The sequence below is a fragment of the Pelmatolapia mariae genome, linkage group LG18 (assembly GCF_036321145.2).
Source record: "Pelmatolapia mariae isolate MD_Pm_ZW linkage group LG18, Pm_UMD_F_2, whole genome shotgun sequence".
In the NCBI taxonomy this organism is placed as follows: domain Eukaryota; kingdom Metazoa; phylum Chordata; class Actinopteri; order Cichliformes; family Cichlidae; genus Pelmatolapia; species Pelmatolapia mariae.
In genome coordinates, this window is record NC_086243.1 from 22447746 (window position 1) to 22591924 (window position 144179).

The following is a 144179-nucleotide window of genomic DNA, read 5'->3' on the forward strand; positions in this document are numbered from 1 at the left end:
TTGATATAATTTATGAAAACTTTATTCACAGCATCTCAGTTTGTCACCCATGTGGCTTTCATTTGAAACTTTGTTCCCCTTTTGATCTGAACAGTGACGTGGTACTTTCTGAAAAATAAAATAAATAAATAACCAAATTAGAAATACTTTTTGATATAACAACCAACTCATAAGCACTTTATGAGACTTCATTCATTAGAAAAAAAGAAAAAAAAATCAGAAAACAAACCTAATTCAATTTTGAAGGTTCTCCTCTTTATAATACTGTCTTGCTTACTGTGGTGCAACAGCACCACGGCCAGTATTTTTAGATCTCTCCCTAGAAGGTCCGTTTAGCCAACATGCCTTCTTGCTCTACAATTTCATCATGAACCTCAATCTTGCACAGAGCATAAACATCATCTGTGTGAACTGCCTGACTGTCATGTCAAGGATAATCCTGATGATGAAATCTAGATCCCCAGCTAGAATTCAGAGACCAAACAGGAATCTTCAAAGGTCAGTGCATTCAAGCCTGAAGTTTGCACATAGATCAGAAATTAAAGTCTTATAATATGCAGTTAGGCTAATCATTTTAAATCTCTACACAAAATGATAACCATGTAAAAGTTCAAAGAGTTTGGAGTTAAAAGTCCTCTAAGCAGTGACCAAGCCTAACATGAACAGAAAACCCTAAAGGGTAGTTTCAAATGTACTAATGAACAGATAGATTCAAAGGAACATATTATGTGAACAGAGAAGAAGTAGTCCAACCATTAATGGCGCCGCCATTGCGTGCAATAGGTCGGCAGCCTTAACATGAAATTTCCCCTTGTGGGACTAATAAAGGTATATCAAATCAAATCAAATCAAATGGGAGCCATTAGTAATATCCCATTGGTGCTGATATGCTAAAGCCATTCCAAGAAAAAGGCCTCTGCACTTCCTACTGGTTTCTGAGCGCTGTAACCATCAATAATTTAGTTTTCTCAATTTCAAGGCATTTTTTATTGACATGGCACAAACTGATTAAACATTTGCCAAAGTGACTCACCTGGTTCCAAAACTTTCAGTGCCAAGAAGCACCAACTTCAATGTACTGGAATGTGAAAATTGCCTTGGCCTTGTTATATTCCATTTCTTTAAACTAGAGCATGCCACTGGAATTTCTTGAGGATCTGTTGAAATGACAAAGGTGGTAAGGTCAGTGGTATTTAAAGTCTTTATTAACTCAGTCTGCTCCATTGTGTAGTGGCTAACACATTAGCCTCACAGGTGAAAGATTCCTTGTTCAACACCAGGAAGACACACAAGAATCTGGAAGGGTTTCCAATGTGTGATTTGGCACGTGCAATTTTGAATTTGGCAAAATGTGTGCCAAATCAAACATGTTTTTTCTATGTGCGCATAGAAAAACAGCAACATGGAAGAAGGAACACAAGAAGCTGGAGAAGTACCAAGGGCTCAGAGAAGAGCTCGAGAAGATATGGAGGGTAAAGGCAGCAGTGGTCCCAGTGGTAATCAAAGCATTTGGTGCAGTGACCCCCAAGCTAGGCAAGTGTGTCCAGCAGATCCCAGGAACAACATCTGACATCACTGTATCTATCCAAAAAAAGGCTTTTTAGCCTTTTTTGGATAGATACAGTGTATTGACAGGAAAATGGGGAAAGAGTGAAGTAGGAAGACATGCAACAATTCCGCAGATCAGACTCGACCTGGACCTACTGCTCTCGAGCCATACGGCATATGGTCGCCTGCTCACCCACTAAGCTTAACTGGTGACCAGGGGAATTTTTTATATACCAAGAGTATGTGAAGGTGTGAATGCAGTAACCAGTTGATGTACACCACAGCAGTAGTGATCCTTGACATACTTAGCTATAAGTTAAACAGTTACAAGAAGCAATACCGAACTAGCGAACCCTAACCTTAACCCAGATAGCCTGCGAGTTTAAACAATACTCACTACATACCAAGTGGTCCAAACAGTCCCAAAAATATGACATTATCTCAATAATGTTTTCCAGGTTCCTGAAGACCTAAACTTAAGTAATCAATATAAAATGTCTAGTATAGCACAAAACTTCGGGTTAGTAAGTAAAACAGTTAGAACTTGTTATGTTTTCTTTATCTGGAGATTTAGATGGACACCATTTAACACAGAATGGCTGTACTCCTTGTATGTTGAATAAAGTAAGACAGGGTTGTCCGTGTTATTTTCTTTATTCAAAAATGCTCCCCGGGAAAGTCTGTGGAGAGTCCGTCCGTCATGTGAACCATGGATGTAGGAGGAACAATGCGGTTTTTGTCCCAGACCAGCTCTTTATCTTCTTGAGGACATTTGAGGGAGCATGGGAGTTTACCCATGTTTTTTTCTTGACTGGGAGATAGCATTTGACCGTGTCCCTCGAAGTTTTCTCTGGGAAGTTCTTTAGGAGTATGGGGTGTCTGGCCTGTTACAAGCCAGGAGATAGCTGTAGAGAGTGAGTTCTGAGCTTCTCTGCTTAGGTGAAACAAGTAGAGCAATTCATTCTTATTACATTACATTATGTGGAGCGATCTGTCTTTAGAGATAAGACAGGCTCCTTCTCTGCCTGTTCTTAAATCACTCCTGAAAACCCATATCTTCACCCTGGCCTTTGACGCCTTGTGAGATGTTGGTTTTTAGTTCTAGGTTTATTTTAGTTGTTTTAATTTAATTTATGCTGTTTTATCTTATTTTTAAATATAGGGCTGTTTTAATTTTTATGTATTATGTTTTTTACTTTTTACTGTTTTGTTTTATTCTATTGTTCTTAACTTATTTAAGGTACAGCACTTTGGTCCTGTGCTTTGTATTTTAAAGTGCTTTATAAATAAAGATGGATTGGAGTGGATTACCTTCCTCTGGAAGTTTAATTGGCAAAAACTGTCTGTGCAACAATGTAAATATGAAGTGAAACTAAACTTAGCCCAGAGATTATATCTCCATACCAGGAATGTTTTACCTGTTTTACTAGATCTCAGAATGTAGATTGTTTTGTTAGGATGCTACTGTTTGCACAGACTGATTGCACTTGTCACATGTTGTATTAGATAATACAGTAGAACACAGTGTTATCCGGGTTATTTTCATTGGTCAAATTCTTGAAGACCTAACCTTGACTGCACAAAATAATAGGAATGGCTCGTTTTCACTGAAATGAAGCATGACCTTTTCCTGTTGCTTTTTATGATACAATAGTAGTGACAAAACCACTCAGTGTTAGAAATCTGGTACCATTAAATAAATGAAAAGGATTTAAGATGAACAACAAAGTTGATAAAGATAGTTTTTTATTTTGGTTGGTTATCTTTTGAATTTTAAAGTATGTTTACTTCATAATAGTGTACACTTGCAATTCTTACTCTTTAATTGTATCTTGATTTATCTTGATGTTTTTTCATTACTCAGAATGTAAAGTTAATGTAGAAGCCCTCAATTAAAGGACAGATAGTCTAAGATTATTAAGTTGTGTGGATTAAAACTCAAACTGAAATTCAGCGAGTGGCTTCATGCATTGTTAGAACATAATTCACAGATTTGCATACATTTTCCTTCGTTTTCTTCATCTCACAGAAATCAAAGAGCTGTTAATATACATAAAATTCACTTTTCAAGTAGAGTCCATTCTTCTTTACTGATTAAAATTGACCAATCAATATAAAAATATACTTTCGTTTATAATTCAAGCCATGCAATAATTTGCATCAGATAGCAAAAAATATTACATATGATCTATATCCATTGTTACACAGCTACTGATCTGCACATATTTGTTAAACAGAAAAATCCATAAAATCACCTTGGAGAAATATCAGAATCAGAATCAGAAAGACTTTATTTATCCCCAAGGGGCAATTAAGTTAACTGTAGTCCTGAAGAAAGTGGATGGAAGATGCGTCCTTGTTTATAATAATAATCTTATTATTATGAAGAATAAAATTCTTTCAACATTTTTAAGTTCTAAGTTCAATGAAAACTGAAACGTTTTTAAGCTGCCGTGACTGTGTGATGCTCATTATTAGGTAAAGGTAGCTTTCTAAATTACTTTTAATTAATCAGAAGTTAAACATGTGAATTTAATGATTCGTCACAGACTAAAAAAAGTATACAAACATTTACAGTTTATACACTGACATAAAAAGACACTAGTTCTTTTATATTTTTGTGAAAAAAATAAAACATCTAAGCTCCTCAAAGTCCTCTGAATGCTCCTTTGTGTTTTCGCGATATTGTGTAAATATAATACCAACAGCTGTTCCCTATCATTTGTTCAGCGAAATAAAAACACACAACAAGGCAAATATTGTACTGGGGGCCCCTTTATCTTTAAGTTTAGTGAGAATTAAAAGAGTTGATTAATTAAATTTGTATTAAAAATGGAGTCAAACTTTTTTCCTGTTTCTAGTCTAGTAAGGTAATAATTTTTTTAATTAAATAAAAAATGTCAAAGTTGTTGCATTACCTTCATGTGGAGGTTTAGATGGAGAAAGCAGTCTGCACTACAGCGTCCATGAAGTGAAACTAAATTGTAACTCAGAGATTAAATCTGCTACCTGCCAGGAATGTTTGAACTGAGAGTCAAGCACAAAGCTGTGGCTTTTTGTTTTGTCTACATAATTCATTTTGCATTGAAATGTTTGGACCACACATTTTAAAGACATTTTCCATGAATTCAATTGCCTATATGCATATAATTCTTTCAGATCTAACCTTCAAAAGACTGGTCTTGTTTAAGGAGACTGAAGTAGAGAAAGTTGGAAGAGATAGAGTCTGAACTAACTGGTTCCAACACTGTCAGCTCTGTGAGAACTCCTCAGCTCTACAGCATCTTTAAATATAACCAGTTATTCTGTTCTTGCCCGAAAGGTGGGGTTTTTATTTCAAATTCAGGCAGGGGATAAAAATCAAGAGAAGGGGGATGAAAGAAGACAATAGGAGAAAATACCATAACAGAATAGAGCACATATAGAAATGTGCCACCAACTACTGCACCTGTAAGAAAAAACACATGGGGAAAAAACACACTGCATTTTTCGGATATGTGTCATATTATTGGTGAAACACCTGCTAATAAAACAACAAATTAAAGTAACTGTGTGCATTTGAGATATTGGACAAAATGATATTTTCTTCTGTATGACTGAAATGTTTACGTAACCTAGCCAAAACAATGTATTACTGAGGAGAGCGTTCCGATTAGAGAGTATACATTTTAATGGCCAGTAAACATGGATTATGTTTAAGATAAGCACTTGGTGCAGCTACTGAAGTCACAGGCACAAGGAATGAAAACCAGAGGTTTGAGGCAGCAATTACCTGCCCTATTTTTGTTGAGCACAGCACACAGACTAGTTCTGCAAGTGATTTGTTTTTGCTTTTTTTTCATATCTACAATTCTGCGCCATCTAATGGAGAAGGTCAGGATTGCACTGAGGACAAACTATTCACTGTGTTTCTCATAATTGTAAGACTTTGATTTTAATTTACAATAATAAACTTGTCATTTACTAATTTCTACAATCATTTGATAATGAAACTTCATCCTACTCCTTTTTGAGCATAAGCATTGTGTAGACATAGAGATTTTCATGAAAAATTGAGCTCCACATGTGCATCTTTCTGACAATCAGAAACATGCCTCATGATGGCTTGGCATCCTTCACAAGGACCTGAGCTCAGTAATCCAGCTGAGAATCATAAGATGTACTTTGTGTCAGAAAGTGAGTTATAGCACTATGATTTATAAAGGGAAGTAATACAAAAATGTAAGTCATAATTTTTATGACAATCATTAAGTTATACACAGGGCAGTGACCATGAGGGGAGCTGGATGCTGCATACACTGTAATTTTGGACCTAATGACTGATGGTTCAAACTGCGACCTGGAACTCCTCCCTGAATGTCAATTAAGTCATTTCAGAATAGAGGTTGCCCTACCTTTTACCAATGAGCAAACGTATGACCAATATAGTGATTAAAAGAGAGGAAGGCCCTAACATCAGGCAGTGAGAGAGTGGGGGAGGCCAGCTTTAACCTGATGGATGAGAAACAACTATTTGGGGGACTGTGACACTGCCTCACTCCACCCCGGCTAAAGGTAGAGATCAGAGAAAGACTGGTACCACTAGCATGCCATGAATTTCAACTACAGGAAGAGGCCCCTGAATCCCACCCACAGCCGCGATCTGGATATTGCACAAATAAATAATGAAATAAAATAGACTGAAAGTTTAACTTAGTAATTAGGAAGTCCTGTGTTTGGGTTCAATTTTCCGTAAACCTGACATTTTGTCTCTGTTTTGTTCCTTATAACTCTTGCTTCACACTAACGGTGCCTATTCCATCTAAAAACAGCAACATGGTTTCCATATGACACAGAGTGATAACTTTGATTGAACCTGGTTGATTGAATCTTGATTAAATTTGTATTGTTGTTCTGACCCGTTTGCAAAGGCAAATTAAAAACTCACAAAGACAACCAGCTTGTGTGTAATTCAATTTAATCCAGAATTTCATAACAGTGGCCAATTATGTTTATAGGCTGTTTTCACCAATATGTTTTAAATATATTTAGATAAACTTTTAAAACATGTAATATCATATTGGTACATTTCCCTGCAGTTTTATTGTCCACTATTGTGTAAAAACATTTCCATAGTAGTAAAGGAAATTACTACAGTTTACAGTAACCTACACCACTGGAAGAATACGGAAAACACTGCAATTATTACTACTAACTCACTTTTATTTTGACAGAAATATTTGAGAGATATGGATATACGGTTTCAGGTAAATACAGATAATACATATTATAATTTCATTATTAACCTCCCTCACCACCACCATCATAGTTACACTGAATTAAACAAAAATTATGCACCATTTTCAAGATAACGAATGGGATGCTGCTGACAGAGAACTACATGCGGGTTTTTTTCTGTAGCTTCTGTGATTCATCTCAAGCAGTTTCTTTATCTCCAGAGCTCCTTTCACAGCCAGGCTCTGCAAAATCACTCCAGCTGTCACCTTGTGCTCCAACCGGTGAAAAAGAAAATCAAGCTGCTAAATCTTAATATAACACATGTGTAGTTTGTCTCTTGAACACTGGAGGGCACTCAGGAGTCAGGTACTCTGTGGAGTTAATGATTTGTAAGTCTTTGAGGGTGATTATTAATGTACTATAAGAAATCACTTTGTTGCAGCATTTTTGTTTGCTCTTTGTGCACTGGCTGAGGAATCAGAACACAGGTGACCAATTTCAGCTGTTCATATAATTGAAGATGATCAATGTCAGCAAGTCCCTGGTTTTAAAATTTTCCCTTTTTTGTTATCGTCAACATTGGTATTGAAAGATTAAAACTATCACAGCTAATATCACCACACTAATTTGCTGGACACAGTGTAATTATTGCTTTGCTATAAAGTCTAAGCAAATAGTAACGCCTTTGTCCAAGTTTAGAAACCACAGAGACTTTTGACATAATGGACCGAGTCTGTATCATAATTCTTTTGTTTTCTTACATAATGTGACATATTCAGATATATTATCGAAGTATCAAAAGTAAGTAAAATAAAAAACAAAAAAGTACAAAACCTGTCTTAAATTTGCAATCTATACTGAGCTATAATGGCTAAACAAGCAATTAGGACTTTTCTTTCTGTGATAAGCACTCTGAATACAAAAATTAAGTTAAAATTAAACCAAAGGCACAGAGATATCTGATAATGATGATTAGGCAGGTGGAAGATCTCCAGGTTTTCACTGTACTTGCTTGTCACATTCTCTTCTCTCGCAAACTGAAAAGAAAACAGAAATCCACTCTGGTCAGATGCTTACCACAATGCATGCTACTCCAGGTACCTCCCATCCCTTTCATTATGAATCACATATAATATGATTTAAATGTGATGTTACCTTTTCATCAGAGGAGGTTGGCAACTTCTTTCCTGTGTGGATCATTTTGATCTTTGTAGCCCTGGTTAGCGATCCAATTATTAATAGTAGTTAGATGGTCATTTGTCATAACACCTTTGTTTTTAAGCTGGTCAAACCATTCATTTACCATCTTTTCACTGTGGTGTGGAAAACTGTTTTCAAAATCTCCAAGTCTGCTTTTGCTTATATTTGTATTCTGAAAGTTTTTGAAGTTCCTGCTACTATCCAACCAGAATTTTGGCATTGAACCAAGGATTGTCAGCTTGAAAGTACCCACAACATCATCATTACTTATGGTTTTAGCCAAGAGGTCTCTGAAGGCTGGTGATCTTGTACTGGGAAATTCACGATGTACTTCTGCAGGCACATAAACTGTTGGAAGTTCACGGCCATGATATTTGTGCACATCAGGAATCTTATTTATTTTCAAAGGAGATGTGTTTGTTGCCAGTTCAAGCATGGCTTTTGCTAGTATGCTATTCTGGTTCAGGTTGTGTGCCTTCAATATGCTACTGACTGGTGGCTGGTGATCTGCATTGATGAACTTTCCAGTTCCTTTATTTTTTTTTGCATATGTTTGCCAATCTTTATATTTTTTTACTTTTCCAACTTCTTCCTGGCGTAACTTTTTGCTTTCTTTTATGGCTTTTCTGGCTCCAGCTCCCTCTAACATGTACCAGTCCCCTCCCCTGATTGTTTCAGTTAATTCTTTCCGCTTGATTAAAGGCTCCCATTGGCCTGGGTGTCTGAGGAGAGCATCGGCCTCCACAGATCGAAGACGATTTGCTTCCACAGTGATCTCTTCTTCACTACCTTGTGGTTTCATTCCATGTGCCAAAGCATAAAACAGACAACTCTTGCCCTTGCTGTCTATGCTCACTGTCTGGTTATTGATGTGCACATCATAATGGCCATCGGGGTATTGGTCACTCTTTGGTCTGTAGATCAGGGTCACAGTTTGATTGGCATGTTGAGTGTCTGGGCTCAGCTCCTGCATTTTGGTAAGTCTTCCATTGCTGTCCTCTGTTAGGATGACAACTTTAGTGCCAGTGGCTTCTGACAGGACTCTGATATCAAGGATGGTGCCTGCAGTCGTGGAGTTCTTGATGTTTTCAGCATGTGATCGTGAGTGTTGACCTGCATCTCCTTCAACTTTTAGGTTAGACTTTGGGTGTTTTGGCATGTATGCAATGTATCTGTTGTTCTGTCCAGCTCTGAGCTTTTCCTCTGTTCTGTCACTCTTTAAGCCCTTTCTCACATATTTACCAATAACACCATTTGCTTGGTCTTTAACAATAGAAACAATGTGACTGGAGACCTTCTGGTGGAAAACTTCTACCAAAGCATCAGCCAATAAAGTACTGATGGTGCCGGCTAAATCCTGCTTGAAATCCTTCAGCAGTTTAATGTCTTCTGCAGACAGATCACTGACATTCACAGTCTCTGATTTTTGTTGCTTTTCTTTAAATATTTTCAGCTGTTCATGAAAATTTGAAAAGAACTTGTCTGACAGGCTGAGCACTGCACTGATGGCTTCTCCTGCCAGTGCGACCATGTGGACACCTTGTATAACTGTCAGAATTGCTTTTCCTGTTCCTCCAGTGTGTGATTTAGCTGTTTTAATCACGGTGTAGAGGGATGAATTCAGTTTGTTCTGCCAGCTGAGGTCTGCATAGAATGGCTGTATTGCAGTTTTGCTTAACTCTGTGAAAACGGCCAGCAGTTCTTTCTTTCTTCTCTCATCATTCAGGAGGTCATGAAGTTGTTTTTTGTCCTCAAGTTGTGAAAGAATAATGAGGTCTAGTAATGAAGATGAAGGCTCTTTTTCTATTTTTAATTTCACTTCATGATCAGTTCTCTCTTTCACTTTGCTTTTGATTTCTTCTAATATTTTTTCAATTATTTCATCTTCTGCCTTTCCCAGTCCAAAGGTGATGAGTTCTTGTGCAATTTGTTTAGCTGTGTGTTTTACTGCATTCTTCATATTTGCCTTTAAAACAACACTGAAGCCATCTTTAGCCTGTCTAGAGAGAAATTTTGGCATTGACTTAAGCTGTTTGCCAAATTTAAGTAAGGATTTAAAACATTTGAAGCCCTTTGATATCAGCTTTCCAACTCCGAACCCAATGAGAGAGACACCAATAGAAATGGCTTTTTCTATAGCCCATGACTTCCAGCTGAATTCTCCTGTCACCATGGCGTCAATGCCAGTGATGCAGTCTGATATTCCCTCAATAATGAGTCCCATTCCAACTTGAGCAAATGTACCAACTGTAAATACAGTGAGCAGTGCTCCTCCAACAATCTGTAAAACTCCAAGAAAGAACACCAGCAGACCTTCCCATGAGAAACGAGGCTTTTCTTCCACAGCAAATACATATTTCAGACCTCGACTGTAGAGGGCGTAAGCTTCAACTTGGAGATCTTCATCAGCATCTGAAACTAGTGAGAACATGGGAGATTTTGGGGCCATTGCATCCCTGCCTTTCTCTCTTATTTCTTCTAATTTTTGGATGGCCTCAGTAATGTTTTTATCAAAGTAACTATACATTGTGGACCTGGTTGATAACTGTTTTTCCAGGCTGGTTGTGTTGCTGTTGGCTGAGTTTGCAGAGGACATTTTTACAAACTGAAGACAGACTATTAGTTCCTCATTGAGAAACTTCAAAGATTCCTGTGCCTTTGTTAGATCATCTATGGCCTTAGTGAGGTAATCTGCTTTCTTTTGTTGTATAGTGCAGTATGCATGATTGTAAAAAGCTACAGCTGCCCAGCTTTCATCCTGTTTCATGGCTTTTTCGAACAGTCTGGCTGCAATATCCCACTTTTTTTCATCCAGTGCAATATTTCCAAACTTGATGTAGTGATAAACGCTGGAACTTGGTGAAGTCTGACTTTCAGCCTGACTTTTTGCCTTTGACAAATCAGCTTTCAAACTTTCTTCCAATTCATTTCTCTTCAACTGATCAATTTCCTCTGATTTAGTTTGCAGCCAAATCCCCCAGAACTCATTCATGATATCAACAACAGCTCTTTCCTCGTCTCCATCAGTGGTGTTATAAATATCTTGAAGTGTTTCACAGTATTCTGTAAACAGGTCCTCCCGCAGTTTCATCTCAGCAACATCATTCATCATGTGATTTATCTTTTCTGCTGCAAGTTGGTCCCTTGTGCTCTTGGCTTCTTCCAGAGAGGACACTGTGCTGAAAGATGGCTGCAGGTGTTCAGTGGAAATGATTACCTGAGCAGATCCAGGTTTACCTTTGCGTGCAGTTCGTCCAAAAGCCTGGAGTTCCACTCTTGTGTTCTCAGAAAGGAAGGAGAGGATCACAAATAATCCTCCATTATTGTTCACCTCTCTGGACACTTTAATGTCTGTGCCACGCCCAGCAAGGTTTGTGGCAACAATGACATCACCAGGAAGCAGCTCCTTGTCTATTTTACTCAAACTGTCTCTGTCACTGCGGCAGTAGAGAATGATTTCACCTGGAATGCTGCTCTTCAGCTCTTCGTAGATCTCTTTAGCTTTGTTGATAGTTTCACAGATCACCAACGCTGCTCTTCCTTCTCTGTATGAATTTGGGGAAATCTGAGCCGTGACCACATGTTTTATTTCAGATTTCCATTCTTCAGCTGTTTTTTTCAGAGTACCTTTGACCTCAAATAACTTCTTCCTGTTGAATGTTGGTATTTTGCACACAGAGAGATTTGGATACAGGTCCTGCAAAAACTGAATGTCTGCTTTGCTCCCCAGTGTTCCTGTTGTTCCGTATATTTTTCCCTGGTATTTCTCAAAAAAAGAAATGTTGGAAATGTAGTTTGTCACTGTTGAAATTGTGCTCAGTTTGACTTGGTGTTTAATCTCCACAAACTGCTGCAGACCATCACCCCACTTCTTATTCAGTTCAACAATACCAGTGGATTTGAAGTCCACTGGACAGACGTTGTCATTTTCTACGACATATTCTTGTCCTTGTTTCAGTAACATTGCCAGAAAGGCATTCTGAACCCACACTGAGACTTTCTTCTCCACCAGATTCTTCAAGAAACCAGGAATGCTGATTTTGTCTTTATTGTTTTCACATGGGGTGTACTGAATCCTCTCAGAGACCAATTCTGCAATGGGCTTGATGAGAACTTCTTCTGACTTATAGAGAGGACAACACAATCCTTCCTCCAAGACAAGAAATGAAAGCTCTGGGATGTCCCGGTCATTGTATGGACTGCACTTTCGAAGACAGAGCAGTCCCTTGTCATCTAGTGTGTAAACAGTAAAGCCGTAAGGGACATAGTCCTCAATTTCTTTGAAAAGGTCAACCATAGCATCCTGACTCACTGTTTTCAGTTTACTGAGAAGTTCATGTTTTTCACTCTTGTAGATATTTTCTGTAAATCCTTTTGGCACAATGTTGGATTCTTCAGCAATACCTAAAATGTCCATTGGATCATTAATTTCAGTGTCTTCTGTGTTCATTGAGTCATAGATGGCCTTGAAGAATGAAGCAGGAGGACCTCGTACAAATGTCTGGTGTCCTGTAGATAGGAAGCCATACTGACTGACGTGGCTCCAGATCATGGTGAGAATAATGTTCAGGTGCTGCATGGAGACCATGGGGCTGGACAGGTATGTCAGCTGCACTCCTTGATCAAGCAGCAGTGAGTCCACTTCATCAATTATGATGCACTGAAAGTTACGATCAGGCCTCACATCCTTCATCTCAAATATTTGGCGAAGGTGATCAGCAGCAAAGGCTTCAATGGTTCCATAGACCACGTCCTTCTGATAGCATTCTTTCCGATCTTTATCCTCATTTTTATTTGTGTTTGTGTCGACTGTAATGCCAAAGGACTGGTAGAATTCTGCCCATTCTTCAGCATCTCTTTGACATAACACAGAAGAGCTGGACACCACATCCACCTTTTCACCTCTAAGCACACGCAGCACTGCAAACATCGCTATGACACAAGACTTCCCTTCTCCAGTTCCCATCTCCAGGAGCTTCCCAGTGTCAGACAAGGCCAACAGGCACCAGCTTATCATCTGAGTTGTCCTGGGAAACCACTTTCTTTCAGCTTGGTGGAGGTGTACAGCATTGCATAAGACTGCAAGGACTTCCTGTAAATCCCCAACCTCCATGCTGTGACTCAGAGTCCTAGCTCGCTGTATATCTGTGTGGTTTTTAATTTCACCAGTTTTGATCAAGTTTGCTACATGAGTTACTATGTTGTATGATTTACTCATACAACATTGCTCATCAATATTTTTCATCAGCTGTATTTCATAAAAAATAGTATCAGTGCTTTTTATTTCATCACCTCTAAGGCTCTGTTCTATGTTTCCATCCTTACAGGACTTTTCACAAATAAGTATCTGGATAAGATTCTGAGTTTTGTACGATTTTATGAGCTCAAGAAGAGATTTGTTGTTTTCATCTTTCCACTTGGAAGAAACCTGATATGTTTCCATCAAATGTAAAATCTTCATGATGGAAATACAGCCGTCGTCATGGTGGTTATCAGTTAATGCTCCAAGAAGGTTTAAGGCCTCTACTGGTGACCAAAGTCTTTGTTCCCCAAGATTTGAAACCATCTTGAACACTTCTTTGGTTTCTTTGTCTAAGTCTTGAAATTGTTCCACACAGGCAAATAAATTCTCCAAACACAATTTTCCTGCAGGATCTGTCATGTTTTTAACAGCTTCTGTTTCTCTTGTAAAACTTTTCATCAGATTCTCCAGAAAGGTCAAAATAAATATCTCATTAGAAAGCAGTTCCTTTCCAGTGATTTTCTTTGTGATTGTGATGATTTTGCTGTCAGTGATTGTATCTTCGTTTAGGTTACTGTGGAGGACCTGAAAAAGGATCTTGATAAACATGTGTCTCAGTTCCACTTCTTCACTGTGAAAGTTACTCATGAGGTTCTGCAGGACCTCTGCAGGAAACACCAGGGAGTCTTCGTCTTTGAGTCTTGAAAGTTCCAGAGCATGCAAAGCACTGAGACTTTGTTTTTCAATAATGAATCCACGACTAAACTGTGTCTGCCCTGTTTCCATTGCCTCTATGCCACGTTGAACATAATCTGACATGAAATGATCCATTGTACCATAAACAATGTCTGCTTCATAGACATCCTGGAATGATGAATCAGTCTTCTTCATGTTTGTGTTGAGTGAAATGTTAAGGTGCTTGTAGAAGTCAGACCACTCCTTTGTTTGCTCCTCTGAGTGAACATCAGAGCTCAGCACAATGTCCAGTTTGTTTCCCAAGCAGACTTGCATGGCTGCAAACATGGCTGTAACACATGGGTCTTCTTCCACACCAACCAGTTGTACCACTCCACTTTTCTGAGTCAGCACCAGTCCACACCACCGCACCATCTGCCTCACTGTGGGCCACCAGCCTTTTATGTCGAACACTGCTTTGCAGAGCTGACACAGACACTTCTGTATGTTGTCTGCATTCAAAGATTCACATTTAAATGAATCTTTCATAAAAGTTTCTTCTTTTGGTACATTTTCTGTATATTTCAGGACACCAGTGTTAATGTTTTTTATCACATCAATGGCAGAGTCATCCAAATTCCACAACATCTTTACTTCTGCTAAAACTGCAGTTACACTGCTCTCATCTTTTCCTCTTAGAGTCTTTTGGAAATCCTGACAAAATCTCTCAGGAGCAGCAGATTCAAGGAGCTGCATTAGAGAGTGCCCACAGTCATCTATCCAGTCTGGTGGTATGTCATACACTTGTACCAAGGTAAGGATTTCAGTTATGGAATCATCATCTGCATATTTCTGTGACAGTGCTTTAAGCAGAGTGACTGCTTCCATTGGAGTCCATTGGTTTCTTTGCACAAGTTTGAGGAGCATTTCAGTGGATCCTGAGTGGGCTTCTTTTCCATTTAGATGTGTGAGCGTGGCTAAGAGAAGCTTTAAACACTGGATTTCCATCTTTAAAGTGAACACAGAGGCTCTTCCAACTGCACTCTGCAGTGATGCCGTGAGGGTGCTCAGGAATTCAATTACAAAGAGGTTCTCAGTGGAAATCTCATATTCTGCCCATTGTTTGGCTATGAGGACAGCATCATTATCAGATCTGCCATTGTCACTGAAAAAGTGCATCAGGTTCAGATACAGGGCTTGAGTCAAGAGGAAACTCTCAAAAACACCACATGCTGATTGGCTGATGGATCCCAAAAGGGACTGCATATGATTGGAGATGCTTTGTAGGGAAACTTCTTCAGATATCTCCAGAGACAGAGCACAGAGCTCTGTGACGAACACCTGAGTGTGCTGCAGAGTGCTGATGGATGGGAGAGCACTAATCCACTCATCAAACAGAAGTTTGTCCAGGACAGAAAGGATCTCACTGAGCTGATCAGCTGTGAGCTGACTCAGACTGAGATTTGAAAGTGGAAGACTGCATTTCACTGAGAGGATTTCAAAAAACTCATCACTGTCACTGCCTGATTCATAGTTAGCTTCAAACTCATCCAGATGCCCTATTAGAACATCTCGCTTTGACTCACATTCATCTGAGATGTGGCCACTCAGTTGTTTCTCAAGCTGCTCTTTAGCTTGTTGGTGAGATTCTTTTAGTCTTTGATTCAGTTTTTCTTTCTGTTGCTCCTCTTCTCTTCTCTTCTCCTCCTCTCTTCTTCTCTCCTCTTCTCTTCTCCTCTCCTCCTCTCTTCTTCTCTCCTCTTCTCTTCTCCACTCCTCCTCTCTCCTCTTCCTCTCTTCTTCTCTTCTCTTCTCCTCCTCTCTTCTCTTCCTCTCCTCTTCTCTCCTCCTCTCCTCCTCTCTTCTCTTCCTCTCCTCTTCTCTTCTCCTCTCCTCTTGATCTCTGATTGGCTTATTAAAGCAATATTCACACTCATACAATTCATTGTCACCAACTGGTCTGTAGTATTCCCCTCCATTGAACACATGTACATGTTGCCCATGAATAGTACTTTGGTATAGTTTATCAAATGACATGCATGGAGACAGGACTTTATCACATTTGCAGCATCTAAGTCTGTCACCCATGTGACTTTCTTTTGGAACATTGTTCCCCATTTTGATCTTTGGCTTTTTTTTTTTCAACAATTATGTGTTGCCTCCTGGAAGATAAAATAAATAAATATGTAATAGTTACATCATTTGTTACATCAAATACCCTTTGATTTAACAACCATCTCACAACAAATTTCAGATTTTCTGAAAAATCAGAAACCAAATCTTAGTTAAATTTGAAGGTTCTCATTTGTTTACTACTGTCCCTCTTACTTTTGACCAATAGCATCGCAGACAGTATTTTTAGATCTCTCCATAGAGAGCCTGTTAGACAACATGCCTGTATGTTCTACAATTTCATCATGAACCTCAATCTTGCACAGAGGGTAAACATCATCTTCTGTGTGAACTGCCTGACTGTCATGTCAAGGATAATCCTGATGATGAAATCTAGATTCCCCAGCAACAATTCAGAGACCAAACATGAATCTTCAAAGATCAGTTCATTCAAGCCCAAAGTTTGCACATGCATCATAAATTAGAGCCTTATAATTTTAAGTCCTACGACTAAATGATTATCACATAAAAAACTGTCTGGATAGAAATCTCAAATTGCTTGCCAGTTCTCTACTAAAGTTTCTTGGCAGGCATTGATTTGTCAATTAAGAGGATTTGGACTAAAAGGTCCTCTCTGCAGTGACCAGACTGGATTCAAATGTACTAAGGAACATATTTTGTGGACAGACAAGAAGTTGTCCAGCAAGATTAAACCATAAGTGTGGGCCATTAGTAATATCCCAGTGGTGCCAATATGCTAAAGTCATTCCAAGAAAAAGGCCTCTACACTTTCAACTGATTTCTGAGAGCTGTGCCCATCAATAATTACATTTTCTTAATTTCAAGGCATTTGACATAACATGTTAAAGCTGATCAAACATTTGTCAAAGCAACTCACCTGGTTCCAAAACTTTCAATGTAAAGAAGCACCAACTTCAATGTATTGGAGAGGTTAAATGGCCTTGTTACAATCAATTTCTTCAAACTAGAGCCAATGGAATTCCTTGAGGATCTGTTCACATGACAAAGGTGGTAAAGTCAGGGATTGCCTTTTTTGGTTTGTTTTCACAAAATGTATGTAAAAAAAAATTAGTATAATCACTTCTTTAACATTTCTTTCTATTATTTGAAAGCCTTTTTCTCCCTCAGTTGGCTCCAATGTGTAGTGGCTAACACATCAAAAACATAGTGAAATTCTTTTCTCACATTAACACACTTAAAGCTTCACCCAACATGACCCACAAAACATTCATTCATTCAAGAAACCAGTCTGAGATTGTTTGGATTTTGTGACCTGGTGTATTTTCCTCCTGGAAGCAGCTGTCAGAAGATGAGTACACTTTGGTCATAAAGGGATGGAGATGGTCAGCATCAATACTCAGATAGGCTGCAATGTTTAAATTCATTCATTATGTACCAAGTGGTCTAAACAGTGCCAAAAATATGGAATTATCTGAGTCATGTTTTTCAGATTCCAGAAGATGCAAACTTAACTAATCAATATAAAATGTCTAGTATACTCAGTCAAACAAAACTTTGTGTTAGTAAGCAAAATATTTCAAACTTATGTTTCCTTCACCTGAAGATTTAAATGGAGAGAACAGCTGTAACCACAATCTTCATATAAAGTGAAACTAGCCCTGAGATTTTATCTGTTACATTCCAGTTATGTTTCACCGCATAGCCTCAGAAAGTGAAATTTTTGGTTTGTCAGCATGATTCATTTTGCACCGAATGACTGCACACCTTGTTGAATAAAGGATCCACCCAGTGTTGCCTGGGTGATCTTCTTTATTCAAAAACCTAGCGACCCAACTTTGACCACAAAAACTATTAGCAGTGGCCTGTTTTCACTGAAATGAAACCAACCTTTTCTCTACTGATTTTTACTTAATCCAATAGCAGTGGAACCACTGTTTGGTAGTATCTGGTACTCTGGTAATCACATAAGTTCATTGTGTGTTTTTCAGGGATTTTATTACGAAAAGTCTATGCATATGACAAGCAGTGGATGAGCATTTACGCAGGAAACAAGGACCCTTCACTTTTCAAAATGGAGTAACTTCAATTAAATTTTATGTGTTTAATTTTAATGAAAAGTGAGTATTAAAATCTACTTAACTTTGCCATTCAAAATGTAATGATCCTCAAAAGAAAAAAAAAGAAAAGCAGAAAAGCAAAAAAGGAAACACTGCTATTAATATTTACAATTAGACTAACAAGAAAGAACATAAATTGCTTCTGAATTTAAATTTTTAAAAAATTAAATCAAAAAGAGTGGTAGATTTTTAAAAATATAACAAGTATTGTTACATTACCTTCCTCTGCAAGTTCAGATGGCAAAAACTGTCTGTGCAACAAAGTCCATATGAAGCAAAAGTAAACTTAGCCCAGAGATTATATCTACCTGCTAGAACTGTTTTACCTGCTTTACCTGATCTCAGAATGCAGATTGTTTTGTTAGCATGCAACCTTTTGCACAGACTGGTTGCCTTTGTCACATGTTGCATCAGGAAATACAGTGGCACACAATGTTTTCTGGGTTGTTTTCTTTATTCAGAATCTTCAAGACTTTGACTGAAATAATAGGAATGGCCCGTTTTCACTGTAATTAAACATTACCTGTTTCTGTTGCTTTTTATTATACAATAGTAGTGACACCACCAGTTAGTGTTAAAAAATCTGGTACCATTGAATAAATGAACGGATTTAAGATGAACAACAAAATTTATCTCCCCAGTCAATCTTTTTTTATTTTGGTTGGTTATATTTGTGTATGTTTACTTCATAATAGTGTACACTTACAATCCTTACTCTTTGCATGTGTCTTGACAACACGTTCTCACTCCCAACTCGTCAAATGTGTGACGCATGGTCAGGCTCCCTCTGCTTCACTTATCGACGCGCAGGGTACCCCCCTGGCGTCGAGAATTGACGTGCAGGGTCCTCCTATTGAATACTATGCTGATCCCTAATCGTTGTTTATTGACGACAAGAAATTTCCGCGGAAACGCCTGTTGTTCGTATATTTATACATTTCCAAAATCACATTGTAGTGACGTGTACTGAACACAATATATTATATAATGTAAACAACTACCTGAGAAACAGCAGATACAGTAGATAAATTAATTATAGGCCATTACTTTTGTATCGTTTATTGCATTTATGGAGGGAGAGGTGTATGCTGGGTAATGGCACAGCTAGCGACCGGGTGACTTTATTCACCCGCTTCGGCTGTTATCAGTCCATACAATGGGCGTTATTAGCAGAAATCAGTCCCATAGATGTGGGCCATTCACCTGCTAGATTGTTCAGAAGGTTGTTATCATCCATCCAGATGGAGGATCACTGACAGGAGCGTGGGAAGACTCCAGAATCCACTCTGGCTGGAATCCGGTGGATACAGCAGTGTTACAGGTAAGACCATTTAACCGGACAGCATTTATAGAGTGACTATTAAAAGTCAGCGAGTGTCAATAATGTTAATGTGGTTATGTTAGTAATACACCGAGTGCTAATATAACAGCTTTAAGATGCATTTGTAGATATTATTACGTGTTTTACCGTCTTTATGGTGCTAGCTTAAAGTTACGGTGTAAACGTTAGCTTATATTGTAGTAAAGCTGTTACTGTTTAAACGATGTTAGCACAGAAATATTAGCTTCTGTCATGACTGATGAAGTTACTGGTTAATAAAGTTTCCATTAAAGTGATTAATCGCAGCCACAGATTGACAGTAAATATCCAGATTAGCTTCAGTACATCTCTAATAAATATGTGCAAAGTTTCAGTGCTTCGTTTAAACTGTATGATACTTATACTGACCCAGGGTCAGTGTAAAATACAATCCTAGCTGTGTGAACAAAGCCTGGCTCCTTTAATCCTGCATGACAAACCTCAGGATGCAGGTTCTTATTACTCTTTCCTGCTGGCACACCTGTCACACCTGAGAGTCAGCTAGAAACTTACAGTGACGTGGACATCATGCAAAGACTGCCAGACTCTGTAATACTGTAAATGATCAGTGACTCAGGTTAACACTAAACTTTAAACAGTCCCTCTGTGTCTCTGTGTGTGCTGAACATCTAGGATTGAGTCAGGCTGCATTGACTGTGGGACTTTTCTCTGTTAAAAGCAGGTTGAAGACGGCTCAGAAACATTTGAAGATTAAAATTTAGCATTATGGCTGCTGGTGGTTTGTAAAGCCTCTACTCAGCTGTATTTTTGTTACTAATTTATCTTAGTTGTTGTTTAACAAAGATTTCAGAAGAGCAAAGATGAGGACTCCTACTTCATCCTTAATAGTTTAACCTGATTGGAAATCAAAAAAATCCAGATTCTTCTTCCACAGAAGTTTCATTTGTCAGTGTGGGACTGCTGAATCACCTGAAGAACTCATTTCATTCTCCACGATGTTGATTTACAGAAATGTTTCACAGGAACTGATTCCTCCCAAAGGGTGAACTAGTGTGTTTCCATAGATTATCTCTGTATGAATGTACTTCTTAAATGAAGGCAAGTGTTTGTCCTTTTTTGTTCCTCAGGTACAGTACGTGATATTAAGGGCAGGCGGTCATCACTGGGGGAAGACAAGAAGCAGACGTACTTCCAAGAGGGAGCTGCAGTGAGGACACAGCCTGGTCACTGAGGTCAGAGGTCAGAATCTGAAACAGCTCAGGTTTATATTCTAGGGGTTATAAAAAAATTGAAATGTATTTATAAAGAAACCTTTAAATAATATTTCAAATAATAGTCATAATTATGATTATTATTAGAAATATCAAACATTTAAGTGGATTTTCTGTTACACGTATTGTCTTAGCCCTGCGATAACTGGCAGCCTGTCTTTGTCCTGTATCAGCTGGGATAGGCTTCATCCTCCCGCGACCTTGAATTGGATACATGAATTATATTGAATTGTATTCCAATTATGTAATCTGATCATTTACAAACTCAAGGTATCCAATCAAAATGTAAGTAATAATGATAAAAATGTGAAAGCAGAAATAAGTGTGACATGAATGTAAATGTGTTAGCTGACATAGAGGACAGCTACATGTAGTCTGAAAAACCTTTGTTGTCAAGTTTGCAGGTCCATCAGCACGAGACATTCTTACATAGAAGAGACTGTTAAAGTCTCTAACTCAGTGAAGCATTATTGGTCCCGTCTGTTTGGATAAATATAGTAAGCTGATGTTTGTCCATTTATTGACACATTTTCTCAAGTGCTTATCCAGTTCAGGATCACAGTGGAGCTGCAGCTGGATATGTTCAGTAAAGAAACCTTACAAAAGTTAACAATAAACCTGCATCTCTGTACGTTGTTGTCCACAGGATGAGAAAATCAAACTGGAAGACTGTGGAACATGTTAATAAATGTTTGTGTTTATCCCTGTGTCTTTCACAGGAGGCGCTGAAAGGTTTCCCTAATAGTTCCTGGTGAATCAAAGCAGAACCATAAAGGTTGCTGGACTGCATGATGGCCTTACCCCTGAGCAGTCATCCTGTTAAAGGAGGAACCAGTCAGAAGCTGTTTTCAAAGTAGCTGAGCAGATTTCATCTCAAGTAAGCGATTAACTGTTTGTTCATTTGTTCTGCCACTTAAAGAGCATTTAAGGACGTCTTTTGAGTGTCCAGTTGAATTTATTCTACTGGCTCTCATGGTCATTTGTGATTATGGACATATTTTTCATGTACATCAACCATTTAGTAAATTGTATCTATTTAGTAATATCTGTCAGCTATAAAATGTAATATTTTGATATTTTTATATTTATATCTCCTGCCCGTTATATTTTAATGATGTAAGACCAGACGTCTGTTGTCGTGTTACATTAGCATTCCTCACATATCAATGAGATGCTGTACAGTACAATCCTACTGACACAGCAGAGGGATAACGACGGCTATTTAACATCGTTGCACGACACATTCATGCATGATGCAGACAAAGTGACTAAATCATCTTTTTTGTGGTTTATTGTCTTCAAACCAGCAGACAAAGCCGATGGCAGAAGATGTTTGGAGAAGAACTTCAGGCCGTGTACTGACAAGGTATTTTTTTCTTGTTATCAAAAGACATTTGAAGTGACGGCTTCTACAACTGTGCTGAAGTAAAGCTTACAGTCTAAGAAGTCACAGTGTTGATATTCAGCACAAAGAGAAAAGCTCACTTGTTCGAATTTATTTACAATCATAGTTTTTATAAATTCTGACTGTAAACAGCTTTTACAGCTTTGATATTGTTTGACACTCGATATCAGGTGATGGTATTTAATTTAAAGGTTTCTATGTCCCAATGAGCCATTTACACTGACCAGTGTCAGTCTGACTGTAACACATTCATTATTTAGATCCAGCATTTCTAAGAGAAATAACTGAATGTAAAAATGGCAGCCCTCAGGACAGGTTTAATTGATAGAGATATATGCATGCATTATGAAATTTATGTATCCCAGATCATTGTTATTCATCTAGTCCTGGCAGACCCACCCCTTCCTCCCAAGTTAACTGCAACCCAAAAGACTAGTGGGGCTATTTACACACTCACAATCAGTGTGGGGTAAAAAGAGCCACCAAAAACCTGTCAGCCTGCACAGATACAGATGTGCTAAAAGCTATAAGACTTAGAAGCTCTGCTTATGGAGAAACTTTCTAAGTCTAACAGAGGACAGGTACTCCTGCCCAAATAACATGATATAACCCCACATACAGCCCAGCCATAAAGTGAACCAAGTCATTTAGTTAAAGACAGCATGGGACCAAATGCATGTAACCAGCCTGCACCAACCTGACATTTCTTCCTCCTGAATTAAATGAATGAATGGATGCAAGTTAAATGACTACAAACCTAAAGCCACTAGTTCCCACACTGGTGTTCCCCAACACTGTGTGTTAACTGTACTGAGCTTGTATCAACAGTTGTAACAGGCTAAGCTATGTGAGACACTGCATTGAACGATTGTTTCTATCTTAATGGTTTCAGCTCATATGTTCTTTTTCCTTTCTGTAGATCAAAGCAGCCCGTGCTCTTTCTGCTTCCATTTTGATGGCAAGAAGAAGAAAAAGAAGAAGACTTCAGCGAAGTGGCGTTCATGGTCTCAGTGGACAGTCATGGTCACATACTGCATGTAGTTTTAAAAGTAACATGTCTGTTCACCACAACAATGGAGATGTGTAATATCAGTGCAGCTATGGTTTGTTCTTGAACATCAGTTCTGTTTTCTACTTTGACCACTTAGACCAAAAAAGTGTTGTTTTCAGATTCTTTCTTTTAAATCTGTAAAGCACCTGTTCATTTTTTATTACAATTAGTTTCACATAAATAGTAGTGTTTCCTTTATGGTCTTTTAATGCTTACACTAGACTGTACACGTCTACATTAGAGACATTTCTGTTACCTATTTATGAGACTGGGCTGCTTGACTACAATTTGGAAATGGATGCAAAATCACACGGATCGTGCTATTGTTTGTTATTTAATATGATTCAATTCAATTCAGTAAAACTTTATTGATCCTGAAGGTTGACCCCGAGGGAAATTTGGGTTAAGGCCAACACAGGACGTGTCTGACTAAGCAACGATTAATCTGATCCCATTTCTACCTGTCTCTACTGTTTCCACTGTAATTGTCAGGATATATATTTATTCCAGCTCTCATAGGGCAAAGCAATGACTCAGACTTGTCAAATGTTCTTTGACTTGATACACAATTTGAAGTTCACAATTTTCTTACAAATAAAACTATAATGACAAACATGAACAGCTGTGCTTATTTATGAGACATGATTTTTTTTTTTAATGTGTTCATATTTAGACAGTGTACATCTGTATGCTGAAACTGTAATGGTGAACCTGAGGTGATGGTCAAATATATATAAATATAAAACAATACTGAAGTAATGTCTTTACCCTTTGCAGCGTGTGGACGCTGTGCACGCAATCACCTTAATCACTGTAGTAAACATGCACCGCTAGCTCACGTGACTGACTGTCTCCATGGTTACATCGTATATTATTAGCTATGCAAACAGCTTCCAAAGATACCGCCATAGCTCTCTGCAGCTGTAACACTTTCACACTTTGCAAATCATTTCACGTTTTTGATAGTTATGAAGACAGAATATGTTTTTAAAGTCATGCTAGGCTGTTGCTATGGTGGTTGCTGTGGACTAGGGTGGACCGCGCGTCCGATTCCTGTTGTTAGCTGTCCGCCGTAGGAAGGCTGCGTTCCGTTTAGAAGTAGCGCCAGTCTGCCGTAACTCGAACTCAAACCCCGCTTTGTTCTGTAATTAAAGGGCTTTTACAGCCGTTCATGACACACACGCACACACACATAAAGCACTTTGCCTCACCATGAGAATGCAACTTTACTAAAACCTTTAAAGTATCTGATATAGGATAGAAAAATAGAGCAACCAGAGATTTAATGATGAAGACTCTGGGTTCTGTAGTTCACGTTTTACAGTCCTGAATGACTCTTTGCATATAACTTATTGAAGAGGAGTTTAGAATGCACTTTAAATTTAGACTGTTGCTGTTTAATTGTTTACATTGTGACCTTGTTATGTCATGATAAGGTTCACCTGCTGGGGGTTTGATGGATCAGCTGGACAATACAGTCAAAGACAGCTTTCATTCATCATATGCAAGAATCCTAGTTGGATTTTTGTTTTCACTCATATTTTAGAACCAAATATTGAAAACAACTCTGACCGACTGGATACCTGGTCAGGGTGTACATTACCTTTCATTCAAGCATCCCAGGACAGAGCCCTGCCCCACCATGAGTCTGGGTGGATACGTGGTTATAATATAAAATGACTGATACTGAATATGAATATTTCATGAAAATCAAATTATAATATGAATTCCTAGGTGTTTGTTATATCCAGCAAGAGTAATATGTCAGACATATGTCTGAATTGCTAACCCTAACCCTAGCTCAACAGACCACAATGCCCTGGACTGTCACTATTATTACACGCTGTGAACATAAGTAGCTTTGATCACAGTTTATGTTGTAAAAGAGAAGGAATATTAAAAAAAAGATCTACATCGTGATATTATTTCTTCCAAACTGACCAGAAACATGCTTATCAGACTCTCACAGCACAGGATCAGACTCACTGTGCATGACGGCTCAGGCCAATAATGTTTGTTAGATTGTCAGTTGTTTAGTGCTTCTATACAGTTAGGGTCACCATCTCTATTTCAGTATAATTAATATGCAGAAAACACTAAAAGTTGATTGTCTTCCAATATTCTAACAAAACTTTGACTTTGTAAGTACATATTGTTACAGTCCTAATGCCAATATGATTTTTCATAACTCCTGCTTTGAAATACTGAACTTTAAAATTGACCTGATGAAAGATAATTTACAGTGGTAGTCTGTCAGGATAATTCTGACTATAAGATCACTGTATTAATCTGAATCCTTCTGAAATGTGCTGTGAATGAATGCTGATGCAATTCACTGTGGGAAAGCTGTTAATAAAATGAATCTGTGACACATGCAACACATTCACAGAGGAAGAGGACACAAAGGGAGGACACGCAGAGGCTGTGTTAAAGTCAGAAATCCAAATCTTTAGTCAAAAACAGGCGGCGGTTACAAACAGGAAGACAAGCAGTCCATTAAACAGTCTACAGGGTCAAACATACAGAGAATTCAAACAGCAGTAAAAAATAACTGGACACTGAAAAACGTAAAGCAATGTTTGACACAATAAAAGGAAGCAGCGCAGTATATTCACTGAATTACAAAATTACAAAAGAGAAAAACGATGATTTCTAATGTTTGTTTTCTAAATGCAGGCAGAGTGTGGCTGGTAAAGATGGAAACATACAGAATTGAGTTTGGTGAACTCTGTTAGTAACAAATGAGGTAAAAAAAAAACAACCCAAAACAGACAAAACACAGAAAGAGGCTCTCAGTATTCATTAATAATTAGAAAGCATCTAAACATTCTGGTCGTGGATTTGTACAGTCTTAGTTCCGATTATAATCATCATAATCAATGGCGAGGTCCTGAGGTGGGCGGGGCTGTCTCTGGTGATGTCACCATGAAGTAACAGCATCTGGCACGTGTTGGTGAAACATCCCAGTACAGTGGTGTAGTTTCCTCTCCAGCTGGTTGACCTTTGACCCTTCAACATTAAGGGGAAGAAGAAGAAACAGTGTTAGGTCAGGTGACCACATGGTTTCTAAAAAAACTGACAGGAAGTAACCAGGCTGTTAGAAATGGATATCATGTGTTTATAGTAACTGTAGTTAGCTAACTCTACTTACCAAAAGCAAAGCTGCTGAATGCTGCAGGAACATGCTCATGTGTGGTGGTCATTTAGTGCTGCTCCGGCAGGTTAGACAGTCCAAGACTGATATCCTGCCCATCTGAGAGTTTGAAAACACACATGCAAAGATTTAATTGTATTACAGTCAAAGTTGGATGTTCGTTTTTGTCCTTTAAAAATGTTTGTGTATTTGAAAGCACTAACATTTAGGGATGACTCGGATCGTCTCTCTATCTCCTTTAAAGGGGAGACAAGTGTGTCCACTGATCCACGTCACTTTACCTGGATGATGACTCCTCTCTCCCTCACCCAGAAACACTCCTAAAATAACCAAGCAAATAAATAATACCGATTTACTCACATTACAAAAACATTAAAAACATCTCCCTTTGATTCCATTACTCCATTCCTGCTGAACATCAGGCAACAAATATCCCAGTAAATCACAGTAAAATGTAAAGCACATGTTTTCTCTGCTTTGTCTAACTTCTGCAGAGCCTCTGTCAAGAAAAACATATCTGTAAGCATAAAACAAATAAACATTTCATAACACGTCACTGGACAAACCTCGGTCAGTTGATTTCCTCTGTGCAGTGCAGACGAGCATCAGTCAGCAAGTCAAGGTGGTGAGATGGACTTGTGTCCTTGGTGACTCTGCTTGTTGTTCTGAGGAAACACCACCGTCTCTCCACACCGTCACCATCTGTGGGCACAAACTGCCGCTCTGCTCTGTCAGCATGTAGGAAATCACATATCACACACACAAGGGTGAAGAAACATTAGAGCTCAACTTTTCAGCAATCAGTGAACAGACAAACAATGATACCAAACTGATTCTGTATGAATACAATATGGTATTTTCAATACAGGTGTCAAATTAATGTATTAAAACTAATACAGATATATGTATATATATTTTTGATAAATTAGAATTATATATATATATATATATATGTATATATATATATATATATTTTTTTTTTTTTCATTTAACAATTGCAACTGAAAGACATTAAATATTGAACAAAAAATATATTGTCACATTCTGCATTCTCAAATACAAATTTCACAAAGTAAATTTTTGATTAACAGAAAAAATATGAATTAAAAAAATAATTGTATATTATTAAAATATTATGCAACCGTGACCAAAGTCAGAATCATCATTACAGTACTGTGGATTTACTGCTTGCCTAATAGTGATAAAGTTCAGGGGAGATAATTGATGACAGAAAACTGTAAATAACACTCTGAAGTCTGAAGCTTCTTTTCTTGTTTCTGTGACCTCAGCATGCTGACAGACTTGAAGTTGCTAAAGATTTTAAAAAGTGATAATTATAGGGAAGAAACTTCTCTTTTTCATCCATTTAATCAAACATTTGATGCCTCAGCTGTCTCAGTCCTATGGCATTCTGCAACTACAACTAAGCTGAGGAGACTTGGATTTGGCTGCAGGTGCCCCTGTACATCCTTCTCAGCAGCACACATGTGGGTACCATTTAATCACACTTCGTCCTGAGCTTTGCTTCATCACAAGAGGTGGCATACCGTGTCACGGTCTTATCATCATCCAACTGGAGAAGAAACATTTACGGTCATCCTGGTTTTGTTTTCTGATCCTGCAAAAAGACTGAGGACAACAAAGCCCAGAGAACATGAGATACACAACATCCAACATTCAGACTCAACAGCCTCCATAAATGAAGAGCACCAGGTTGGTCCAGTTATACTAGATGTGTGCATGCTTTACATTACTGTGTATGAATAATAATCAAGAGACAAACTTTGAAGATGCAGAGCATGATGTCCCATCATCAGACTGTAAACAAATATCCACCAGGCTTCTTTGTTGGCAGAGGTGATGATTCTCCCATCAGGGATCAGTAGCGTGTATTAACCTGTGGTATAAGCAGCAGTCACTGAAATATTACTGTTTCAGATAAGAAATCTAGCACATAAAAGCCAGGGTGGGAGGGATCTCTACAAACTGACTTACTTCTCTGTTCCTCCAGCTTCAACAAAAATCTGACTCTCCAGTCACAGACAAACAAAAAACACCAGCTGGGAGATAGAAAACGTTGCCTGGGTCTTGCTGGATATTGCTGGTCAGAGTCCACACATTAGCAGAGTGCTGCTTGGTCCCACTGACCCATATGGACAACGACTGTGGAGAACTGGGCCCTGTTTCAGAAAGTCGGTTTAGAAAACTCAGAGTTAAAAATGATACTCAGGGTTGAGTAACCCCGAACTGTCCAACTCGGAATATTCGGTTTCAGAAAGGCTGATAACAATTAGTTCAATCAACGCGGAGTTGCTTTAACCCCAAGTTAAGCGCGCGCACGAGGATACATAAAGCCCTGATTAGTGGAGCCACCATGGAGACGGAGGGAAAGAAGGCGCGGTCAATGTATTTTACAGCGCTTGAGGCCGAAATTCTGATGGCAGCATACGCCGATAACATGCATATTTTGCAGAAAAAAAGTAACACAGCCTCAGCTGCAAAAGAAAGGGAGCATGCATGGCAAAACATAGCCGACAGAGTCAATGCGTGAGTGTTAATTTAAATATTGATCTAGGGATTTCCACCCATTTAACACGTTATTTTATTATATTTAATTTTAGTGTTTATTTCATACATTTTATTTTGTGATGTGATGTGAGCGCAGGTGCAACCCAACAGGCCCCAAACGTTCCTGGCAGCAAGTAAAAATGAAATATAAAAATATAGTCCAAACAGGTAAGGTGTAATTGTATTATGAGCCATAGTGCTTGGTCTGTTTGTCCTATGTAGATCAATTGCAGTTAGAGGCTACATTATTTTTCTTTCTGTAAGTACTTATTGAAATTATCTGAGCACATTACAAGTACATATTTGCTTACTCAGTATGCTCAAATGTGACCCGTTATAGCCAACAGAAAAAAAGCGGAGGCCCGAAAAACAGGTGGGGGTCCTCCACCACCACCACTCACAGAGGCTGAGCAGTTGGCCCCAGCCAAAACAGTGGGCGCCCTGTGGCTGAAGGCATCTCTGCGGGGACATCCTCTGAGTCAATAACCCCGCAAGACAAAAGTGCCTACATAAGAGGTAAATTCAAAATAATACATGATGTGCATACATCCTTTCTTCACAGTCACCTTTGCAGTGCTACTCATTCATTTGATAAACTCTTTACCATAATGAATTATTTTGTAGTGAAGTTATCTTCCTACTGATTTTGCCTTCCCTCAGTCTTGGTTGTCTTTGAGAGCATAATGACAATGAACTGTAAGGTGATTGGTATATGTTTGTTAATTGCCATTTGGTTCCTTGTAAGTTATAAGTGACCTGTATAAACCTCATATTCTATCAGTTGATGGTGATGGTGTACTGCATCTGGTGCAGCCTCCTGTTGAGCCAGACCAACATGCAGTTGTGAGTACTCTTAATACTCCACAGATCATATGAGTTTACAGTAGAACAGCAATGTTGTTAATTTCTCTACTACAGGAACTTGAAGAAACATTGACAGCTGTCACAGAGGAGGAAGCAACAGAGACACTTTATGAGGTTTACATCTTACAATGCAAAATATAACAATTGAATAAAATGTGGTACTATAATAAAACCATGGACTTTCTATGTCTCTAACAGAGTGATGATGGAAATGCAGAGGAAGAGGGTCCAGCCACTTCTCCAACAAACCTTTCCTCAGTAAGATGTTCAGCACTGATTTACAACCAACCTAAGTAGGCATGTACTATGAATGTCAATGCTATTTCCCGTGTTTCCATAGCTCCCTGTAAAGCAGCTGTATAAGAAATATTTGATCAAGAAAATAGAAAAATGCGACTTGGAAATGGAACACTTCAAGCAGCAGATCCAAAAGACCAAGATTGAGATTTTACTCCTGGAACATCAGTTAAGGGTGGGTGAAGTGGTCAGAGATGGACGAATTAATTCAGTGTTTGAACAACATACTAATATACTTATTAATACTTTGTGTACAGGAAATACAGGCGACCAATAAAGCCAGTTGAACAAAAAATCTGTTTATTCATCTTTCAACATGTTGAGGTGATGGGTCACAGGAAATGATTGTGACATATGGTGTCTCTGACTGCTCTTCCATCTTGTATGTCCGTGGGAGGGTCAGGATGTTCATGGTTTGGATCACTGCTGATGTTTGGTTCAGAAGGACAGTGTTCTCCTCTAATTATGGCAATGTTGTGAAGAATCACACATGCCACAATAATGTCACATGCCCTTTCTGGGGTGACCCTGAGTCTTTGAAGGCACTGGAACCGGGCCTTAAGCATTCCGATAGTCATTTCAACTCTGGCTCTTGTCCTGCAATGAGCCAGATTATATCGCTGCTGTGGGCCCGGTTCAGGGTCAGGGTAAGGGGTAAGCAAATAGGGTAAACATGGATACCCCCTATCACCAAGCAAGTAGCCAGTGAACTCTCCTAAGACAGAAGGATACACTTCAGTTCAAATGTCCCTGTAGCAATTGGTCTTTATACATTTTAAAGTATTTTCAACTCACCATGTCCAAATTTTGTGCTCAGTGTACATTCACGAAAAATTTGTGAGTCATGAACAGAGCCTGGCCACTTGGCTTCCACATTTGTGATAATGTTGGCAGCATCACATATGATCTTCACAGTGCAGAGAACACAAATTAGCATCCATTACTATAATGAAATAATTTGTTAGTTTGAAATGCTACAGGGAACTATGTACCTGTACATTAATGCTGTGGAAAGACTTCCTGTTCACATAGTCTCCTTCATTTACTGAAGGAGCAATGATTGGAATGTGAGTGCCATCTATACAGCCAATCACGCCTGGGAACCCTGAAAATAAATGTAAATTTTAAGTAGTAGTTCAAGTATCACCACATCATGAATTAGGTTTTGTTCATCCTGATACCTGCAATTTTGTGGAATCCCTCTTTGATAAATCTTGTGGGTCTATGACCGGGGAACACCACAAACGAGTACAGGAGACGTTTCAGTGCAACTGTAACATTCCTGACTGCCCGACAGACAGTAGCCTTGGAAACGTGCTCAGCGTCACCAGTATTATACAGAAAGCTCCCGTTTGCAAAAAAACGAAGTGCAATACAAATAATATGTACAAAACTGAGAGAATGTCCGCGATGTGTCACATGAGCAATATAAGGCCTGACGATGTTATTCAAATAAATTATAGATTGTGCTGAAAAACGGTAACGTTCACACAGAAAATCATCAGGAAATGATAAAATGTCCAAACGCGCTCTAATCACTCTCTCCCGGCGGAGAGCTCTGCGGAGAATTTGGGCTTCAACATCTACTGGCTCTTCAAGGAAGGGGCACGCCATGTCTGACACTTCCTACAGTCAGATTTCCGACAAAGAGGCGGAGACAGTCAGGGTTAGTTGAAGTAAACCTGCTAGGGGGCAGGTTAGCTTCACGGAGTGTGTCGTCATAGTAACTCACTCAGAATTAATCTAAACTCGTTTTGTGAAACCGAAAACCCAGAGTTTTCGTTAACTCAGGGTGTACTTACTCAGAGTTTGCACTAAACCGGCTTTCTGAAACAGGGCCCTGTTCTGGAAAATGGAAAAGAGAATTAAAATGACAAAAAGCCAAACAGGATTTCCACAAAGACTCTCTAAGAATCAGCAATCAGAAAATCATTGGTTCATATTACAATTAAATATGAACAGGCTCCTTAAATGTAAGCAGTTAAGATCTGATTTGACTTACATCCTTCACACAGCACATTTGTCCAGGCTGTCAGGTAAACATAGAATTAATCTCAGGTAACATGACTCACAGTAGAGATTCAGTAAGAAAGATTGCTAGCTCTAATATTATTACCACACCAACAGCTCAGATTTCTAGAAGTATTTAAACAAATGTGAGTCTATCCATTCATTTTCTTCTGAATATTCAATTCATGTTCACAGTGGGAGGGTGGGGGGGTGTCGTGGAGGTTTGTAAATAAAGTCTGCAACACAGAAAGAGCTGTGATCAAGCTATTTATTACTGCGCGCAGGAGAGCCAACACACATCAAACATCACAGTTCACAATCATGTCAGCTCTGCCACAGAAGTCGTGCTCCCACTCCTTTATGCATTCCAAGGAAGAGGGAGGAAGTTACAAACTGATCCTACCACACTTCCCGCGCCTCGCTATGAAACCTAACGGATCAATGGTTACGCTGTTTTGTGCCCTTGGCGTTATCAGCACCTGTAAAGGGAGTTGTTTTCTCAAACTGCTGATGCTGAAGTAAGTTCATCTAGTTTTAGAAACTTTCACTGAACAGTCTATAACAGTATCACAACTAAACATATGCATAAGCACTTAAATACTTTAAATGAGAATAATACAACATTTCTATTACAGGAGCCAGAGCCTGTCCCAGTAGTCACAGGTAGAGCACACCTGGACAGGTCACCAGTCTGTCAGAGGACTAACAGAGAGACAGACATCAGAGTAACAAATCTATTTAAAATTAATGTAAGCTTGCTACAGCTGTATGTATGAGCATGTGTTTCTGTGCTCAAAGTCCACCTCTTGGGAACCTGGAATTCATTTTTAGTCTACTTTAAACAGACCTCACAAAAGGCTGATGTGGCTCGATCAGTAGTCTGATTTAAGTACGATACCTTTGGCCAGGGATTAATCTGGTACATCGCTTCACTGCAGTCTTACATATTTTCCCCACACCTGAATAAAAAATATTGATATTTACAAATAACAGATTTAGCTGATGCAGCCTGACTCAATCTGATTCCAGATGTTCAGCACACACAGAGGGACTGTTTAAAGTTTAGTGTTAACCTGAGTCACTGATCATTTACAGTATTACAGAGTCTGGCAGTCTTTGCATGATGTCCACGTCACTGTAAGTTTCTAGCTGACTCTCAGGTGTGACAGGTGTGCCAGCAGGAAAGAGTAATAAGAACCTGCATCCTGAGGTTTGTCATGCAGGATTAAAGGAGCCAGGCTTTGTTCACACAGCCAGGATTGTATTTTACACTGACCCTGGGTCAGTATAAGTATCATACAGTTTAAACGAAGCACTGAAACTTGCACATATTTATTAGAGATGCATTGAAGCTAATCTGGATATTTACTGTCAATCTGTGGCTGCGATTAATCACTTTAATGGAAACTTTATTAACTAGTAACTTCATCAGTCATGACAGAAGCTAATATTTCTGTCCCAACATCGTTTAAACAGTAACAGCTTTACTACAATATAAGCTAACGTTTACACCGTAACTTTAAGCTAGCACCATAAAGACGGTAAAACACGTAATAATATCTACAAATGCATCTTACAGCTGTTATATTAGCACTCGCTGTATTACTAACATAACCACATTAACATTATTGACACTCGCTGACTTTTAATAGTCATTCTATAAATGCTGTCCGGTTAAATGGTCTTACCTGTAACGCTGCTGTATCCACCGGATTCCAGCCAGAGTGGATTCTGGAGTCTTCCCACGCTCCTGTCTGTGATCCTCCATCTGGATGGATGATAACAACCTTCTGAACAATCTAGCAGGTGGATGGCCCATATCTATGGGACTGATTTCTGCTAATAACGCCCATTGTATGGACTGATAACAGCCGAAGCGGGTGAATAAAGTCACCCGGTCGCTAGCTGTGCCATTACCCAGCATACACCTCTCCCTCCATAAATGCAATAAACGATGCAAAAGTAATGGCCTATAATTAATTTATCTACTGTATCTGCTGTTTCTCAGGTAGTTGTTTACATTATATAATATATTGTGTTCAGTACACGTCACTACAATGTGATTTTGGAAATGTATAAATATACGAACAACAGGCGCTTCCGCGGAAATCTCTTGTCGTCAATAAGCAACGATTAGGGATCAGCATAGTATTCAATAGGAGGACCCTGCACGTCAATTCTCGACGCCAGGGGGGTACACTGCGCGTCGATAAGTGAAGCAGAGGGAGCCTGACCATGCGTCACACATTTGACGAGTTGGGAGTGAGAACGTGTTGGTCTTGATTTATCTTGATGTTTTTTCATTGCTCAAAATGTAGACTTAATGTTGTGTAAGTAGAACACCTCAAATAGAGTACAGATAGTCTAAAATTATTAAGGTTACTTTAAATATGAAACTCTAATTCAGTGAGTGTCTTCATGCATTGCCAGAACAAATTCACAGATTTGCATATATTGTCCTTTGGAATGTGTTTTACTTCTTCATCTCAAAGAAATCAAAGAGATGTGAAGATACATAAAATTCACTTTTCCAAACAGAGTCAACTAGAGCCTATTCTTCTTTACTTATTAAATTTAACCAAGCAATATTAAAATCTACTTTGATTTTTAATTAAACCCATACAAAATTTTGCATCAGATGGCAAAAAAATACTGATCTATATCTGTTGTTACACAGCTACTGACCTGCACAAGTTTGAGTATTTGATGGCATTATTTAAACAACTATGTATGAAATTTATTTTCTGTTTTTTTAAACAACAAAGTACCTTGAAGCAAGGTCACTGTAATCCTTAGGAAACTTGACTGAAAATATGCCCATGTTTATAATAATAATCTTATTTTTATAAAGAATAATCTTATTTCAACATTTTTAAGGTTCTAAGTTCTTTCACAACTGACAATTTTTTTATGCTGCCATGACTGTATGACACTCATAATCAGGTAAAGATGGCTTCCTAAATTACTTTTAATTAATCAAGAGTTTAAAAAGTTAATTTATTGATTCTTCACAGAAAAATATAACAATGTTTACATTAGACTGACATAAAGGACACTAGTTCTATTTACATTTTAATTAAAAAATAAAACATCTAAGCTCCTAAATTAAATTTAAATTAAAAAAGAGAGTCAGGCTTCTTTTTCCTGTTTCTAGTCTAGTCTAATTAAAGTAATAATTTTTTGTTTATTAAATAAAACAGTTGTTGCATTACCTTCATGTGGAGGTTTAGATGGAGAAAGCAGTCTGCACTACAGCGTCCATATGAAGTGAAACTAAACTGTAACTCAGAGATTAAATCTGTTACCTGCCAGGAATGTTTAACTGAGAGTTCAACACAAAGCTGTGACTTTTTGTTTTGTCTACATGTTTCATTTTACATTGAACCTTTGAATTGTTTGAACCACATGTTTCAAAGAATTTTTTGAAACATGTAGAAACATGTAGACTTTTTGTTTTGTCTACATGTTTCATTTTACATTGAACCTTTGAATTGTTTGAACCACATGTTTCAAAGAATTTTTTCATAAATTCAGTTTATCTATATTGGTGTCAGACAGTTGGTGTCAACTCAATTAAATCCAATTATCACATATAATAATAATGGATTGCATTTATATAGCGCTTTTTGAGACCCTCAAAGCGCTTTACAATTCCACTATTCATTCACTCTCACATTCACACACTGGTGGAGGCAAGCTACAGTTGTAGCCACAGCTGCCCTGGGGCAGACTGACAGAAGTGAGGCTGCCATATCGTGCCATCGGCCCCTCTGGCCAACACCAGTAGGCGGTAGGGTGAAGTGTCTTGCCCAAGGACACAACGACCGAGACTGTCCGAGCCGGGGCTCGAACCGGCAACCTTCCGATTACAAGACGCTCTACAGCATCTTTAAATATAATCAGTTATTCTGTTTTCTAGAAAGGTGGGGTTTTTATTTCAAATCCATACATCACCAGGTAATTTAATTTTAGTGGCAGAATGACAATAAAAACCTTTTACTAAGATTTAGGATTGTTATATTATGCTTTCATGTAACATGAGAGATATTTAGCCTTTTTTTCCTTTTTAATCTTGCCATGTCTGATGACTTTTGCAATGAGAATTATGATCTGAATACACTGCTGTGCCCAACATCTCTTTATTTATTCATTTCTATTTGTGTTATTTCAGTTATTACATTAAATATAATATTATATCATATAGTATGACAATGTCTAAGCTGAAAGGCAGGAGAAAAAAAAGAAAAGGGGGGTGAAAATAGGACAAAATATAGTAAAAGGATGTATCGCCAACTGCTGCACCAGTAAGAAAAAACAAAGGGAAAAAAACATAGAGCCTGGAACACAAAAATATGAAAATGCAAAGTACATACAGAGAGAGAGAGAGTCTGTGTATGTCTCTTTGTCATAAAATGTACTTGATAATAAGGGTGGGAAGCCACAACAATGCCCCCCATGAGCCAGAGGCAGACAGAAATAGATCCAGGAGATCCAGGCCATCCACAGCCCCCAAGAGTTCAAGAGTACACATCTCAGCGATATCTGTGCATCCATCGCAGCAGGAGAAGGAGGGAGGGCTCCAGATGGGGCGGCAATGGCCAAAGGGCAACAACCCAGGAGAACAAGACACAACAAGCAGCCGACCACATTAGAGGACTGGTCACCCTGGCACAAGCTGAGAATGGAGCTCTAGGCACCATTCTGTGCTCTAGGCACAGAAGAAGCCTCCATCGCCTCCAAGGGAGTGGTTTAGCTTTTTTTTTTCCCTAATATATAACATATTCTTGGTGAAGCACCTGCTAATAATACAGCAAATTAAAGTAATTTCATGGATTTGAGATGTGGACAAAATCATATTTATTTGTCTATCACTGAAATGTTTTCTTAACCTAATCAAAATAATTTATGTATTAATGAGGAGCCCTTTCAGATTAGAAATTCTGCCTTTTGGCCAGTAAATATGGATTATGTTTAAGGTAAGCATTTGGTGCAGCTAAACCAGAGGCAGCAATTACCTGCCGTATTTTTGTTGAGCCCAGCACTCAGCGTAGTTCTGCAAGTGATTTACTTTTTTCTTTCTAAAATTTCTCCGCCATCTAATGGAGAAGGTTGGGATTGCATTCAGGTCAAAACCACTGCTGTATTCACCGTGTTTCCTGTAATTATGAGACTTGGAATGTAATTTATAATAATAAACTTCGCATTTACTCATTTCTTATGGAGGACCACAAGAGCCATGCGCATCGAAATAAAGAATTTTGTGCTTGACATTTAAAAGTATGGCACTTTTAAATGTCCGCTCTCTGTTGAACAAGTCTTTTATTATTAATGATTTAATTTTAGATAATAAACTTGATTGTTTATTTTTAACTGAAACATGGCTGGGTTCAGATGCACCAGTTGTTCTCACTGAGGCCTCCCCACCAAATTTTAATTTCTCTTTTTCTATTAGAAGTGGTAAGAGAGGTGGTGGGACTGCATCTTTAACCAACCACACACTCACCACCAAACAAATTTTATTTGATCATTTTACCACTTTCGAATTCCATGCTATTGTTTTTAGCAGCCCTCCAGTTTTATCTGTCACAATTTATCGACCACCTAAAGACAGTGCTGCTTTTATCAAGGAATTCTCAGAATTTTTAACAAACATACATTCAAAATATAATATGATAATTTTAACCGGTGATTTTAACCTGCACATAGATAATCCTTCTGACCCTGCATCAAAAGAATTCTTAAACATTCTTCATTGTATGGATTTTACCCAGCACGTCATGCAGCCGACTCACAACAGAGGACACACTCTGGACCTGGTCATCACCCATGGGCTGTCCACCAGTGTGTCCTCTGTTGTTGACTTGGCTGTCTCTGACCACTACTGTGTGTTTTTTAACATCACCGGTTTTATTCAGCGGGAGACCTCGGTGCGAACTGTCAGGAGGCGCTATCTAACCTCTGAAGTGGCTGCAAATTTTACCAGGGTTTTAGACGAATGCCCCCCTGTGATTTTACCTGCACCCTGTGATTTTATTTTTAATCATTTTAACAGCAAACTGAAGAAAAGCCTTGACTCCGTTGCTCCACTCACCACCAAAAAGATTAACGTAAAACGTGTATCACCCTGGAGAAACGAAGAAATCAAAACACTCAAAAGAAATTGCAGGGCAGCAGAAAGGAGATGGAGGAAAATTAAAAATGCAATCAACCATCAAATACTTTGCGAGCAACTTAAAATTTACAATAATACACTAAAGAATTCAAGAAATTCATACTTCGCCAAAATAATCAGTAATAACAAAAATAATCCCAAGGTCCTCTTCTCCACCATAGATCACTTATTTAACCCTGATTTTAACAGCTCCCAAAGACCCCCCACAGACTCACTCTGCGAGCAGTTTGCAGACCACTTCAGGGGAAAAATCAACACCATCAGATGTGATATTTTATCTTCTCGTGATATGATTTTAAACACATCTGAGGGCTCGATTGTACCTGAGGAGACACTGGACAGCTTTGTCCTGGTTAATGCTGAGAACCTTAAGAAAGTTTTCTCCACAGTGAGACCCACCACATGTCTTTTAGATCCAATCCCCTCTTTACTTTTTAAAACACTTTATGGATTTTTTGAAGCTGAGCTTTTATACATGATGAATTGCTCTCTTCAGTTGGGCGTCTTCCCTGCTGCCTTTAAAACGGCGGTGGTGAGGCCCCTTCTGAAGAAGAGCAATTTGGATTGTAATGATTTTAATAATTACAGACCTGTATCCAACTTACCATTTTTAAGTAAAATTTTAGAAAAACTTGTTTTTACTCAGATTAATGATTTTTTGAATGATAAACAGATCCTAGAGATATTTCAGTCTGGATTTCGGGTGAACCACAGCACAGAGACCGCTCTCCTAAAGGTTTTATATGATCTTAGATGTAACTGGGACTCCCAAAAGCTCTCAGTCCTGGTGCTACTGGATCTAAGCGCAGCCTTTGATACAGTAGACCACGCTATACTTTTAAACAGATTGAAACACATGGTGGGCCTCTCTGGTGCTGTACACAACTGGTTCACTTCCTATCTCTCAGACAGAACTTTTATGGTGTGTATGGATACATGCTCCTCTAAGATCCATAAAATGACATGTGGTGTGCCCCAAGGGTCGGTTTTAGGCCCTGTACTTTTTAATTTGTATATGCTCCCTCTTGGCGGTGTCATCAGGAGGCATGGAGTGAACTTCCACAGTTACGCTGATGACACTCAGCTGTACATCTCCGTGTCTCCTGATGACACCAGACCAATGGATGCCCTTTTTAACTGTATTCTAGATATAAAATCTTGGATGGCAGAAAACTTTTTACAGCTTAACCAGGACAAAACTGAAGTTTTAATCATCGGTCCTGAGGCTCAGAGAGAGAAACTCTTGTCTAAATTACAGGCATTTTCACTATGCCCTTCACTACAAGTGAAAAACCTGGGTGTTATTTTTGACTCTGAGCTTGGTTTTATCCCACATATTAAACATGTAACCAAAATTGGATTTTATCATCTAAAAAATATAGCCAGAGTCCGCCTTATTCTCTCTCGGACCAACACGGAGATGTTGATGCATGCTTTTATTACCAGTCGCATTGATTACTGTAATGCCCTGCTCTCTGGTCTTCCTAAAAAGAATATTTCATCTTTACAACTTTTACAAAACTCTGCAGCTCGTGTGCTGACGAAGACCAGAGGGCGGGCCCACATTACACCGGTTTTAGAATCGTTGCATTGGCTCCCCGTGTGTTTCAGGATCGATTTTAAAGTTCTTTTATTGGTTTTTAAATGTCTTAATGGTCTTGGGCCTTCTTATCTTTCAGATCTGTTTTTACCATATGAACCCTCGCGGACCTTGAGGTCCTCTGGTACTGGCCTTTTGATTGTCCCTAAAGTCAGGACACATACTCACGGAGAGGCAGCTTTTCAGTGGTATGGTCCTCGACTGTGGAACAGCCTGCCGGAGGAGCTCAGGGCCGCAGAGAACGTACATGTTTTTAAGAACAGGCTCAAGACCCACCTTTTTAATTTAGCTTTCACCTAACGTTTATTTATTTTATGCTTATTTATTCTATCCTGTTATTCTATTTATATTATTAATTTAGGTTTTACCTAATATTTATTGATTTTATTCTTATTCATTTTTTATCTTCTTACTCTATTTATATTTATATTTATATTGTATCCCATTCTTATTTATTTTATCTCTTTATCCTGTACACTGTAAGAAATGTACATAAAAATTACAGTTAATAACTGTAAAATGGCAACGGTAAATTACCATTAAATCAAAAAGAGTAATTGATTGTAATATGGACATTACATTTCTGTAAATTGAAAAACGGTGATTTGCCTTTATTTTTACACTCCTAATATGTTGAAAATATATTAATGTACTGTAATATGGCCCATTGTATTTGAAAACAACAGGAAGAATCTGTAACATTATTTACAATTAATCACCCTACAATTTACATAATAACTCTGTATGAATGACAATCTTTCCTGCTTTTTTCATTTGAATTTACAATTTACAACTGTATATTAATTACCTAAAACATTCCGTACTTTTAATTTTAACAAAATGTGAAAACATTGTTAGAATTAATGTGAAAGTTACGGTGAAATGTTTTTAATATCAACAACCTCAGGCTGTTTGATAAAACAGTATACGTTAACAGTACATACAAACAATTACTACTAATAAAAAAAAAAGTATATTTCTTTAAGTTCTAGAGTCTCACCAAGTATAACACAGTTACAATAAAAAAATATTTTGTGTTATAGGGAGGTTTAAATCATGGATTTGCCACTGTTCAGTCCGTGTTCAATCTGTTTGAGTGTGATACCACCTTCTGAAATTAAAATTAATTGATCAAAATGAAATACAAAAAAATAATGAAATAATGTTAATAAATTGGTGTAGTTTGCAAGGTCGAGAGCAGTTAACGAATGTATTATAAAAGCTGTAACAATCAGTTTCTTTAAAAGTCCATGCACGTTTGGGAGAAAATGCATCACGTGTCTAAACCGTCATACATATATATATATATATATATATATATATATATATATATATATATATAAAACAACAAAAACACCCAGCACGCCCCTACGGGCGGTTTATCCTTCAAGCTCGGGTCCTCTACCAGAGGCCTGGGAGCTTGAGGGTCCTGCGCAGTATCTTAGCTGTTCCCAGGACTGCGCTCTTCTGGACAGAGATCTCCGATGTTGTTCCCGGGATCTGCTGGAGCCACTCGCCTAGCTTGGGAGTCACCGCACCTAGTGCTCCGATTACCACGGGGACCACCGTTACCTTCACCCTCCACATCCTCTCGAGCTCTTCTCTGAGCCCTTGGTATTTCTCCAGCTTCTCGTGTTCCTTCTTTCTGATGTTGCTGTCATTCGGAACCGCTACATCGATCACTACGGCTGTCTTCTCCTGTTTGTCCACCACCACTATGTCCGGTTGGTTAGCCACCACCATTTTGTCCGTCTGCATCTGGAAGTCCCACAGGATCTTAGCTCGGTCATTCTCCACCACCCTTGGGGGCGTCTCCCATTTTGACCTCGGGACTTCCAGGTTATACTCGGCACAGATGTTCCTGTACACTATGCTGGCCACTTGGTTATGGCGCTCCATGTATGCCTTGCCTGCTAGCATCTTGCACCCTGCTGTTATGTGCTGGATTGTCTCTGGGGCATCTTTACACAGCCTGCACCTGGGGTCTTGCCTGGTGTAATAGACCCCAGCCTCTATGGATCTTGTACTCAGAGCTTGTTCTTGTGCTGCCATGATTAGTGCCTCTGTGCTGTCTTTCAGTCCAGCTTTGTCCAGCCACTGGTAGGATTTCTGGATATCAGCCACCTCCTCTATCTGCCTGTGGTACATACCGTGCAGGGGCCTGTCCTTCCATGATGGTTCCTCGCCTTCCTCCTCTTTCTTGGGTTTCTGCTGCCTGAGGTATTCACTGAGTACGCTGTCAGTTGGGGCCATCTTCGTGATGTATTCGTGGATGTTTCTTGTCTCATCCTGGACTGTGGTGCTGACACTCACCAGTCCCCGGCCCCCTTCCTTCCGCTTAGCGTACAGCCTCAGGGTGCTGGACTTGGGGTGAAACCCTCCATGCATGGTAAGGAGCTTTCTTGTCTTTATGTCAGTGGCTTCTATGTCCTCCTTTGGCCAGCCTATTACCCCAGCAGGGTACCTGATCACGGGCAGGGCGTAGGTGTTGATGGCCCGGATCTTGTTCTTACCCTTCAGCTGACTCCTCAGGACTTGTCTGACCCTCTGCAGGTACTTGGTGGTTGCAGCTTTCCTAGCGGCCTCTTCATGGTTCCCATTCGCCTGCGGGATCCCCAGGTACTGTCCTCAATGTCTGCAATGTTGCCTTCTGGTAGTTCAATTCCCTCGGTTCTGACTACCTTCCCTCTCTTTGTTACCATCCGACTACACTTCTCCAGTCCGAACGACATTCCAATGTCATTGCTGTATAGCCTGGTAGTGTGTATCAGTGAATCGATGTCTCGTTCACTCTTGGCATACAGCTTGATGTCATCCATGTACAGGAGGTGGCTGACAACCGCTCCGTTTCGTAGTCGGTATCCGTAGCCAGTCTTGTTAATGATCTCACTGAGGGGGTTCAGGCCTATGCAGAACAGCAGTGGGGACAGAGCATCTCCTTGGTAGATCCCGCACTTGATGGTGACTTGTGCTATGGGCTTGGAGTTGGCCTCTAGTGTTGTACGCCACATCCCCATTGAGTTCCTGATGAAGGCTCTTAGGGTCCTGTTGATCTTGTACAATTCTAGGCATTCCAGAATCCAGCTGTGGGGCATTGAGTCATAGGCCTTCTTGTAATCAATCCAGGCAGTGCACAGGTTGGTCAGTCTGGTCTTGCAGTCTCGGCTTACTGTTCTGTCTACCAGTAGCTGGTGTTTTGCGCCTCTGGTATTCTTGCCAATCCCTTTCTGTGCCCCGCTCATGTATTGACCCATGTGCCTGTTCATCTTAGCCGATATGATGCCTGACAGGAGCTTCCATGTGGTACTGAGGCAGGTTATTGGTCGGTAGTTGGATGGGACCGGTCCCTTCTTGGGGTCCTTGGGGATCAGGACCGTCCGACCTTCGGTTAGCCATTCCGGGTGTCTCTCGTTAACTAGCAGCTGGTTCATTTGTGCTGCCAGACGCTCGTGGAGTGCAGTCAGCTTCTTCAGCCAGTAGGCGTGAACCATGTCAGGCCCTGGTGCTGTCCAACTCTTCATACTGGAGACCCTTTCTTGGATGTCTGCCACTGTGATGGTTACTGGACCCTGTTCAGGGAGGTCGCTATGGTCTGCCCTCAGATCCACTAGCCACTGAGCATTGCCGTTGTGGGTTGCGTCCTTCTCCCATATGCTCTTCCAGTATTGCTCCGTCTCCAGCCTTGGTGGTGCTGTTCTGTTATTGTTCCCTTGCCACTGAGAGTACACCTTTGCTGGCTCTGTGGAGAACAGCTGGTTTATTCTCCTGCCTTCTCTCTCTCTGGTGTACCTCCTCAAGCGGGTGGCCAAGGCTGTGAGTCTTTGCTTGGCAGTTTCCAAGGCCTCAGGTATGGACAGCTTGCTGTATTTCTTATGCACCTTCTTTGTCGCGCCTTTCTGCAACTCCGTTAGTTGGCTAACCTCCCTCCGTGCTACTTTGATCTTGCCCTCTAGCCTCCTTCTCCATGGAGGGTACTGCCCCTTGTGGCTGTTCAACTTGCAGCCAAGCATCTCACTGATCACTGCTGCCGTAGTGTAGATCAGCTTGTTAGTGTCGGTAATCGTGGTTGTAGGTATCATCCGTAGTGCTGCATTAACATCATCTAGCAGACCTTCTGAGGGTACTTCACGTAATCTTGGTAACCGGCTACGGGGGATCCAGGTTTCAAGCTTGGCCATGATCCTATCCTTCAGGTCAGTTCCTCTCGCACTCAACGATCCTTCTCCTATCGCACTTGGGGCTATGTACCCAATCTCGGGTGGGGGTGATGATATCTCCCCCCTGACCTGGCGTCCTGACTCCTCCTTGCCGTAGCATTTATGTTGTACCTCATCAATCTCTAGCTGTGAGAGCAGTTCCTTCTTTCGAATGTTGGAACACTGAGCTACTAGTTGTTTCGCCGTCATTGTGGATGTTGGGTATCGAAGTTGGGTATATATATATATATATATATATATATATATATATATATATATAAACTTAGACGAGGAGGGTACTATGTTGTCAGAAATAGCTGTCTGACTTTGAGGTACTGCAACAGCAGTGGGCACCAATACTCCTTGGAAGCGCCAAATATTTAAAACCAAACCAACGAAGAAGAAGATAGCGCCACTTCTAACGGTCCAGACCTGGCCCAGACAGTCTCCTGCTCAGCAAGGGAGCCCAGCAGCAGCCTGCGCCGAACCAACAACCTTCTCTTTCAATGTAAGTATATCATTAGACTTGAAACGTATATCAGCTGTAACCATAGTTCGCTTAGTTTTCTTGTTGCATTGAAAGCGTTCCTCTGTTACAGGCTTCGCCTTCAGTCCTGTTTAGTTTTCTGGAAAGTTCATGCTAATGCAGCAGGTTGAAGATTTTAGCTAGCTTTACTGTGAAACAAACGCCAGTTTAATTTACCAGGAGCAGCTAAAGACAATGTTCCTTTTTGATTTCTGTGCCAAGTCAGTGAAGTCACTGAGGGGTTATGTATTTCATTGTGACCTGCTTCTGCCATCCTGACCATTGTAGAGGAAATTTTAAAAAATATATGAGTTGGGTCAGTCATATACTCTGAATAAGCTCACTACACTTCTTAAAACTAAAACAACATTATCTGATGAGGGTATTTCCAAGCTTTGTGAGGTGGTCAAGGGATCCAGATATGTGTAACAGGTGAGGAATCAGCTGAGTCTTCATCAGATGTACTGTGTGACATTAGTGATGGTCAGATATTCAAAAGTAGTAATTTATTTTATTTTTTTTACCAAAATCCATTATGTTTCAAACTACTGCTATACCAAAATGCCTTTGAAGTTGTTCATCCTTTAGGTTATGGAAATAAATAGATAAAACTATAGTTAAAGGAACCTTGTTTTGCTTGCTGGAGATAATTTGGGCTCACATTGCACTGGTGGCCTCTGCTTTAGTCGTACACAACATTTCTGTAGATACTGTTTAATGACGCAATCTGTTTTTCAGGGTGGTGATCCAAATCAGTGTGGAGCAGAATGCACCATAGAGATGTACAACTCTCCTGTTGAACACCTCAAGACTGAAGGTACACCAGATATAGAAGGAGTAAAGTTTGAGTCAGTTTTCAACTGTTTAAAATATTTTCACATCTGTCAGCCAGGTTTGCCATTTTGATTAGGACGGAAGATTTTATGGCATTTTGTCATATGATGTTGCGCTGTTTCTTAAATTTTTTGTGAATAAAAAAAGAATGGTTCACCTACTCCATTCTGAATTGGAGCATCAAACAGTTTAAATACTCTGACTCTGATACCTCTTCAAAGCCGTGTGAGATCAGTCCTCAAACAAACTCTCAGCACAGTTAATATAAAACTGGAACTTTTTAAGGCTGTTGCCTCTCATGATTGATGACGTGGTGGAATGGAAGATGGAGCAGATGATTTTTACCCCACTGCATCCAAACGCGCATGTGCGAAGCCACTGCTGGCATGTGATGCGCAGCAGCAGAAGAAAAGGACCTGTGAGGCTCAGTAACAGAGATTTTATTAGAAAACTACAGACGTTTTGTGCTGAAAAATATAATTTTTTTCCCAGTGCATCATGATAACTTCATTTCAGTTTGTTTGTTTTCATCAACAAATAAAGGAGGTTACATATAAGCTACTTTTTTATAGCTCGTCTGAACACAAACTGCACTTTTTGGTCCACTGTGATGTATGTGGCTGAAGAAAACAAATTGCTGTTATTTTTAGGTTGTACAGTCCTGATCAAAAGTTTTAGACCATTTGAAAAATGGCAAAAAATCATATTTTGCATGGTTGGATCTTAAGAAGGTTCCAAGTACAGCTTCAACATGCAACAAGAAGAAATAGGAGTGAGGCAAAACATTTTTTGAGCATGCAATTTGTTAAAAACAACGCTTAAACTGAAACAGGCTGTTTTACAGTTGATCAAAAGTTTAGGACCACACCTCCAGAAAACATGGGTAAACCCCAAAAACAGAAAGTTCCAAACTTGAACTCAGTAATTAATTGGTCCGCTGTTCGTGTTGATCACTTCATGCAAGCGTTTCCATGAGGTGAGTGGGAAGATTTCTCCAAGTGGTGAAGAGGGCCACACGAAGGGTGTCTACTGTCTGGAACTGTTGTCCATTCATAGTTGGATTTAGATCAGGGAAAGACGCAGGATGGTCCAAAAGAGTGATGTTATTCTCCTGGAAGAAGTCCTTTGTCCTGTGGGCGTTGTGTACTGTAGCGTTGTCCTGCTGAAAAACCCAGTCGTTACCACACAGATGAGGGCCCTAAGCCATCACGGATGCTCTCTGCAACATCTGGACATAGCCAGCAGCCTTTTGACACCCCTGCACCTCCTGAATCTTCATTGTTCCACTGAAGGAAAAAGCATCTTCCCAATCATTGTGGCATCCACTCGTTTGTAGGGCGAAGAAAACATCTCAGGTGGGATCTGCTTGTCATGCCAGTAAGGTTGGAAACCATCAGGACCATCAAGGTTGCATTTTTTTTACAGGATAAAAAAAGGTTATATTTTTTATCAGAGAATTCGTTTTTGAAGCCCTTCAGTCTCAGATGCCATTTGATGATTATGATGGTGCAATCGGCACCACTAATGGCCTTAATTTGGGTTGAGGATTGTTTAGGTCTTCCACTTCACGTTTTTGTTCCATAACCCCCAGGATTATTTAAGAAATGACCGTCTTAACTGCATCCCACCTCAGCAGCGATGGCACGCTGTGAGAGACCCTACTTATGCAGTTCAACAAGCCGACCATGTTCAACAAGGAAAGTTTTTTTGCTTTTGCCATCAGAACATCCTGACAGTCTGACTACCTGACAGAAAATGACAATGACCCCACAGTTTTGCACAAATTTGGCCTTTTAAAGACAAGTGGTCCTAAACATTTGATCAGCTGTAAAACAGCCTGTCCCAGTTTAAGTTTGTGAAATGTAAGTTAAATGTTTTGTCTCACTCCCATTTCTGCTTGTTGCATGTTGTTGGAACCTTGTTAAGATCCAACCATGCAAAAGATGATTTTTCTTTTTGCCATTTTTCAAGTGGTCTTAAACTTTTGATTGGGACTGTATTTAATAATCGATTAGTTTCTTCTGAATGGATTAAGAATGCTTTTTTCCCCACAATGCATCACAATTGTAAATCATTATACAATTAATTGTGTCAGCTCTATTAGATGTAAGATTGTATATTTGCTTTTGAAATGGGCAGTTTGCTTTATTGTGCTTTGTATTTGCTTTCAGACTGCAAGGAAAGAACGCTAATCTACACCGAGCATCTGAAGAACAGCATGCAAGTCCTCCAGCACATTGAATCCAAAACCTGTTCCAGTTCCTCAGACACCATCAGAGACTGTTTTGAAAGCCCTCTACTATCAATCTGGATAAAAAGAAACTTTGGCAACCACTGCAAGTATCAAGTGTTTTAAATTTTGTTTGACTGTTTATTATGTACTTATTTGTTATTGGTTGTATTAAGTTTGATATTAATTAGATCAGTGCCTTTTTAGTCATTAATTTGATTATTAAGTATTAATTGTTTAGGGCAGCACGGTGGTTAGCACTGTTGCTGCACAGCAAGAAGGTTCTGAGTTCAATTCCACCATCAGGCCAGGGTCTTTCTGTGTGGAGTTTGCATGTTCTCCCCGTGTTTGCGTGGGTTACCTCCGAGTACTCTGGCTTCCTCCCACCGTCCAAAGACATGCAGTTTGTGGGGATAGGTTAATTGATTAATCCAAATTGCCCATAGGTGTAAATGTGAGTGCGAATGGTTGTCTGTCCCTGTGTGTTAGCCCTGTGACAGACTGGCGACTTGTCCAGGGTGTACCCCGCCTCTCGCCCTATGACAGCTGGGATAGGCTCCAGTGTCGCGACCCTGAAAAAGGATAAGTGGAAGCGAATGGATGGATGGATGTTAACTGTTTAATTTAATCATTGTCTCTACTGGTTTTTATTAATGTTTCTAGCAAATTATGACAAAAAGTCAAAGAATGTAAGTTTTATGCCAGTTAGCCCTATTATGTTTATTACCTCATTTGTTGGACCTTAATTTTTTTAGACGACATTCTGTCTGCAACAGCTGCCAATAATTTCGTGTAAATATGAACTTTTAAATAAAAAGGCATGTTTTGTATTATACAGCTCTTCTGTGCTTTGTCAATAGGAGACGGTAAACAAGCTTATTAAAATGTATTTTAACTGGTTTACTTTATATTAGTTCTTTATTTCAATCTAATAATTGCACAAAAACCAAAGTTCACTGTGAATTTTACATTTATCAACAAGTATACCGTTATGTATTCTGCATTATCACTATATTTTCCACGGTGAAATTCTGGCAACCACAGCTGCCAGTATTTTACCGTAATATTCAACTTTTTAATATTTATTTTATACAGTTTCACTGTATTTTACAATGCAAAACTGTAATCAGGTTAATGGAGTGTTTGTTGCTTTTACATGAGTTACCATGAACAGGTTTATGATTCTTTATTGTGAATTTTACATTTATCAACAAGTATACCGTTATATATTCTACATTATTACTATATTTTCCACGGTGAAATTCTGGCAACCACAGCTGCCAGTAATTTACCGTAATATTCAACTTTTTAGGTATGATACCGTATTATTTTATACAGTTTCACTATATTTTACAAAGTAAGACTGTAATCAGGTTAACGGAATGTCTGTTGTTTTCACATGAATTTATGTTTAAATTCAGTCATTTACTGTAAAAGAAATAATTATTATTTACTGTGAAATTTAAGGTTACCAAAATAGGATACCGTTTTGTGTTCTACATTTACAATTTATTTTTCACGGTGAAATTCTGGCAACCACAGCTGCCAGTAATTCACCGTAAATTCTACAATATTTTTTTTACAGTGTATATATTCTTATTAGGTCATATCTCCAGTGTTTCCTCGGAGGGGGCTCTCTGCACCGGGGCTGTGATCGACCGTGGCTGCTGGGGCTCTGTGGGTCCTCTCAGCCTGGCTGGGGGGCTTCTTTGCCTCCCTCCTGCTGTGTGCCCAGCCTGGAGGCTGCGGTCTGTGACCGGCTCCCGGTGATAGTGTTTCCTCACTTGCTAATGCGTACCCAGCCCAATTTTACTCTTTAAGAGTGCGTGTGTGTGTCTGTGCGTGTGTGTGTGTGTGTGTGTGTGTGTGTGTGGGAGGGTGGGCTGCTTTTAACCATGTAAAGCACTTTGTGCTACATTTTTTGTATGAAAAGTGCTTTATAAATAAAGATTGACTGATTGATTGATTGATTAAATAATGAATTGTAGAATAAATTCTGCATTTGTAAATTCATTTTTGAATTCCAATTTAATAAACTGATTTTTAAAATGCTTTTTAAAAACTTCATTTCAAAAAACATTTTTGAATTCCAACTTAATAAACTGCATTTCAAAAACCTTTTTCCAATTGCACTTTAATAAACTGCATGTAACGGCCTCATAGTGTTACATCATATTCTATAAGGATGTTATGTGTTTGTATACTTTCTGCCCAGTTTGACCCATTTAGCAGAAGTCAGCCTGTTTAAGGCTCTGATATCTATTCTGTATGACATAAGGAGTTATGACATGGTCTGATTTTCTCACCCAATAATGGAATATTTAATATATCAGTCTACTCTTCATTCTATCAGAAACAGTTTTCACAGCTCGTACATTTTCTTTTTACACATATATGTAAGCATTGAGCCAAATGTAGTAATGCCAACATATTAAAAACAATATTTGTCTCTTATATATGATATATCTATATATACACTGTCAAAGATACTTGTCTTTGAGTGAAGATTTAAGGTGATAGGAAATATAAATAAATGCAACTTGAATCTTTACTGAAGCTCAGTATTTGACACAGAGTTCAAGTTCACTGCTGTAATAACTATTAATGATTAATATAATAACTATAATATTGGCCATATTATATTTACATTACCAACGTGAATGACTTTAGTCACATGAACAACATTAGCTAATTGTTATTTACTAGCTAATCTTAAAATGACTGTTCAGTACAGAAATGAAGCCCAACAATCATGTTTTACAGTCCCGTGGTCTCAGCCTCAGATACGCTCATGTAGAAACAAATGAACAATATATGTTCTCCTTCATTTCTGTCAAAGCAGTATGAAACGTTTCCAGCTGTTAGTATCATGGTTGCTAGGCAACCTGGGCAGGGCGACGGAGGCTAGACCGTCCCATCTTACAAGCCTTGCACTTCCGGCCTTAGCGGTCTTTGAGTACGCGGCCCTTGAGGACCGTTAAGGCTGCGTACTTTAAGGCTGCAGACCCTGAATTGGGATACAGCCTGTGACTAGCCTGGTCACCCCCCAAAGCTTACGTATAAAACAGCTGTTAAGACGCGAAACCGGTGGTGGTTTGATTGGAGAACGGTGCTTCTGTGCGTCTTACACATTAACTGTTACGCAGAGCTTTCAGGATGATGGAATAGGCTGTAATCATGCAGACCTTCTCTGGATGAGTCATGTGCTCTTCTTTCACCGTCAGATTTATCCAGACCACGTGGATTTATGCACGCACAACCCTCAGCAGTTATTAATAGGATCAGTTTTCCTGATATCAAAAACATGTTGATTTTCCTAAATTGTAATGCCATTTTTGAAGAGAAACACGTGTAAAACCTGCACACACTGTATTATTAGTCACTCAGACTATTATCTAGTCATTGATCACTACTGAAAGAAATATGTTTAAAAATGTCCATTGTTAGTATAACACTCTTCTCACATTGGCACATTGCTGGGAGTGGATCATTTCAAAATTTACCCTACTAGCCAAATCTGGCCCTTACACTTCGCGAGTGTGACACCATAAAGTAGTGCTGTCAGTGCAATTTTTTTGTCCGTTCAGCTTGCCATTGCATTATACAGAATTTCGTTAGAAGAGAGAAGTGAAAATGGCTTCACTGAATTTCAGCAATAGTTTATTTTTTACACAAAACAGTGTGAATGCAAAGGAATGCAGTGAAATGCACATATGTTGTTGTTGTTTTTAACTGGCTCAGTGAGAAACTGAAAAATAGATATTATGTAAAAGCATTTACAAATTAAAACAATATGTAAATTTAAGAAAGGTTGTTTAATGGATAGTCATGCAGGTCCTCGTTGACAGCAGTAGTTTGTTCTGTGAAAACAACTTTCTGGCTAATAGTTGTGTTCCGGCCAGTGTCTCTCTCCCTGTTCTTCCTGCACACATTTTCACAGTGCAAAAGATTCAACAGATGCTTTCGCAACTTCTGTGAGATCATATACAGCAGAGGGTTCATACAGCAATGAGAATAGGCAAGCATTTCACAAATACGAGACATGATAGCCAACCGTTCCTGTGTTTTACAACCTTTGGGTGTATAGAGAGATTTGATTAAAAACATAATATGGTATGGGCCCCAGCAAATGAAAAATGCTGCAACAATACACAACAGCACAACTACAGTCCTGTGCTTCTTTCTGTTTAAAGCTTGTAAAACCTTCTTGAGGATGGCAGAATAGCAGAAAATAATGATGGCAAATGGGAGGAAGAATAGCAGTGACACTTGGAGGTGTTGCCCGAGGTTGTCTTCAGATGTCTCACAATAGGTAGAATTCTCCCAGTTTCCCACCTCTACGTTCACAGCTTCACTCAGGGATGCAGAGATGCTGATGACCCAGGCAGCTACACAAGCACCAATTGCGTACTTCTTTCTATCTAGTTTGTTCAGCTGGTTGTGCAGCACCACGGCAATGAAACGATCCACTGTCATCGCAGTCAGCAGAATGACACTGCTGTACAGCCCAACAAAGAATGCGGCAGAAATCAATTTGCAGGAAAGGTCTCCAAAGACCCATTGGTTAAGATAATCAACGGCCCAGAATGGAAGTGTAATGGTGAAGATTAAATCAGAGCAGGCCAGGTTCAGGATGAAAATATTTGTGATACTTTTCAGGTTCTCGTAGATGAAAAGGACACATAAGAGGAGACCATTGCCTATGACACTGAGGATGAAGATCAAGATGAACAAAGTGCCAGTAAAGGTTGGAAAGTTAACCTCACATAGATAAGAAACATGTTCTTCTTCAGTTGTGTAGTTGCTTTCCATTGTCAAGTTTCTATAAAACACAAACACAAAGCTAGATTTTTAAAATGTAATTAAACACATTAACTGAGCAGTTTTCTTTATGGGAATTTCGTTTTTTTAGATTTTAGTTTTTGTATGATCTGTAAAACACAGAGAGTAATAAAGCACCAAATTAGGAGAAGAGGCACAGCAAATACTGATCGACTTACCCCAAGCATCAGCTGTCAATTTCCTGTGCTGGAAAGGTTTTGATGTTCTTAAGTAAACTAATAGTTCCTCTTTTTAAGTTAGAGTCAGAGCACTGCCTTAAAGGAAAGCACGCATTTTTTTTAACATTGTTTGTCATACTTTTTACTGACATATAACTGTCTACAAGCATCCTGCATCAATCATACCAGACATCAGAATATAATATAACCTATAAAGTCTGACGAGAGCTGTGTTGAAACTTTAAAGGTTATCATTTTGAAAGCTCCAGTTTGTATTTTGCTTTTTGTTTTGTTTTTTTAACGTTGTTGTGTTATACTATTTGTAAGGCAAACCATGAGTAGCCAGTATTAAACTGCAGTGCATAAACATTTCATATTTTAAGATGTTTAAATATTTCTCCAGGATATCAGGATATCTTATTTATGTGTTATGCCTTCAACATTAGTCAAGAAAAATATAATGTAAATTTAAGTAAAAGGAATGAAAGTCAGACAGTGTTGACCTGACTCTCAAAATGGACCATTTCAAATGAAATGTGTTTAAGCACAATTGTATGACACCTTGTTCTGATGTTAATCTATTAGACCTACGAATAACACATAAAACTCGAGGGGCAACACGAAGAAAGTTCAACAAAGCCAGCCTTTCTTTTTGTTACCTGCCTGAACAAAACCTAAAAGACAGATGAACAGATACCCGTCAGAGATAACAGGTATGGATGCATATCAGCTTTCTCTGCTAGACTTTCTACTTGTGATTCTGTGCACACTCACAAAAAGGGGCACTTTGTGGATCATGTGACTCTTCTTCTGCACAAAATTATCCTCATGAGCGCTACCTATTCCAAACTGGAGACATCATCATTAAAAAAATATGACAGTAAAATGCAACTTGGCTGCAAATAAGACTAAAATAAACAATTCAAGCTAATAATTTCAACACTATTTGTGCTATCTGTGCTGCTTTCTATTTGTCAGACAACCTGTGCTCTGAAACTCTGAATACATTTAAGCATTAAAGTTTAAATCTATAAAGGAAACATCAAAATCACTTTAGTTTGTGGGCAATAAATTAATATTAATATTATATAGCAGCAGATTAGAAACATAAGAACATTTACACATTTTCTGCTTCATTAAATCAGTATCAGTATATAATATTTAATGTTACAGCTGGGCTTCATTCAGTGAGTGTAGTAAGGTATGCTTTATTCCTAAGACAGAGAAGCTATATACATACAACAACAAAAAAAAATCTGTAATCACGTGGCACCTCCAGCCATTTTTAAATCAATACTTAGAAACTTGTAAAATAAACTATTCCCAACTAGGTTATGTATTCAGCATAGGCTACCACATTTTAGGGGGGTGTTCATACCCTTTACTCAAAGTTCAGTGCTGAGCTAAGTTGTTGTTTTTCCTCATTTAAAAAAAGAGTAGCAGATTTTTTTCCATTTCTGGTCTAGCACAGTTTAGCAAAGAAAACCATGTAAATAAGTAAAATATTACAATATTCCTACATTACCGACCTCTAGAAGTTTAGACGGAGAAAACAGTCAGTGCCACAATGTCGATATGAAGTGAAACTAAATTCTCCCGAGACATTATGCCTACCAGGACTGTTTCATCTGATACCCTGTCTCTGAACTTATCATGCAGGGAATGATTGCATTCCTTGCATGTTGCAACAAGCAATACAGCGCTATCTGGGTCATTTTCTTTATTTAAACAGAACCAACCTTGATGACAAAAAATAATAGCAATGGCCTGTTTTTCCTAAAATGAAACCATTATGAACACAAACAACAAACATTGTAGCTTTACTGCATGTTGAATTAGTGGCTATGTGGCGTGAGGTAAGCAACGCATTTTGAGGAAGCCAGCACATTTCTGGGTGATGAATTTAAATACCACAGAAATGCTGCTTCTACAGAAACACCATCAGACATGCACTTCCATGTTTTACAACGTCATCGGGTGAGACCATTACACTCTAAATTTAATCTGTGTGCTTTTGAAATGTTACGCTGTGTTCTGTGAAAGTCAGTTCTTTTTGTCTGTTCTAAATAAAGAAGTTTTCTTTTCAGTTGCTATGCAGTTTAGTAAGAATTTTCTCTTCTTTTTTTTGCATATTTAAGTGTTTTTTCCCCATGACATTTATGAATATATAAAAGAAATGAAGAAAATAATGAACTGTTAAGCTTAATGTTCCTTTCAAAATTAATTTAATGTTGAACTAAAATAACTTCCAACTACCATGTGTTGAGAAATGAAGGTTGAAAAGTGGAGAATGTAAAGAGAGCAATTTTTTTAGTTGACTACCCTCACAACCACTATAGATCCAGGGAGGGAACAAGATAAGACTTAGCTGATTAAAGGAAGATAGTCAAGACAGGCAAAAAATCAACTGTAGGCTTTCTTGTTGCCTGTCCCGTTCGGCACTGTAGCAATCAGAATTATTTTCTGAAGACCAACAAAAAAGCCCAGTGGATTTATTTTTCCAAGTGGATTGTTATGGCTTTGTCATACTGGTCCACTTGATTGATCTTTATTATTGTTATTTATTTATTTAAACTTTAGAGTTATTACAAATGGAACAGACATGACTGGGGGATAGGAAAGGGAAAGATATAGACAAGAGAAGTTCAAGAAAACAAGAAGGAAAGGAAAACAGAGGTAAGAGGGACACTGAGAAAAGATACTAAAAATCTGCTGGATCACCTACTGGAACAGGGGGAAGGAAAACAAGCAAAAACAGAACAACAGAGTAGGGAGACCACAGCAACAACCTAGATAAGTATAAGTAACAGTAAATAATCAATATTGAATGTTACTGAGCAGCATTTAAGTCTGTGAGCACCGTGTATACACCTATGTGCACACCTGTGTGCACATAGGTGTATACGCAGACACAAACATGCATTCCCACCCTCATGCACACATATACAAATAGTCAGCATTCGCCCAATGTGGAGACAAACAAAAATGAACACTGTACACACACTCACACTCCCCAAACATACTCTATACCCCCAGGTACAGGTACCATCACCCCCAGAGGGGCAATCCACCTCCAGACCCAGGAGATGTTGCCCTTGGCCCTGTGGTGAAGACAAGCAGACCATCCCTGGTCCTGCAGCAGCAGGGAGACCCAGCATCCCAGACCATGACCAGGCTGCTGACTCCTCCTCCTGCTAGTTGCTCAACAGTCCTGGATCTTCTGTGTTGTATTTTTCATTTCATTCAATGTTTCCACTTTGGGCAGTCCAAAGTTTGGACTGCAAGCATGCAGGCCAGTTCAGTAGGAAGGACTCATTGTGTGTTGTAATAGATGCAATACACATTTTAAAATAGTCAAAAGACATCATCTGGTTGTGAGCATGTTACTCTAAAACTAAAACATGATAACCTGCATTTATGGATGGCGTGATGAACTGTGTTCATAGACCATTGCAAAATATTGAAAAAAATATTGTCTCACACATCGAAATCATTGTTTTCAGGTATTCAAATCAATTCCACATTTCCACAAGTTCAAATCACTTCCACGGATGTGGAAAATCAAACATTCAATATATTTTATATCTTCTTTAGGTTTCTGAAAAAATATGGACTTATGAGATTTGTATATCATTACATTCTGATTTTATCTAAATATTCAACCTGTAATATCACAGAAATTTAGGCATTTTGTTTGTTCTAATATGTGGCATATTATTAGTGAAATAAGCGGTAATGAATCAGCATACTCAAATAAATGCATAACTCATACTAGTCCCACGAGTGGGTTGCTTTGTCCTTTTCTCAGTTGCACAATCTTGCGCCATCCAACGGGAAAGGTTGGAGCTGCGTGGATGACCTGGTGCATTCACTTGTTCCCCGTAATCGTGAAACTTCAATGCAGATTAAGATAAGATAAGATAGATCTGTAATGTCACTGTTACCAGAAACACAGTTTGGCATCTCTCCATTTGCAGGTGTAGGTTTTTGCATTCAACATTCTTTGGATAGAAGAGTGAGATAGACAGAGGATACTCAGGTTGTTATTAATGTGAATGTGGGTGCAGGTGAAAAAAGAGCAAACTCTCATAATGTCTTCTAACAGTTAGAAATTTGAGTGTATGATTGAGTTAAGATACATCCTGGCAGCATGTGTGATTTCTTTTGCTCTTTATATCTGCAAGATAATTATGATGTGAGACACTTTAGTCTTAATTTTGGTGCTTTTGGTTACCTTATAATACTCATGCATGCATGGATTTTTATGTATTTGTCAAACATTGTAATTGCAGAACTGTGCACTGTGCACATCACAGGTTAACACAGTCATGATATATATGTGTATATATATATATATATATATATATATATATATATATATACACACACACACACACACACACACACACACATATATATATATACACACACACACACACACACACACACACACACACACACACACACACACACATATATATATATATATAGTTAACACAGGAATGATATATAGTAGCCTAAGCCTAAGTTTTCTGTCAGTACCTTCAGCCAATGCAGTATACTGGTTGAGATGCACAGATTCTTTTTCAAATGTTTTTTTTGATTTATTCAAATAAAATTCAGACAAATAAAAAAGAAATTAAATTAAATCAATGAAATGACGTTGAAGATGCTGATCAATACGACAGTGCCTGAATGCAACGTTTCCTGCAGCGTTTGACTTTGTTGCAGACTGAACTGATGCACAGAAGGCTTGCTGATGATGAACAGCGATGGAGTTGGACATCAACATCACATGAGGATACATAAATATCTAACTTTGCTTCGTTTGCTTTTTCTTTTTTTTCTTTCTTTCTTTTCTCTTCAAAACACTGGACTGCATTTGTCTTTTTAAATCGATAACTGCCACCAGTGAAAGAGTGAAGAATCAGTTCGAGATAATTAATGAGTTTCTCTGCGCTCAGAAACTGGAGCCACAGGAAGGATGGCGACGACAAAGACGGTTTATCTCGTCAGATGTCTGGTTTTTGTTCTCCAGCTTGAAATCAGCTTCATGAGGCAAAAATCCGCCTACGGTGAGTCATAAAAACTTAATTGACACCAGCTACAAAAATCACAGGCCCACATCGTGAATTAAATGTTAATTATATTATTAATTTTATTTAGATAATTTTTAAATCACTTTTTCCTTTTTAACATTTATTTGTTGTCATTAGGCTATTAATGGGTTGGCTGTCATAAAGTGTAACCTTTATCTGGTGATACATTTTCTGAATATGCTTACAGTGTCCATATTTCTTACCATATAGTACTGACACCCCGATGGCCTTTCAGTTACTTCAGTACCAAATCACAAATTTAACCTCCTGCTTTGAAAGCAGTGATTTATTTATTTATTATTTTAAGACGGCAAACTAATGAAATGTTTAACCACGCTGTTTTGTTGCTGCTGCTTTGTGTAATAGAGTTCATGTCTGTAAGACAATCCAACACATCTTGCGTGGAAGCACCTATTGGCATTTGCTGTGGCGTGTTTTGAGCCCCGACAGTCACCGTGTGACAGATTCATGGACATATCACCCACTGATGTCTGGCCTCACACGCCAGGTCCTGGAGCTCCTGGTGTGAAGAATGTGAAGCATGCCTTCACTGTCCGCTGTGAAAGGAAAAGTTAGGACACTGTTGTCACTGGAAGGGAAGAGTGACCACATGTTTGCCACATGGCACCCACTGAGGAACTGTTTACATCCAGCCGGACATGTAAAAGAGCGAGTCTGCTTTCTGACGTTTTAGACATCGTGTTGTCCATATCTAATCTCTTTAATATCTAATAATCAAAGATTATTTTAATGCTGTTAAAATAATCTTTTAATCTGTTTAAGCCTTTTAGTTTGGGGTGTTTCAGTAAAGCTGATGCACTCTAATACAGCAGCCTCACAGCATACAGACTGTTTTTGGCAAGGTGTTGTTTTACAGGATGTGGTTTTTGCTACTGTTAAAAATGCTTAAATAAAATAGTAATATTTTGTTCTTGGAAATGTGCTCAATATGACATAATGCAATTCAGCAGACAAACCACACCCTCTGAAGTGACGTAAGAAAGCCAGAAGTTTCTGAAAGGGTTCATATAAGAAACTGATATTATAAACTTTGTGGATGTAAAGTTTATGACAGCACGTCGTGTTAAAATACAATTGATGTACTTAATTATTTAATGCCTACTGTGATACACAGGTTTTTGTGAGTTTTTCAGCATTGTCAGTCAATTTTTTTTTATTGTTGAAAACAATTAATACATTGCAGAAACACATTTTTTAGGAATACATTTGGCAAGAAATGACAGATGTAGAGAAGTTATACAAATTAATACTCATTTCATTTCTTTTTTAAAATTTGTTAGAAGGTTCAATCAGATCAGACTTTACAGAGTTAATTAGAAAAGCGAAATTGTAGTTAGAAAACAAAATTTTTCATTTTAAATTATGTGTTTGTTTGTTTACTGATTTGGAAAAAAAATCAGTACCTTAAAATGGAGAGAAGTAAGAGAAAAGCCTCAAGAGATCATATTTAAGAGGTACATTTAATATTTTCGATTTTATTTAAAAGTTTGTCAGTTTGGTATTTTTGTAAGCGCTCAAGTTACAGTAAGTTAGTGATCTGCTGAATATTATATTGTCAGATTTTGCTTTATCTACTACATCTGCTAAATCCACTAAATCTGTTCACTGGACTCTTCAGTGAAATGTTGTCTAAAGCCTTCAGTCAATAGATGTTTAATTAGATCTGTTATGATGTTTGATTAGAACCCCTTTGTCTTTTATAAGTATAGATTTTTAAGGTTTTTTTTATATCAGAATAAAAGAGAAAATTGCAACAACAAAAAAAACCCAAAACAACAACAACAACAAAAAGACAGGACTAAAAGCACTGGTTTATAATAAATTGATTTATGATAAGATACCTATGAAGCCCTATAAAATGCTTCATAAAACAAATGCATAATTTTTTTTATTTGGCTACATTGTTGTTGTCTCATTAAAAATTTTAATCTAATCAACCTATTTACTTTGCTCTCATCTGTTACTTCTTAGGAGTCTACCCTGCCAACATGCAGGAGCCATCTCCTCCAGAGCAGAGGTTATATATAATCTCTGTGAACCGCCAGCCCAGAGAACGGAGGTGGGCATCTAGGCCCAGGTCTGAGGCCCCTGACAGGACTGCAGATAAACGAGGCCACTACAGAAACCAACACCAGTCAGAGGAGTCAGATCCAAATGTAATGATGGAAGATGAGCCCAGTAATTCTACACAGATCGTAGTAAGGTTATTTTGCTGCAAAGACATTCAACAGCAGATAGAGTTAATGTAATATAAATATTACTGTATTACTGCTTTAGTGTTTAAAAAAGGGTACATGCAAAGATGTGATAAGAAAATATAATAACATATATAATAAATATCTGCTGTTGTAGGATATGGATCATGTCTACTACACATCTAAAATCTATGCTCCTGGAGATGCAGCTGGTAAAGAGCTGTGGGTCAACATCAGTAAAATGGAGGCAGATCAGCAGAAGGTCCGTGGCTTCCTGCCCAGCACTCACCGACAAGCTGAGGTAAGACATCAGTCTGTGAAGAAATAACTAAAGTAGGAACATTTCAAATTTGTGGTGAGTGAAGTGGTTTATTTTCCAGGTATGATGTCCAGACTGTCTTGTACACCTTTCATATTAGTTTTATAGTTTCATCTTCTTCCTAAATAAAGACAAAAAAAACAACAACTTTGTTTTACCTAATTTCCTGCTTTATGTTTCTGTGCTTCCAGAGAGTGAATCTTTCCTTTGACTTTCCTTTTTATGGCCATTTACTCAAAGAAATCACAGTTGCAACTGGAGGTGAGTTTTTAGCTACACTCAGTGTTGTTTCTGTGGAGGTTGTGAGCCCAAAGCTGCACGTGTCATGCAGTTTCAAAGGAAATCCCATCACCTTCTTCAACTCTAACAATAAACACACTTTTGTTAGTTGGAACTCCACCTACTTAATAAGTATATTAGTTTATTAAATGGTAATAAATAATTGTTACTTGCATATTTCTCTCTGACTTACAGAGGGAAATATTAAAAACAAAACTTTTTTTCTATATTTTTCTGTATTTGAAGTTTTATTGGGGCAGTATCAATGCCTGAGCTTTAGTGATTCAAGGTTCAAGGTTCAAGGTTCTTTATTTGTCACATGCATAGTTATACAAGTATAACACACAGTGAAATGTATCCTGACACGCTCCTCGACATGTGCAAAAAAAAAGGGGGGGGGGGGGGGGGGGGTAGAGGAAGAACATTATATATATATATATATATAGTATATACATTGGGTGAATGTGCAGTAGTAGCAGCAAGCGGGTGAATTCTGTACATTAATAAGAATAGACATCTGACTATTTTACAGAATAGACAATATAAACATATTTAAAGTTAAAGGGATTTGAAATGTACATTGTGCCTGGGTTTAGAGTGTCTGGAAGAGAGTCCTGTCTCAGTCAATTATAGATGATGTGAGAGGGTGGGTGTGTGTGTGTTTAGGGCCCGGATGGCTTGAGGATAGAAGCTCCTCTTGAGTCTCTCTGTCCTTGCCCGGATGATGCGGAACCTTCTACCAGATTGCAGAAGTTGGAACAGTTTGTTGCCAGGATGGGACGGGTCCTTCAGTATCTGCGCTGCTCTAGTCCGGCATCTCCTGGTGTAGGTGTCCTGAAGCGGGGGGAGAGCAATCCTGCAGCAGCGTTCTGCTGTACGGATCACTCTCTGGAGAGCTTTTTGGTCCTTCACACAGCTGTTCCCAAACCACGATGTGATGTTCTGTGTGAGGATGCTCTCCACAGCGCCTGTATAGAAAATCCTGAGGATCTTTGGAGAGACCCTGAACTTCCTCAGTTGTCTTAGGCGGTACAGGCACTGCCTAGCCTTTTTGGTCTGGACCTGAATATGGGCAGACCATGTCAGGTCTGAGGAGATGTGGACACCAAGATACTTAAAGGACTGCACCCTCTCCACTGGAGCTCCATTAATGATAATGGGCTTGTAGTCTCTGTGCTGACTCCTTCTGAAGTCCACCACCAGCTCCTTGGTCTTGCCGACGTTCAGCTGGAGGTGGTTGTCCTGGCACCATGATGCCAGATTCTTCACTTCGTCCATGTAGGCCGCCTCATCGCTGTTGGAGATGGCACCCAACACCACTGTGTCGTCAGCAAACTTCACAATGGTGTTGGAGCCGTGGGTGGCCACACAGTCTGAAGTGTAGAGGGAGTAGAGCAGTGGCGAGAGGACACACCCCTGTGGTGCTCCTGTGTTGATGGTGATGCTGTTAGAGACGCATCTACCAACCCTCACCACCTGAGTTCTGCCAGTGAGGAAGTCCAACACCCACGCACACAGACGGCTGTTGAGTCCCAGATCCCTGAGCTTTGTGAACAGTCTGCTGGGCACTATTGTGTTAAACGCTGAACTGTAATCAACAAACAGGATTCTCACATAGTTACCCTGTTTCTTGTCCACGTGGCTGAGGGTGGTGTGCAGGACGTGGGCGATGGCGTCCTCAGTGGATCTGTTGGGTCGGATAATAGTGTTTATGTGTTAGTCCCTGTAGAGAAATTACTCCTTTGCATTTAACCCATTCACCCAGTGAAGCAGTGGGCAGCCACCAATGCAGCGCCCGGGGAGCAGTGTGTAGGGACGGTACCTTGCTCAGGGGTACCTCAGGGTAGCCGTTCAGTAGAGTCGAACCCCCGACCTTCCGATCATGGGGCAACCACTCTACCTCCTGAGCTATCCCTGACCTTTATTTTAGATTCAAAGATCTGACCGTTGCATTGATAGGAACAAAGTACATAAGTTAAATTAATGACTGTGTCTACAAGCAATTTACATGACAGCTGTCAGTGTCAACTGATTATAATGTATAATAAGTTACTGATGCTAACAGCTGCACATCTTTTCCTACCAGGTTTTATTTACACTGGAGACATAATCCATCGGATGCTCACAGCCACTCAGTACGTCGCTCCTCTGATGGCGAATTTCGACCCGAGCCTGTCGAAAAACTCATCTGTGTTTTACTTTGATAACGGTAGGAACTGTTGATTTTATTTATTTACTAGACTAAATATTTTTACTGAATAGACGCCCTAACATGTGCTGCATACGGTTGGCAGGGAACATGCAAACATGCGTACAAAACATTACAGTATTGTGTGTCCATGTCCATCCATTAGGCACAGCATTGGTGGTTCAGTGGAACCGCCTTCACCTCCAGGACAACATCAGCGTGGGAGCTTTCACCTTCCAGGCCGTTCTGCACAGTGACGGGCGGATTGTTTTTGCCTACAAAGAGGTGGCTTTTCTTCTCTCTTTTGTGTCCATCTTATAAAACAAAGTAAATTTATTCATGCAGTTTTTACCTCATAGATTCCTATTAGCATCAGCGACATCAGCTCTGAGAATCATCCTGTCAAAGTGGGCTTGTCCGATGCATTTATGGTGCTTCATGAGCTAGAGCAGATTCCCAGTAAGTTGAAAATTTGTCCTGTTAAAATTTCATCAAAATACTTTCTTTAATTATTAGCAGCTTATATGTGACATCTTTACTTTCTATCCGACATGCGTCAGATGTTCGTCGGAGAACCATCTATGAGTATCACAAAGTCGACATTCCAGTGTCCAAAATCTCCCGTTTAATAGCTGTGGAGATGCTTCCTCTCCCTAGTAAGTTATTCCTATTTTTAATACCATTTGAACCAGTCAGTATTCAAAGAATGTATAATCTTTGTGCTACAGGGTATTCTACTATTATGCTGTTTTATCTGCAGAAGGCAAAACAGTTTCCTCCTCCTCACTCTCTCTATGTTTGTCTGTCTTCTCAGCGTGTCTGCAGTTCTCCAGCTGTGGCCCATGTGTCACTTCTCAGATTGGCTTTAACTGCAGCTGGTGCAGTAAGCTACAAAGGTAACGTGGAAAAGCAGTCAAAGAGATCTTACCAGTGACTTTACCACTATTTTAGGAATAGAAAATGTTTCATGGTCTAATGTGGATCCATTAAAATTAGAAATAATTTTTAGTTGAAGGCAGTTACAGTACGATTTGTTTTCAGTGTGAAACTGAGGCATTTCTCACTTTGGATAAATATGAAAATATAATAACTGCATTATCTCTATTTTTAATAATAATGAATTTGAAGTATTTTGTACATGCAGCCTATTCAACCTCACAGTTTATCCACGAGAGTTTTTTGTTGTTGCTCAAAGTTTGCTCAGTTCAGCTCTCAGTTAGTTGCGGTTGCGCGTGCAGGGATACGCTCACTCACTCACGCTCAGTAAACTTGATTCATAGGCGGTGCTTCCTGAGACTGTCTCATATCCTGTCACTGTGAGTAAACAGAGCAGGCTCGCAGAGTCATTCGCATGTCATTCACATACAGGACAGTCAACAGGAAGCCTGCGGGATAGTCAGCAACCCCAACTACCCGAATCTGGCCTAGCGACCTTAAGAGATGAATATACAAAGTTCACTGCAGTTAGCAGGAATACGCAGTTGAATCTCCTGTCAAGCACTGAAGAGTCTAATAAACTTATCTTTTAAATAAATAATTATAATACATTTAGTGATTTGTGACAATGAAAAGGTTTTTAAGCATCACTAATGGTGGTTTAAATATTTTGTGATTATTGTCCACATCTCCAATAAATCATTTTAATTTTAATTAAAAAATAAAGCATCAGCTGCCAGCACATGGTGGATAACTTAAATCTGCTTTTGGAAACATTCATCTCCACGAATAAAGCGGGTTGTGCTCTCACAGAGTGAAAATGTAACAGCAGTCATTTCATTCTTTCTCAGATGTTCCAGTGGTTTTGATCGTAAACGGCAGGACTGGGTTGACCTAGGCTGTCCAGAGGAGGTTCTTCTGCTTTTCTACATAAAGATTGACCACATTAGAGCTTAGCACCATTAGCGTGAGTCTGAACACACTTTTGTTTCCCAGAGGCAGAATCTGCGATGTCCCCGGATGACGGAAGTCACAAATGCCACATCACATCACCTGAGACACCGCACCCCTCCAGTTACTGTGTCTGCAGGGCAGCAGAGGACATCTGGCATGACCTCCACCTCCGAGACTCCCACTTTCACCATTCCCTCAACACACAGCAGCATCAGCAGAGAAACAAAATCACATCCACAGCGTCCCACCAACAAATCTGCAGATGGTAAACTCACAAAGCTTTTTTATCTGCTTTAATAGTACTCATAGTTTGTTGTGACTGATTGTCTGATCACACTCCTCATGCACATGTTTTCACTTGACTCTAATCAGAGAAACAATAAGAATGCAAAAACCGGTTTTGAAATATAATTGAAATAATTTCTTTGCCTTGATTACACTTTTATTTTGTTTGCCTTATAAACAAATGTCAGTTTTCTACTAACATAGAGGAGCGTGGATGCCTTTAATGGAATCCTTTTGATTGTTAACATTAAAATAAATCATCTTGAATGTTGAATCATCTGAGATCACTCTGTCGCTGTTTGTGCAGACTCCAGCTCTGCAGCGCAGTCATCATTACAACCCCATGAATGAATGTTTGTTGTTGTTGCACAGTATCCATGCTTGGTGTGTTGTGGAACATCTGACAGGGTGGGGGTCAAGTGGCCAGCTATTTCCCAGCCCCCTGTTAGCTCATAGCTGAGCATATACAGCGCCATGTTAAATACTGCATGATGTCCTCAGTGTGCTGAAGGATGGCGTGATATACGTTCATCACTCTGGCAGAGTGAGAAGGATTCAATATCCGACTCAATCCAAAAAATTTTTGTTGATTATCACTTTTTTCTTTCTTCTGCAGACTACGTTTTAAGTCAAGTCCACTGAAGTGAAAGCTTAGGAAAAGAAAATTAAGTTTACAGATTGCTCAGAAACCGCCACTTGTGAAATTTAACCAAAATATTTTTTAAAGTCATGTCACAACATGTCATGTACTGTGTGCATTTAAAAGTCTTTGTTTTTTCTTTTCTAGATGGTGCAGAGACTGCTTTTCACATCAGTGATGCACGTAAGTCACTCACAGTCGAATGAAAGTGCCTCGTGCAGTTCTATTGGACCTGAAACGGTCTCTGCTTTCCAGCTCCTTAGTACAAAGTGTGTGACGTTAAACTGCACCCATGTGAGAATAGTGCACGTAATTCCCTTAACAAATTCACATCCAACGAGTGTGTGTGTGTGTGTGTGTGTGTGTGTGTGTGTGTGTGTGTGTGTGTGTGTGAGAGAGTGTGTGTGTGTTCAGTCTTGCTTCCTCTGCGCTCTACCCAAGCAGTACCTCCGCCTTAGTCAAACACAGTGTTTCCCCATAGTGAGAATGTGTCTGAGGCAGGCCTCCTATTGTGTTTCATGTGAAAAAGCGCCAATTCACACAATGTCACAACTTAATGAACGTGATATTGTTCAAAGTTGGTGAGATTTTTTATGTCGAGAAAAATGAAAAGTTAATGTGACTGCAGCAGCATTTACATTTAAGTCCATGAGCTGAATCTGACCATTCTCTGTGTACAGCAGGAGAGAGGGAGAACACAGACACCTATGAGGCATCGCCGATGCGTCTGCTGGTGGGAGTCCTCGTAGTGATGGTCCTGCTGGCAGCAGCCATCCTTACATACATCTACATGTATAACCACCCCACGTCCAGCGCCAGCCTCTTCTTCATGGAGGTGCGTCAACCTAAAATCAGCCAAGGTTTCCATAATAGACTTCCCTGAAAAAACGGCACTAGTAGTACGGCTTAATTTATTTTAACCTACACTTGCCAACATTATATTTATGCAAAATCCCGAGTTCCTAGATCCTTTTAATTCCCCCCTCTTTAAAATTAAACTCGAAATACAGTGAATTTTAATAAATTATCAGAAGCAAACCTAACACAGTAAACATTTGGTTAGATTTAATTTGGAGGAAACTACTCACATTTACTATGAAAACTAATTACTCAAACTTCCCTTTAAAACATTATTTTAAATTAATGTACAGAAATTGCTCGACATTTGCAGACGTTACTCATCAGTTATTTCAGTGTGTTTGGGGAAGTGAATCAGCACCAATGAGTCACCTTGTTTTTACTTCCTATTGAACCTACAAGTACATTACTGAGTATGTTTTACACTCATGTACAAAAACATGCAATCATATTCCAAACAGTGTAATTATATAAAATTAAATAATACATATCTTTTGTTTGAATAGATTCTGTCTCAAAACAGTAGTGTTGAAAGGGCTAAGTGGCACTGAGCGATGTTTATTCGGCTTCGGTGACACAATTAAAATATTAAACTGAAGGCTTGAATACTTTTTTTTCTCATCTGAAGGAAGAAAACGGATGTTGTGATTTGGTGCCATATAAACAAAATTGAACTGAATTGAAATGAACTGTTTTAGCAACGTGGAAATATTTCCCATTGAGAAAAATACTTGAAGTGAACTTTAACTTTTTATTGTATGGCTCTTATTTTACTCGACATTTGTTGTGAGAGCTCAGCCAAAAATTCTTCCATCAGTTATTATGATATTCAGTGAAATATGGACTACACATGGACTTTACGTACGTTAAATAAATCTAAATAGAAGTCAGTCTGATAAAAAAACAGGCTCTGTGTTTAAACAGAAATGAACACTTCTAAAGTGGAGCATTATGTTTGCTTTAGGTGAAATGTGATGAATGTTTATGTGATCTTCATGAGTGTTTGTTGTTGGACCGTAATGACTGCAGGAAATGGGGGTATAATAGAATGAGCACTATTTTTAATAGTTTTTTTTCCTTTAACTGTCTGCTAATTGTGCCCCCCCTCCACCAACCCCACAGCGACGCCCAACCCACTGGCCAATCCTAAAGTTCAGGCGAGGCTCAGGTCGTCCTTCCTACGCTGAGGTGGAAGCTCCCGGTCAGGACCGAGACAGCATCGTGGTCATCGATCCCAAAAAGTGTTTTGTGATTTCCGACAGACGAGAGAGCGAACAGAAAGAAGGATTCGTCATTCCTGATCAGAGGGAGCGCTTCCTAAGTTCAGAGAGCTCCTGACCAAAACTACAAATCCCACCATCCTTTGGGAAAGATCTGGTTCTCGATGGACGTCTTCTTCCTTTTTCAGATGCTACAGTTTATTTGTATTTAGCTGTTGCACTTCACTTTAAGGACAACAGCTGAGTACACAGAAACACAAAAACACCAAACCTCTATGAGGAAAGTGTTACGATTATGTTTATGCACCAGTTTTACCTCCTGTTTGTATCCGTTAGGCCAGCCACAGCACTTTTATGAAGCATGAAGGACAAAATAATGAGTTTACTCTGCTCAGGTCATCCGCTCATTTTTACCACAGCTCCACAGAGAGCGCGAGGTGATGCTGCTGCATGGTTTAAACCACCTCTCAAAGACGGCTTTATTTTCCACAGCTGTCCTTCCCACACCTTCACAAAGAGGAATGTCATATTTGAGTGTCATTTCCTCATCTCAAAATTACAGACTAAATTCCTCACCGTTACACCCACATCCACCTGAGGTGGAAAACAGGATGCACAGTGTTTTCAGCCCTGTGTAACATTTGCACACTGCAGCAACTTTGGCTTATTTCTCTTTATTTTCTATATTTAAAAGGCAGAAAACAACATCTACTGATTGCTTTGCAGATATGTACACTTCAACATACACACTTAAATAAAATACAGGTATACATTGTAAGTTGTTTAAATTTATATTAACTGTAGACATAAAGCAGTATCACAACATTTCTCTAACATGCTATAACTGCTCCTGTGTAAATGTAATCACTGTATTTTCTATATAATGTACAGTGTAAATTGCAGGTTTTATCCAGTAACAGCAGTGAAATGAAGACTGAAACATTTTCTAAATAAAACATTAAGACTTTTTTACACCTGATATTTAATAATTTCAGATTGCTGTTTCATTGTTTGGGGAATTAAAAAGTAAATGATTGATTTTTTTTAACAGTGATCAGTGCTGATAGAAATCTGCTGGATGTATCTGATAGAATGATGCAAATCAACTATTTCCTGCATTATTTGTACATCTCATATTACACATACCGTACTAAAGTCTTATGGTATATGATTTGAGGTGTGAGTAGTTTAAAATTAAATTAAGGCAAATGGTGTCTAGATGGATTGTTTAAGACTGTCCTGTAGGCTGCAGTGTAGCAAGGTCAAGGCACTGATGTGTTGGAGGTACTACAGACGTTCTTGTCCGGTGATTTATTTGTCTTTGTACTCTAAAACAGAATGAAAGAAAATGAGGAGAAAGACACATTAATCTGTAACCCAGGTACTGCTATAAAAGAGCAACTGCATAGACAAAAAGGCCTGTTTTACAAAAAATATTTTGAATAGAAAAATACACATTAAAAGACCTTCAGGTGTACCTAACCCGAACCCCTAATCCCTAACCCCCCTCCCCATTTGATTCAGTGTCACTGACACAAACTGAGTAGCAATTCTTGCTTCACCTATGCTTTTCCTGGCATGACACGTAATGAATTGCAAAACTTATATAATGTATAATTAATACATATTATTTAGTATGCAATGAATGTAAAGTCTATGATGCCCCAAAACAAGTGGAAATCCTGCTACAACCACTAATATTTTGCAGTATCCAAGCAAGAAACCATCTGCACAGCTATGCTCCTGGGGGAGGGTCAAATATCAAATTCATGAAGATAAAATATGTCCTATACTGGACATAAATTTGAATATTGTCTAAAAGCAGCTGCATGATGCAGTGAAATAAAAAGAATATGATTTGGAAAACAGGGAAGATGAAAAGTTACAAAATAAATAGATCTCAACTCCTAGAAAATACTCTACGTAAATGCTGTAATTTTGCATTTAGCTGATATTGGGTCAATAAAAACTAACAAGTCACATATTACATCATAAATATAAGTTCATTATGAATAACTAAAACACTTCATGTGTTTGTTTTTTTTTACATAAACCATATGAAGTGAAATAAAGTATTTCAAACTCTACTGTTTGAAGTAGGACAGTGTTTCTCCACCTTTCACTGGGGGTGCAGGTAATCGCCTTCTCATCTGTCTCGAGGAGTCGAGGGTGACGGGCTGCAGGGAGATGCATGTGAGAAATAGTTTTGTGTGCACGTGCAAAGTTTGACTTCCTATTCTGATGGACTCACTGCAGTGTGTTAGTGTAAACAGATACTGTACCATAACTGGAATAGTCCTGCTCTTGATCAAGCGTGACTGTGTGTCCACATTGAGACCAGCATTCTTCAGAGCAGCGATCCTTGCTGAGATGTCACAGATCTACAGCAGACACAGAGAAAGGATTAAAACGATTTTGTTTTTTTAACAAACAAAATATTTGAATTGTTTTTCATTTTAATCTGTTGGTGTAATTTTTATGTTTTTACAGCCAAATCCTTTTTTAAAGGAAATACCATCCAAATATCTGTCCATCCAAATCTCTCGTTCTATTTACATATTTTACTAGAAATCCAACCACGACCTACCTGCAGTTCAGATTGTTGTACCTTGGCAGCTGCTGCTGCCACCTGCTCCTCCAGGAAGGACAGCTCCATGTCAGACGTGGAGCTGCAGATTCCCCGGGCACACTCCTCCAGGTCACTCAGCTCAGCCTCCAGACTGTACACTGATCCTGCTGCCACGTACACCTGCAGCACATTTTAAAAATCAAGTTTAAGTGCCGTTACCTCATTTGAACATGTTTTTGAATCCTGCGGATGTTTGAACTTTATTTCTCTAAAACTACTAAAATTGCACAAAACAGGAAATAGCAGCTTGCAGTGATGGAACAAAGATAAGTGAAATAAGCACTTATTTTGGAGATTTTGTTGCATCTTAACACATTTTTGCAGACAATTTTGTTTAATACTCATCTTCACAATAATGTCATTAAGCCATATTTGCTCATTTATGTGCTCATTTATAACTATAATTATAACTGCAATAATGAAAAACAAATTTCATTATTTCCACATTATTCTATTATTGAACAGTTAGATAATCATAAAGGTTTTTGGTTATAAACTTTAACAGGATGTTAAAAATAATTTAAACAACATGTTAAAAAAAAGTTGGCTAAAATTATTTATATCCTGGGTAATGTTAGATATATATTAGATTACAAGGCAATGCGAATATTATATTTTTCATTATTTCTACCCTATCTGAGTTATTGTGTTGAAGTATGAGGGAATACATATGTGACTAATATGAAACCATTATACTTATTACAGAAGAGAGCGCTTCGAATTATGCATAATGTTAAATATAGAGAACACACTAATAGTTTGTTTATAAAATCGAAATTATTAAAACTAGAAGATATAGTGAAATTACAGACATTAATTATTATGTTTAGGGCAAAAAATAAAACACTACCTCTTAAGTTACAAGGTTTATTTCTATTGTGTTCAGAAAATGGGGACAGCAGAAGGAAGTTTTATTTTAAGCATCGGTTTGCTCGAACCACACAAAGGCAAATGTGTCCAACAGTCATAGGCATAAGAAACTGGAATTCTCTCCATGATCATCTTAAGGGTTGTACAAATGTTTCTCAATTTAAAATCTGCTATAAGAATAAAATGATAAACCAATATGAAGAAGCTGAAAATAACAGAAATTGTAGAAAGAATTATCCTTTTAGTTTGATATTTAGTGGTATTGCTCATTGTTGAGTATATTGTTCTGTTTGTTTTGTTTTGTTTTGTTTTGTTTTGTTTTGTTTTGTTTTGTTTTGTGCAGAATATTGTCAGAGTGTAATTTTGGTTGCCTACTTGTATTATCACAGATAGGGGGCAGGTGTCAATAAGAATTTATTCTTCTTCCTGCTCCTTTTCATGCATGGAAACATGAAAGGAAGGTTGTGTATAGGAAATGAATTACTGCTTGTACCATGTATGAAACAAAATAAAAAAAAACAAAAAACAAAAAAAACAATGCATGATGGAATAACAGCTACAATAACCACAATTTTTATGTGTTAATTACTTGATGGACTCAACTGAAAATTATTAAAAATAATGATTTTAATAAATTATCTCAACAGCAAGTGAAAATCTAGTGAATAAAGTGAAACTATTAAAACAAGCTGTCACGTCACTGAGTTATTGAGAGAGAAATTGAAGCAGAGTAAATGTAAGGGAAAAACGAAGCAGCCAAAGTAACTTATTATTCAATTGGCTTTGTTTCTTTTTAATGTTTGTTGAAAGATTAATGGTAATATTTAATTATACTTAGCGGATCCTTTCAAAGCCTAAATTAAAATGCTGCATCTTCAAAACAAGAGCTAACCGTGCTACATGTGATGTAGAATATCTTTAAACTGAACTCACGTTTTCCTCCAGTCTGGAGAACTGCTGGTCCAGTTTTTTGGGGTCAGTGTTGGGGGGCAGGGAGGTGGATGGGGGTCGGGTGTTTTCTCCTCCCTCCACACCCTGCAGCAGGTCTTCAGTGGCGTTCAGCACCTTCAGCATCTCAGTAGTGATGCTGCGCAGGGACACGGCCGAGTATCTCTACAGCACACAAACAGAGACGGGTGTTGCTCTAAATACTGACACCTCCTGGCAGTGTGATTAAATATACCTTTATTTTCATTTAAATTAGAAAAATAAGTAAGAGTGCAACAGAACAACTGTTCATACCCAGGTGACCAAAATATAGGAATTCAGTGTGAAGAATTTTAAAGCTTGCAGTTTGAATTTCCTCCACATCCTGTTTTTTTTTTTGTTTTTTTTTAGGTCACACTGGGATATTAACGCTCTTACGTTAGCCTGGACTCAGATTAATGAAATGCAGCGCCACTCCACTTACTGCTCTAAATAAAGTTCAAAATAAAAACATCCAGATGCATGAATGAATTAAAATGAATTTCAGGAGGAGGGACTTCAGTCACAGTGGACGGTAATCAGCTATAAAAGCTAGTAAATCATTAATATTATGGATTTTCTTTTTTGGAGGGTTACGTTGATGACATTGTTGAAAAATAAGTTATGCATGACAAACATGGAAAAATATTAAAAAACAAAAACTAATCTGAGTACCCGTCTTCAATGAAAACAAAGTTCATTCTCACCTGCTCCAACAGAGTGGACATAAACTCTATTGTTTTGTAAAGCTCCATGTCTCTACCCTACAGTTCACACAGCGCAGGAGGAAACGAAGCACACAGAGGAGAAAGAAGCATCAGACAGAAGTTAGTTGCATTCAAACCAAATGATTTTTAGGGAGTTTGCACTGGACTTTAAAGTGATATACTGCAAGTAAAGGAGACACAGGAGAACCTAAACTCATAGAGAGCTCTACTGGGGTGTCGGCTCTTACAGCTCTATCATAAACTCTGCATTTCGCATTGTCAGTATTGTTTTATTATGTTATTATAATCTAGTCCAATACAGCATGAAGCACTATAAGCTGTAATAACACAAATCAAGACCTCTTCTGGCAATGTAATCAAACTCTTAAAGGGGGCAAAGTTTGTAAATGAAATTTTAGCACAGGCCTGTTGGACTGAATATAAACACTTGAGCTCAAATGAACGGAAAACTTTCAGGAAGTGAGAGGAAAACAGTGATGAAGCAGGAAGTTATGTAAAGCAGGTTTACACAAATGTTTGTTTTCTTTACGACAGACAGAAAATGGAATAAAGGTTTGGCCAGCCAGGACCCTCTGGCAAATAAAACACACCATGCAGACTTGTTAGCACGATTATACATTCTTTGGAGGGTCTTTAATAAATCTGGTTATTGGGACAGACTATGTCTGATGCAGGATTATGAGTAATCCTGTCGCACTGATAGAAATAATGAATCCTGTGTTTTATTTCGTATGAACTGACCTTTTCATTTGTAACTAGTGAAATGTGCATGTGTGTGTTTGTTTTTTCTAAGGTGCATAGGCTCATTTTACCCAGCAGACTGTTAGTAGGAAATAAGTGTCAGAAAAAAGCTTCTGAAATGGTCTCACAGCTTGAGTGCTTACATTCGGAATCTCCTCTGCTGACAGTAAACCCTCGGGCAGAGACAAAGTGCTGCTTTCTTCCATCATGTCTGCACTTTTGTCTTTGACTTCCTTCATGTCTGTCTTCTCCATGTTTGCAGTATCTCCCCATGTCTCCAATGCTTGCCGCTCTGCTGCCAGACTTCCTCTTCCATCCTCTTTTTCCTCCTTGTCCTCTTCTGTTCTTACACACATCAGGTTAGCTTCACTTGTCTCAAATATCTTGGTAAATGTCAAAGCTGCAGGTTTTTCTTTAACCAAACTTTTTTCACTTTCTTTCTGCTCATTTACATCTCTGCCTGCCTTGTCTGCACTCTCCAGTTTTGCAGAAATATCTCCTTCAGTTTCCTCACTTCTATTTTCTTCGGGATGTTTTCTCACCTCTGACTCAGACCTCTGGTGGCCTCTTGGACTTTGAGACTCCTTTGAAAGATGTCCCATCTCCTCTGAAGCGTCTGTGCTTTGTCCAACCTTTTCTCCTTTCTCTCCTCCTCGATCACTGCTTTCAAATGTCTCTTCATCCTTTAGCTCTTTGTTTCTTCCTCCGACATTATCCGTTATTGGTTCTACGTCCATGTCGCCCAGAGTCATTAACAACATGCTGCTGATTATTCTGTCAAATTCTTCATCGCTGTCCTCTAAAGATTGCCTCTTTTTCTCGCTTTCTTTGCTTTCTTTCTGAAACTTGTCTTCTCTGTCTTGGTCGGGCCACTTTGCCTCGAGCCAATTCTTTTGCTGTAAGTCGCTTCCCTGTACTTCCACCCCTGTTTTTAAGTTAATCTCTTGTCTTTTCTCTGAGTCGTTTTCACTCTCATTTCCTTTGAAAACTTCTACTTTTTCAGCGCCTAAGTGCCCCTTGGCTATTGTTTCATCCACTGTTACCCTCTCCACTGTGCAATCTTTATTTTCCGCTCTCTCATTTTCCTCATGCTGGACAGCCTCGACTTGTATCTGATTGTAAAAAGCATCCTCATGCATTACTTTTCCATCCCTGCCCTCTCTCATTGTTGTCTCAGTATCAGCCATTAACTCAAACATGTTCACGTCCAGGTCTCCAATGGACTCTGTCCTCTCCCTATCTGCTCTCTCCCAAAGCTCTTCCATCTCAATGCTGTTCTCAGTTTCTCCTTGTTTCATCTCCTCCTCCATTTCTCCCTCATTCTCTCCAATTCTATCCAGCTCATCCTCAGTGGAAGAAAACTGAGAAGCCCTCACTAAACTGACCAAATCGCGTAGCTGTGCTGCTTCCTCTGCTGGCAGTTTCCACAGAGACTCTTCGTCCATCGTCTCGTCTCCTTCTCTGCTCACTCTGTCCAACTCGTCCTCTGTAGATGAAAACTCGGAGGCACTGACTTGATTAACTAATCTACACACTTTCATCACCAGCTCCTCCTCGTCCTCTTCCTCTCCCTTTTCCTTTTCTTCGATACCAATTTTGTCCAGCTCGTCCTCTGTGGATGAGAACTGTGAAGCTCTGACTTGTTTTTCCAACTGACATATTTTGTAAGTCAGTCCTTTTGGCTTTTTCTCGTCTTGCTCTTTATCTTCCTCCTCCATATCTTCATCTTTCTCTTTTTCCCACTCTCCTTCACTTCTGTCGAGGTTATCTTCAGTAGACGAAAAGTATGAGAGTCTGGACTGTGCAACAAGCCTGTAAAATCTGTATTTCATCTCTTCATCCATTTCTTTCTCTTCCTCATCCTCCATTCTCCTTTCATCCAAATCAATCTCCATTTTCCACAGCCTCTCATCTTCCTCCTCTACATCCGTACTTTCTTGAGTCCTTTTCTTCGTCTGTCCATCATCTCCGTCTTCATCAAGCTTTTCATTTCTTGTGGTCGAGTCAGAAACTCGTGCTGCTTGCTGCTGCAGACTTAACTGAAGCTCCTCGTCCACTGGATTGTATTTATTTACAGTGATGTTACCCTCAGAGTCAAACGGTTCAGGGGTCGTGGCTTCAGACGTCAAAGTGTCAGAGGTCACATCATCAGAAGGATGTGGTGGGACGTTGTCATTTTGATTTAAATCCTGCAAACAGAAAGAGTGTTTGACTTAGAAAATATAAATTTATTATATTTGCCATTGCTATTATTTGTGAAGTGGGTTTGTTGTCTTGAAAAACAGAGACTTGACTGATTGATTTATCAGTTAGCTGAGTAATCATCTCATTTCTTTATCATCATAGCTCCATGCAAACAACTGCAGAAATTAGACAAGTTTCAGAGCAAAAGCTGTCAGCTTTGCATGTTTAAAGGTCCTTGAATGACTCAGCTGGATAGTCCAGTGTCCTTTCATCTGTATTTATTTCTTACCGACACAGGAGAAGAAGCCACCGTTTCTTTTTTACTCTTTCTCCTCTTCCGTGACTTCCTCATTTTTGTCACCTTCGTCTCTCCCTGATTCCCTCCTGCTCCCTCCAGGTTAAAGTTCACATCGATGATGTTGGTCCTGTGGGATGACGAAGGTCTCCTGATCTCTGCCGGCACCTTCCGCTTTAAGAGAGCCATGAGAGGTTTTTTAGGCTTCCAGTTCCCCTCAGAGTCTGAAAACAGACCATCTTGGCTGCCTCGCTCGCCCGTTAGTGGCGATGGGATGCTGTCGCCGGCGTCAGGCAGGTGAAAGTTAGAGTCCGTCATCTTCCTGTGGATCTCCTTGAGGACGGCACCCCAGGAGCTGTCAGGCTCTGGTCTGCTTTCGTTGTCTGAGCCCAGACCTTCGTAGGCTGACACCACTCCGGACTCCCTCTCCAAGGCGCTGTAGACCAGGCTCTTCCTTTTAGTGAGTAGGCTGGGACGAGACAGCTGGGCGCTCTGCAGGGCAATCCAGTTCCCATCGGGGCTCTTCAGCACTGCGGACACACCGACGCATACAAGTATTTACACAGACATGCACATACACACACAAGGACGCAGATATCACGCAGAGAAGCAGAGAGCAGTGTGCCAAACGAGGCATATAATGATGCAACAAAAACACCCACGCAAGTATTACCTGACACACCTTTAACTAGAACTGAGAGCGTGACATCACAGCTCGCAGTTCCCCAACAAGGCAGAGAAAATTTGGATATGAAGCCAGTTTATATGAAAACTTTGAAAAGAGATAAAGTATGAAAAAAAGCATTAAATGCTGATGCAAATGTGGACCGTTTTCCTTAAAATTGTGAGACTGTAGCATTGTTTACCTTTCACTTAAATCATGTTGTTCCAGTTACAGGAGCATGCATGTTGTATATATCATATGTAAATAAACCTGTTCCAACTTTTTATGGCAATACATTCAATCATTATCACCTACAGCTAACATTGTTAATAAAGTTGGCTATATAGATAATTACATTTGGTATTAAAGTCAATAAATCTCAATAAATCAATTCAATCTACTGATAAAATAGTAGACTGAAAAGATAATTAATGTAAAAGGAATATTAAAATATCAAGTTTTCTCATTAGTTCCTCTGTTTCTCAGCAGAGCTCCTCAGGAATCATTCTGCTTTTATCAAGTAAAATGTCTCAGTCTAATGGTTCAGGGTCCTATAAAGACATGTTGGGTAAGGATTTGGACTAACCCTGACTCATCACTTATGTGCAGGATTTTATTTGAAGTTAGAAATATGAAAACTAGGTTTTAATATACAACAAATCATTTGTAAAAATACATCCATAAGCAGGCTGAGGAGGCTGAAAAAGTAACTGTGTCTAAATTTTAAGACAATTATGGAGGTTTCTGTGACGATCAGTGTGAGGAGAAAAATCTACATAAAATAATCCAATTTACAACTGTGAGTTTAACATGCTTGTTGAGTTTTTGAGGATCTTACCAGCGTTATCCAGCCGGTCTACACTCTTCCAAGCTGACCCAGCTCCTTCCTTCTGTAATGTCTGCGGGGAGTCTTCTATAAGGCCCGGAAGGTCGTTGTCCAACAGTGAGAAAGCAGATTGTGACCTCTGGGGAAAAAGATAAAAGTTATTGCAAAATTAGCAAAAAATAGTTAGGTGATATTTGAATTGATCTTTTATTTCTGTAAACTGATGATAAAATAAAGGTTCCTTGTTGAATAGTTCAACCAGCAGAGGTCAGCATGTGGAAACAGAAATGATCATGTTGTCCTTTGTTTCAGTGAAAGAAGAACTGATGACTTACTGTTCAGCTGCTTCTAATGTGCGTGTGAAGAAGAACCTAAAGGTCTCAGCAACATTTATCATATGAAGAACAACCTTTTTACTTGACTAGCTCATTTTGGCCCATGGCCTTCATCAGGGTCATCACAAAACAGACTCTAAGTACCAAATATTCTTTTTAAAAAAAAACACTGCCTGGGTGGTACCAACAAAAGAGATTTTTAAATGTAACTTGCTCTTCATACTACATGTGCTCCTGGAGCTTTAACTTCTTCTAAGCAAACTGGTTTACTCATTAAGAATAAATACAAATACATTACTTGAGTTATTTCCCACCAATTATTCACAAAGGTAAAGTTATTGGATCACAAAACGTGTTTCTGATTTATGTATTTTTACCCAGAGGCTTGGTTGATGTTTCTGTGAGCTGGACGCTTGATCAGAGGGGGACTGATGTTGATGATGAAGGTCAGGGTTGCGTTCAAGGGCCAAGTCGTGATCATATTCTGCTCTCATCTCAGCCAAAGTCTTTCTCCTACTAATGATCTTACATAAACAGAGACTAGGATTAGTGCTGCATACAGCTCAGTACTGTGCAGATGAAAAAAAATTAAATTAAATAATTAACTCCTTTCTAATACTGGAAGATTTGAAGAGGCCTTCACATGCTAAATTATTGTTCTTATGTTTTTTACTTTTTGCACAATTGTTTTGGCCAGTTCCTCAATGAGCTCTCCTCTGTGCTCCCGCAGATAGCGTGCTTCATTCTGCTTCTCCTGTTGTAAACACAAATAAAAAAGCAATTCATCGCTGCAAACAAACACTCTAAGCTGATTACTCCTCTGAATATACACTACATATACATGTTTGCTGTGCTACATCCAAAAGCTTTAGCATACTTTGAGAGATTAGTAAGAAATAAATCTTTTCTAACATAACTGTGTTTTTAAAGACGCAGCAGCATCAGAAATCTAAGTTAGAAAGGTCAAGTGATGAATTAAACCATGCACTGCACAAAATAATTCCCCCTATATGAAAAAGTATAACATTTTAAAGGCTAGCATGTTACTGGGGTTTCTTGTGAATGAGCAAATCGTTTTCAGTTGAGTTAAAAAAGGTATGCAGATATTAGATGAACTTTGTTTAAGAAAATACTTTCAACCTGCATTCTTTGAAAAGACCAACAGGGGGCGCTGACTATGGTTGAAACAAAGAAATTTAGGAAAAATATCCCTTCAGCTATGACCTCTTTAACGACCCAACCTCATGGCTTTATGGTCGTACATACTGGGTTCAAGGCTTACTGAATACAATTTTTTAAATTATGATTCAAGTTAGAAAAGAAAAGAATGCGGTTTCATGGCAGTCCCTCCTTGTGATTGACAAGTTATAACCATACAAGGGTCACTCAGCCAAAACACATCAGCAAAAGCATTCAGCTCGAGGATTCACATCAAGACCTGACTAAACCCTCGGGTTATTTCATGGAGCGGCCACATTTTACATACAGTCAGCTATGAGCAAAGATAGCAATCGCCCTGCCATTGTCTTATACTGTAGTATTAAACCATCTGGGTTTTGGACTGAAGCATAATCCTGATGGTTTAACTTAATCTGACTGAAAGAAAATAAAAAAACAGAATAGTCAGATTAAAAAGAAACTTCATGTAAGGTCTCTAGAGGCTATTTATCAAAGTGCAGATTGAGGATAATCTCCAACATAATGTAGCATTTCCAGTAGAAGACTGTATGGGTGGATAAAGGTTCGAACAATAAGCAACTATTTGTATGAGAGGAAAAACATGAATAACCTGATTGGAAGTGTCAAATTCAGCCTTGGAAATGGCCTCGTCTATGGCCTCCTCTGCCACCCGCCTGGCCACAGTGAGCGTCTCCGCCATGCTGTGCTCTAAATGCGAAAATAACAATCACGTGTTTTGTTGTTATTTGAAGGACTTTTGGATCAAACAATTGTTTACTCTGCAAAATTTTATGAAGAAGGAGCAGTTTTCAGTTCAGTTCACTTTTAAAGACATGCATCTGTCTTCATTCAGTCCCAGTTTCTGCAGACTGAGACATGACCACCAGCCCAAAGCAGCTTTTCATTCATGTTTGCCGTCACTCATCCTGTTAGCGCAGTGAACTAGGCACATGATGACAAATGAGAGCAAGGCAGGACACAGAAGAGGACAGACTGACATAGTTGTTTGAGATGCAACTGGGAACCTGCGCCAAAAGATTACAGCTAAGATCATAAAACTACTCAATTCTTCTGCTATAAAGCATTACATGAAAGTCAGCATGGGAACAAATATGGATTCATGTGGAGTCATGAGAGGATTATTTTTGACCTGGATATTGGGAAATATCTTTTTCTTGTTGAAATTCACTTTAACAAGAAATGGATCACCAATCAGGAGAAAAAGGCCAAATGTTCGAGTAGCCAAATCTGCTGTATGGCAAATAGATGGTGAGCATTTCACTGACCGATTTAGGTAAAAGATGGAAAAGCTCTCACATTTGACTGCAAATACTCTCATATTGGTGAAGGTTCTCAAATATTTGCTGTCTGGGTCTGTCTGCACCAATGAGACCAACCCAGTTGCAATGGGTGTCTTTGCAATACAGGACTCAATCTGTTTGCCAACGAGTTGTATTCTTATAGTATATAAACACAAAGTTGCCAAGCGCCGTTTTGCCATTAAATTTCTGGATTTCTGGCCTGGCTGGAACTTCATTATTATCATGGAGCTAAATGAATAAAACATGTAGCACCATAAAACCTCTGTTTAAGCTATTAAATTCACTCCATAAGAGATTAAATCAAGAAACATAAAATGAATAGGCCTAAAACTGATGCTCCAGGAAGGGCTAAAAAAATAAGTCAACATTGCAATACAATACATATTGTTTTTTTGCAGAGTAACACAAGATGATCATCTAAACTGTGTTAAGTTAACAAAATCCACCTTTGTGCATCTTAATACTCTTCACAAGAAAGCAAATATTTCCCTGCAAACCCAAATTCAGCTTTAATATCTTCAATATAAAAGTTGATGTTATAATATTGTGCTGCATATTGTTAAATTTGCACTTGCCCAACCTCAAAAATTAAGGAAAACAGAGCTACGCTGGGACTTAAAGGTGCACGGGTCCAAAGGGCTCACTGATGAGTTAACCGACCCTTGTACTTAAAGTTACTTTGGCACTTCAGTATTTTACAAATACCAGAAATACAACTAAAACCAATTACATTTAGAACTGCAAGCAAAACTTGAATGGCAGCTCTCTTTTTTGACTTCATTGCTAACAAACAAAAACTGAAACTAATTAGTTTAACGTTTATCTTAGCTAGTTACTGGGAGAAAGCTGAACTGGGGAAAATCTGTAACTTTTGCACATTAAACAAAGCATTTATGTCACCACAAAGTGTCATACTTTTGATATGTGAAAATCCAAGTGTATGCATGTATAATTACAACAGCAGGTGTACAGTACAATCAAGCATCAGTGAAGTCATTATTAAATGTGTCTGCACCTTCAGTTTGTCTGTAAAACGTTGAGTCGCTCCCGCAGACGCTGTCCTCATTGCAGATGCTCTCCTCATAGGCGCTGCCCTCTGCAGACACACACATGTTTACATGAACGTGAAAAGACTTCCACGTGGGATTAACCTTTTTATCCTGGAACCTGATAACAGGAATAACCTTTAAATAAGATGGAGCATTAAAGAGATGAAGGAGCATCTTTTCGGTCACTGTCATTTTTTAATGTGCGTTATGGAAACTACATTTGTGCAATTATGAGAATTAATTTTGATATTTTATTATGACAAGAACAGTTTTCATTGCAAATACCTAAACCTCAGCTGTGCTGTCTCAAGTGAGATCTTCTTCCCTGTATGGGAGCTTAATTTTTGATTTATTAAGTGTAAGTTTTAATAAAAATGATACTCTACCATGTTTTTTGCTTGGTTTGATTACTTGTTTCCTCACTACATTTGCTGGTAATACATCTATGGTGTAAACAGATATAACTACACACACTTATCAACAGTATCTCTGACCGATATTTGAAATACATAATCTGATTTTAATGTCGGTAACTGCTCAGTAGAGAGCACTCAGTCACTCTCTACATAGTTTCCCCTTGCAGCTCTTGAGCTCTGAGCTCTTTTCACATCATTTAAATATTCATGCAACAATGCGGCCATTTGTGGTTATATAAGTGCATTAGTTTCCTCATGCATGGCATTACCAGCCGACTCGATCTGTGCACAGCAGGGCCTCGTTCAAGGGTACAGCTGAGTACACGGGGTCACTTCAATTCGTTTAAAAGGCCAAAGAGCACTTAAGTAATATGAACTGTTCAGATTTTTAAAATGAAGCAAGCACTTTACTCCACTGGTTAAAACTCCAGAGACAAGCTTGATTTCCGTAATGTGAAATATCCTGAAATAGAGACAAACTGAGGATTTTTTTGTGTTTTATATGCAGGAAAAGGGATTTTGTTCTAGTGACCCCTCGTGTATGTCTGCAGACATCTGTGTCATAACATCTAATGAGTCAGGACACATTTGGCCCCAGCACAGGGACATGCAATAAGAAGTATGACCAGAACAGCAGCTGGAGGTCACTGTAACCCTGAAGGCACCATGAATCTCTCGGGAAGGCGAGCTGACAGAGGCATGCATGAGAATATGAACTCTGCAGCAGAAAGTACTCCCCCGTGTGTCATGAATGGCAGAGTATATTCCAGTGATTTGAATAACAAATCAATAATCAACAATCAACAATATCCCACCTTTAGATCTTACAGAAATCCAGTAAATTCCTTTAACCACAACTACCAATGAATTTATGAATTCCTTAAAAAAAAAAACTGAAACCATTAGAGAGAAAACATTTCTAACCACCTTACAGACTCATTATTATATACAGCTACTTTCAGTACTACTAATATTTACTTAACTTCAATATGCACTTCCTCCAAACCATCAACGTGTCTTTTAGACCCTATTCCTGCAAAACTGCTCAGAGAAGTCCTACCATTATTAATTTTTCAATTTTCAGTATGATTAATCTATATTAAACCATCATTTAAAAAGCCATCACTGTCACAGCTGTCAACTGGCCTAATTATAGGCCAATCTCAAACCATCCTTTTATCACTTTCTTGAAAGAGTATTTGTTAAACAGCTAACTGATCAAAGAGTTATTGTTAATCTCTCTTCCATGGTGTGTTTTGTCTGTGTTCGTCTCATCACTTTCAACCGCTAGCGGAAGATTTAGCCCAGTTCTGCCCGGTTTCTTCCTGTTTAAAGGGAGTTTTTCCTTCCCACTGTCGCTAAGTGCTTGGCCATAGGTAGTCATCTGTTTGCTGGGGCTTTCACAGTATTATTGCAGGGTCTTCATCTTATAATATAAAGTGCCTTGAGGCAACTGTTGTGATTTGGGGCTATGTAAATAAAAGTTAATTGAAATTGAATTAAAATGAAAATTAAATCAGTACTAAAGCTAACCTATTATTTTACAGTCTTAGATATCTTTAACGTGCTAGCAGGGCTTAGAGCTAAATGCTAAAGCTAGCAGAATCCTAATAATCATCATTATGCCCACAATGTTTTTTGACTTGTTAGTATGCTTATATAAGTAATCTTTAACACTGAGGATGCCATTTGTTCTCCATGTTTACAGCAACAAATTAAAAAACTGAACAATTAAAAAAAAATGTGATGAAAAGCTACATGTAATTAAAATCCATCCATCAAAATAGCCAGTGACACATAAAATCCGTAGAAAATGTTTAATGTGGTAGTAGCTCAAGGGAGTAGACGAATAATTTTCTCATACACCTCTCTACCAGAGGATATGCCCTCTGCTGGCCATTAAAAAGACTGCAGGTTTAATGCCATGTTTTATCTAAATGTTGCCTCAGGCCGAAATCTATATCAGTTACTCCCGAAATCTATATCAGTTACTCCCTACTCACTCAGATCAGATTCATAGATCTACAAGAGTTTCATCAAAAAATTGATTAATCAATTGAAAAATGTAAACTTGCCTCAGCCAGTAATAATATGTATGAGATGAGAATTTCTGATTTTACATGAGTATATTAACACTTAGATGAACACTAAATTCTTATAGTAAAATCTATTGATTCACATATGAATCCATTAACAGTACAGTCTGAGAGCAAATTACAACAACAGTTGTAAAGATTTGTAGATGTATTTATTTTATAATCATAGTTATCATCAGGATTTTTGACTGTTCGTAGAAAAAACATTACATTAGCCTTTAGGTAACGACTAGTTTCAGAATTCTCAAATGATGAATCAAAACAGTAATCACTAGTTTAGATGATAATAAAACACCTGTATGTCTGTACTATACAAAGCCTTGAGTAAATCATATATATGAGTTCGCCTCACTTCCTCTGCTCCTCAGGGCCACTTTGTTCCTTTGCGTCTCTCTTCAGAGGAGAATGTCTCCAAGCTTAGTTGAATCAGTGGACTGTGTTGAAAGGTCTTGAGGGGAAATGTTTCATTGCTGCACAAATCTCACACAAGGTTCAGGATCACACAGCATTTAGTTCTCAAATGTCAGCTCCGCTAGTTCTGATGCTATTCATGTCATACGCATTATTCATATGCAAAGTAACATCATGAGTCACGCTGGATAGAGAGTTTAGTTTTCAGTGCCGGTCTGTCATAAAAGTACGAAAACGGAAGAAACAGAGTGCTAAAGAGTGCGTGTGCAGAGAATAAAAAAAGCTACCTACATCAGAGGAGCGGCGGCCTAACGCCAGCCCACATCAGTCCTCCTCCCACCAGGGTCAGAGCTCTGCATCATCTGCAGCAGGTGACCTCTCCTCCACACAACACACATAATTCTCTGAAATCCCTTGTCGGTTCAATCAGATCATACTCTGAACCAGTGGCTCACAGATGCTCTGGTGCTTTGTCACTGACTAGACCTAGATGCCTGAGCATATGTCACTATGAACACATTTATTCAAAGCTCTCTGTGTCTGAACCAAAACATTTTCAGTGTGACAGCTTCTCATTTAGCTGTGAAGACACAAAAAGCTTCTTCTACCCTGACTTTGCTTTCATTAAAGAAAAGCTCAAAGCCTTTTTTTTCTTACTGTCACTGAAATATAAACAGGTTAAAACTGAAAGATCTCGTGTAAAAACAAAACTTTTAGGAAAAGATATTGCAATGTTTAAAGTTCATAATGAACTTTTCAAAGAAAATCTTTTGAATCAAATTCCTCTGAGAACAAACTCCTCTAATCTAGAACCAGGTCCATCCCTAAAAAGGTAAAGGGCTAAAGAGCTGCCATCTCAAAATAGCTGGACCCAACACTGATATTAGTCATCAGGGAGCGCGAAGTGCACTGTTCACAGATGATTTGCTGATGCAGTGCAAAGATTCTGTCTAGCATGACTTTCATCCCTCAGAAATTCAAGCCCACCACAAAGCTGTCGAATCAGTGAGCTGTGCTGAAAGGTTTTTAGAGGAAATGTTTCATTGCTGCACAAATCTCACACAAGCTTCAGGATCACACATTACAAAGAAAAAACTGACAAGAAGAAGGTACCTAACCTTAACTGGCCCTGCGCTAACATCAATTAAAGAACATCTACAGTCTGCAATACACATTATACCTAATAATAACAATAATTAAAGACTAAAGATTATAAATATAAAAGCGTTGATCACTGCAGCTTTAAATTACACAAATTCTGAGGCCAAAAACAGAGGAAAAGAAATTAAAAAGTGATCGACTGGTTCAAGTTAACATAAACTGTGCTTGTAACAGCACCGTCATGCTCACATCTACATCTGTAAACACTTTTGAACAGTGGATCATAAAACCTGCATACATACAGCAGCACTGAGTCCCTGCTGAGTGAAGATATGAAAGAAGCAAACAAACATTAATAGACTTGAAGTGTAGCAACAGCCTGAGTGATTTGCCAGAGTTATGTGGGATGAAAGCCAAGAGTTTAATCCTGTTTCACCCTCTTCCCAAGTTCATGTTCTCCACTGCTTTGAGATATGAAAAAGCAAAAATCAAGACAACTTTGAGCGAGCACACTAATTTCTCATCAGAGTAGATTCTCCCTACAGCAAGCTGTTATGAAACGAGCCAATCATATGTGAGGTTTTAGTGAAGTAAAAGTTGGGAACTGTTTCCTAACTGAGAATCTTAAGCATTTAACGCAGTAGAAGTAGTTTACCTGTTAGCTCTGAAAGTGCACTGTGTTCTGCCAGGTGCTTCCTGTAAAGAGTCTTTAGCACTTTGGCGCTGCCAAACCTCTTGAAGCGTTTCTTCACATTAGTGTAAAACCACTCCAGTGACTGTGTCTTCAACAACCTGAGAAAGAAACACACAAACATACAACTTAATTTAGATTAATATAGATTATGCTAATCACCCTACCAAATGTGAAGAAAATGTAGTTTTTTTCACATTTGTTATTATCCACAGATTTGTTATTATCCACATTTTGGTCAAGCAACATTCAACCAGAATTTCAGTAACCAGGTCAAACACAAAAAAGCAAAACCATCAGTCAGTCCTGGTGCCAATCTACATCTGACTCACAGATGAACACAACCAGCTGCTGGCAGCTGTGCGGATTCATTTCCACTATGTCTCTCACATCAATAGCCAAAAACTCTCTGGAGTTACTTCATAAATCAGGAGGCTGAGAGAGACTCAGCAGGAGATGGTTTAATCATTAGTAAAAGGCAGACAGGAGACACATAAGCGTCTCGCTTTGATGTTTGCAAGACAGCATGAAATCACACGGGCCGCTTTCCACTGAAGTTGGGTCGTCATGGGGGGTAATACAGTGACAACGCTGATTAAATAGCAGGATTGTCGCACTGATTTCATCTTACACCCTACCTAAAAAATAAATGTTTTTAAAGCTGGAAGTGAGTTGGAAAAACACAGCAGCTGTTATCATTTGTGACGGGTAAGAAGTCACAGCCAACAAATCACAGTGACACTATCTGATCTGCACCAAGAAGGCAGCATTACAGAAACACTTCACACAAATTTAGCAGAGTCTTGCTGACATAAAGTTAAGAAGCAATCTGTAGATATGAAATCACTGTTTGGTTAACTGTGAAAAGTCTGAACCACCAATAAATCTAAATGTGAAGATGGTTGGGAGCAGTCGGGTGGTGCAGTAATTAGCACTGTCACAGCAAAAAGGTCCTGGGTTCAAATCTAGCCGGGATCTTTCTGTGTGGAGTTTGAATGTTCTCCCCATGTCTGCGTGGGTTTACTCCGACTTCCTCCTTCAGTCCAAAACAAAACCTGTCCAGGATACACCACAGCTCAGATAGGCTTCAGCCCCTCTACAACCTTGAACTGGATAAGAGGAAGATAGATAGACAGACGATAGTTGCGCAGTTATCTTCTACTGAATACAGTAAGCCAAAAAAAAGACTAACACTAGGTGTTTAATGTTACACATCTCGTAGATACACTGTGCTGTTTTCTTTGTTTTACCTACTGTATCATATTAACTGGAGAAAACCCACACAAGAATGTGTGTGGGTTTAGCTGTTTAACAACTTAAATAAGTCAATGTGAAGAATTTGAAGATTTCTGTAGACGTATCAGAACGACCTTTGTTAGTGAGGTCACATGAATTAGACTAATGTGAAAGTGACATGTTACTCTGCAGAATCTGAGTAAGTGTGTAGATGTATCTCAACTACAACATTTACAAATAGTGACTGACTCTATGAAAAGTGTCTGTTTATAGCCTTGAATACTATAACTAAAATTGTTATATGTATGCATTATCTTCAAGTATATTTAAGATTGAAATTCCTATCACTGCTGCTTTTAAATTGACTGTATAATGACACGTTTATGTTTAATGAGGAACCCTCCAATCTCTGAGTGGCTGTAAGCGTGTGTACACAGCGAGTGCTTTGACAGGAAGCAGATGCACAACATAAAATGTCACACATCATTACTGCACTTCTACAGGCTTTGTAAGGTGCCTCCTGGTGTAGACTAAGCAGTCAGGTTTTAACTACCAGCTACTGGCAACGATGCCTCACTGGAAAGAAAGAAGTACATCTACAAAGCCCTATTACATTTTTATTACACTGCAGTTTTTTCTTTATTTTAAATCTGTTTGGATGTTCTACCTTTAGGTTCTCTGACAAATACTAAAGTTAACATAGCACCTAAATACATCGTTCAATGCATGACTGGATATCTGTAGTCCCCGTGGACCCCACGGCTGATGCTATATTGAATGATCTGGAGGCAGGTGGCAGGTAGGTAAGCTTATCACAGTGATTCCTGACACCAGCGCATGTCATGGCTCTCTATTCTCATATTATGTTCTGAATTGATTTTGAATGTCTGGGTCAGACAGCAGCACAACCCTGATCCACTGCATACAGAGTGGCATTTAAACCAGCAACTGCTTTAAACGTTTATAATTTACATCTACAGTGTCTTTGAAGTTTATGGAATATATTAAGGCTTTTAAAAGGTGCCATTGTGAAGTATATAATGTAAGCATTTAGCAGGAATCACAGGCTTTTAATTTGGACTCTGTGCAGCAGACGTGACCGGACATGGTCACTTCAGAGTTTGACTAGAGGCTGCAGAAATACATTCCCACTAAAACCCCATAAATCTGACAGTCTGTAACTTTCAAACACCAACAGTCTGAGGGTCATACTCACATGTTTAGAGGTGAGAATGGTGGCTCCATGTTTTTTCTTCTATACGCAATCACTTTTGATTAGGAGCCTGTCTAGAAATGTGCTCTCCACACATTTGAATGATTATCACGTCTCGACCTTTTTTACGATTGCTGCATTTTCAGCAGGCCTTGCAAGACACCATTCAATTTGTCATAGAAACTAGTTTTTTGCTTTGTACCCCTCATCAGTGAGAAAAACATATAACAAGCACAGCCTCGTCCTTTTAAAAGAAAATGTCAACTCCTGAAATGTCGGCGTTTCATGAACAAAGGGAATTTTAATTATGACATACTTTCGATTTTATCAATTAAGCTATAAGGTTAGGCTTAACAATCTGAGCAAACTGTAAAAAATATAAAATTACACAAAAATACAGTGAAGTAGAGCGTGTGGATTTAAAGTTCACATGCTTAATGGAGCGTTTCAGGATTTCTGTAACATTAAACAAACAAGTTGAGTTCAAAAAAAGGCCTCTAAAGGGAAAATTTGGGAAAATGTCTTTGAAAATCCATTTTATGTTGCTGCACATCTCCCTACCTCATCTCCTCCTCTGTCATCTTGCATTAGTGCAAATGTTGGGGCCAAAGGAGACTTTATCCTGCACTGTATCTTAGTGTCTATGTTATGTGTAATATAGTGCTAAATCCATCTCTCCAACAGTGGAGTAAGACCTTAATAACCTTTGACGTCACTCTCGGCCTCTCATGCTCACTTAGTCTCCTTGTATATCGCACGCACGCACACACACACACACACACACACACACACACACACAGATAAACACCACAGCACTTCCAGGCACCACCGCTGACCTTACCTGCTCTTCTGGCAGGCGGAGCAGAGCCAGGTCTTGTCCCGTTTATTGAACACCCGGCAGGCCTTGCAGACGTTGTAGTGGCAGTCGTGGCACTGGCGTTTGGGGTTGAGCAGGAAGGTGAAAGGCGAGCAGCAGCGGATGCAGCAGCGCTGGTTGAAGCAACTCTGCCGTGACAGCAGGAGGCAGCGACTGCCCTCCTCGTCCAGCTCCTGCTTCAGCTCGCTGTGGGGAGGAGGGGGGAGAGAGATAGTGAAACCAGGAGTGTGTGTGTGTGTGTGTGTGTGTGTGTGTGTGTGTGTGTGTGTGTGTGTGAGAGAGAGAGAGAGAGAGAGAGAGAGAGAGAGAGAGAGAGAGATGTATAAAATCTGTTTGAAAAAGATGCTTATGTGTCAGTGAGTAAGATAAGAAGTATAGTATTCGACAGGGATCATATGAAGTTTCTGTACATGGATAAAGCACCAGACCAGGGTTTACTGTGTCAAATAGGATGATTATGTGAATGAGGACACAGAGTGCACATAACCAGATGAACGCACACTGATCCTCTGCGTCCCTTTAATGAAAATGGAGCAGAAATTAAAGTGGTTTCAAAAATTCGGTCAGGTCGTTTCATCATTTTGTAAACAGAAAATAAATAGATACGGGGAAAATTATGGAGCTATTTCATATGTTTATCGAGCTGCTTGTTAACCAGAAAGACTGTATTAAATAAATAACAGCCGTGGTGACTAAACCACAAATACATGGTTAAAACACACACAAAGACCCCAGTGTCTTCAGTGCCCTGCATCTTCACTAAGACAAATGAATTCAGTCGCTTGTCCTGATAATTAACTAATGTTAATAACTGAACAAGTGTCTTCACTAGTTATGGTGTTAATGATGGCATGAATATATGAGAACTTGTTGAGGCTTGAAGAGAGAGATGTAAAATCAGGTAACATTGGACTGAAAGGGGTTCATTTGAGACCCCTGATGTCTTTTTTTAGGTTAAGGTGGATGAAAGTGCAAAAGAAGTGAGAAGAGCTCAAGCCATGGAGATTAATGCAATAATAATTTATGGTAATTAATGTAATGTAATTTTGTAATTGTGTGCCTCAATATGACTTTTTTTAACATGCCGTCTCGACTTTACACGTTTGAATGCATTTATAATCCTTTCGCAAACACAAAGCACTAACAGACTTACAGCAGCCTGCATTTACAACCTGCAAACAGCACTTACATTAAGTGCTTTGAGTGCATCACTATATAAGGACCAGTCCATTTACCATTTTACCATCTGTTTCAGTGCCATACAAAGACAGCAGTCTGCGTCTTTTGTTGTTGAGTAAATTAATGTTGCTGTTTGACATCATCAGCACAGTGTTTCTGTTTCTGTGCGTTCATGAGGAACAAATCTGTTCTAGTCAAACTGGTCAAAGTAATAGAATTAAAACTGTATGCAAATTCATTATTTGTTTTATTAAAATGAAACACATTAATCTAATTACTTATTTATTTATTTACTCATCTAAATTAATTGGACTTGGTATGCAGATCTCTCTTCATTTGTGGTGTTACTAGATCACATTTATCTGAATTTACATTGTTATAAATTTGTTTTAGACTGGTTGCTTTCTGCCAGGGAGCTGAATAACTGCCAGCTATTTTTTTTCTGTTACATTCAGTAAATGTGACAGCAAACAAACACGGGTAATTGTGTAACAATTTAGCATTCATTTATCTTATCATTAGCTTTCCAGCAAAGAAATACAGACAGAAGCAGATGATTTGACAGGAGCTCCAACATGATGGAATATGAAATTAGTCAAACAAATGAAGGCAAAGCAGGAGAGGCAAATAGAAAGTGTAACTGTGTAGGTGGCACTAGAAAAAAAAATCCATTATTTTCACATCATGACAGCCAGCAGGAGCATCAGCCATAACTGAATCATTTATAAATTATTACAGCTCGAAACTGATGGAGTCTGACAAGATGAGGAGAGAGGCAAGAACTGCTTCTGCAGGTATGCAGGTTGGTTTCATTTCAGTTTCTGATGACATGAAATTCAAAATGCAAAGCACCAAAATAAATTCCTCATTCTGCACGTGACAATGTTTTTTAAAGTACGTTTATAGAATGTGATTTATGGAAACTTAGGGGTTTCTTTAAAAGAAAAGATGATGATGTTATATGTGACAAAAGGTCAAAGCAAAAACTCAGACAACAAATGAATATTTTTAGTGTAGAAAAATGTGTCAGTTTCTCTGTTAATCAATAGTTTATCCACTGTATGTCAAAACTAGCCTCAAAAATGTAAAATTACCTGTTTAATGGAAACCAGCAAAAAGTCACATCAGTGATGACGAAAAAGATGAACTTTGATTTCTTTTTTTAAAAGAACAATTATGATAGCAAGCTTTGGTTCTGTTGGCTAATCACTTCAGCTCTGTAGAGTTATATGACTTAGAAGTCCTTTAAAAAAATTTAACCACAAATATTTAAATGAAACTTGTAACTTTAAACCATAAACATTTTACAGTCTCCCTCGGATGCCCCTCACTGCCTCACCACATCCATTACTAAAGCTCAGTGGACAATATAAATACCTCCCAGACACAACAGCATCAGCCAGACTCAGACAGAGACTTTGAGGTAATAACATCAAGAAAGTGGAGAAACATGCACAAACATACCTGAAACATAAAGCATCCCATGATACTCAACATAAAAAAGATGTGGACCTTTTGTTGGACCTAATAAGACATGTACAGTAATGTTTTGCAGCACTCTGCAGCTTTATCCTCACACACCCTCAGCAAAAGAAGCTTTTGAGCTTCGGTCATTCAAAGAGAACAAACAAGAAGAGGCTCAGGCTGTGTCAGCTGCAGTAATCCTCACATAAAGTCTGCTTCTTGGTGATAAGCTAACTAATGTCTGCTGGCATTTGTCTGAATGGAGCTTAGTTTATTTTTCTTGTCTTTGAAGATTTGAATGGGGATCAGTTATCTTTTGTCATAAGAAGATAAAAAGATGAGTCACGTTGTTCTCTGTAAACAGCGTATCTTACCAAATGAATGTGCCTGCTGTGCTGCTTTTGAACAGCAGGGGACAGCTGTGTTTTAAGTTTTAGGATTTTTGTATCTGGTGAACTGAGGTTTTCATTATTCACAATTCCAGGACAGCTAATCTCTCATATATCATCAACTTCTAGGCTGATGCATGAAAACGTCTGACAAATAGCAGCTTATTTACATGTTAGCATCTATGCGGCAACATTATAACTCACTTATAGTTGTTTTTCTCATCTACTGATCAGTTTTAGTTCAGTCATTTCAATTATGGGAACCATGTCTAAGAAAAGCTTTGCAAAATCACCTTTTTTGCAATGTGCATTTAACTTGTCACTGATCATAGATCATAGATAGAAATCAGTTCATTTCTGATGTTGACATGTACAAATGACTTACTGAAGTTCAAACTGATTATCAGAATGAGGAAGACAGGTGATTTAAGTGACCTTGAATGTGGCCTGGTTGTTGGCTGGTCGGAGTATTTCAGAAATTCTCGAGGGTTTACAGAGAAAGGTTTGAAAAACAGTGAGCAGCAGTTCTGTGGGTGAAAATGCCTCATTGATGGCAGAGGTCAGAGGAGAATGTCCAGTATGCTTTCAGCTGATAGGAATAGTAACTCAAATAACCAATCATTACAACCAAGAATACTTCTAATATTTTTTTCTGTGCTCATATTTTCATCCATTTTCTATAACCTTTATGACCACACGCGATGTCACAAAGCTCAAATCATGTCAAACTAGTTTCTTGAACAGTGAGTTTGCCGCCACAGTCATCACATGTCAATCCAGCAGAGCACCTTTGGGATGCTCTGCTGGATTGAGAATGGGAGATTTGCATTATGGATGTGCAGCCTACAAATCTGCAGCAACTGTGACGCTGTCATGTCAATATGGACCAAAATGTCTGAGGAATGTTTCTGCCTCTCTATGCCATGAAGAATTGAGGCAGTTCTGAGGGCACAAAGGAGTCCAACCCAGTATTAGCACTGGGTAAGTGTGAAATCAATAGATGCTGTATTTAGCTTTAGAAATCCCCAGCACACTGCTTTAAAAATAAATCTCATCTGGAGTATTTATTTGTGTTTTTTGTGTCTTTCTTGCTTTTCTATTATTATCTAATGAAGTAGTTAAGCTCGAACATTCTTGAGAAAAACAGAAGAGTATTTTTATCACACATAAAGTCATCTCAGATCAGTTATAAAATACATGTGTGACATTTCAGTTATCCAAATCAGTCCTGAACGTCTTAAAGTTCCTCCTTTCGTGAGAAAAACATGCACCAGAGGTCACAAAGAAAGTCAACAGCATCCAGATGTGTTCTCCTGTTCTTCGCTCCTCTCTATTCCTTTCCTAACTTCATCTCTGCCCTCTGATTGCTGTTTCAGATGCATGAACACTCCTGGGTTTCATCTCAGGGATGTTGGTGCAGAAATTGAAAAGCAAGATGCATGAAGTGAGAGCCCACGTAACAAGTTTGGGAGTGAGGAAGCAGAAACGTGAACAATCAAAATGACATGACAGGTTAAACTCATACGCGTGATGACTGAAAGCAGTACGTGACCTTTTGTGTCAAGTACTTCTGCTAAAGAAGGGATTAGCTGTGGAGATCTTTGGCCACATTTATAAGCTGTTAAAAACTGCAGTATAGATTGAATTTATTATTGTTTTGACCTAAGAAATAACTTAACTTTTGGGCAAAAGCATGTCTGTCTGTAAAGAACTAAGACAATGTCAACAATGTCTAATCATGCCGGGTAAACAATTACAAGATTAGCTGGTGGTAAGCGCTTTGCTTCAACACTTGTTGAAGTTAAGGAATGTAGAAAGCTCACCAAGTAATCACTTTTGGTCATGTCATGTGGGGATTTAACAGAATAACCACTTTCAGTTGCACATATGATTCAAGTAGAGAAACCGTTGTCGTTTCAGTGGCCTCAGATAGTGATGATGGGCCTTTTTAAACATTAATGCAGGTACAGTGAAGCAAATACACAGATTTTTGAATATGGACACAACACTGTAGTTCTACAGTGTTTTTAGGCCACAGACGTATGTTCTATGTTCAGACTAGACTGTCACAGAGACTTAGATAGAGTTAGAGTTTTGGAGTTGGGAAAATAAGTTAAGGTGAATGTACCAAAACCATATATGCAGCTGAAGGTCATAAATTTTAGTCGTATAGTTTAGTTTTTCACAATTTCTATAACTCGTGTCAGTTAAAGTATGGTACGTAACAACCACCTGCCCGTCTAATGTACTAAAGTACACTTCTTTCAAGCATATTTTTCTTACAGTAATATTTTGGTGTCTCTGTTTCCTCAACTTTACAGATACTCCCCTCCAAAATGTAACCATAAAATAATCTGAAAAAACATAGATTAAAAGTTTAAAGAAAAGACCACGGGTTGAAAATCTGTTTGCTGGTCCTCAAAGCCTGCGTCTGAAGAGATGCAGAGATATTTTATGGTGTTTCATAGATAATTCTGTGAACCCTGTTTCATCTTCAGTATGTGGTACTGAAAAATGCATCCATCTGCTTTTCTTTTTTTTTTACGTGAATGTAGCTAATGTAGCTAACTAATCTGGTAGGTGGCTTATAAAGTAAAACATTTCATATTAAATATGAAATACTTTCAAAACGTATGCTTATTCTGACCTACAGGCAAAAACCTTGTGTCCTCAATGTGTGGACAGAGTGAGAGTGGAGGGTAATAGCAACAACAATAAACAGTTCTTATGGGAAGTTATAATAGACCACATTGGGCTGATGAGCACACACTAGACATACTCTTAAGAATATATATTTAAAAAAAATAAGTTAAGTTACATTATCAAACACTACAGATAAACACTTAATTAATCAAGCCAGATGTCCAAATAAAAGGGCTTTTGCTGATAAAAATCTAAAGGAAATCCTGACGATTAGATTCATCTTGTATGTGTGGTCCTTCTCATGGGTTTTCAGACCACTGAAAGCATTTTTGTAAACAGTGGAGTAATGCTGTAAGAGGTAAGTGTTTTTCTAAATAAAGCACCAGGACCAGCAAGGACTCATTTTTGTTAAACAGGCAAATCATTTTCCACTATTGTGTAACTCTAATTCTGAGGCTACAGGGAATGAAACCCACCTGTTTACCACGTTATTGTGCCTTTGTATCTATATATGTTGAGGCTGGGGTGAAGGAGGAAGCTGGTCTGAGTACAGCGGAAAAAGGCTTCATTTCCTGGCTACTGTGTTTAGGACACACTTCAGAGCAAAGAGGCGGGAAAGGAAATCTCCACCAAGGTCTAAAAATTCCTCGAATTAAATTGTGCTAAAGAAAAGCAGCCTGAGAAAATTGGTGTAAAAGACCTTAAAGGTATACTGGTTATACAGTGCCTTACTTACTTATATGTTCTTCATTTTGTTTTCATAGCCATACTTTATATTTTCCTCACCATGGTAGAAATAGTTCATAATCTGAAACACAATATATCTGTCAAACACAGTGGAGGCAATGGTATGACATTGGAACTGGTGGAACTGGGTCATTAGTCTTTATTGATGATGTGACTGTGAATAGAAGAAGCAGTATGAACTCTGAAGTGTACAGGGCTGATCTCTACACAGATTCAGCCAAACACTGCAACTGCAAAAGCAAAGAAATGAGACATAGTTTCCATTCCCAATGGCCAAGTGAGTCACCTGATCTCAGTCCAACAGAGGAGGCTTTTCAATTAATAAATAAAATACAAAACTGAATGCAGAGAAACCCACAAACAAACAGCATCTAAAGGTAGCCACAGGCCCAGCAAAGCATCTCAGGGAAGGAAACATCATTTTGTGATGTTCATGACTTCTCTGCACACAAGTGCGTCTCCGTGGTCTCTGCACAATTTTAATTTCCACAATCCCTCTTTCTGTCTAGACCAAGATCAACTCAAATGGAAACCAAAAATAAAAGAATATCTGCAATAATAAATCCTAGGTTTTTGGTTTTTTGCAACACTAAGAACAGAAAAAGTGTACTTTTATAAACCGCTGTGATAAGCTGATTATCCAGCAGTTTCACATTTACTAGCAGACTCAAAGAAATAAGATTTCATCAGAGGTAAGGAAGTTCAAAACTGTCAAACACTCATATGAACAGTGAGAGCAACCAAGCTGCAATAGAAAAACAGCAGGATGGGGGAAAAGTCAGTACAGTTCACTTCCTAAACATAAAATATCTGGAGCTCCACTTCTGCTCCATTTACAGGTCAAAACTCACCTGAGTCTCTCCTCCTCTGTCTTCCGCAGCTTCATGTCCCTCTGCACCACCTGCAGCACGTGCTCCGCCTCGTTGTCTGTCAGTCCTGTCAAATCAAGCTTGCGACCCATGGCTGACACCCCACCAGCTCTCTCAGCCTCACCGACTAAACAATCAGCTTGTTGTTTTCATCTGGAAAAGAGAAAAATAGTCAGGCCAATGACACAAAATACAAACAAAAACACCTGACAGTGACAAAGTTCCCAGAATACCTGAGTTTACAGCTGGATGGTTTAGGGCAAACTGGTGGAGGAAAAGAAATACATTCACTGAAGAAGAAGTACTTCACTACTTTATAGTACTTTACAGTTATAGTTACTAGTTCTAAGCCTGTGATTTTACACTTAAAAACATGGTATGATTATAAAACACAAACATTAAACTACTTCTAATCAAACATTTTTTAGCCTGATGTTCAAGGAGTCATTATTTTTTTTCTCTTGGGTCTTTAATTAAGACATGATTCCTAAAATATATGCTGAGACTTTATGGAGAGAGTGAACCAGATCCAACTAACATGTTTTCCATTCAGGCTTCTTTATAATTCTCAGCATGTCAAATATCACTCCTAGGGACTAATTTATTACAATTAAAGTACTTTTACTCACTTTTGATACATAATTATACTTCATTGGGTTTTGTGTAAACTTGTAATCTAGTACTCTAACATAACTTACAGCATTCATAAGAAAAATCAGAGCTACTGACACTTCCTGTAGAAGAAATCTATTTTCTTTCCATCAGACCTGAAGCTGCAGCTTACTTTTCTTTTTGTTTTTGAAACCGGAATGCGGACGTGAAACTAATAAATAACTGTAACTCTCCCAATTACAAGTATTTTACTGGAATGTGAAGCAAATAGTACCGATTTTAACGCAAAATACGAACACGAACACGAACATGCAAGTTAATGGTTTTCATTCAGGCTGAAGGTGATAAAGTCATAGTTTGATTACAACAACTTACCAGAATCTGTGGCTGAAATAGAGAAACACCTTTAAAACCGCACTCCGTTTATTTCTAGAGGGAATTATCAGTGAGACGAAGCCAAACGCTTATTTTAATCCAGTGAGTCTGCGATGTTTGTTTCATCTTTTTTCTTTTTTTCGTATGAAAGATTGAGGGGGGGGGGGGGGGGGGGGGAGTGTTTCTGCGCAGCCAGGCCTGGTTTCTGAGAGAAAATCAGGATAAATCCTGATTAGGGTCTATCCGAGCGTTTCTCCGCTTGCCAAGGCGACGTGGAAGTGATGAAAGCTTGTTTATATCACTTATTGAGAGAAAATGGATAATAACAATAAACTTGGGTTCTGACTGTGTTCAGTCGTAAATGAACAATAATCTTGGAGTCATATCTTGATGCTTTGCAAACACTATGTCACGATATTATTCTTAAATCACTTCAGTAACACGTGCTGTTAACAGTGTTTAATGGGTCTAAATTCCACGGGACTTGCGGTAGAATCAGCAAACAAAAAATGTAAAAAGCAGGTGATAATGGTCAGAAACAGTCAGAAGTTTAGGATACAAGGTGTAAAGATAAAGTCACAAACAGCTAAAGGTAGAAACTAAGACTGATGGGTTCTGAGGGAAAGGGAATGGATGGATAAAGAGCGGGGAACTGAGGGCATCTAGTGGACAGGGGGAGAACTGCAGATTGTTGTTGCCGTTGTGAGGATGTAAAACATCCTTGACTCACGTCTATTTTATTTTACTTTGCTCCAGTCCTCTGTGCAGTTTTGCAAAACAGGGCAAGAACTTTTTCTCCCACATTTTCTCTAAACACTTCATAACCCTGCATTTGTGAATGAATGGAAGAGCTCTCAGGCGATACTTTTATTACCAAAATCATCAGACTACATGATAAAAGAAACCAAACATACCTACATATCATATTTGTGGATGTGCCAGAGACACTGAAACAACTCAGATTATATTAAAGAAAAAGATAAGCGGAAGCGAATGGATGGAAAAAGATATTAGTTATAGGTTTATAATAAACTTAATTCAGGTCTATACAATTTAGTGAAATTAACACAGATGCTCATTTACTAGAAATGCCTGAGATTCCTGACTAAAGTTTGTGTTTGTATAATAGAGGCATAAATATGGTCTAATGTGCTTCATTTTTCAATGTAACCTCAGGGTCGCTGTGGTCTAAGACATTTAATTTCTGATTATTAATTCAGCAGGAGAATCTATTAGAGTGGCCCAAGTGCACCAGTCATTTTTTGTAATATTATTTTGGGTTTTTTTTTAGCCTTTAATGTAATAGGACGGTGGAGAAAAACCAGGGGAAGACAGTAAACAGCAAGAGCCATCTTTACTAGCCTTATGGCTCAAAATGACACATTGCATTTTATGCATATTTACTTGCTATGAGAAGGGCGCCTTTTCCAGTCTGCCCACTTTTTTTTAAACAAATGTTTAATTTCTCAGAAATTGAGGGAAATTTTTAAAGCCTTTGTGAGGCAAGTAAAATAAGAGAGTAGTGTACTGTAATTATCTGAAAGTAATGGTTCATTTTGAAGTTGCTTCTTCGTTATTTTTCAATAAAAGTTGATGATGCAACAACAGGATTCAAATGGATTCACACAAACTGCAGGTACACAAAAGCAGAGAGACGCGTTCTCTGCTGTGTACAAACTGGATGGGAAGCAAAATTACCCTTTGGGGGTTTCTATAAAAAAAGAAGAAGAAGAAGAAGAAAAAGTCAAATGATCTTTGTGAGCCTAACACCTTTGTAAAAAACTTTTCAGCCAAGCTCTAGTTGGGTTAGGGTTAGTTTCCCCTGACCTCCTGTTTCTGAGTTTGTCCCTGAGTCAGCTAACCAATTTCCTGTTTTCGTGTCTGTGTAAACACACAACCTTTCTGTTCATGAGAGCATCCCTGGGTCAGTTAACCAGTTTCCTGTTTCTGAGTGTAAATACATAGGTGACCTTTCTGTTCCTGAGTACATCCCTGGGTCAGCTAACCAATGTCCGCTTTCAGAATATCAGACAATCTTCCTGTTCCCAGGTCTGTGTGAGCTGATGACTGCCAGTCCATGAGATTGTTCCTGGGTGTGGGTCACCTGGCATTTCTTTGATACACCACTGTGTCTGATGATCTTTAAATCCATTTCCATTGTGTTCTACAATCAACCTTCAAAGATCTAGAATCATTTACTTCCTTAGACATACAGACCACAGGACTTATGTTAAGCCAATTTACTGGGACCATAGGTGGGTTTTTTAAAGGTACTTTTAAAAGTAAGTTTAAGAGATGAATTAACATATATAACAATATATATGACGTTATTTATACATACTGATGTTCACTAGAGACTTAAAAGCGAAAGAGCTAATATATACAGACGTGGACAAAATTGTTGGTATCCTTCGGTCAATGAAAGAAAAACTCACAGTGGTCACAGAAATAACTTTAATCTGACAAAAGTAATAATAAATAAAAATTCTATAAGTCTTAACCAATGAAAGTCTGCTTTTCAACCACACTTCAACTGAATAATTAAAAAAAAATAAATGCATGAAACAGGCCTGGACAAAAATGATGGTACCCACAACTTAATATTTTGTTGCACAACCTTTTGAGGCAATCACTGCAATTAAACAATTCATGTGACTGTCAATAAGACTTCTGCACCTCTCAGCAGGTGTTTTCGCCCACTCCTCATGAGCAAACTGCTCCAGTGACTACCTGGAGTCCTATATATAGGCCCACTGACTGATTACAAGATTGTAGACACCTGTGATGCTGATTAGTGGCCACACCTTGGATTAACATGTCCCTTTGGTCACATTATTTTCATTCTTTTCTAGGTGTACCATCATTTTTGTCCAGGCCTGTTTCATGCATTTATTTTTTAAATAATTCAGTTGAAGCATGGTTGAAAAGCAGTGTCTGACTTTCATTGGTTTAGATTTATAGAATTTTTATTTATTATTACTTTTGTCAGATTAAAGTTATTTCTGTGACCATTGTGAGTTTTTCTTTCATTGATCAAAGGATACCAACAATTTTGTCCATGTCTGTATATATACATATACATACGTGTGTGTGTGTGTGTGTGTGTGTGTGTGTGTGTGTGTGTGTGTGTGTGTGTGTGTGTGTGTGTGTGTGTGTGTGTGTGTGTGTGTGTGTGTTTGTTAAAGAAATTGCTCTTCCACAGATGTTGTTGGGCTTTTTTTCTCTCTTCAGATGAAGGTAATGTAACAAACTTGAAATGTTTTACTACTTTTCTGAATTGCTAAAACACTAATTTGTATTCCCTGAGCTAAATCTTCAGTATTCTGAACCAAGCAATTCAATAAGTCACTCTTTTGGATATTCAAAATTCAAAAGCAATTTATGTCCTTCCTTGTTGGTCTAATCTTAAATATTAATGGAAGCATTTCCTTTTTTGCTTTTCTGTTTTTCTTTTTTTCTTTTGAGGATTATTGCGTTTTGAATGGCAAAGTTAAGTAGATTTAAATCCTGACTATTTATTAAAATTAAACACATACATTTTAATTTACTTTACTTAATATTAGGGATGCACCGATACCGGTATCTGGTATCGGCCTCAATACAACATTTTCTAAAGTACTCGTACTCGTTAAAAGTCCCCCGATACCGGGGACCGATACCACGGTCTGAGAAATGTCTATGTTTGAGCGGCGTGTAAGGGGTTAATCGCAGGCGCCGAGTGCCCGCCCCCAGGCCCCGGCTACAGCTCAGAGCGGGGAAACGGCGAGGCGAGACATGTCAGCCGTGTGGAACTATTTCAAACTGAATGAAGATGAGAAAACAAAGGTGGACTGCAAATTGTGCTCAGCGAAATTGTCCAAAGGAGACTCAAAAGGTAGCGCATTTAACACAAGCAATTGAATCAAGTGTTTTAGGAAATGCTCCAGACATGGGGTATACATAAAACATCAGTACATGTTGTGCTTCGTGACAATGCCAAAAACATGATTAAAGCCATGAATGACGCAGGGCTCCCAAGTCTGCCGTGTGTCGCGCACACGCTCCAACTGGCTGTTCATGAGGGCTTATTAGCACAGAGGAGCATAGCTGATGCTATAGCAGTGGGGCGGAAAATAGTTGGGCATTTTAAACATTCCGCCTTAGCCTACTCCCGCCTCGAGGACATTCAGGGACAGCTCAACCAGCCAATAAAGAGACTGCAGCAGGATGTACAGAGGCGCTGGAACAGCACGTATTACATGCTCCAGTCCCTCATAGAGCAAAAGCGAGTGCTGGGGGTGTATGTGTCCGAGCATGAACTCCCTGCTATCTCACCGCTCACCAATGGGCTCTTATGGAGAAGACTGTTGCCATCCTCGCCCCTTTTGAGGAACTAAAACTAAAAAGGCGAGCAGCTACGACGCACTAGCCTCTGATGTCATCCCAGCTGTGACTGTGCTAGTGAGACTTCTAAACAGAGAAACAGACGAACAAATTTAAAATTAAATTTTGTTTTTTTATAATTATTTATTCTGTAATATGTTGCATACAACATGCTTTTCATTTTAAATAAATGTTCTTAATTCCAAACTAGTGCCTTGTTGTTTGTTTTTTGTTAAATTATATGACTAAAGCTGTTACCTGTAAATTTAAATCATGTTTTTATTAAGTACTCGGTATCGGCGAGTACTGAAATGCAAGTACTCGTACTCGTACACGTTTTCCAAAAAAGTGGTATTGGTGCATCCCTACTTAATATTATTGTGACTAGTTGTGTACAGGTTTTGCAACTACTGTGTAATAGGGAGCAGAGATAAAACTGTTTTGTGACTATATTTTGAGAATTGTTTTGGGGTTTTTTTGTTTTGTTTTGTTTTTTGTGAACATTTTACACAAAGGGCATTCAGTTTTAAGAAGCAAGCGCTCTTTACCTTAAAAGGTCTGGAATAGATCATTCAAATATTTGTCACCTGTTTAATTTTCTAAACTTAAATCTCTGTTTATGTGTCGCACTATTTGAGAGATGATTCCAATAAGATATGTTCAAAAGAAGCATAGGGTTCATCAGTGTTGTGATGTGGCAAACAGAGACGATCCACCTATTAGCTGAAAATGACAAGTGGTCAAGGAACTTTTCAAACTCTTCCTTTAGGAAAAGAAACAATAAAACACCACGAAAACAACACAGAACACACTAAACTGTATTGCTGGAAAACCTTTAATAAAGTATCAAGACCAAAAATAATTATTTTTATTTTTGTTCCCCATCAGTGTAAAAGTAATTAATGCTACTTCATATCTGTAAGTCAAGCATCATATTCTATAAAGCATATGTGCAGTGACCAGTGTTGGGAAGGTTACTTTTAAAATGTATTCCATTACAGAATACTGAATACATGCCCCAAAATGTATTCTGTAACGTATTCCGTTACGTTACTCAATGAGGGTAACGTATTCTGAATACTTTGGATTACTTAATATATTATCATGCTGTTTACAACTACGTGAATGTACTATTGCTGTGATTTATTACTGTTACTGAAGGTCCGCGGCTCCGAACCGTAGTAAAGGGACCTCTGGCTAATACGGTGGGTTCCGTGTCGGGCTCGTAGCCGAAAACTAGCTTTACTGTGTTGTCTGGGTCAACTTTGCTTGCCAGAGACAGAGAGAGGCGTTGAAAGGCTGCTCCAACGGAACTTATTTTTTCCGGAGGAAAACACGAACACAGTGTACAGTTGAGTCTTAATAGCTTACTTACAAATGGGCTCGTCAGGCACTCTTCTTGGCTGCAGTGGTTATTATTATATTTACATGCTTCCAGCTCCCGTTTTTGCTCCGTGACAGCTCGGACTTTTCCTTTCTCTCCCTCCCTCGCTCACAGACACATAACGTGTATGGCAGTCCATTCTCGCTGCAGCACGGACTACACTGCCCATGAGGCTACATTCTTTAGGGCCATGTCTGTAGCATTCTGCCTTTTAGCTTAGCACAACAACAACAACAAAACAGCGCTCTCTCACCCAGGAAACACGCAGAGAAAGAGCGTCACCCAGTAACCATGGCAACCGTAACGCTGCCGCCTGGAACAACACAGCGTAGCTGTCAAACAAACCCAAACAGTCCTGACTCGCGATAATATGAAACAGGAAAGTACCGCCGTGTAATCCATTTATTTCAACAAAGTAACTGTATTCTGAATACCACCTTTTTAAACGGTAACTGTAACGGAATACAGTTACTCATATTTTGTATTCTAAATACGTAACGGCGGTACATGTATTCCGTTACTCCCCAACACTGGCAGTGACTTTATATAAACTGATATTCAGTCTTTTAACTGCTTTTTCTACATGGTGCTATTGTGGGGGTATTGCCACTCACTGTTTTTTCGTAGCAGTTGGCTCAATGAGGTCATCATTTTAGCCTCTCCCAGGATGCACTGGGTCAGGTATTTTACCATGACCAGCATCCACTGTAATACTACTTTGTTACAAGAAGAAGGCACAGTGGCAATGTCACTGAGTTTTGTTTCATCTGCCTTCACACCTTCTGATGTCGTGGTGTGGCTCCATGTAGCTGACACTCCCCTATCTTGTACTGTATTTTGTCTAAATTTGACATTTGCTTCTTTTGCTCTGTTCATTACTTTCTGTATCATCTCATTCTTTTTCTTCCTTGTAGATGCAGCAATAATCATGTCGCCAGTTACCATGTGAACTCTTGGAACACCTCCAAATGTTTCACAGTCTGCTGGAAAACTTCACTTTCAGATTTGATCCCAAATGGTAGGCATTTGAACCTACATCTTCCCCATGTAATACTGAATATACACAGAACTGATGACTCTTTGCATAGCTTTACTTAGCAGTAACTATATTTTCATCCAGCAATGTGAATATTTTCTAGCTGGCAAACCTACTCAAAACTTCATCAGTTGTGGAGATTAGCTAGAATAGAATAGAATGATCCTTTAATTGTCCTACAAGGGGGAAATTTGGTAAGTAATGCTGTCTCAAAATTGTTTTATTTAAGCCACTGGGATCCAATCACAACCTTAATTTATTGTTGTCTTTTCTGTGGGGTGTTTCTTGGGTGTCCAACCTGAAGGCTAGGCTTCTGCTGGTCTAGCTTAGGGTCACTGAGGCACACAAACCCCCTAACCAAATTAACTGAAAAATAAATCAACACAAAATGAAATAAAATATTCCTCATCAGATTATGACAACATGACGTTTACCTTAATTGGATGGCCTATATCAAATATAGCAATAACACTTCTCACTATTGCCAATATTAACAAAACTAAAAAGGGTAGGCCAAGTTATAAAAAAAAAGTAAATTCACCAAATCTTGAAAAATAAAACTGAAAAATGGAATAAAAAATAAAAGAAAAGATGAAAGTGTCACAGCGAGTGAGATGAGCCGTGTGGAGAAGATAAAGGAGGATCCAACTGCAGGCACTTGTAAAGGTGTGAAGGTGGTTTATTGAACAAACGGCAAAGGGAAAATGGCAAACGAAGACAAACTAAACTATACTGGAAAACAACTAAACTACAGCGCAGAAACCAGAACACGAACATGAAAGAGGGCGAGCAGAAGCAGACGATGGTAGACAACAGGGAAACACACAGATGAAGCAGGGTGGATACACAGACGGACCAGCAACTACAATGACAGAAGACGCGACTTAAATACACACAGAGAAACACAGGGAGATTACACACAGGTGGGGAACACAGCTGGGAGTAATCAACAAGACGAGACAGAGGTAAAACTGAGACAGAGGTAAAACTGAGACAGAGGTAAAACTGAACACACTCACATGAGACGAAGACCTTCACAATAAAACAGGAAACAAGAACACTACACAAAGACGCAGACTCGACACTGGGAGACAGACAGAAAATGACACATGGAACTAAACCCATACAAAACATGAGAACACAAATAAACAGAAACATGGAACTCTAATAATAATCTATAACACCAAGATAACTGAAACACAAAGCACCAGAGAACCATAAAGAATAATCCATAATTCAAAAATAAACCAACTCAAAGAGCTGGGTTGAACTGACCCAGAACCGTGATAGAAAGAAAATATCCATCCAGATCTTTACAACCAACAACAAAAAATGTATTTTAAGTGGCTAGTCAAATTCAAGTAAATTTGCAAAATAAAATAAAAATAAAATAAGTCCTCTCAATATAACCAAAATTTACAAAACCCAAAAGGGTTGGCATAGTAATAAAACAAAACAATTCACCATGTTTTTTCCTACAACTCTCAAACTAATTTGTAGAACACAAAGGATTTAGAACAGAACACTAACTTTTTTCTCCCTTTTTCTCTTGTTTAAACTTGTTTGTTTGCAAGGAACTAAACTCTGTTTGCAACTGAACAGCTCCACTCTCCTTTCTCCCCAATCCAATCTACAACAAAACTCTCCTGCTTCTCTTTTCAAAAACTCTTACAGATTCATCCATGTCCAAGTTATTTGTGATGGACTTCTCATGGGCCAAGATCACCAAATTCCTCTTTCTTTTATGTAACATGGTGCTACGACAGGGGGTTAGGACCTATCACACAGCATTAACTTTCCCTTTGTGGGCTGCTGGAAGCTGGGGTGAAAAGTGAATGAGCTTTACTAGAATCGCTAAGCTTTATTAAAATAGATGTATTTTTTATTTGTTAATTCTCTCTCGAGTTGCGATGATTTTGACAACAGAGATTTGGTGCTTCATCTTGCTCTGCCCTGCCTACCTGACACATACAAACAGTGATTGTATGTTTAGCTGGGGGGAGGGGTTCCCTGCTGAGTTTTGTGTAAGCCTGCGCACAAAGGGAAAGAGCGAATGAGAGGTGAAACCATCTCATTTGTGCCTTTTCCAGTGGATTTTTCCCCTACTGTAGTAAAACTTGTCCATATTCAGTTTGTGGGTAACCAATTATTTTCTTTCTCAACTTCTAAAAGTTAAGGGGGAAGGACGTTTGTTTAAGGGGGTGTTGCCCCCTCTTGCCCCAGCGTACAGCCAGCCTGGCTGGCAGGTAGCACATCTCTGAGTTAATTTTAGTTTCACTTCATATGGACGCTCTAGTGCAGACTGCTTCTGCCATCTAAACCTCCACATGAAGGAAATGCAACAGCTAGGTTTTATTTAATAAAAAAAATCTTGGAAGCGCTTTCTATTACAGCTCGGTAATAAAAGGGTAAAAGTAAGGTAATAAGGGGAAACAAGACATAATTAATGTGGTAATTTCTAAGTTAATACTATGCAATTACCAAAGTAGGAACCATGTAATATCCAAGTAATATCATGGTAGCAACAGTGGTTACAGATAAGTAATATTACCCTGAAATTTATGTAACAGGATAATAAGAGCCAAAAAAGTGGGGGCAATAATTTTGAAATACAACTCCATAATAAAGTGGTAATAGTAGTGTAACAAGGAAGAAACACAACGTAATAATGTGGTAATTTCTAAGTTACTATCACTCAATTACCCATGATAGTTTCTCTGTAACAGGCAGGAAACAGAGCTGAAAAATGCAAAAATACCTGTTTTCTTTACTAACATATGAATAACCTATTAAAGCTAACTGAAAGAAGTGTGGTTGTTACCTTGAAATATCTCTGGTATTTTATGTGTAATAAAAAGGAAACAAAGCTGCAAAATGCAAAACTGGCTGTTTCCATTTAATTACATATGAATAACCCATTAAAGCTAACTTAAAGGAGTGCGACTATTACCGGGAAATATCTCTGGTAGTTTCTGTGTAATAACAGAGCTGCAAAATCCATAACTGTTTCTGTTTAATAGCATATTAATAACCAGGTAATAACCTTTAAAAACAAACTTAACTACTACCAGGAAACACCTGTGGCAGTTTCTGTGTAATAAGCACCAATTTAATACCATGGTCATGATAGCTGAATAAAACAAGTATTAGGAAGTCTGTAATGAACTGGAAACACGTATGCAAAATATTATTAATTAACTTTAAAAGAATAACAAATATTAGATTCACATGGGAGTGTAGAGGACCGTCTTTCACAGCATAGTTTAGACATGGAGGACAACATATAATATGGTAAATATATTTCAGGTAGGACAGAAAGTGAAGCACATTTTTAAAATGTTTAGTACACAAAAATAAGATGCTATCCATATTCTCCTGCTTGTCCAATAAGGGTTGTGGGGGGTGCAACACCATCATCCTGCACCGCCTTTATCATAGATTAATCCCTAACCATCCAAAGATTCAGTCTCTCCTGCATAAGGAATCACCAAGCCAAAGTCTTACAATTATGGGGAATACCGTGAATACAGCAGTGGTTTTGTCTTGAATGCAATCCTGAACTTTTCTGTTAGATGGCACCGAATTGTAGATATGAAAGCAAGCAAAAGCAAATCACTTGTAAAACTAATCTGAACAACTAGTCTCCAAAAAATAGGGCAGGTAATTGCTGCCTATACCTCTGGTTTTCATTCCTTGTGCCTTTTAAGTCCCTTTAATTAATGTAATGGTACCAGATTTTTACCACCGAATGGTGGTGTCACTACTATTATATGATAAAAAGCAACAGAAAAAAAATGTTTATTTCAGTGAAAACGGGCCATTCCTTTTATTTTGTGCAGTCAAAGTTAGGTCTTCAAGATTCTGAATAAAGACAACAACCCAGAAAACACTGTGTTCCACTGTATTCCCTGATACAACACATGTAAAATGCAATCTATCTGTGCAAAGGTTGCATGCTAATAAAACAATAATCTTCATTCTGAGATAAGGTAAAACAGTTATGACATTCCTGGCAGATAGATAGACATAACCTCTGAGTGAAGTTTAGTTTCACTTCATATGAACATCGTAGCACAGACGCCATCTTCACTTGCCGAGGAAGGTAATATAAAAAAATAAATTGTTTTACTTGTTATATATATATGTATATATAATATATATATATATATATATATATATATATTAATCTGCCACTGTTTTTGATTTATTTATTTTTGCAGTTTAACTAAACACAGTCACTTCTGGATGGAAGGGATAAATCCCCAGTTAAATCTCTACCTCGTGTCAATAAAAAAAAAAGAAAATTAAAATTCAAAAGCAATTTATGTCTGTTTTTCTTTTTTTCTTTTGAGGATAATTACATTTTAAATGGCAAAGTAAAGTAGATTTTAATACTGACTATTAATTAAAACTAAAAATAAATTTTATTTTAATTTATTCCATTTTGAAAAGTGAAGTTTGAAGTGAATGGGTTTTTTTTAAAGCTCCTCGTTTCCTGTTGAAACACAAATATGCCAAGCAACAGCCACTGCTTGGCATATGCATTGACTTTTTACAATAAAATCCCAGAAAAACACAGAATGAACTTATGTGATTACCAGAGTACTAGATACTACCAAACAGTGGTTCCACTGCTGTTGGATTAAGAAAAACTCAGTAGAGAAAAGGTTGGTTTCATTTCAGTGAAAACAGGCCACTGCTAATAACTGTTGGTGTTAAAAGTTGGGTCCTTAAGATTTTGAATAAAGAAAAACACACAGACAACACTGGGTGGATCCTTTAGTCAACAAGGTGTGCAGTCATTCGGTGCAAAATGAATCATGCTGACAAACCAAAAATTTCACTTTCCGAGGCTATGCAGTGAAACATTACTGGAATGTAACAGATAAAATCTCTGGGCTAGTTTCACTTTATATGAAGATTGTGGTTAAGGCTGTTCTCTCCATTTAAATCTCCAGGTGAAGGAAACATAAGTCTGAAATATTTTGCTTACTAACACAAAGTTTTGTTTGACTGAGTATACTAGATATTTTATATTGATTAGTTAAGTTACATCTTCTGGAATCTGAAAAACACGACTCAGATAATTCTGTGTTTTTGGCACTGTTTAGACCACTCCATACATAGTGAATGTTATTTAAACATTGCAGCCTATCTGAGTATTGATGCTGACCATCTCTATCCCTTTATGACCACAGTGCACTCATCTTCTGACGGCTGGTTCCAAGAGTAAAATACACCACGTCAAAAAATTCAAATGATCTCAGTCTGGTTTCTTGAACATGAATGAATGTTTTGTGGGTCATGGTGCTGTCCAGCCCTTCATATTTGACACTCTTTCTTCGATCTCTGCCACTGTGATGGTTATTAGAGCCTGTTCAGAGATGTTGTTGTGATCTACTCTTAGATCCATTAGCCATTGAGCATTGTTGTTATGCGTTGCTTCCATCTCCCATATGCTCTTCCAGTATTTCTCTGTTTGCAGTCTTGGTGGGGCTGTTCTCATACTGTTCCCCTGCCACTGAGAGTAGAAAAAGATATATATAACTTTTTACCAGCCCCTACTCTATTCATAATCCATTGCAGATGGATCCGCATATTTGATTTGGCAAAGGCCATTTTCCATCAGGTTAAAGCTGGCCTCTTCCGCTCTGTCATTGGCCAATGTTAGTGGTCCTCTCTTTATAGACTATATTCATCATAAGTTTGCTCATTGGTAAAAGGTAGGGCCACCTCTATTTTGAAATGACTTTATTGACATTCAGGGAGGAGTTCCAGGTCAGGGTTCAAACCGTCAGTCATTAGATCCAAAGTTCAGCAGTGTGAGGAATGGGTGCCATCTCCTTTTACCAGTAGTGACATGCCAGTGACATGACATGAGCAAAAAGAAAAAAATAGAGAAGTCAGTCAGAAAGGATTGGGAGAGAGCAATGGTCTGTAAAATCTTTTTTGGGAGTTGTTCTGTTGTTGCCTCTCCAGTGATCCTATTGTCATTTTCATTTACACCAAATCAGGTGAAAGGGAATCACAATGGTTTATGCTAGCTGACTGGACCAACTGATACCAAAGCACTTTTATGACTTTGCGTTATACTGTTTTGTATACTGATGAAGTGTTCACTTATTTTTTTTAAGTTGTGAAGTAACAATAGTAATATTTATAGCAAAAATTCCTATGATAAAATATTAATACATTTATTTTAATAAAACTTCATTGTATTTATTTCTAAGCATCCTTTCAGGCTATGAAGTAACAACAAGTATTTCAAGTATTTGAAGAAAGAGAAATACCTGGTATGTATTTTAGCAAGTTTTGTTAAGTTGCAGTCTGGTTCACCTCTCAGGGCCAAAGTAAAAGCCCCTTTATTTATGCAGCACATTAATAGTTAATTTGATGGGCTACAAAGACAAATCGTACAAAATTACAGGAAATATGCAAAAGATTACAAGAGAACAAAACACGATTACCATATATTACATCATTACAAACAGAGGACAAAGGAAGTGCAATTAGACACAGCACATTTCTATAAACAGTAAATCCACACACACATAAAACATGCCAGTGTTGAGGTTGGTGAGTGAAACAAAAATATTCAGTGTATCATGGGAAGTCCACAGAAGTCTAGGCTGTGGGCAAATTAGATTCTGAATTAAACAGGGATCCAATGAAGAAAAGCCAGTATAGGAGAAATATGCTCTCACTATCTAGTCCCTGTCAGTACTCTGGCTGCAATAATTTAGATCAACTAAAGGCTTTTCAAGGAGTTTTTATGACTCCCTAATAATAATGACTTACAGTAGTCCATCTGTAAAGTAATAAATGCATGAACTAGTATTTCTATTTTAGAGATAATGAGATGGTTATAACATGTTTTTATTAAACAACAACCTTAATTTTCAAAGTCCTGTTAATTTATTTGGTAGTACCGGATTGTGACAACTACATGGATATGTTACTGGTATAAGGTACATGGAAAAATTGTAGGGTTTTATTTCAAATCAAATCAAATCACTTTTATTGTCACATCACATGTGCAGGTACACTGGTACAGTGCATGCGAGTGAAATTCTTGTATGCGAGCTTCACAAGCAACAGAGTTGTGCAAAAATACAATAACGTAAATCAAGCAAAATATAAGAATGGCTAAATCTGAGAGTAATAAATATATGTACAATATATAAGAGTATATGCATTACTGGATGTGTATACTAAATATGTTTTTCTACGTGTGTGTGTGTGTGTGTGTGTGTGTGTGTGTGTGTGTGTGTGTGTGTGTGTGTGTGTGTGTGTGTGTGTGTGTGTGTGTGTGTGTGTGCATATTTTACAAATTAAATAGAGTAAAAAATAAAATAAAATATGTAAAATATACAGAGGTTGGTAGTTGAGCACAAAAATAAATCGAATGTCGTATTGAGTACTCATAGTCAGGTTTAGGATTTTTTTTTAAATATAACTTCTTCTTGAAACTTTTTTTTTTGATTGTTTAGAAAAATTCTAACCACATGTACTATGTCCACATAATTGATGCATATTAAGTGGATGGTTTTGGACCTCAGTATCCAAGAAGAATTCATGGATCAGCTTGATGCTATTCACACTATATTCACATTCTTAGATTAAGAACACAGCATTCTCTAATTTTAGATTAAGCATACATTTTCATTACTATGCAGATGATACCCAGCTCTGTATATCAATGAAGTCAGATGACACACACCAATTAGTTAAAGCACAAAATGTTTTAAATATTTAAAGACCTGGAGGACCTATATGTTTTTCCTTCTGCTGCTGCGAGCGGACAGGACGAGAGAGAGCGGTAAGAGGAAAGGAGGGGGACTGGCAGTGTTTGTGAATGACAGATGGTGTAACCCTGGGCACATCACTGTGAAAGAACAACTCTGCAGCAGAGACATTGAGCTGTTAGCCGTTAGCATGCGTCCGTACTACCTGCCCCGGGAATTCTCGCATGTTATCGCGATAACAGCGTATGTCCCCCCCTCGGCCAACGCGGATGCAGCCTGTGACACTCTCCACTCAGTGGTCAGCAGACTGCAAACACAATCTCCGAGAGCCCTCCTCATAATATCAGGGGACTTCAATCATGCCTCACTGGACTCCACACTGCCCACCTTCACCCAGTATGTGACCTGCCCAACCAGAGACAATAAAACACTGGACTTACTGTATGCCAATGCAGAAGAGGCATACAGTTCATCATCTCTCCCTCCCCTGGGCAGATCTGATCATAACCTGGTGCACCTTGTCCCTGTGTATGAGCCCTTAGTGCGCAGGGAGCCACCAGCCACCCGCACAGTACAGAGATGGTCGGAGGAGAGCGAGGAGGCTCTTAAGGACTGTTTTGAGTCGACTGTGTGGGAGGTGATCTGTGACGACCACGGAGAGGACATCGACAGCCTTACTACATGTATTACTGACTATATTAATTTCTGTGTGGATAACACCGTACCTACCAGGACTGTACGGTGTTTCTCCAACAACAAACCTTGGATTACCCCAGAAATTAAAGCCGTCCTCAAGCAGAAGAGGAGGGCCTTCAAATCCAAAGACAAAGAGGAGTTGAAAAGGGTGCAGAGAGAGCTGAGGGGACTGATAAGGAATGGGAAGGACAGCTACAGGCAGAAGATGGAGAACCAGCTTCAGCAAAATAACGTTGGTGAAGTCTGGAGAGGCCTCAGAACCATCTCAGGCCACAAACATCAGAACTCTCTGCCTGGGAGGGATGTGAGGTGGGCAAATGAACTGAATCATTTCTTCAACAGATTTGATTCAGCCATGAGGCAGTCTTCAACATCGGCTGCAGACTCACCCACCCCCACTGCTGCTGTTCCACCTCTGACACCTCAGACACTTCACACCTCCTCTATTCACCCTGCTCACTCCTCCCCACCCCCAACAACAGCATCCAATACACAATCAACACAAGGCTCCAGCCTGTCTCTCTCAACCACCCAGGTTAGGAGGGAACTGAGGAGGATTAAAGCCAAGAAGGCAGCGGGTCCAGATGGCATCAGCTCGAGGGTCGTCAGGTCCTGCGCAGACCAACTGTGTGGTGTGATGGAGCACCTCTTCAACCTGAGCCTGAGGCTGGGAAGAGTCCCACAGCTCTGGAAAACCTCCTGTGTTGTACCAGTGCCAAAGACTTCACGCCCCAAGGACCTCAACAGCTACAGGCCGGTGGCTCTGACATCCCACCTGATGAAGACCCTGGAGCGGCTGGTCCTGGCTCAGCTTCGGCGCCTTGTGAGCTCATCACTGGATCCACTTCAGTTTGCCTACCAGCCTGGCATTGGAGCGGATGATGCCGTCATTCACCTCCTACATCGCTCCCTCGCTCACCTGGAGACCGCTGGGAGCACTGTGAGAATCATGTTCTTTGATTTCTCCAGTGCCTTCAACACTATTCTTCCCTCGGTTCTGAAGGACAAGCTGGAGAACTCTGGAGTGGACCATCACCTCACTACCTGGATTTTGGACTACCTCACCGACCGACCACAGTATGTGAGGACTCAGGGCTGTGTGTCGGACAGGGTCGTCTGCAGTACGGGGGCCCCACAGGGAACGGTTCTGGCTCCGTTCCTCTTCACCATCTACACTGCAGACTTCTCCCACAACTCCACCCAGTGCTTCCTGCAGAAGTTCTCTGATGACTCTGCTATAGTCGGCCTCATCACTGATGGGGACGACAAGGAGTACAGAGGACTGACTCAGGACTTTGTGGACTGGTGCCAGCTGAACTACCTCCAGATCAATGCCAGTAAAACAAAGGAGCTGGTGGTAGACTTCCGCAGGCACAAACATCCTCCACTGCAACCACTGAACATCCAAGGTATGGACATTGAGGCTGTGGACAGCTACAGGTACCTTGGTGTTCATCTGAACAGCAAACTGGACTGGACTCATAACTCAGACGCCCTCTACAGGAAAGGGCAGAGCAGACTGTACCTGCTGCGGAGACTCAGGTCTTTTGGAGTGGAGGGCCGACTCCTGAAGACCTTCTATGATTCTGTGGTGGCCTCAGCCATCTTTTATGGTGTGGTCTGCTGGGGCGGCAGCATCTCTTCTGGGGACAGGAAGAGACTGAACAGGCTGATCTGCAGGGCCAGCTCTGTTCTAGGATGCCCTCTGGACCCAGTGGAGGTTGTGAGTGACAGGAGAATGGTGGCTAAGCTGTCATCCCTGTTGGACAACATCTCCCACCCCATGCATGAGACTGTGACAGCACTGAGCAGCTCCTTCAGTGGGAGACTGCGGCACCCACGGTGTGGGACGGAGAGATTTCGCAGGTCTTTCCTCCCCACTGCTGTCAGACTGCACAACAAAGACTCCAACTGATCAACACACACATTCACACATGTGCAATAATCTTTTCTGGTATCGTTGTATTTTTACTGAGTTGTATATAGCACTTGTATTCTATTTTTATCTTATTGCATATTTTATTCTATTTTATTCTACTGTATATAGTATTTTATTTTATTCTATTCTGTACAGTTGTATACTGTATTTATTCTTATTTTATTTTATTCTAATTTTTGCTTCATAACTTTTGCACTGTCCACTTCCTGCTGTGACAAAACAAATTTCCCACATGTGGGACTAATAAAGGTTATCTTATCTTATCTTATCTTATCTTCTAAAGTTAGTTAGAACTGCAGTTATTGTGCTCAGCCCTAAAAATCTTAAACACATGTCTAACCAGATACTTACTCTGGATGACATTATGATGGTCTCCAGTAACACTATGAGGAATGTTGGAGCTGTTTTTGACATGAAGTCCTTCAAAGAGCATATTAAACAAATATCGGAATGCTTTCTTGCATTTGTGCAATATCTCTAAAATTAGAAACAACCTTTCTCGGAGTGATTCTGAAAAAGTAGTTCAAGCATTTATTACTTCTAGGCTGGACTACTGTGATTCGTTGTTATTACGCTGTCCAAAAAACATATTGGGTAACTCTGAATGGTCCCTTAGTTATGCTGCTTAGGCAGCTGGGGAATTCCCATGATGCAGTGAGTATTTCTTCTTCAATCACCTTTTTCACTGACTATGTGCCACCCTGCATTTAATCATTAGTCATTTCGGGTGGCTGTGGCTCAGTGGGTAGATTAGATCATCTACTAATTGGAAGGTTGGTGGTGCGGTGGAATTTTCTGTTAATAAAGTCTGGGTGAATGAGGCATGTTATATAAAGCACTCAAGTGATCAAGCAGAAAAACACTACATAAGAACTAGTCCATTTAACATCCATTGTTAATCTCTGGCTCTCTTCCACAGCATGTTTTTTTTCTTGTCTTCCTCCCATCACTGCTAACCGGTCACAGCAGTGGCTGCACCTCCCTGAGCCAGGTTCTGTCGGAGGTTTCTTTCTGTTAAAAAGAAGTTTTTCCTTAAGACTGTCACCAAGAGATTCATCAAAGTGAGTCATTTGATTTTTGGGGTTTTCTCTCTATTTTTGTGTTGTCTTTACCTTTCAACACATAGCATCTTGAGACAACTACTGTTGCGATTTGATGCTATATGAATAAAATTGAACTGAATCGAATTAGGACTGCTGCTATCGATTGTGTTATTAATTATTCTCTCAATTATTCCATCAATTACTGAAGTAATTCGATAAGAAATACTTTTGTCTAATTAATGAGTAATAATAAATAATCCAAAGATGAAAAAACATACACACACTCTTAGTTTCCCCTCGGCTTTCTGCCTGTAATTTTGGGGGGTTTCTGGTGGACTAAACAGTTTGTTGCCTGTCCTTTTGGGTCAGGGAATGGGTCCTGACTGTTGTCTGCGTTTATGCACCAAATGAAGGTTCAGAGTACCCGACCTTCTTGGAGTCCTTTGGCGACTTGCTTGTTTTGTAAACTTGCAGAAGGCATTCAACCGTGTTCCTCCAATGTCCTGTGGGCGGCATTTCGGGAGTATGGGGTGTTTGGCTCACTTCTACTGGCCATTCGATCCTTTTATAACCGTTGCGAGAGCCTGGTCTGCATGGCGAGCAATAAGTCAGACTTGGTGGGGCTGTTCTCATAATCTTTGCTTGCCACTGAGTGTACTCCTTGGATGGTTCAGTGGAGAACATCTGGTCTACTCTCCTGGCTTCTGTCTCTCCTTCTTGGCCAAATAGCCCTTACACAGCCTGGAGGTGTGTTTGGGATCAATGTCTTGTTGAAAAATAAGTGATGGTCCAAATAACACAAACCGGATGGGATGGCATGTTGCTGCAGGCAGGATGCTGTGTTAGCAATGCTGGTTCAGTGTTCCTTCAATTTTGAAAAAGTCCCCAACTATGTCACCAACAAAGTACCCCCACACCATCACACCACCACCTACATGCATGTGGGCAACATGCATGTAGAGACCATCTGTTCGCCTTTTCTGCGGCACACAAAGATATGGCAGGTGGGAACAAAAATCTCAAATTTGGACTCATCAGATCAAAGCACATATTTCCACTGGTCTAATTTCCTGATGTAGGGTTTCTTGGCCCAGACCAATTTCTTCTGTTTGTCGTTTTCCTTTAGTAGTGGTTTCTTAGCAGCTATTTGACCATAAAAGCGTGACTCATGCAGTCTCCTCTGAACAGTTGATGTAGAGATGTGCCTACTACTAGAACTATGTGTGGCATTTATCTGGGCTCTAGTCTGACATATTGTTAAGGCTGGTGACTCGGATGAATTTATCCTCAGAAGCAGAGGTGACTCTTGGATTTCCTTTCGTGCAGCGGTCTTCATGTGAGCCATTTTAGTCGTGGCACTTGATGGTTTTTGCAACTGCACTTGGGGACACATTCAACATTTTTGCAATATTCCAGACTGACTGACCTTCAGTTCTTAAAGTAATAATGGACAATCTTTTTTTTTTTTACTTAGATGATTGGTTCTTGCCATAATAGGAATTGTAATAGTTGTCAAATAGGACTTCTCCACAACACAACTAAGGGTCCCAGTCCCATTAAGAAGACAAGAAATTCTACAAATGAACCTTGACAAGGGATATATATATGACTTGTGGTCCGGATTGATGGTTGTATTAGCCGCATTACATTTACAACAGTTACAACTTTAAACAGGTGTTATTATATTAAACATTATTCTATTTTTTTTTTTCATTTTTCAGAAACAAATATCACGGCTAAATACATAATCAAGAATGGGGAACGAAGTACCGAAGGAAAGTAACATGGGCAACAGCCTTAGATGCTGCAAATGTGGTAAAGTCCTGGCTCCATGCAAATCATTTGCTGACTTACAGCAAATTACTACCATTAATGGACGATGTGTACATAACTTTAATGGAGGTGAATACTACAGACCAGTGGGTTACAATGATGCATATGAGTGCAAGGATTGCTTTTCTAAGCTAATCAAAGACCAAGAGGAAATGAGAAGAAGAGAAGAGGAGAGGCAAAGGAGAGAAGAGGAGAGGAGAAGAGCAGAGGAGAGACAGAAAGAAAAACTGAATCAAAGACTACAAGAATCTAAACAACGAGCTAAAGAGCAGTTTGAGAAACAACTGAGCAGCCAGATCTCAGATGAATTTGAGTCCAAGCGAGATGTTCTAATAGGGCATCTGGATGAGTTTGAAGCCAACTATGAATCAGGCAGTGACAGCGATGAGCTTATTGAAATCCTCTCAGTGAAATGCAGTCTTCCACTTCCAAATCTCAGTCTGAGTCAGCTCACAGCTGATCAGCTCAGTGAGATCCTTTCTGTCCTGGACAAACTTCTGTTTGATGAGTGGATTAGTGCTCCTCCATCCATCAGCACTCTGCAGCACACCCAGGTGTTCATCACAGAGCTCTGTGCTCTGTCTCTGGAGATATCTGAAGAAGTTTCCTTACAAACCATCTCCAATCATATGCAGTCCCTAGTGGAATCCATCAGCCAATCAGCAAGTGGTGTTTTTGAGATCTTCCTCCTGACTCAAGCCCTGTATCTGAACCTGATGCACTTTTTTAGTGACCATCAAAGATTTAATAATGATGCAGTTCTTATAGCCAAACAATGGGCAGAATATGAGATTTCCACTGAGAACCTACTAATAATTGAATTCCTGAGCACCCTCATGGCATCACTGCAGAGTGCAGTTGGAAGAGCCTCTGTGTTCATTTTAAAGATGGAAATCCAGTGTTTAAAGCTTCTCTTAGCCACGCTCACAGATCTAAATGGAAAAGAAGCCCACTCAGGATCCACTGAAATGCTCCTCAAACTTGTGCAAATAAACCAATGGACTCCAATGGAAGCAGTCACTCTGCTTAAAGCACTGTCACAGAAATATGCAGATGATGATTCCATAACTGAAATCCTTACCTTGGTACAAGTGTATGACATACCACCAGATTGGATAGATGACAGTGGGCACTCTCTAATCCAGCTCCTTGAATCTGCTGCTCCTGAGAGATTTTGTCAGGATTTCCAAAAGACTCTAAGAGGAAAAGATGAGAGCAGTGTAACTGCAGTTTTAGCAGAAGTACAAATGTTGTGGGATTTGAATGATTTTGCCATTGATATGATAAAAAACATTAACACTGGTGTCCTGCAATATACAGAAAATGTACCAAAAGAAGAAACTTTTATGAAAGATTCATTTAAATGTGAATCTTTGAATGCAGACAACATACAGAAGTGTCTGTGTCAGCTCTGCAAAGCAGTGTTCAACATAAAAGGCTGGTGGCCCACAGTGAGGCAGATGGTGCGGTGGTGTGGACTGGTGCTGACTCAGAAAAGTGGAGTGGTACAACTGGTTGGTGTGGAAGAAGACCCATGTGTTACAGCCATGTTTGCAGCCATGCAAGTCTGCTTGGGAAACAAACTGGACATTGTGCTGAGCTCTGATGTTCACTCAGGGGAGCAAACAAAGGAGTGGTCTGACTTCTACAAGCACCTTGACATTTCACTCAACACAAACATGAAGAAGACTGATCCATCATTCCAGGATGTCTATGAAGCAGACATTGTTTATGGTACAATCGATGATTTTGTGTCTGATTACTTTAGACGTGGCATAGAGGCAATGGAAAAAGGGCATACACAGTTTAGTCGTGGATTCATTATTGAAAAACAAACTCTCAGTGCTTTCCACACTCTGGAACTTTCAAGACTCAAAGACGATGACTCTCTGGTGTTTGCTGCAGAGGTCCTGCAGAACCTCATGAGTAAATTTCACAGTGAAGATGTGGAACTGAGACATGCGTTTATCAAGATCCTTTTTCAGGTCCTCCACAGTACCCTAAACAAAAATACAACCACTGACAGTAAAATCATCACAATCTCAAAGAAAATCAGTAAAAAGGAATTTCTTTCTAATGAGGTCTTCATTCTGAACTTTCTTGAGAATCTCCTGAAAAGTTTTACAAAACAAACAGAAGCTGTTAAAAACATGACAGATCCTGCAGGCAAATGGTGTTTGGAGAGTTTATTTGCCTGTATGGAACAATTCCAAGACTTAGACAAAGAAACCAAAGAAGTCTTCAAGATGGTTTCAAATCTTGGAAAAAAAGCACTTTGGTCACCAGTAGAGGTCTTAAAGTTTCTTGAAGCATTAACTATCCACCACCATGATCAAAGCTGTATTTCCATAATGAAGATTTTGCATTTGATGGAAACATGTCAGGTTTCTTCCAAGTGGAAGAACATAGATTCATGCACAACTCAGAATCTGATCCAGCATCTAGAAAAGAGCCTTAAAGATGAGAAAACGAAAAGCATTGACAACCTTTTTTACGAAATACGGCAGATGAAAGAAATTGATGAGCAAACACTGAGTAAATCATACAACATAGTAACTCATGTAGCAAACTTGATCAAAACTGGTGAAATTAAAAACCACACAGATATACAGCGAGCTAGGACTCTGAGTCACAGCATGGAGGTTGGGGATTTACAGCAAGTCCTTGCAGTCTTATGCAATGCTGTACACCTCCACCAAGCTGAAAGAAAGTGGTTTCCCAGGACAACTCAGATGATAAGCTGGTGCCTGTTGGCCTTGTCTGACACTGGGAAGCTCCTGGAGATGGGAACTGGAGAAGGGAAGTCTTGTGTCATAGCGATGTTTGCCGTGCTGCGTGTGCTTAGAGGTGAAAAGGTGGACGTGGTGTCCAGCTCTTCTGTGTTATGCCAAAGAGATGCTGAAGAATGGGCCAAATTTTACAAATACTTTGGCATTACAGTCGACACAAACACAAATAAAAATGAGGATAAAGATCGGAAAGAATGCTATCAGAAGGACGTGGTCTATGGAACCATTGAAGCCTTTGCTGCTGATCACCTTCGCCAAATATTTGAGATGAAGGATGTGAGGCCTGATCGTAACTTTCAGTGCATCATAATTGATGAAGTGGACTCACTGCTGCTAGATCAAGGAGTGCAGCTGACGTACCTGTCCAGCCCCATGGTCTCCATGCAGCACCTGAACATTATTCTCACCATGATCTGGATCCACGTAAACCAGTATGGCTTCCTATCTACAGGACACCAGACATTTGTACGAGGTCCTCCTGCTTCATTCTTCAAGGCCATCTATGACTCAATGAACACAGAAAACACTGAAATTAATGATCCAATGGACATTTTAAGTATTGCTGAAGAATCCAACATTGTGCCAAAAGGATTTTCAGAAGATATCTACAAGAGTGAAAACCATGAAATTCTCAGTAAACTGAAAACAGTGAGTCAGGATGCTATGGTTGACTTTTTCAAAGAAATTGAGGACTATGTCCCTTACGGCTTTACTGTTTACACGCTAGATGACAAGGGACTGCTCTGTCTTCGAAAGTGCAGTCCATACAATGACCAGGACATCCCAGAGCTTTCATTTCTTGTCTTGGAGGAAGGATTGTGTTGTCCTCTCTATAAGTCAGAAGAAGTTCTCATCAAGCCCATTGCAGAATTGGTCTCTGAGAGGATTCAGTACACCCCATGTCAAAACAATACAGAAAAAATCAGCATTCCTGGATTCTTAAAGAATCTGGTGGAGAAGAAAGTCTCAGTGTGGGTTCAGAATGCCTTTCTGGCAATGTTACTGAAACAAGGACGAGAATATGTCGTAGAAAATGACAACGTCTGTCCAGTGGACTTCAGATCCACTGGTATTGTTGAACTGAATAAGAAGTGGGGTGATGGTCTGCAGCAGTTTGTGGAGATTAAACACCAAGTCAAACTGAGCACAATTTCAACAGTGACAAACTACATTTCCAACATTTCTTTTTTTGAGAAATATCAGGGAAAAATATACGGAACAACAGGAACACTGGGGAGCAAAGCAGACATTCAGTTTTTGCAGGACCTGTATCCAAATCTCTCTGTGTGCAAAATGCCAACATTCAACAGGAAGAAGTTATTTGAGGTGAAAGGTACTCTGAAAAAAACAGCTGAAGAATGGAAATCTGAAATAAAACATGTGGTCATGGCTCAGATTTCCCCAAATTCATACAGAGATGGAAGAGCAGCGTTGGTGATCTGTGAAACTATCAACAAAGCCAAAGAGATCTACGAAGAGCTGAAGAGCAGCATTCCAGGTGAAAAAGTGATTCTCTACTGCCGCAGTGACAGAGACAGTTTGAGTAAAATAGACAAGGAGCTGCATCGTGGTGATGTCATTGTTGCCACAAACCTTGCTGGGCGTGGCACAGACATTAAAGTGTCCAGAGAGGTGAACAATAATGGAGGATTATTTGTGATCCTCTCCTTCCTTTCTGAGAACACAAGAGTGGAACTCCAGGCTTTTGGACGAACTGCACGGAAAGGTAAACCTGGATCTGCTCAGGTAATCATTTCCACTGAACACCTGCAGCCATCTTTCAGCACAGTGTCCTCTCTGGAAGAAGCCAAGAGCACAAGGGACCAACTTGCAGCAGAAAAGATAAATCATATAATGAACGATGTTGCTGAGATGAAACTGCGGGAGGACCTGTTTTCAGAATACTGTGAAACACTTCAACATATTTATAACACCACTGATGGAGAGGAGGAAAAAGCTGTTGTTGCCATCATGAATGAGTTCTGGGGGATTTGGCTGCAAACTAAATCAGAGGAAATTGACCAGTTGAAAAGAAATGAATTGCAAGAGAGTCTGAAAGCTGATTTGTCAAAGGCAAAAAGTCAGTGTCAAAGTCAGACTTCACCATGTTCCAGCATTTATCACTACATCAAGTTTGGAAATGTTGCACTGGGTGATGGAAAGTGGGACATTGCAGCCAGACTCTTTGAAAAAGCCATGACAGAGGATAAAAGCTGGGCAGCTGTAGCGTTTTACAATCATGCATACTGCACTATACAACAAAAGAAAGCAGATTACCTCACTAAGGCCATAGACGAGCTAAAGGAAGCACAGAAGTCTCTGAAGTATCTCATTGAAGAACAAATAGTTTGCTTTCAATTTGCAAAAATGTCCTCTGCAGACTCAACCAACAGTAATCCAACCAGCCTGGAAAAACAGTTATCAACCAGGTCCACGTTGTATAGTTACTTTGACAACAACATTACTGAGGCCATCCAAAAGTTGGATGAAATAAAAAAGAAAGAAAGCAATGCAGCAGCCAAAAAAACAATGATTTTTGAACTGGTGTCAGATGCTGAAGAAGACCTCCAAATAGAAGCTCACAATCTCTGCAGTCGAGGTCTGAACTTTGTATTTTCTGTGGAAGAAAAGCCTCGTTTCTCATGGGAAGGTCTGGTGGTGTTCTTTCTTGGAGTTTTACAGATTGTTGGAGGAGCACTGCTCACTGTATTTACATTTGGAACATTTGCTCAAGTTGGAATGGGACTCATTATTGAGGGAATATCAGACTGCATCACTGGCATTGACGCCATGGTGACAGGAGAATTCAGCTGGAAGTCATGGGCTATAGAAAAAGCCATTTCTATTGGTGTCTCTCTCATTGGGTTCGGAGTTGGAAAGCTGATTTCAAAGGGCTTCAAATGTTGTAAATCCTTACTTAAATTTGGTAAACAGCTTAAGTCAATGCCAAAATTTCTCTCTAGACAAGCTAAAGATGGCCTCAGTGTTGCTTTAAAGGCAAATATGAAGAATGCAGTAAAACACACAGCTAAAAACTTTGCAGAAGAACTCATCACCTTTGGACTGGGAAAGGCAGAAGATGAAATAATTAAAAAAATGTTAGAAGAAATCAAAAGCAAAGTGAAAGAGAAAACTGATCACGAAGTGAAATTAAAAATGGAAAAAGAGCCTTCATCTTCATTAGTAGACCTCATTATTCTTTTACACCTTGAGGACAAAAAGCAACTTCATGACCTCCTGAATGATGAGAGAAGAAAGAAAAAGCTGCTGGCCATTTTCACAGAGTTAAGCAAAACTGCAATACAGCCATTCTATGAAGACCTCAGCTGGCAGAACAAACTGAATTTATCCCTCTTCACTGTAATTGAAAAAGCTAAATCAGATAGCAAAGGAAAATTAAAAGCAATTCTGACAGTTATACAAGGTGTCCACATGGTCACACTGACAGGAGAAGCCATCAGTGCAGTGCTCAGCCTGTCAGACAATTTTTTTTCAAATTTTCATGAACAGCTGAAAACATTTAAAGAAAAGCAACAAAAATCAGAGACTGTGAATGTCAGTGATCTGTCTGCAGAAGACATTAAACTGCTGAAAGATTTCAAGCAGGATTTAGCCGGCACCATCAGTACTTTATTGGCTGATGCTTTAGTAGAAGTTTTCCACCAGAAGTTCTCCAGTCACATTTTTTCTCATGTTAAAGGCCAGGCAAATTGTGTTATTGGTCAAATTGTAAGAAAAGGCTTAAAGAGTGACAGAACAGAGGAAAAGCTCAGAGCTGGACAGAACAACAGATGCATTGCATACATGCCAAAAAAAACAAATTCTAACCTAAAAGTTGAAGGAGAGGCAGGTCAGCGCTCACAATCACATGCTGAAAAGATCAAGAACTCCACGACTGCAGGCACCATCCTTGATATCAGAGTCCTGTCAGAAGCCACTGGCACTATAGTTGTCATCCTAACAGAGGACAGCAATGGAAGACTTACCAAAATGCAGGAGCTGAGCCCAGACACTCGACATGCCAATCAAACTGTGACCCTGATCTACAGACCAAAGAGTGACCAATACCCAGACGGGCATTATGATGTGCACATCAACAACCAGACAGTGAGCATAGACAACAAAGGCGAGAGCTGTCTGTTTTATGCTTTGGCACGTGGAATGAAACCACAAGCCAGTGAAGAAGAGATCACTTTGGAAGCAAATCGTCTTCAATCTCTGGAGGCCGATGCTCTCCTCAGACACCCAGGCCAATGGGAGCCTTTCATCAAGTGGAAAGAATTAACTAAAACGATCAGGGGAGGGGACTGGTACATGTTAGGAGCAGCATTAAAAGAGATGATAAATGAAAGCAAAGAGGCACTTCAGAGAGAAGCTGGAAAAGTAGGCTCCTATAAAGAGTTGCGAAAAAATACAACTAAAAATCCAGGAATTGGGCAATTCATTAATGCAGCTCACCAGCCACCAGTCAGTAGCATATTGAAAGCCAAAAAATTGAACCAGAAGAGCAGATTAGTAGAGGCCATGCTTGACGTGGCAACAACCTCATCTCCCCTAAATCCAAATCAAATTTCTAAAGTGGTAGGTTCTCATGGCCATAAACCTCTGACTGTTTATGTGCCTAAAGAATTACATGAAGAATTTGGCATCACGAAAGCACCACCCTTCAAAGATCTCTTAGCTTCAGCAATAAGTAAAGACGATATTGTGGGTACCTTTAAGCTGATGATCCTTGACTGGATATCACAATACAGTCTGGATAGTACCAAGAATTTTCAGAACACCCCAATGAGTAAAACCAGGCTTGAATCTTTTGAAAACAGTTTTCAGAAACACAGCACAGAGATGGTAGAGACATGGTTTCCTCTACTTCAAATTAAGGGTGTTATGACAAATGCCCATCTGACTACTATCACTGACTGGATCAACAAACAGGGCTACAATGAAAAGGTAATGCTCCTTTTAACAGACTAATAAACATCAATGCTTCTCACCAAACTTTCCATTATGTTGAGAAACTGACCAAAGGGATTTTTCTTCCAGTGTTTTGCCAACTGGGAATGTGACTGGTGAACAAGTACAAGGATCTTTCCCCTGCCTGATTACCATCAAAGACCTCATTGTATTTTGAAGATTGTGTTCCTTCCTATTTTAGTTACTCAGAAATAAAATCAGTCTGTTGTCACCCTTAAATGCAAAAGATAAGAAAAAGCCAATACTCAGTGTTACTGAATTAAGTTTAATGTTTACTGTAGTTTTCTCACCACTTTGGGCACTGGGAGTTTACCCAAAAAATATAACTCTTAACTTTCCTTTTCTAAAAATTCTGCTAATAACCTCATGATTCTATTGATGGGAGTGGCAAACCACTGAAATGTAACAGATTATTTTATATTATTAAATGTATTTGGTTTGGATTCAAACATAATTTGAAATGAAAAGTCTAATCTTTTTATGTTTTAAAAAAAAGATCTATCCCGCCATACTTTTTTCAAAGTTCTTTAATACTTAGGTCTTTTTCAAATTTAGGGCCAGTTTGCCATATATTCATTACTTGTAATTCTACATATTAGCTATCTTTGATTTTACAAATAATATATGCATCTTTACTGTGGGTTAGAGAGTATAAGTATTATGTGTGGTGTTCAAAACTTCAATATAATAATAAAGCACCACATTAGATTTGGGGTTTTTTTTTGTTTTGTTTTTTGTTTGTTTTTTGTTTTTGTTTTTTGTTTGTTTGTTTTAATTCATACCAACTTTGACACAATTAAAAATAAGTAAAATTCAAACAGCAAGTGGTAAATTGCTACTCACACTGGCCAAGGATGGAAGCCTAGCCTGTTTACATGTGCTTCTATTATTAATTTTAACATTATTTTATATGGATATCTTGTGTGGAGGTCTGCTTAATCAATTTGATTGCTTGTAAAATATAATCAAACAAATATATCAGTAAATGGTGCAAGCTGCTAACATTTGTCAGCTTTCAATTTAAATATATTTTATTGCTCAAGAGAATTAAACTAATTGCAGAAGAGAATAATGCTGCAAAATAAAGTGAACTAATAAAGGGAAATTATGTGATGTAGAAAAATCAAGTAATAACAGAAAACTATGTAATATTCTTTACCTGCATCAGTCCTTAAAATGTTTAAAATTTTGTTAAAATCAAGAATTTAAAGTAATTGCATTACTTAAAGTGCTATAGCTACGGACGTTAAAAACTACTGATTAAATATTAGCAAACTATACAATGTGTTATTTTGATGATGTTCTGGAATGTATGTAACCTTAGATCTATCATAAATAAAATGAGCTTAAATCATCAGTGTGTTATTTTAATCATATGGATACACTACTGGTCAAAAGTTTTAGAACACCCCAATTTGTCCAGTTATTTATTGCAATTCAAGTCCTTCGTTATTTAGGGTTAAGACTTAAGAGACTTTACAGCATTAGACTGTAAACTTTAACCATCTGTATATTTTTTGCACATATTACATTTGAACTAACTAAAGTGCTTGAAAAATTCAACCCTATTACTGGAGGATATAATTATAATTATCATGGTCATGGGTCTTCGATCCCGTTTTTGAGTTATATTTTGAATTTGTTGTTTACCTCTTTGAAAGCATCAGTTAATTATGTTCTAGTTCCTGAGCAGGTTACTTTCCAGTGCCTCTGAGTTTGTATTCCTACTTCTTGATTTCGGGTCTGTTCATGTCTGTCCTATTCTCAGCTCTTTGTTTTGTTAATCCAGTCATGTCTCCATGTCTGTTTATCCCCAGTCCCAGGCTGTGTCCCAATTAAGAGACCGCACGCTTGAAGTACGCATTTTGAGTGCGATTACGTCACCGCCACGCGACGACAGCTGTCCCAATTCGAAGTGTACTTCAAATGCGCTGTCGATTTCCCCAAATATCAAGCGTGGTCCGGTGCACGCTTCGTGGTCCCATATATCCCACAATTCATAGCGCGGCGGTGGGTGTGGATAATTTTGCCGCAAAATACGGCAGACGGCAGAAGGCAACATTGCAGACATAGAGGACAGTTACAAGTACCTGGGGATCCCGCAGGCGAATGGGAACCATGAAGAGGCCACTAGGAAAGCTGCAACCACCAAGTACCTGCAGAGGGTCAGGCAAGTCCTGAGGAGTCAGCTGAACGGTAAGAACAAGATCCGGGCCATCAACACCTACGCCCTGCCCGTGATCAGGTACCCTGCTGGGGTAATAGGCTGGCCAAAGGAGGAGATAGAAGCCACTGACATAAAGACAAGAAAGCTCCTGACCATGCAGCACCCTGAGGCTGTATGCTAAGCGGAAGGAAGGAGGCCAGGGACTGGTGAGTGTCAGCACCACAGTCCAGGATGAGACAAGAAACATCCACGAATACATCATGAAGATGGCCCCAACTGACAGAGTGCTCAGTGAATACCTCAGGCAGCAGAAACCCAAGAAAGAGGAGGGAGACGAGGAACCATCATGGAAGGACAGGCCCCTGCACGGTATGTACCACCGGCAGATAGAGGAGGTGGCTGATATCCAGAAATCCTACCAGTGGCTGGACAAAGCTGGACTGAAAGACAGCACAGAGGCACTAATCATGGCAGCACGGGAACAAGCATTGAGCACAAGATCCATAGAGGCTGGGGTCTATCACACCAGGCAAGACCCCAGGTGCAGGCTGTGTAAAGATGCCCCTGAGACAATGCAGCACATAACAGCAGGGTGCAAGATGCTAGCAGGCAAGGCAAACATGGAACGCCATAACCAAGTGGCCAGCATAGTATACAGAAACATCTGTGCCGAGTATGGCCTGGAAGTTCCGCGATCAAAATGGGAGACGCCCCCAAGGGTGGTGGAGAATGACTGGGCTAAGATCCTGTGGGACTTCCAGATACAGACGGACAAAATGGTGGTGGCTAACCAACCGGACATAGTGGTGGTAGACAAACAGAAGAAGACGGCCGTAGTGATTGATGTAGCGGTTCCGAATGACAGCAACATCAGAAAGAAGGAACACGAGAAGCTGGAGAAATACCAAGGGCTCAGAGAAGAGCTCGAGAGGATGTGGAGGGTGAAGGTAACGGTGGTCCCCGTGGTAATCGGAGCACTAGGTGCGGTGACTCCCAAGCTAGGCGAGTGGCTCCAGCAGATCCCGGGAACAACATCGGAGATCTCTGTCCAGAAGAGCGCAGTCCTGGGAACAGCTAAGATACTGCGCAGGACCCTCAAGCTCCCAGGCCTCTGGTAGAGGACCCGAGCTTGAAGGATAAACCGCCCGCAGGGGCAAGATGGGTGTGTGTGTGTATATATATATATATATATCATAATAATCTGACAATACATATAATAATCTGACAATACTCGTTTCTCGCGGTTAGTATCATGGTTGCTAGGCAACCTGAGCAGCGCGACAACGGCTAGACCGTCCCATTTCACAAGCCTCTCACTTCCGCACTTCTCGTACTAATAGTACGCACCGTACATAGTACGCGTAGTGCGCGTACTTCAAGCGTGCGATCTCTTAATTGGGACACAGCCCCAGTGTCAAGCCCACGTCTTAGTCTGAGTGTGTGTGTGTGTGTGTGTGTGTGTGTGTGTGTGTGCACGCGCGCGTTACTTCCTGTTTTATTTTGATAATCTCCTGTATTTTCCTGCTTCTCGGGCTGTGCCCCAATTAACACGTGAGGAGCGGATTGAAATTGTGTTGATATCAGGTGAACGCAGTAACCGGGTCATTGCAGCAGATTTCAATGCAACACACCCTACGAGACCACCCAATGGCTGTGAACAAAGAGAAACTTGTAAATAACTCATGAACAGTGATGGGAATAACAGCGTTACAAGTAATGGCGTTACTTTTTTCAGTAACGAGTAATCTAACTAATTACTATTCCTATCGTTACAACGGCGTTACAGTTACTAACAAGGAAACGCAGTCCGTTACTATTTTTCAACAAACAGACGGTTGACGCTGTGTTCAGCTTACCGCATCTTATATTAGCTGCACGGAAGTAGCTGTAAGTAATCTGGGCGCTACAGCTTTAAGCAGCTGCGCGCTCCCGCGGACGGCAATCACGATCACTGTCTAGCACAACACCTGGAGCTCAGGGGGCAAAACAATCGCATGAGTGCTGCTGTTTGACTGAGGAAGAATAAAGTAGTCGTGGTAAGTCAATCACATGACCACTTAAAGACAAAGCAACAAGGTGATATATACCAGTTTTTAAATTGTGTTGATAGGCCACGTAAAACCAGAGTCATGATAAACAATATATACGCGGCGTTTTTTCCTCAATAGTTTCGCCACGTTAGCGCTAGCAAGCACTCTCTGCTTATGAGCAAAAAACCAAATCAAAACGGGAAGTTTTAGGAGTGACGGCGAGAGAGAGAGAGAGCAGAAAAAGAAAGAGAGAGAGTTTTGAGATGTGAGATTTGTGACGATTAGCGTGTTTGGAGTGTGTAGTTAATGTGTTGTCTTGTGTAGTTAGTGTGTAGTGTTGAGGATAGTTTTGTGTTGTGTGTTAGAACAATGAGGCGACTGCTGTCTCCAGGTAGAAATAGGAGTGATACACCTGCTGCTGTCAGACCTGCAGGTATCAGGCTGTGATGTTCTCCTTTGTAGTGGACAGAAAATATTTTTTTGGAGTGGCACAAATAATTTGTGTGGCATCTTATTGAAGAACAGCTGATTGTTCTGTAAATGGTTTGAAATGGTTATTTAAAAAAGGGTAAAAGGTAAATGGATGCAAATAACTTTGTTGTTTGCAAAACTTGTGCATAGAATTTTAAAATTGACCATTAATATTTGCATTTAAAGTTATGAAACATGATTCATTAAACATGTTTATGGTTGTTACAGTAAAAATATAACTTTTTCTACTCTGATTTTATGTTTTTTGTCTGATTTTAGATCAATTCTGGTTATACAGTATGACAAAATGAGAACATAACTGTAAATTCAGGCACGTGAGGTTGTGCTAAAAAGAATGATACCAAACAAGGCAAAGCAAATAGTTTTTAAAGGTAAAATGTGGAGGGAAAATCAAGAGTAGTAAAAAAATAGCCAATTATACCCTGGACCCCAGAGGGTTAAACGTTCTCTGTTTTTTTTTAAAGTAACGCAATAGTTACTTTTCCAAGTAATTAATTACTTTTACAATATTGTAACTCAGTTACTAACTCAGTTACTTTTTTGAAGAAGTAACTAGTAACTATAATTGAATTACTTTTTCAAAGTAACTTGCCCAACACTGCTCATGAAAGAATAAAGTTACGTTGAAACCAAGCACACCATTGTTTTTCTTGTGACATTACCAATAAGTTTGATGTGTCACATGGCCCTCTTCCTATTGAAAAAACAAAAGTTGTATCCAAGATGGCCGACTTCTAAATGGCCACCATGGTCACCACCCATTTTGAGGAGTTTGCCCCCTCACATATACTAATGTGCCACAAACAGGACTTTACAGTTTTTCTCAAATGCTAAAACACATTTCACAAACGTTTCCACCATGTTCCCCAATGTCTAAACACAACACCCTTTTCTAAAGCTACATAAATACAACCACACCTTCCCACTGCAAAACTCAAACTTTCACACCAAAAGAGCAGCTCGAAGCTTTCAAAAATGTAAACACCATACACATCATTACACACTACAGCAAAACAATTGAAAACACAATGCTCAATTTGGGAGAATGTTCTTTGTTTCATAACTGCCAATGCATATTTTTCGAAACTATACAGTAACGGATTGTCGTAGATCTCAGCAGAGGATTAGGCATTTAGATTTGTGAGTTTCATATGAAGAGTATAAATCTATAGAAAATCCTGCATGTACGTACACTACTGTAACACAACTCAATGCAAAAACAGAATCTACTGCACACAACAGTACTCTTGAAAACATGATCAGGGTGTGAAGTTTTTTTATTTACTTTATTCACACCACACACACACCACAATCACTGTGCGGCATCATGTCGCTGAGCTGCATCGGGCCACATCACCTCATCCACATCGCAGGCTATATTGTCTCTTGCCAGGCACCGCGGGAAAAACGCCCTGGAATGGCGAATCCATCCTTGGAAGGCCTCCGCTGGGATGTCAACACAGGCCAGCTCCATTGCCCTTAGGAGGTTCTCTGTTCTGTATGGTTGTCTGTCATAAACCTTCCATCTCCACGATGAGAAGAACTCCTCTATAGCAGCGGTCCCCAACCTTTTTTGCGCCACGGACCGTGCCCGACAATATTTTCACGGACCGGCCTTTAAGGTGTCGCGGATAAATACAACAAAATAAAACTAGTACCGGTACCGAAAAAAAGATTTATTCATAACACACGTGAAAAGACCCAGGAAAACCGAGTTAACGATAAAAACGATAACAAAATAACGCTGAAAACCGATAAAAAACCTGAAAACCATACATTTCACACCTGAGCCTCAACTCTCGCGACCCGGTACCAAACGACTCACGGACCAGTACCGGTCCGAGGCCCGGGGGTTGGGGACCGCTGCTCTATAGGGTTCAGGACAGGGGAGTAGGGTGGCAGACAGACGTTTAAAAAGTGGTCACTGTTGGTGGTGAACCACTCTCTGATTTGGTTTGTTCTGTGGAAGCGGACATTGTCCCAAATGATCACATAAATGTGATGTGCGGGCCCAGGATGGTGTTGTTGGCGGTCCAGGAGGATGTCTTTTAGCTCCTCTAGGAAGGTGAGGAGACGTTGGGTGTTGTAAGACCCAAGGACATCATGCCGGTGAACAAGCCCCTCCGAACCCATGGCCGCACAAAGAGTATTACCCCCCCATTGGCCAGGGACCTCAGTGATGGCTCTTTGGCCAATGATGTTACGGCCTCTTTGCCTTCGTTTCTGCAGGTTGAAGCCAGCCTCATCCAGGAAGAGGTACTCATGAGGTCTGGCCATCGCGTCCAATTGTAATATCCTCTGTGAAAATGTGAAAGTGCACAGGTGTTCAGAACAACAGTCAATCAGGTAGGACAGTATTGTCCAGAAGTAATGTAGGCCACTGAGCAACACAGTATGTCCACTAACTGTACTGTGAACATGGATGTATACTTACTTGCACATACTCGTAACGTAGGTCTTTGTGTCGGGCAGAGTTGCGCTCAAAGGGAACCCTATAGACCTGTTTCATCCGCGTCTTTTGGCGCCGGAGAACTCGGTCTATTGTGGCCAAGCTGACATCGTCAATGCTCTCAAAGTTGACATTATCGGCAATGACTTTGTCTCTGATCTCCCGGAGTCTGATGAGGTTGTTCCCACAAACCATATCCACAATGAGGGTTTCTTGTGCCGCTGTAAATATGGCAACCCTCCCACCTCTGTGTGGCATTCTTTTAACTCTGAAGAAAGAAACATGTGTTGTCAACTGACATGTGTTACAATACAGTCACAACTGATTTGAAACCAATAGACTACTTTCACAGGTTTGTAAAACTGTATTGTGACAAAGAAAGCAATAGAGTACAATACCTGTTGTGTTGTCTGAATGCCCTGATAATGGTGGCCACAGTGAACCTACTCAGGTTTGGACAGACTCTTAGTCCTGCTTCAGCCATTGTCATGCCATGGACAATGACATGGTCAATGACTGTTGCTCGCATCTTGTCCGTAATGATGGTGCGAGGTTGTCTTGCTCTCCCTCCTGGACCTTCTCCTCTCCCATGTTGGCCTCCTCCTCTTCCTCGTTGACCTGCTCCTCTTCCTCCTCTCATTTGAACTCCTCTTCCTCGTTGGCCTGCTCCTCTTCCTCCTCTCATTTGAACTCCTCTTCCTCGTTGGCCTGCTCCTCTTCCTCCTCTCATTTGAACTCCTCTTCCTCGTTGGCCTGCTCCTCTTCTTCCAGGGCCAGCTCTTCTCCCTCCTCTGCATCGAATTCTTCTTCCCCTGACTCTGCCTTCATCCATTGTGTTTGTTTGGAATCTTCAGCAAACTGTGCACTCTGAACTTGCTTTTATACATGTGGTCACAGCATTAGCAACAAGTGTCTTCAATTTTGAGTTGTTGTGTGTAATGAATGATGCCAGGTGTGTTCATTGTGTTCAAATATTGCTGACTGTGGCAAGCATGTTGCATCACATGAGCTTTGATTTGAGAATATGAGCAGAGTTCTTTTGCAACTTGTGTTTTAGCAAGGCAAAATGTGGTTAGATTTATGACAACGGAGGATTGTGTTCTGTGAATTGTGTCTTCATGTGACATGTGTTTATGATATTGGTAAATGATGGCTAGATTTAGTAAATGCGTTTAGACAACTGGTCATTTGGTTTAGAGGTTTGGCATTTGTGTTTTAGCATTTGAGAAAAACTGTAATATCACCAACCATTCCCATTTTATTACGGTGTATCCATATAAATGGCCCACCCTGTAGAAACAAGTGAAAAAGTCCTGAGTCACACAGTCCTATAGACTGGTCTGCCAACATCTGGCAATGACCAGTCATGAGAGAAAAATGAATATTTCCTGACTGATCTTCGTCAGAGGTCTCTGGAGGTTGATGGCAGTGACTAGGTAAATAATGGCTAAAGTCCCGTGATGCATGTCTACAGACTAAGACTCCTGACGACCCCCTGTTGCTAGGAAGAAACTGGTGTTTTACAATCATTGGCAAAAATCTCCTTCTGATTTGTGACTTTGGCACCAACAAAGACATGATCACACTGTCATCAGTATAGCAGAGGCTGTAGTGTCCCAGAAGCTGCTGGCAGAGTCAGACTTAACCTTGGAGAAAGGTATCAGTACAGCTCATCAGTTCGACAAAATAATCAGAGAGTAATGTGGAAGAACAACAGACAGCATAAAACATAAACTTCTGAAAAGTGAAGCCAATGCTGAAATGTCTTAAAGCTGCATTTTTTATGGCCACCAGGGGGTTATATTTGTAGTTCTAGTCCTACATAAGTGAATGAGAAAATGTCTTTCTGACTGATCTCTAAACATTTTCCTGTTGAGTTTGTGTGCTCACATTTTGGGCCATATTGAATGCACTAAGGCCCAGTAGAATAATAAATAAATAAATAAATATTATTTTGAATTATCTTGAATGCAAAGCAAATCTAGTAGTCTGAAATAAGTATACCAGACCCAGTTTTACATGCCTATTTATCTTCTGCATTGTCTCAGTCAATGAACTGTCACAGACATTAAACACTAAGATTGTGTAGATGTACTTACTGAACCAAGTAACAGAATTACAATGGCTTGAATCTGTTTTGGTTGTCAGAAGAAGTCATGTAACACTCAACACATCTGACACAATTTCAAACGAGTTTTAAAAAGCACAGCACAGAATAAATCAGAATTTAAAAGCAACACTGATAAAATAATGATGATAAATAATCAGATTTCCTCCTCTAAACTGATGTAATCCAGCTAAAAGAAATGTAAAGTCTGTGGATTGTGCAGTATTACACACAAGTTACATAAATTCACACATATTACCAAAGAGCGGCAGTAAAGATTTTTAATAATATCACAGCTTGACTTTGAGGCCTAAAACATGAAACATTTTCCAGAAAATTCAATTTTTTAAAAAAAAGAAACTGGAGTGTTTATTGAACGACATTGAAAAACAAAAGTTTTTCAAAATGAAATTGCATATGAGATTTAACTTGTTTAAGTTTACAATAGTTAGTACGTGACAAGTGATGGAAACTGTGGCTTTGACTGTGGGTTTGTGTGAGCGTATATGAGCCAAGAGATGGCTGTTCGCTATGTCTATTGCTGTTGCGTAAACTGCTATTTCCTCATTATTGTTCTGTAGACGTGGCTTATTGTGACACCAGTTTTATTCATCAACTATGGTTGAAAGCTTACATTCACATCACAGGAATAATTTAGGTGATTTTAATGATTTATTTGAAGTGTTCTTTCTCCAGGGTAGAATGATTGCACAGAATACATCTTTAATTCGGTGCACAGCCACAGAGCACTGTTGATGTTGTAACAGCCAACGATACTTTGGCAAATATATGAACAGGTTAAACAGTCAGTAAATACTGAAAGTCATTGCTGCAGACAAATCACCAGCATCAGTCAGATCAGATCAAAACTCTACAAATCTACATTTATTACTGCAAGTCATCAGGGAAAGGTCTGATGGATATTCCAGGAATAGTGATGTTGATTTTAAGATTAGTGATTGGTTAGTAGACAGCAACACCTTCACTTTCATTGTATAGAAACAGTTGCATACTTTGATCTACTTGTACTTTGTTTACTTGTACGTTTGTGAAAGTAGATGTGAAAGGGTTGTGGCTGCATATTCTTAGGCTTTTTACATGTTATGATACTAATTTAAAGGCTTGTAAACAGATCTTGTCATTTTTGAGATAGCATGGATAGCTGTTACATCCTGTCTTCAGTCTTTATGCTACATAATTAAGTTTGTAAGCTGTTTTTTTTTAATATAGTCTTCCATCTATCATCTAGCAAGAATGTAAAGAAGCATAATGAAATTAAACTCAACATGTATTTTTTCTAAACCAAGATTTAAAAAGTGGTTTTCACTTTAGTAAAACCACAGCTGTCAATGTATTTGGGTCACACGTCTTATGCACTCTAATTAATGTAACTAAATTTCATGTTGATAATGACTTGCATGCTGTGGACATGACTTGCAGTTTCCTGTTAGTAAAAAAACACAGCTGGCAGTCTGTTATTGCCACATCTTTGTCCACAGCGGTTCTAGTGAGCATCGGCTTTCTGTTCATTTCGTTTGTCAGCCATGGACAAAACTGTGCTGCTCCTGTTGTACCTGCAGGTTGTTCTGCTCATCACTGCCTTTCCTTCGGACGCAGCTGGTCAAGTCGTAGTGAAAGGTCCAGATCAGGTAAAAAGATCCGCAACCGCAATCAAACAGGTAGGGATACATAAATATAATGATCTGTCTGAATTTACAACAAATTCCATATTACATTTTGTGGAGAGAGGAACTTAAAAAAAAAAAAAAAAGATTAATGCCGCAGAAGAGAAAGCTCTCTGTTTTAGGTTGTATCACAGACCTGGATCATGTGGCTGGCAAATGTGTTTGATTTTGAGTGTATTTCTACTTTTCCATAACAAAATTGGAAAGCTTTATCATAATAAGGGTTTGTGCAGTTTTATACTCCCTTAAGTTCCTTCCTTGTATTTGGAAAGATTCATCAAAACTTGAAAATCTTTGGAAAACATGCATGCCGTATCCTCCAAACTAAATAAGAGGGACCATCAGGCATGTTATCAGTGCTCAGCGCCTATGGAATTGACAAATGTCAACGCTTGCACATGTCTTAAGCCATTACTGCATAAATGTATATACAGGCTTAAGAGCAATAGATGCTCCCAGTCATATGACATATTTTCTCAGGGGAGGCCTTGCATATTTCAGCAAGACATTGCTAAGCCACATACTGCATCTTTACAGTAACACCGTTACATAAAAGCAAAGTCCGGGTGCCTAACTGGACTGTCTGCAGTCCAGACCTTTCACCAACTGAAAACTAAGTCCACTGTGAAACAAGAAATACAACTGTCACATACAGCTGTGTGGCAGGCAGAGGTTGGACCCAAAAGCAGGACTCGAAAACAGAGGTGTAAACTAAAACAGGAAGCTTTATTGCTGCATAAAAATATTCAAAAATAAAAGCACTAACAACTGAAAACTCTGAAACTAGTAACAAAACTAGAAATAAACAATTAGGGAATACCACTAGAAACTAACTGGTCAAACTAGGAACACACGAGAGACTACACAGCTAGCATGGACAATGTGACAATGAGCAGAAAGGGGACTGAAGATTTAAATGCACACAGGATAACAAGGGGATGGGCAACAGGTGGGAACACAGGAGGAACAAATCAGACACAATAAGACGGGGGAAGAAAAACTGAGCGAAATGCACGAGAGACCAGGACTACCAAAATAAAACAGGAAACACAACACAGACCCAGACAGTGAGGGACAGTGAGAGAGCGATGGAGACATGATGGGCTGGGGAGAACACAGATGAGACCAGGACACAAAAGGAAACAGACTAAATGAACAAGCAACTAAGAACTCGTTACTTTTACCAAAATGGTACATTTGCTCAGTTTAAACATTTGATCTGTTTTCTGTGTTTTATTAGATCAAATGTGGGATTGTGAGATTTGCAATTTATTGCCTTCTGTATTTATTTATTTTTTTACACAGGATCACAATTTGTCTGGAATTTGGATATTTGGAATACATCCTATAGCAAAAGAAACGCTGAACAAACTCCTTCTGGACTCTATATTAATCTATAAATGTCATGACCATGTTTTCTTTATACAGTAACAACGTGTCTATATTTTACATGTTGATTTTAATTTATCATCATTGCATAAAAACACAATGTTCATGTTGCATCATAGGTGGCAAACAGGATGGTCAACCCATCAAAGCAAAAACAGAAGAGAAGCTCCATTTGTTCCAAAAGACCTGGAACATGCAGCTTAATGGTAAATTGTTTTGTTATTTACATTTTTTTTTAAATTTCCTGCTCTTACAGAACAGCAACTTGATAAACACTGAATCATCTTGTGAATTATCTTTTTGTTTCCAAAGCTTTCTTATTACAGAAAACAATAATGGAATGCAAAGCCCATGTTTTTCTTTATAAAGTAAAGCTGGTCCTGTTACTATGATCACTATTGCAAATCTTTTTATTTATTTTTTATTTCAAGCACATAGATATTTAGAGCTAAAGCAGAGCAAAGACTGTTTTATCAGTTATTTATTAATTTCTCTCTCTCTGCAGGGCCAGTAGTTTACCCATCACACATTGCTCCAGCCAGAAACTCCTTCCTGCATTTTTCCATTGACCTGGCTGCTTCAATAATCTACGCATATAAACTATCACAACAACAGATTCTCTGCAAACATGTTGCAACACTGCAGTTGGTACAGCAGTCACCTCGCATACATCATCAAAATAGACAGATGCTAAATTTGAACCAGCTCACTGGACTTCTCTGAGAAGTCTGAAATTAAACACAAATAACATTCAACCACTAAAACTAATTTTGGAAGTAAATATAAGATGAAGTATTAGGGCCACATTAAGAAAATAAAATATTTTGATAAATTTGAGAGTGAAGTCAAAATTTCAAGATTAAAATCAAAAATCTATTTTGAGAAAAGCATCAAAATGTGGAGATTACTTTTGTTGTTTCAAGACAAACTGCCACGTTTCTTATACCCTCTACAAAATGCCTTGTGTAGATGAGTTAGCCATTTCACATTACACGAATACAGCTTTCTGCACCATCTTTTCAACATCCTTTTACATATCACCATAATGTTTTCCTTCTTTGTTACTTAAGTCGATTCTGAAGTACGATTTCACTCAGAGGGTACAGCAACCATGGCAGATTGTCTTGAAACAAAATAGAATTACAATATTATTCTCAAAATGATGAATAATATTGTTTTTCTCAATGCGGCCCTAATACTACGTCGTATAAATAACCTCGGCATCTTAATTTTAAAAAAAATCCTAAAGCACTTAGCTGTTTTAAGATATTTTTTTTGTAAAACTATGAATTTGAAAAATTGTAGAGAACAACAATAATTATTTTGATATTACATAAATATATAAACATTGCATGTTGGAGGATTAACCACAGGAACATAAAAAGTGGTTTTGGTAATTACCAGTATTGTGTATTTATGGCAGCTGTGGATACCTTGTGTGGAACCTTGCACTGGATAGTAATAATAATTTTGTTAAGTACTGCATATGCTGAGTATGAATTGGACTAATAAAATATTTAAAGCACTGCACATGTGTGTGAATTAGACTGATATTCTGAAAAGAAGCTGTGTAGTTAATTGTAAGATTATCCAATGATGACAAATAAAGAGATGATAAGATGGTGTTAAACACAGCGCCAGAAAATCAGATGTATCATATGTATATTTGCTTCTCCTTCAAACCCCTGACTCACTGACTTTGAACAACTGTAAAACTTCCACATGTTTTCTGCACATTTTATTCAGTAACTTGCTGACTTACCTGTGCTGGTTTTAAGACACTGAAAGAAGATTTTTCAAATTTTACTAAAAAAATAGTTTGATCAGACAGTCTGTTTTTGCACTGAGCATGAAACATCAGAACACAGAAGAAGCTTTTCTACATGCAAAAAAATCCTTATTTTCTTTGTAACACTGACTGAAACTGTCAAACTTTTTTGAGCAGAGTCACAGTCACATCTCTGTCTCACTGGTGTCTTCCCAGTATTACACAGTATGTAACTGGTGGTCACAAGCAAACACTACAAAATAAGACTTCTGTTGCCCAGAACTATGGGCAGAAATCTGTGCCATCAGAAACTGAATTTGAATAAGTTAAATTTGAATTTGAATTGTAACTTGAATAAAAGCTTTTGAAAACTGAATTTGAATTAGTCTAATTTGAAATTGAATTTATGGTTTGAAAATGATCATCACTAAATTGAAATTGAATTTTATATATTGAAAATGAATTCATTTGCTTTGAAACTGCATTTTATCCTTTAAAAATTCAGCTCTCGAATAATTTCAGTTTCACTCTCACCATTCAGTTTCAGTTCTACAATTCAATTTCAGTTCCAAAATTCAGTTTTTTGGAACTTACTTCCGGTTCCGGTTCAGGTTCAAGAGTAAACGAGCGCAGATTAATAGAACTACGTTTTACCAGCGGGCCGAAAGTGTTACTGACGGGAATCTACAGCGTCTTGAGCTGAATTAAGACTTCAGAAGTCATTCGTCATGTCGAATGACCAGCGGATAAACTTTTAGGTTGGTAATAAATGTATTACGTGTATAAGAACAAGCGTCATGTTAACAATTGATAGCCGTACAGTAACTTTTATGCTTATTGTAGCTGTTAGCTAAAAAAGCTAATTTAGCCTAGTTTGCCCTGGATTTAGCTTTGACAAACAAATATGATCGACTGTTTCTAGTAGAATTCCAAAGTTGTCATCTTGTACCCTGTCAGAGCCCTGTATGCTTGCAGAGACCCCTACAGTAGGGAAACATGCAAAACAGCGTCCAAACCTTTGTATTTTAGCTTTATTTATGTCTTACACAGCATCCCAACTCTTTAGCTAACTTAATAACTTTAGCTAAAGTGAATAGTTAGTCTAATTCATTAGTGCAGCATTACTGGATCACCTCTGTTTGAAGTGATATAATATGATATACAACTATCACTGAAGCAGCAAACTTTGTAAATAAACAACACTTCTCATTCTCGAAATGTTTGGCCACAGCTGTAGATTATACTATCAGTGCTTTTTCACTCTTGACAATAATTACATTTCTAAATTCTCTTTGTGCATTTACAGGTAAACAATATCTAATATTTTATCTAAATGACTGCTTTGTCTTTGAAAAGGTGAAGAGCCTGAGGCCGGTGACAGTCCAGTTCTACTCCAGGTACATCCTTACGGTGGCTCACAGGACAAGGCTACATTCCTGTCCTGCCAGAGCGTAGCTGTCAAACAAACCCAAACAGTCCTGACCCGCGACAATATGAAACAGGAAAGTACCGCCGTGTAATCCATTTATTTCACCAAAGTAACTGTATTCTGAATACCACCTTTTTAAACAGTAACTGTAACGGAATACAGTTACTCATATTTTGTATTCTAAATACGTAACGGCGGTACATGTATTCCGTTACTCCCCAACACTGTCCTTTATACAAAAAACGTAAACGTCTACACTTTAATACCATCAGTGACACAAAAATATTAGAACTGCAAGCACAAATATATTCAGGAGACCACTGGATGAGGAGTGAGAGGTGATCAGAGGCACTAGGTGTTCTGACTCATTAGTAGGTTGGCTCCAGCTCAAAGAGTGTAATACTGTTTGCTTTGAGGTGCACATTGTTTGAAATAAGACAGATTTAAGTACAACTTTATCCTACTATAAAATTAGCCTGTGCAGAGGGAAAATTTACAGCTCAGCAGCATTTTAAAGGGATCACCTGATGCCTCCACTTTGACTCCAAAGATTCAAACATGAACAAAACTGTAACTGTAACTGAACAAAAATTGTAAATGACATCAAAAAATCAAAATAAGTGTAATAGTTCAATGACTTTGTAGGTAAGTTTGAATAGTGTCTATAGCTGAAAGTATGTGGAAGATGCTGTCACCTCAGTTGTCCAAATAAATATTGTTATCACTTGCATGCTGATCACAGCTTGCATGTTGTGGTCATATCTAGTAGTGAAAAAAAACTTCTGTGCGATTAAATAAATGACGACAAGTGAGAAACTATCACTTGTCGTCAGTCATGATAACAAACTAAACGTTATGAGTCTTATCAAGCTAAAAGACTTTGTACGTCCTTCAGCACCACTTAGTAGGAGATTTGAGTGTAGTGTGTACTTAGTTACCACTAGTATTGTAATGATGACTTTCTCATTGTTGTTTTATAGAAGTGGCCAATTGTGCATAAACTTTCACTTATCCACAATGTGTTTCCCGTTAAAACAACTGACACTTTCCAAGAATTAAGCAATTAAGAAGGAAGGAAATGTTACATACAAAATAAATATGTTAACTTTTTTAAAATTATAATGAGACTCTGTCTGATATAAGTCATTAACAAACATCAGTATCACATTAATATCTCTATCTTGGAGTCAGTAGGCAGTTACCATAACATAGCATTATGACTGGAAACAGGACGAAATCTCAAGCTTAAATGCGAAAGGTTATATAATGAAATCGTTGGTAAAGTCACACACACATTGGCGTAATTAGAAACTCTTAACGGTTCTGGTGGATGGGTTATATTTCTAGTCAAGGCTAGCTGTGCTGTAGTAATGGCTGGTCCATTGAGGTAAAGTAATTTGTACTATTTTTTTAAACATGAAAGAGGTGAAGATATAATTAAACTTCCATTATTTAAATTCAATTGAAATGCCTTAATAGTGCTATTAATTTCATTTTAATAAAATTTTTAACATTCTTTAAAATGTTTTTTTAACGATTTCTTTATCCTGAGCTGTTATTAGCCAAGTATAAAGTATAAATTGGGGGAAGTCCAGCCAAGTTTGACAGGCGAGTGCATGTGTGATGTATCTCATGACACGCATACAATGTCACGATGAATGTCGAACGTGAAACAAACGCAAAAGCAGAGCATAAGATCACATTCACAAGTGGTTGATAAATATGAAAATCAAAACAGTTGGGATTAATAAAAAATCTTTTTTTTAAATGTACAGACGTCATTAGTCGCCTTATGTGTTGCATTTCATTGGGACTGGCTCATTGGTTAAGGGGGAGATAGGATCCATACACATGTATACATAATACACTACAATCATAATAGTAAGTATATAGTAACCAAAAAATAGTCCAAAATGTATTTTTTCCCATTGCATTCCTGCTTTGTTTTGTTTTGGGTTTGTTTGTTTTTTTTAAGTTGAGCAGTGTCAATTGCCTTAGCCAATGCTAACACTGGCTACCTTGTTGTAACAGCACTGAAGGACTGTTAAGTGATTGAAGGACAGCCGTGGGGAAATGATGAGACCTGTGCAATGATGGCACAGCATCTTACCTCTCTGTCTCAGCTGCCTGGACAGGACCATCAAGACTCACCTGTCACTGATCGGCAGACTGCTGCACAGGCTACAACATAAAAAAGTGTTTTTATATTACAGGTAGTAACCTTCACACATGCAAATTAACTCTCTCACAGGCAAAATTTAATTTGCTAGTACTAAAGTGAATTATCTCTCATCCTCATTTTTGTTATCATTCAATGTGTTCCATACTAGCTCTAGGAGCACATAAAGGTTGGCTTTGTGTTATTTTTAGTGGGTCAGTCATGGACAGAACTTTGATGCTGATCCTGTCAGGCCTGCAGGCTTTCCTGCTCATCATTGCCTTTGCTTCTTCTGCTTCTGCAGCTGCTCTGGTCACAGTGGGTAGTTTATATCCATATCAGTTATGAAGACTCACAACAGCATTCAAACATGAAATGACAGTCAGTCGTATTTAAAATATATAGATGATAATGCGCTAATAACATTAAAAGAAATTATATCTGCTATGTGCAATTATATATTTGTGATGAAGAGGGAAGTTTAGAAAAGCTAGTGTATGACTGAGTAGAACAGAAGAGACAGTTCTGTAGTCTAGATTGAGAGCATGTGGCTGCTAAACATGTTTGGTTTTGACAGTTTTATACTTTAATAATTAACTGTTCATATATCTATATATATCATATTTCAGTAAAGACCTGAATCTATTCTTGCAAGCATTGATATGTAACATGTTAAACCTCAAAAAACATAAGAAGCTTCTCTATCTGCAATAAAATCTGTTTGCTTTGTAACACCGACTGAAACAGTCAGAGCTGCCAAACATCCACAATATGTTACTAGTGTTCAGTAAGACTGTGGGGGGCGGGGGGTCTTTGTCAAGCAAAGATCAAAGTCATCAATAAGAACAGGATGGACAAAACTGGTACATGTACACTACAAGACTGATAAAGTGAGGGGAACTGCATGTGAATGATGGAGTGTGGCGTGAACAACTGAGGACCTCTGGTGGGTGAAATCGGTGTTGCAAGGAAAAAGTCATAAATGACCAACAAGGGTATGACTTTTTATTT

The 144179-nt window shown here is 39.0% G+C and overlaps 4 protein-coding genes and 4 long non-coding RNA genes across 9 annotated transcripts; 4 read left to right on the forward strand and 4 right to left on the reverse strand.

Annotated features, from left to right (window-relative positions):
• Nucleotides 1-19306: 19306 nt before the first annotated feature.
• LOC134617558 (uncharacterized) lies at nucleotides 19307-21556 on the forward strand. The gene is made up of 3 exons (XR_010091543.1): nucleotides 19307-19414; nucleotides 20542-20653; nucleotides 21405-21556. It is a non-coding gene; the product is annotated as an uncharacterized LOC134617558 (long non-coding RNA).
• Nucleotides 21557-25913: 4357 nt separating this feature from the next.
• On the reverse strand, nucleotides 25914-28646 carry LOC134617582 (uncharacterized). The gene is made up of 7 exons (XR_010091546.1): nucleotides 28291-28646; nucleotides 28079-28192; nucleotides 27843-27924; nucleotides 26862-27023; nucleotides 26499-26615; nucleotides 26293-26394; nucleotides 25914-26150 (listed from the first exon to the last, which is right to left on the reverse strand). It is a non-coding gene; the product is annotated as an uncharacterized LOC134617582 (long non-coding RNA).
• Nucleotides 28647-30356: 1710 nt separating this feature from the next.
• LOC134616147 (putative nuclease HARBI1) lies at nucleotides 30357-31725 on the reverse strand. Its single transcript, XM_063460885.1, has 4 exons — nucleotides 31206-31725; nucleotides 31017-31129; nucleotides 30820-30931; nucleotides 30357-30739 (listed from the first exon to the last, which is right to left on the reverse strand). Exons 1-4 carry the CDS (start codon nucleotides 31636-31638, stop codon nucleotides 30357-30359), a joined length of 1041 nt encoding a protein of 346 aa, XP_063316955.1. The 5' UTR covers nucleotides 31639-31725.
• A 12744-nt stretch (nucleotides 31726-44469) lies between these two features.
• On the forward strand, nucleotides 44470-47579 carry LOC134616244 (uncharacterized). Its single transcript, XR_010091431.1, has 3 exons — nucleotides 44470-44510; nucleotides 45267-45345; nucleotides 47534-47579. It is a non-coding gene; the product is annotated as an uncharacterized LOC134616244 (long non-coding RNA).
• A 3755-nt stretch (nucleotides 47580-51334) lies between these two features.
• On the reverse strand, nucleotides 51335-52404 carry LOC134617565 (chemokine XC receptor 1-like). Its single transcript, XM_063462850.1, has one exon. It carries the CDS (start codon nucleotides 52402-52404, stop codon nucleotides 51394-51396), a length of 1011 nt encoding a protein of 336 aa, XP_063318920.1. The 3' UTR covers nucleotides 51335-51393.
• Nucleotides 52405-57576: 5172 nt separating this feature from the next.
• On the forward strand, nucleotides 57577-68119 carry LOC134616148 (plexin domain-containing protein 2-like). The gene is made up of 14 exons (XM_065469523.1): nucleotides 57577-57667; nucleotides 59684-59910; nucleotides 60065-60208; nucleotides 60418-60487; nucleotides 62592-62714; nucleotides 62860-62999; nucleotides 63053-63152; nucleotides 63254-63349; nucleotides 63508-63589; nucleotides 64481-64541; nucleotides 64626-64848; nucleotides 65656-65691; nucleotides 66192-66343; nucleotides 67489-68119. The coding sequence occupies exons 1-14, from the start codon at nucleotides 57577-57579 to the stop codon at nucleotides 67702-67704; spliced, it is 1761 nt and encodes a 586-aa protein (XP_065325595.1). The 3' UTR covers nucleotides 67705-68119.
• A 153-nt stretch (nucleotides 68120-68272) lies between these two features.
• myripa (myosin VIIA and Rab interacting protein a) lies at nucleotides 68273-97845 on the reverse strand. 2 transcript variants are annotated; one of them, XM_063461304.1, is made up of 17 exons: nucleotides 97694-97845; nucleotides 96689-96859; nucleotides 89380-89601; nucleotides 86054-86190; nucleotides 81341-81421; nucleotides 79614-79711; nucleotides 78498-78578; nucleotides 78202-78348; nucleotides 77502-77628; nucleotides 75994-76529; nucleotides 73664-75709; nucleotides 72759-72815; nucleotides 72019-72198; nucleotides 70174-70335; nucleotides 69869-69967; nucleotides 69703-69763; nucleotides 68273-68914 (listed from the first exon to the last, which is right to left on the reverse strand). In XM_063461304.1, exons 2-17 carry the CDS (start codon nucleotides 96796-96798, stop codon nucleotides 68898-68900), a joined length of 4161 nt encoding a protein of 1386 aa, XP_063317374.1. In that variant the 5' UTR covers nucleotides 96799-96859; nucleotides 97694-97845; the 3' UTR covers nucleotides 68273-68897. The 2 variants fall into 2 exon arrangements, with proteins under 2 accessions (XP_063317374.1, XP_063317375.1); XM_063461305.1 differs by lacking the exon at nucleotides 72759-72815 and having other exon boundaries at nucleotides 68274-68914.
• A 38394-nt stretch (nucleotides 97846-136239) lies between these two features.
• LOC135932215 (uncharacterized) lies at nucleotides 136240-139426 on the forward strand. The gene is made up of 3 exons (XR_010573330.1): nucleotides 136240-136418; nucleotides 137933-138019; nucleotides 138319-139426. It is a non-coding gene; the product is annotated as an uncharacterized LOC135932215 (long non-coding RNA).
• The last annotated feature ends 4753 nt before the right edge of the window (nucleotides 139427-144179 follow it).

What these genes read in the sequence shown, in the direction of transcription:
- LOC134616147 (XM_063460885.1), bottom strand. Translation starts at nt 31,638, where the DNA reads ATGGCGTGCCCCTTCCTTGAAGAGCCAGTAGATGTTGAAGCCCAAATT. An exon ending in GGGATTCCACAAAATTGCAG is followed by an intron (nt 31,130 to 31,205) that starts GTATCAGGATGA and finishes ATTTATTTTCAG; the next exon opens with GGTTCCCAGGCGTGATTGGC. An exon ending in GAGCACAAAATTTGGACATG is followed by an intron (nt 30,740 to 30,819) that starts GTGAGTTGAAAA and finishes CTTCTGTCTTAG; the next exon opens with GAGAGTTCACTGGCTACTTG.
- LOC134617565 (XM_063462850.1), bottom strand. Translation starts at nt 52,404, where the DNA reads ATGGAAAGCAACTACACAACTGAAGAAGAACATGTTTCTTATCTATGT.
- myripa (XM_063461304.1), bottom strand. Translation starts at nt 96,798, where the DNA reads ATGGGTCGCAAGCTTGATTTGACAGGACTGACAGACAACGAGGCGGAG. An exon ending in ACAGAGGAGGAGAGACTCAG is followed by an intron (nt 89,602 to 96,688) that starts GTGAGTTTTGAC and finishes TCCTCCCCACAG; the next exon opens with CGAGCTGAAGCAGGAGCTGG. An exon ending in TGTCCACTCTGTTGGAGCAG is followed by an intron (nt 72,199 to 72,758) that starts GTGAGAATGAAC and finishes TGTGTGCTGTAG; the next exon opens with AGATACTCGGCCGTGTCCCT.
- LOC134616148 (XM_065469523.1), top strand. Translation starts at nt 57,577, where the DNA reads ATGGCGACGACAAAGACGGTTTATCTCGTCAGATGTCTGGTTTTTGTT. An exon ending in GTAATTCTACACAGATCGTA is followed by an intron (nt 59,911 to 60,064) that starts GTAAGGTTATTT and finishes CTGCTGTTGTAG; the next exon opens with GATATGGATCATGTCTACTA. An exon ending in TTTTCACATCAGTGATGCAC is followed by an intron (nt 65,692 to 66,191) that starts GTAAGTCACTCA and finishes TGTGTACAGCAG; the next exon opens with GAGAGAGGGAGAACACAGAC.